The 144,179-nt window shown below is 39.5% G+C and overlaps 3 protein-coding genes and 1 long non-coding RNA gene across 5 annotated transcripts; 3 read left to right on the plus strand and 1 right to left on the minus strand.

Moving 5' to 3' along the window:
• Nucleotides 1-7,656: 7,656 nt before the first annotated feature.
• On the minus strand, nucleotides 7,657-8,386 carry CUNH11orf71 (chromosome unknown C11orf71 homolog). Its single transcript, XM_047071121.1, has one exon. It carries the CDS (start codon nucleotides 8,195-8,197, stop codon nucleotides 7,802-7,804), a length of 396 nt encoding a protein of 131 aa, XP_046927077.1. The 5' UTR covers nucleotides 8,198-8,386; the 3' UTR covers nucleotides 7,657-7,801.
• A 94-nt stretch (nucleotides 8,387-8,480) lies between these two features.
• On the plus strand, nucleotides 8,481-18,180 carry RBM7 (RNA binding motif protein 7). Its single transcript, XM_047071436.1, has 5 exons — nucleotides 8,481-8,627; nucleotides 9,377-9,539; nucleotides 10,164-10,251; nucleotides 13,094-13,184; nucleotides 15,026-18,180. The coding sequence occupies exons 1-5, from the start codon at nucleotides 8,532-8,534 to the stop codon at nucleotides 15,386-15,388; spliced, it is 801 nt and encodes a 266-aa protein (XP_046927392.1). The 5' UTR covers nucleotides 8,481-8,531; the 3' UTR covers nucleotides 15,389-18,180.
• A 19,132-nt stretch (nucleotides 18,181-37,312) lies between these two features.
• On the plus strand, nucleotides 37,313-47,778 carry REXO2 (RNA exonuclease 2). Its single transcript, XM_047071312.1, has 7 exons — nucleotides 37,313-37,493; nucleotides 38,533-38,616; nucleotides 41,572-41,649; nucleotides 42,260-42,371; nucleotides 43,819-43,927; nucleotides 45,287-45,340; nucleotides 47,320-47,778. Exons 1-7 carry the CDS (start codon nucleotides 37,347-37,349, stop codon nucleotides 47,447-47,449), a joined length of 714 nt encoding a protein of 237 aa, XP_046927268.1. The 5' UTR covers nucleotides 37,313-37,346; the 3' UTR covers nucleotides 47,450-47,778.
• A 305-nt stretch (nucleotides 47,779-48,083) lies between these two features.
• On the plus strand, nucleotides 48,084-72,110 carry LOC124506160 (uncharacterized). 2 transcript variants are annotated; one of them, XR_006960727.1, is made up of 5 exons: nucleotides 48,084-51,320; nucleotides 51,456-51,603; nucleotides 51,690-52,687; nucleotides 52,783-52,912; nucleotides 71,885-72,110. It is a non-coding gene; the product is annotated as an uncharacterized LOC124506160 (long non-coding RNA). The 2 variants fall into 2 exon arrangements; XR_006960726.1 differs by having other exon boundaries at nucleotides 48,084-51,603.
• Nucleotides 72,111-144,179: the final 72,069 nt, after the last annotated feature.

A 144,179-nucleotide genomic window follows, 5' to 3' on the forward strand; every position in this document is an offset into this window, starting at 1 on the left:
AATGGAGGATGAGGGAGGGGCTCCAAGGAATGGCAAAACCAAAGTGCTGTTAGATGGGGGATAAGCAGTTGCCAGGTAGACAGGACATCAGCTATTCACCACACTTTCCCAGCTCTGTGCGTCAGTAGAGTCCATGTTTTGCTTAACCTGGTTAAAATGGGTGTGTCCTTTGCAACGTAAAGAAACTTGACCAATCTAGATGGATACACGCTTACCTGGCAGAAAATGAGAAGTACAAACATTTTAGTTAAGGGGACAGGAATAGGCACAGACACAGAGGCAGAAAAGAGCAGCAGCCACCAGTACATATTATGAATAAGAACGAAGGCTGGCCGTGTAGCGTGTTCAGATTATGGAAGGTCTTAAAGGTCTGTGTAGGGAGTGTGCAATGTTTTTTAAGAGTTGCATTCCTTCAGTTACTCTCAGGTCTTTGCGAAGCTTATTAAGGCAGTATTTTTCTCCTCCAATTTAGAAGAAGTGTACTTTTTTTTTAATTTTTAATGTTTTATTTATTTTTGAGACAGAGAGAGAGAGAGACAGAGCATGAGCAGGGGAGGGGAAGAGAGAGAGGGAGACACGGAATCCGAAGCAGGCTCCAGGCTCCGCGCTGTCAGCACAGAGCCCGACACGGGGCTCGAACTCACAGACTGTGAGATCATGACCTGAGCTGAAGTCGGACGCTCAACCGTCTGAGCCACCCAGGCGCCCCTAGAAGAAGTGTATTTTTAAGAAAGGCTGCCTTCACATACTCCAGTGAAGTAATAGCCAAGTAAGTCATTACATTTTTTTCTTTTGTAAATAATCGCATTAAAAAATATATTACATTATTAGCATACTTAAGAGATAATTGCATCTACCTGTATTCCCCAGGGGATGTTCCTAATGCTTTTCCTTAGTAACAACGCCCGTCTTGATCCTCGTAGCTAGGGACTGTGCAGCCTCATGCCTGCCTCCCTCCTCCCACCCCACTCACCAAAGACCATGGCAGGTATCAGTCAGTCATCATATGGAATAAAGATGGGGTTGAACCTTATCCAACCATGAGTGGGGAAACCAACCAGTTTGCCTAATAACATTCTGGAAACTTACTAAATTCTGCTACATTACATAAAAATCCATATCTAATACCCAGAGTGGGGAGCCAATGAAAGTTCTTAAGTGAGGCAGCATATAGAATGATGTTTCTGTAGAATTGAGGCTCCTCATTGCAGTGCCTGGGTGGCTCAGTCTGTTGAGCATCAGACTTCGGCTCAGGTCATGATCTCGTGCAGTTCATGAGTTTGAGCCCCGAGTCGGGCTCTGTACTGACAGCTCAGAGCCTGGAGCCTGCTTCGGATTCTGTCTCCCTCTCTCTCTGCCCCTTCCCCACTCATGCTTTGTCTCTCTCTGTCTCTCAAAAATAAATAAAAACATTTTTAAAAATTAAAAAAGAACTGAGGCTCCTCGGGAAGATAGGTAGTATGCAAAAATTTAAAACTTTATGGACAAATAAATTTGAAACACTGGTTAAAATGAAGTTAAACAGCCTTTTTTTTTTTTGTAAAGGAATTATCAGAATAGTTAACCTGTGATTATACATCATGACTCCCTGACAAAGTGATAAAACATACACCACTCATCAAATTTATTGATTTTTTTTAACGTTTATTTTTGAGACAGAGAGAGACAGAGCATGAATGGGGGAGGGTCAGAGAGAGGGAGACACAGAATTGAAAGCAGGCTCCAGGCTCCGAGCTGTCAGCACAGAGCCTGATGCGGGGCTTGAACTCACGAATCGTGAGATCATGACCTGAGCCGAAGTCGGACGCTTAACCGACTGAGCCACCCAGGCGCACCTATTGATTTTTTTTTAAATTTACATCTAAGTTAGCATATAATGCAATAATGATTTCAGGAGTAGATTCCAGTGACTCATCCCCTATGTATAACACCCAGTACTCATCCCAACAAATGTCTTCCTTAATGCCCCTTACCCATGTAGCCCATCCCACAACCCATAATCCCTCCAGCAACCCTCAGGTTGTTCTCTGTATTTAAGAGTCTCTTCTGTTTTGTCCCCCTCCCTGTTGTTATATTATTTTTGCTTCCATTCCCTTATGTTCATCTGTTCTGTGTCTTAAAGTCCTCATATGAGTGAAGTCACGTGATGTCTTTGACTGATGAATTCCGCTTAGCGTAATACCCTCTCGTTCCATCCACATAGCTACAAACGGCAAGATTTCATTCTTTCTGCTTGCTGAGTAATACTCCATTGTATATATACACCACATCTTTTTTATCCATTCATCCATCGATGGACATTTGGGCTCTTTCCATACTTTGGCTATTGTTGATGGTGCTGCTATAAACATGGGGGTGCACGTGCCCCTTTGAAAGAGCACACCTGTATCCCTTGGATAAATGCCTAGTAGTGCAATCGCTGGGTAATAGGGGATCTCTTGTCTTTTTACAATGAAGTATCTTATTATTTCTAGTGGAGGTTTTGTGGAAGACACTTTGGGAAACACTGAAGTAAAAACTGTGTGATCAGAGATATGCTTTAGGCTCATCAGCCTTGAGGCTATATACATTTAGGATGAAGTAGAAAGCCAGAGGCAAAGAAAACAGGTTAAATATCCAGGTAAATAAAATCCATGTGATGAAAGTGATTACAGAAACATACATTGTGAAGATAAAATGGGCAGGACTTTGCTTTTGAACGATCATAGGTAATAAGGACAAGAAATAGGTGGTATGAAGTCATGGGTATTCAGACATACATTTGGTTGATAGGAAAAGGAGAGCACTTTTCATGGAAATTGGTAGACAAAGGTGCACCTTAGCAGCCCCTGGATAGATTCACTGAAGGAAAGAAAGACAATTTTGCTTGCCAGACAGTTGAGCCTCTCTGACCATCACGAGTTCACTTACTCATCTTTCCTGTAGGACTTTGTTCCCTCCTTGCTTTTCTTTCCAAGTTACCCCTCTTACAGAGGCTTATCATGAAAGCTGGATACCGAGGGAAAACAGTCTCCTTGGCCTCCATTTTCTATATCCCTAATCGGCATTCTTTTTAAGAGTTTTAGTGCTGATAGAGGAAGTAAGTATACGAATAAGACTCCACTTCAACATATGCTAGTCAGTTACCGAGTATGATATAATAAATATGGGACAATAGAAAACAGCAATTTACACTGGCTTTAAATTTTTTTAAATGTTTATTTATTTATTTTTAAATTTTCTTTAATGTTTATTCATTTTTTTTTTCAACGTTTATTTATTTTTGGGACAGAGAGAGACAGAGGATGAACGGGGGAGGGGCAGAGAGAGAGGGAGACACAGAATCGGAAACAGGCTCCAGGCTCTGAGCCATCAGCCCAGAGCCCGACGCGGGGCTCGAACTCACGGACCGCGAGATCGTGACCTGGCTGAAGTCGGACGCTTAACCGACTGCGCCACCCAGGCGCCCCTAATGTTTATTCATTTTTGAAAGACAGGGACAGAGCACAAGCAGGGGTGGGGCGGAGAGAAAGGGGACACAGAATCAGAAGCAGGCTCCAGGCTCTGAGCTGTCAGCACAGAGCCGGACGCGGGGCTTGAATTCACGAACCGCGAGATCATGACCTGAACCGAAGTCGGACGCTCAACCGACTGAGCCACCCAGGCGCCCCGTAATGTTTATTTTTGCAAGAGAGAGAGAGAGAGTGAGAGTGAGAGCGAGCATTATCAGGGGAGGGGCAGAGAGAAAGGGAGAGCCTGCTTCGGATTCTGTGTCTCCCTCGCTCTCTGCCCCTCCCCAACTCGCACTCCGTCTCTCTCAAAAATAAACATTAAAAAACTTTTAACTGGAAATGAGAATAGGATGAGAAGAGAAAAATGAGGTATAATACATAGAATGACCATATTTACTGTGCAAAGCAGAATACCTGAGAATAGAAGAGGGTGCTCTCACTTATGCTGAGGTAACAGGCATAAATACTGTTCCAGGCAGACGGGTTGGACCATCTAATCACAGGAGGGGGTACAGCGCTAAATATGCCTTTAAAGCATATTTCTTAGCTTCAGGAAAAAGCTGGGATTTGTAAATGAAGAAACAAAAGCCTGGCATGAAAGTGCACATGAGAAAAGGAACACCCAGAAGGAGTGACTTCATTTGTTGGTTTAGGTGTGGGGTCATCAGGAGTAGGGCTCTGCTTGAATAATGGTGCATATGTGCCAGAGGGGGTGGGGGGTGGGGCGGAAGAAAATAGTGTGGTTTACTGTGTTTGGTCTGACAAGAGGAGAACCTTGTTCACATAAATGTTCCATCATTTTAAATCTGAGCCAATGAAAATCTAAATTCTCCTTCTTAACATCTGCACTACTGTCCAAGTCACACTGTGTTCCTAGAGTCATAAAGACTGTATTATGGAAACGAGAACCAACATAAACCTCTGTTGATGAGATTATCTAGAAGCAGGGACGAAGTTTTCCCATGAGCAGTCCACGTCATTAAAACTGTTAGTGTACAAAATGAATTTTTAGTCAATAACAGTGGTTAAGTATAGCATGTTGTCATTCTAAAATAGATGCATCTTCCTTTATTTCTTTTCATGTTTATTTATTGATTTTAAGAGAGAGCATGTGCATGAGCAGGGAAGGGGGCAAAGAGGGAGAGAGAGAATCCCAAGCAGGCTCCACGCTGTCAGCACACAGCCCTATGCAGGGCTCAAATTCACAAACCATAATTGTGAGGTCATGACCTGAGCCAATATCAAAAGTCAGACGCTTAACCGACTGAGCCACCTGGGCACCCCAGTAGATGCATTTTCTAAGAGTAAAAACGGGTGGTTAAGTCAGTTCAGCGGTGGGTGGTTCAGTTGGTTAAGCGTCTGACTTGGCTCGTCATGATCTTGCGGTTTGCGAGTTCGAGCTTCGTGTCAGGCTCTCTGCTGTCGGTTTGGAGCCTGCTTCGGAGCCTCTGTCCTCCTCTCTCTCACAAATAAACATTAAAAAAAAAAAGAGTAATACAAAAAATAGTCCACAAAATCAATACTTATGTAAGTTTTTAAAAAGTCATTATAGAGGCACCTGGTGGCTCAGTCAGTTAAGCGTCCAACTTCAGCTGAGGTCAAGATCTCGCGGGTTGTGGGTTCAAGCACCCTGTCAGGCTCTGTGGCTGACAAGGGGCTCCAATCCACGAACTGGGAGATCATGATGTGACCCAGACAAAGTTGGACGCTCACCTGACTGAGCCACTCAGGTGCCTTTCTCATTTCCAATTTTAATGTTTATTTTTTAAACATTTTTATGTTTTTTTAAGTTTTTTTGTTTTTTTTTTTTTTTGAGAGAGGAAGAGAGAGAACATGGGGGAGGGACAGAGAGGGAGGGAGAGAATCCCAAGCAGGTTCTGCACTGTCAATAGAGCCCAACACAGGGCTTGAATCCACGAACTGTGAGATCACCACCTGAGCTGACATCTAGAGTTGGCCGCTTAAACAACTGAGCCACTCAGGTGCCCTGACATGTTTATTTTTTAAAGTACAGTATTATAGGGGCACCTGGGTGGCTCAGTCGGTTAAGCGTCCAACTTCAGCTCAGGTCACCATCTCACGGACTGTGAGTTCGAGCCCCACATCGGGCTCTGTGCTGACAGCGCGGAGCCTGGAGCCTGTTTCAGATTCTATGTCTCCCTCTTTCTCTCTCCTCCCCCACTCATGCTCTGTCTCGCTCTTCTCAAAAATAAATAAACGTTAAAAAATAAAAATAAAAATAAATTAAAAATAAAAAAAAGTACAGTATTATAGGTTAAATGGGGATGATCCTAGGAAGACATTTAATCCTGTTTCATACTTGATAGAATTTAGTCTCTATCTGAACTTTATGGCTGAATTTATCTTACTTTGTGAGGTATTATTTTTCACTATTAGGCATCTGTAAGTTTTATGAAAACCTTCTTACCTTCAGTCTTAATTGTATTATTCTTCCCCAGTCTAAAACTCGTAAAATATAGACTTGGGATTCTTTTCTCAACCATAGATTTTTGTAATGCCCAGTCTAAGGAAGGCACCCGTCATATATTATGAGTTAACTTTTTAGGTATGTAGAAAAGTGTTAGATATACACTATCCTTGGGAGAATTGAGAAATAATTCTTTTGTATTGAATGGTTCAAATGAGGAACCTGGGTTGAACAGCTGCAAGCCTCTATCATTCACTAGCTGTATGATCTTGGACACTTAACTTCATCTCTTCGTGCCTTGGTTTCTCAGCAATAAGATGAAGTATAATGTCTTTCTGGGTCATTGTGAGAAATAAAGGACATATATAAAGCTCTATCAAAATGGAGACATTATTGATCTTGTTCACCACTTTAGTCTGACTGCCTTGTACAGGTAGCATCGGGCAGAGAGTAAGTTCTCAATAAATATCTGAATAAAATGACTAAAAGCCCCTAGCACAATGCCTTACACATAGCACTCAATAAAAGGCAGCCATTTTCCCTATGACCTGGTTTCCAGACCTCTCACTGTATTAATCACGCTCTGATTTACCAACATTCTTATTCAGACATGGTTCTAACAACTCAATACTGTATGGTGTGTGGCAATTTGGCTTTATCTGATCATAATTACAGAGGAGTCCACTGGGAAAAAGCTAGTCTACCTGCTTACATAGAGGTGGCACTTAAAAAGCCCACTGTCTCCCAATATTATCCTTTAAACCTTAGGAAATGGATGATGCAGAGAATAAAAATATCAGAAAATAAGGTGCAATCAACCAAGTAAGAGAAGAACCAGGATAGTACAGTGTAATGGAAAGTCATTGCTACTAGTATTTATTAAGGCTGCACCTAAGGAAGAGTCCGGTGTGGTGATTACTATTGGTTAGTCTCCCTATCTGGAGCACACTCCTTGATCCCTTTGATGGCCTGACTGTAAAGTTTGTCAACAGTGCTCACCACTAGGAAGATCTTCAAATATTGCTGAACGGTTGAATGAGTGAAGACAAACAAGAACGTTTGAAGAAGATGCTAGAGTGAATAGATGAACAGCTTCTAATAAGGAAACTGTGAGACTAATGGTTTCCATCATTGGATTTGGGGACAACAGACTCAGGTCAAGGAAAGAATGCTAATAAAATCACAAATATAAATGTGAAAACATTTTGGAGCCTTTGGCAAAAACAGAAATGTAAATTGGCTTAATAATTTGAATGAGCAGCAAGGTTTAGGTTCGCTTTTGTTCTTAGTATGATTGAGATTGGAGTTTGTAGACATCCCTGAAGAAAAAGTGGAGGGAGATGGAAAAGGATTAAGGACTAGATAATAGGCTAAGCGTTGGGCCCTACGGAAGGATGAGCCAGGGTGGTAAATAAAAACTAAGCATTTCCTTTCCACCAACAAAAGTAAACGTAATGGGAATAGTCTGGGGTATAGAGGTAGGCGGTTAGGGAAGCTCCAATCGAAAATCTCAAAGTAGGACAATTGGCGAGGAAGAGGAGAGAAGACTGGCAGAGCAATTTGGATCCTTTGTTGGGATGGAGTGCACAAGGAAACAAATGGTTGCTGACCTCTGGGAATGGTGGCTCAGCTTTGCGACTAAGAAAAAAAAAATCTCCTCTACCTTCTTCCTGATCTAATCATCCCGGCCGCTTTAAAACCATCGGAATAAAGCAGTAAGTAAAACTTTCCTCCGTATTACGCCGTTATTAACAGGACTCCTACGTGTTTTTATATTAAAATTTAAATACATCTCTAAAAATAAGACTGCCATGGCACCACGAGAGGATTTGAGAGAGGCCTTGTTTACAAGCGGATCGAGGGCTGACGGGAGGTTTACATATTAAGCCGAAAGACGGGCTGCGACAACACTCCCAACTGCAATCAGACGCTGCTGCAGCACACTCCTTAAGAGATCCAGTTTGACCGCGGGGGTCGGGTAAGGTGCGAATCTGGCCTGACGGGAGCGGTTCCGCCCATCAGCTTCCCTTCCCAATCTAAAGCGTGGCGGGCTGCGGCCGACCCCAGTCGCCCGACGGCTGTCGGCCCGAACGCTCTGCCGGACGGCCTGACGAGGAGCGGGTCCTGGAAGAACCGCCTCACGCCTGGCAACGAGGAAGCTGTCTCCAGAGACCATCGCCAGGGCTAAGGCAGACGGGTTGAGATCGCCGTGGGAAGCGCGGTAGGCCATCCTGCTCCTTTGATCGCCGGCGGACAGGGGCACGTAGTTCAGGGCCATCTTCAAACACTGCCCGCAGTGTTTGTTACGTCCCTCGGTCAAGGTAGGCTCTTGGCGGCTACGCAGATCAGTCCAGCCGGTCTCGAACGCGACCCCCGCCTACAGGGGAAGCCATTAACTCCAGCCGCTGCCGATCGAGGAGCCGCCTTCAACCCGCGCTCTGCTCTCGAGCATGCGCAGCCCGCCCGCGCACGTCGACGCCAGCCGAGAGCGAGCGTGAATGACGTCTACGTCCGTGACGCCCGGGTCGACGAGGGCGTGGGGTTTCCGAGAGTGCGCAGTGAGTGCGGCGGCGGCGACCCTTCGGCCTTTTTAGGGAGGGGGCGACATTGCGATGGGGGCGGCGGCAGCGGAAGCAGATCGCACGCTCTTTGTGGGCAACCTTGAAACGAAAGTGACCGAGGAGCTCCTTTTCGAGCTTTTCCACCAGGTAAGCGGCCGAGAGCCGGCTCTTCCTTTCGTTTATCCGGCTCTCTTATGGCTCGGCCCAACGGCCAGGCCCGCCTTCTTTTCGAAAGCTGGGTTGTGGGTCCCGGCGCCCGAAGGCTGGGCCGCTTGGGGCCGGAGGTCACTCTGGGAAAGTGACGCGCTCGCGGGGGGTCGCTTTATGGAAAGAGCCCTGGTGAGTTCACGCTGAAGTGACTCATTGGTAGAGTATATTTTAATTGTGTGGTCATTATCTGTTTTCCACGCAAGTTTTTTTTTTTAATTGCAGCATTAGAATATTTAAAACAGACTCCTAAATACGCTGTAGAAAAGCAGACTTGTAGTGTTTCTGTGTTAAAGTTTGCATTAAAATGTGTTAAAAATTCAGAGTATCCTTTTCTTTCCAGTTCTGTTCTCTAACAGCTGGTAACGATTGGTTAATCGGTAAAAAAGCGAATTTTTAGTCCGAGAAAACCGGACTAGTCTTGATAAACCGTTACCTGGAGTGAGAAAATGATGGATGTTGGTCGCCCTGTTAAAAAGTCATAAGGTACTCTGAAATGTAAATTGAGTGACTGCTTCCAGTTCCTTATGGTCTTCCTTCCCCCACATAAATTAATCAAGTGTTTGGTCGTAGCTATAGGATCTTTAACCGAGGTGGAAATTCTTGTGTGTCCATTTTTTAGACTTTCTGATTACATTTTTGTTGTTTTTCATCTTTGCAAAATTCGAGATTTTTCTTTTCGTCTATAGGCTGGGCCAGTGATAAAAGTGAAAATTCCGAAAGATAAGGATGGTAAACCAAAGCAGTTTGCATTTGTGAATTTCAAACATGAAGTGTCCGTTCCTTATGCGATGAATCTGCTTAATGGAATCAAACTGTTTGGGAGGCCCATCAAAATTCAGTTTAGATCAGGTAACTATTCAGTGTTATTGTTTGGGGAGAGGGTCTTTTTGTTTGTTTGTTTCTCAGTTCTTTGTTTTTAATTTTGTTCAATTTTAAAGAACCTCTTTTTAGATGAAAATACTTCAAACTTTGTGGATAGTAAACTATATATCCCTGAAAATAGGTAACATTGACAACATGGCTTTTGAAAGTTGTCATTTTAAAATTGAGTTTGGGTTAGTGAAGAGAATGTAAGCTTTGTTGTTTGACTTGGGTTTGGGACCTTGCTCTGGAAGGAGCAAGGATTATTTTCTGAAAACGCTTTTCCTAGCTGCTTTGTAATTCACATTTACGAATTTTGATTCTGGATCCTGATGAGGGTGAAATTTTCTGTGTATCCAGTCTCAAAATTTAGTGTGGGGATCAGAATATTATGGCCGGATTGGATATTTATACATTGGATAATACCTTGTTTGGAACCCTTTGTTTTGGAAGTATCTGGTATTGAACACATACGTTTTACTCTGATGAAATTGTAAAGCAGTCTTACTGTAATTTGAGGTTTTCTTTTGTAGCCTACATGATTTGGGGTAGGGGAGACATAATTTCAGCTTAAGTTTTCTATCAATAATTTCTCAATTTTTTTTGTTTTAGGAAGTAGCCATGCCTCACAGGATGTCAGTGTGTCATATCCCCAGCATCATATTGGAAACTCAAGCCCTACCTCTACATCTCCTAGCAGGTAATATCTTACACCTATTGTTAAAATCATTTGTCAGAAATTTTCCTAGGTCGTGATCCCAAAACGCACAATGAATGATTTGTTTCCTTCTTTAAGCTCCTTCTTCTTCATTCTTCTGCTATATTATTTGTATGTTGACTTATAATTAGGTATAATTAGGTTTCAAGGGGATTATAGACAGACATGTATGTATAGTACCCCTAAAACGGATGCATATGTTAACTATATGTTCATTTGGAAAGACATACACCCACATATTTTTGTACATAACTGAAAGAAAACTTCTCAGAACATTACTTAGCCCTTATTATTTTCAGTATACTCTATTTTCTAATCTGTTTCCTTTAAAAAATTTAAATTAGTTTTGACCACCAGTTGGTTGTTAATTGCAGGTTAAAAATAACTGTCTGGAAACAGACTAGTGGACTAAGAGTTTGTAGAATTGGATTCTAGGTGTGCCTCCACCGATTGCATAATCTTGAGATAGTGTCATTTCTCTGATCCTGCCCTTCCATTTGTCAGGAAAAGCTGAGTTGACTGATGTCTAGAACCTCTTCTAGTTACTAAGGGTTAGAAAAGATCCCATATTTACATAAATAATTTTATTTGCGTTAGGAAAGACGATATTTCACCAGGGACAGTTTTTTCCTGGATTATCCACAGAGTTACTCTATCAATCATAATGGGCTTCATTTAAGGAAGAGTTAGCAAATATGTGTCAGGTTCTTCAGCTCCTTTGCATTTATGCTCTCGTTTCTCATGGCAGTCTTATGAGGTAGGGATTATTGTTAGTTCTACCTTATATGTGAAGAAAATGAGGTTTGGAGGTTAACTTGCTCAAGTTTGAACTGTTCGTAATAGTGGACTGGGATTGAAACCCAGGCATTGTGACGAAGCCTCTAGGATAGGCTGCCTAATGGAGCTTACAAGTCTTCATGAAGACAGGTGTATGTTTTGTGACTACCTGTTTGATAAGTCCTCTAGAGAAAGAGTAGAACATGCTTGGAGAAAAGATCCAGCAAGGAGAGATGATATAAACGAATGAGGAACTAAAAGGAGCCAACGTACCTAGATCACAATGAATGAGAAATGGAGAGTAGCAGATGGTGTTGGTGCAGTAGAAGAGGTGAGACGATATAGGGTCTTTCTTCTAGGCCATAGTTAGAAATTGGGAACGTTATCCTAAAAACCGTCAAAAGATACCAAAATGTTTTCAGTAGGACAATAACAGGAAGAGGTTTGTATTTTAACAATTTGTTTGGTTGCTGTGGGAGAACAGATTAGCGGGGACAAGGCTGAAAATAGACCAATGAGGAAACTGTTGGTAGCAAAGTATTGGCATTAGTTGTAAGATAGCAAGGAAGTTCCTGGGATGATGTTGATGGTTTGGATTAGGGCGGTGCCAAGAGCTGGGGCAAAGTGGCTTCCATATGACAAGATGACTAGATAGCAAAGTTGCGAGAAAGAATAGTGTACAAAGGGTGCCATCTTCACATCCTTTCTTGCGAACTGAAATTGTGTTTAAATACTTCTCAGCACATCTGGAACTTGAAGCATCTCAAACCACTTTTGTAGAAGCTTCAAAGGTATCTCAGGTGGAGGAAAAATGAGGTTTTAGCTCCCTCAGAATTCTCTTTGGGAAAAAATATGCAAGTAAATGACTTGTTTTTAATTTAAGGCTAGAACATACATCGTTTTTATACTCTTCTTATAAGGAAAATTATACTTTTTATCCCTTTAGCATATGGATATATAACTAATTTAAGAAAACCCAAAATGGGGAGTGGCTGGGTGGCTCAGTCAGTCAGTTGAGCGTCTGACTCTTTTGCCTCAGGTTCTAATCCCAGGGTCATGGGATCGAGCCCTGTGTCAGGCTTCACACTGAGCATAGAACCTGCTTGAGATGATCTCTCTCCCTCCGTCCCTCCCTGCTCACACACGTGCCCATGCTTGATGTTTCTGACTCTCTCTCCCTCAAAAAAAAAAAAAACCAAAAAAAAAACCACAATGAAAATATCTAAACTATGAGGCAAATCAATTAGTGATATGATTTTAAATATTTTAAAATAAATTTAAAATACTTGGTAAGTAAGTTTTTCTGTAGAGTAAGCTTCCTTTTTAGGAGGTGGGGAATAAGATATAAGTCCTTGAAATTAATATCCTATTTATGTTACAGAACTCTTAATTCCTTGTTCTCCCAGATCTGTTCCTCTTCCCTGTCTCAGTAAATGTGTGTATAATTGCTCAAGCCAGAAATCTGCGTTTTTATCCTTAATTTTTCTTTTTCCTTCATCTGTCATATCTAATTAACCAAATCCTTTTCGTTTCAGTTTTCAGCCTAAGCCTTTGTGCTAGTCCTGGGATTGACGTTTTTTTTTTTTTTTTCTATAAAGGCCACATACATGTTTCAGGCGTTGCAGGCCATCGTAACACTACATAGAAAATACAGACACAAGAGTGTTACAAAAACTGGATTGGTCCATAGGCTATATAGCTTGCTCACCCCTGTGCTCGTTCTTCCTGCAGCTGGAATGTTTTGCCTCCAGGTGATCTTGTTACTCAGTTTTCACTTCAAATGTCTCCTTTTTAGAAAGGCCATCCCTGACCAGCGAGCTAAAATAGAACTCCTGTCTCTCACCTTACTTGCTTTTTAGTCGACTATTCATAATGACACTTGGAACAAGGTAAATTGTCTTACTCTCTGAATCCTTCCCCTTATCTATGAGAGCAGATACCTTGTTTTTCTTGTTCATTCCTACCTTTGGGACCTGTGTCTTGCTCATGATTAGTATGTAGTAAATATTTGTTAAATGAATGATTATATGTTGTTTTTCTTTCACAGGCATGAAAGGACTGTGGATAACATGATTCCATCAGCACAGATAATTCAGAGGTCTTTCTCTTCTCCAGAAAATTTTCAGAGACAAGCAGTGGTAGGTTGATTTATCAACTTGACTTGGTAAAAAAAAAAAAAAACCAAAAAACAACAAAAAAGCACAGCAAAACACTTACATTGAAATGTTCAAATGATTCTTAAGTAATGTCCTAAGTTTTCGTTAGACTACCGTGATCTTTGTAGATTGATTACTCATTTTAGTTTTCACTGGGCTGAAGTACATATTTAAAAGATTGAAGATAAATAGAAGAGCTGTGTTTCACATTTGTATTTTTCTTCATCCATTGTTGTGGGGGTGGTGTGTTTAAAAGACAGGAAATTTATTCTCTGATGTTCTTGTAACCTAGGCTGAAGGACTTATTAGCATATGCTCTCTTTGATGCTTGTAACAGTAATTGAATATATTGGAGTCTTCAGACCATCTTCCTCTTGCTTTCCATTTTTTCTGTAACAGGAGGCTGTGAGACTAGGCTTAAAATCCTTGATATGTTTTACTGTTCCATCTTTGTGTCCAGTCCTTCATTTTTTCATTTTGTCGTCACGTCCTGTATTTGTTTCTTTTTCTTGAATTCATTTCTTCTTTTTTTCACTGCCCAATCACAAGCATGGCTTATGACCCCTTGACCTTTTGCAGGCCTGCTAAATAAAAATAGAAGAATGAAATAAGGTAAAATTGAGCTCAGTATAAAGAGATGTCCACTTTTATGTACATATCACGTATTTTTCTCATTTTGCTGTAGGCTATTTAAAAAAAATGATCACTGGCTTATAAGCTCTCTGCAGGCAGAATTTGGGGGACCACTGGTCTAGTCAGTTCGTACTTGTCTCCATTTTCTCCTTACTGGTCCATCTTACACACTTGTTTGAAAATCATTGTAACTCTGTTTTGCTTATCTTCCTGGTAATTTGACTTCCATCTTGTAAGATAAAGTCAGAATTCTCTAGCTTAGTTATTAGGTACTCCGATCATCTGATGCCAATAAAGCTTTTTAGCCTAATTGTCCATTAATCAGTGCTTATGAGGTCTGTAACCTCTCTCAGAGTTACTTGCTATTCTGCAAACACATTCTGTTTCCTTGTTATCTTTGTGCAATTTCCTTTCCTTGATATACTTCCCCCTTAAAATATTCTATCCGTATTTTTATTTATTTATTTTTTTTTAATTTTTTTTTTTTTTCAACGTTTATTCATTTTTGGGACAGAGAGAGACAGAGCATGAACGGGGGAGGGGCAGAGAGAGAGGGAGTCACAGAGTCGGAAACAGGCTCCAGGCTCTGAGCCATCAGCCCAGAGCCCGACGCGGGGCTCGAACTCCCGGACCGCGAGATCGTGACCTGGCTGAAGTCGGACGCTTAACCGACTGCGCCACCCAGGCGCCCCTCTATCCGTATTTTTAATACTCAGGTCCTATGCCACCTTCGTGAAGCCTTTCCTAATGATACTGAGCTCTTGACTCTTTATGTGTTCATCAGACAGTGATTTACATTATCATCATTTGTATGACCTCTTCCCTTCTACGTTTTGTTCTTGAGGGCAGGGAGTAGTAGGAGTAGTAGTCGTAGAGGTGGCGGGGGAGCGGGTGCCTGGGTGGCTTCGTTGGTTAAGCTTGCGACTTCAGCTCAGGTCATGATCTCTCATTTCGTGAGTTTAAGCCCCTCATTGAACTCTCTGCTGTCAGCACAGAGTCTGCTTTGGATCCTCTGTCTCCCTCTCCCTCTTTCAGAAATAAACATTTAAAAAAAAATAGTAGTTATGTACAAATATTTTGTAGTTGTCCGTTGGCATGAACAAACTTTGACTTGTTTAACCTAAGATCTACCCGGGCAGGTGGATCTACTAAAAATATTTGTAGTTAACATTTCCTTCTTTTTCTCTTAGATGAACAGTATTTTGAGACAGATGTCGTATGGTGGGAAATTTGGTTCTCCACATCTGGATCAGTCGGGATTTTCCCCATCAGTTCAGTCACATAATCCTACTTTTAACCAGTCTTCAAGCTCCCAGTGGCGCCAGGAGACGCCATCCTCACAACGTAAAGTCAGACAGAATACTCATCCCTACATCCTGGACAGACATTATAGCCGTGAACAACGCTACACTGATCATGGGTCTGACCATCATTACAGAGGAGGCAGGGACGACTACTTCCATGAAGATCGGAATCCTGATGGCTGGAGCCTCGATTATGAAAACAGAAGAGACAGTAGTAGAGATGGAAAATGGCGTTCGTCTCGACACTAACAAGTATTAAAGGACGATGTTTTTATAGGGTCATTCTAGGTCCCTTTGGCTGAGCTGATCTGGAGGTGTTTTGTTAACTTTACAGAGCAGCTTTACAAGTTGCCACATTTCTTTATAAAATTTTTAAAACCTATAGCTGCAGTCTAATAACAGAAATAAGAATTGTGGTTCCAGTTTTATTACATTAATAACCTTTCACCTCAGGGTTTTATGAAGAGGAAAGGGTTTTATGCAAAAGAAAGTGCCACAGTTTCTAATCATTTTAGACAATTAATGAAGGGATGTATTATATGGATTGGTTGTATTATAAAGCAGATATTTTAATTATCTGTTATCTTTTTGTATTGCAAGAAGTTTGTTGTCAGTGAATCAGATTTTGGTGTATATAATAGAAAACATTCAAGTTTTGATAGTCTGAAATGACTGTCAGTATTTTGTTGATAAAAGAAAGTAATTTCAGTGACTCATTTTACTTAAAACTTATTGGGGTTTTAAGGGGATAAATCATATTTGACTTCTTAGAGAATTTTTAGTGTAAGTTCTGTGACATGCTCATTTGAGTTTTACTCTAATTGAACATAAAATTGTAAATCTGTACATGCTGTCTTATTCTAAAAATTTTTAAATTTACTCATTAAATCATGTTTGATGTATAACTGAAGTTACTCAGGAAGTTAAATATCTCTAAATGTATTTTTTTACGTTAAACAAATACAGTGTTAATATAAATCCCCTTTTCAGGAATAACAAAAATGTAAAAGCAGAGGTAAAATGGTAAAATGTTTTACTGAAAGTATTCTTTTTGCAAAAAGAAGGTTCATGAACCGTTTAAGTGCTGCCTCTGTTACTCAAAACTTTAAAAACTTTAACATTTTCAAAGTGCCCAGGACATGTGTACATGGGTATGTTTTATTGTGGAGGTTGTACAGATTGCTTTTTTGTTTGAACGTTTGAAACAATTTAAACTTTTTCTGATTTAAAAATTTTTAAATCTTGTTTAACAAAATTGTGTATCAAGATGCTGTTTCCCATTTATTGTAGAACTTGTTTATAAAAAATCATTCCTTGAAAAATTTTGATCCTTTTTAATATTAGTAACCACAGCATTTATACTGTGTTCTTTTTTAATATATTGAAAACCTAAAAAAGAGTGTGTCTTATTTTTTTGACATTACTAACTTTGGAGACCATGTATACAAAGTTAGCAACATACTTTTATTTGATGGCCTGGTGTTGTGATGATGGCCTGGTGTTAAGAATGTTGGTTCTTAGAGCATCCTGAAATATTCCTTTTGTACATATTGAAATTAATATTTTAGAATCAGATTTTCAGTGATCTGGATTATAGTTCTTACCAGTTATGAACTGGTCACCCTCCTTAGTCTCTGGGAGTTCACGTACTCTCAGGTCTTCCCTGTGTGTAAATGCATGCCGTTTTTCGGTAAGTGGAACTATTGACTCCACATGATTAAAGGTTTGTTTGCTTACACAGTTTAATAGTAGAAGGATTTGTTTGCAGTGAGCTTGTTCTCCAGTATCTTACCTATGTGAATATTTGGTAGCTTATAGAGATTAACAAAGATTAGTACTGCTTTATCGCAAGGTATCTCTGGGTCCGATCCTTTCATATTGATTCATAGGTAATCCTGGTTCAGGGTAATCTTTTTTAATGATTTTAATGACGGGGCACACCCCTTAGGAGGTTCCAGTGGATCTCTTTCACTTCAATCCCACCCAGTTGAAAGTAACCAAACTAATAAATGTACTGGATAAAGGGACAGAACGAGATGGTCCCAACAAATTGGACATGGTTGGGGAGCTCGTTCACCCAGGCTTGAGAGCTACAGTAGAAAGGAAGAGGTGTTTTTGTGGGAGCACGGTTTCTCCCCAAGGGTGTGGCACGAAATACCACTCTGTTCTGTAATGAAGTGTTGGGTAAATGTTCTGTACTGACATGGTGTAACCTTCTCTTAGAGAGTGGCAACACCATAAAGCTTCTGACAAGTACTGCAGTAAAGAAATCTTTATACTTAGTATTCCAAACTTTTTTGACCCTTATTTTACCCTTTTGTACATAACACATATTAATATACTAAGACCTCTAAAGAATCTGACCCCACACTTCTCTATCAAATCAGTCAATATTTTTGGTACCACTTTCCAGTTCTGTTGTGTAGGCCCATATTCTTCACACCTACTGCCTATCATGCTAGAAGGGGCAATCCTCCTCTTCCAGGATTATTCTATCAGCACCCTACTGTAGCAGTTTGTGTGTTCCAATAGTACCCTGTATTTCGCTTGTCGTAGCCTTATACTGTGTTATAATTTTCTTTTTATTTGTATCTCTCTAGAAAGTTCCATGAAGGCAGAAACCATATCTTACCAGTGAATTCTCAGTATCCAGTACCTGGCATTAAATTACTTGGTAAATTTTGGATGAATGAATGAAAGAATGTTTGTCAGATAATTGAATTAAAAAAGGAGGCTTAATCATAGTAGTAGTTTTTTTTTTAATAGGTTTCCTAACCATGAACCATCATTGCATCCTGTTATAAAAACTCTGTATTACAATATATTGTGCCTTTAATACACTCTAGAATTATGTTTGCTTTCCAAAAGTGTTAAGGTTTTGATCTGTTTTCATGAGGTTTTCTTTTAAAAATTGTTTTATTATGTTGGTTTGGTTTTGGAATTATGGTTCTGCTAGCTTTATAGAATGAGTTGGCAAGCTTATCTTGTTCTATGCCCTGGAAAGAAAATTGAAAAATATACGAATTAACCTGTTTCTTTAAGACTTGTTAAACTCCTTTGTAAAACTCATTTCTTAGAAGTAACTGGTTTTTTCTCCCATTTTTTGTTTTGGTTATCAGTCTATCCATATTTCCTACTTTCTCAGGAATCAATCTGAATAATTTATACCTTTCTAAAAAAAAAACCCCATTTTCTCTGTCTTTCCAAATTAATTGACAGTTGTACATGGTATTTCTTACAATTTTTGTTAAATTCTATCTGCAGTTACAGTTGTTTTAGTTCCTGACATATTTTACTTTCCCTCCCCCATCTTCATTAGACTCGCTGTGCTGTTATACATTGTGCATTTATTTATGTAAAAGCAGCATGCCACATTGTTTCTGTTTTTGAAACCTTCCCTTTTAAAGAGATGGAAGTAAAAGTTATATATGATTCCGACAGTTAACCATTTCTGGAGCTCTTTGGTCCTCCGTGTAGATCCATCTGGTATCTACTTGGAAGTTTTTGGGATATGTCTTGTAGTGCAGCCTTGCTGGTGATGAATTCTTGTAGCTTTTGTGTCTGAAAAAGTATATTTCATCTTTGTGTTTGAAATATCTTTTTGCTGGGTATAGAATTCTAACTTGACAGTTTTTCCCCCCCTTTTGATATTTTAAAAATGTGGCTCCACTGTCCCCCTGCTTGCATTTTTTCCTATAAGAATACTGCTGGCTAGTACATAATGTGTCATTTTTGTCTGGCTGGTTTTGAGCAATTGGATTATAATGTGCCTTAATACAGTTTTCTTCATGTTCCTTTTGCTTGGAGTTTTTTGAGATTCATGGGTCTGCGGGTTTATAATTTCAATCAAAATTGGAAAGCTTTGGCCATTGTTTGAAAAAAAAATTTTTGTCCTCACTCTCCTCTTTGGAAATTTCAACTACGCTTAATACGAGACTACTTAATGTTATCCCGTAGCTCACTGATGTGTTGTATTTTTTAAATTTTGTTTTCTCTGTGTGTTCATTTAGATAGTTGTATTACTAGGTCCTCAAGACTACTTTTTCCTTTTTTTTTCCCCCCTGCAGTGGCTAGTTAGCAATTAATTCCAATATAATCTTCATCTTAGATGTTGTAGTTTTTCTCTCTAGAAGTTTGATTGCCGTCGCTTTTCTTCTGATTGGTACTCTGTTTTTTTTTTTTGTTTTTTTTTTTGTCTTCAGCTTCAGGAGGTACAATTGACAACATTGTAGTCTATTTAAAGTATAGAGCACGATTTGACACACATTGTGAAAGAGTCCCCCCAGTGAGTAAATTAACACATGACTTTTGGATCTTTTTTTTTTTGTATCTTCACTATCTTTACTTAATTTTTTCAACAATTGGAATAAAGTTACAGTAATTTTTAATGTCCTTGCCTGCTAATGCTAATATTTTTGTCAGTTCTCCATTGGTTTCTGTTCACTCCCGTTATTGGATGTGTTTTCCTGCTGCTTTTGCACACCCTGCAATTTTGACTGGTTGCTGGGCAATAGGGATTTTACCTCATTGGATACTTGATAGTTTGTATTTCTGTAAATATTCTTGAGCTTTCTTCCAGAACACACGTAAGTTATTTGTAAACCATTGTAGCCAGGACATGATTTAAGATTTGTTAGGATTTCACAACTATTTAGGATTAACTCCCCCATTACCAAAGCCAAACTCTGGAACACTGTAACAGATGCAAACACTGTAACACATGCTCGTGAATTACGAAATGTTTCAGTCTATCTAGTGGGAACAGATACTATTCCTGGTCCTCTGTGAGTGCTGAGTAGTAGTCCCTCTAATTCTCTGGGGCAATTCTTTTCCCAGCCTTAGATAGTTTCTTCAAACCTGTATGCTGATCTCTACTCTCATGAATACTGGAGGAAACCGGCAGATGTCAAAGTTTTCTCCTGGGCACCTTAACCACGTGCAGTCCTGTGTACTAGACGTTGTAGCTGCCTCGGTTCCCTGAGACTCTCCTGGAGTTTGCCAGGCTTTGCCTACCCCGCCCCCAACCACACCGCTGCCTGGAAATTGCCTCAAGGCAGCAAGCTGAGGCAATCTTAAGGCTCACCTCATCTGTCTTCTGCTCCTGAGGATCACTGTCCTTTCCACCTGACATCCACTGTTTTGTGTTTTTTTCTGTGTATTGGTTGTTCAGGCAGGAGGGTAAATCCAATCCTTGGTACCCCATCTTGACTGGAGGTGGAAATTAAGTCCTGGGTTTTGACACGTAGTGTACTCACCATTCTTCATGTTAAATGGTCTGTATTTTCATGTTTGATTTTTCTTTCTAACTTGAGTTATTTAGTTCCTTTTTAAATTTCTAATTGATTTTTTTCCCTTCTATTGTGACTTTTTATAGCCTGTGGAGAGAGAACATGGCCAATGTGATAAAATAAAAAACAAATAGAACAAACTTGTAGAGATAAAACCCGATCACTAGCTGGATGATCACAGGCTTTTTTTTTAGGTTTCCTGGCAGTGAGCTAACAGGCTGACCCACGGCCCAGGCACACCTGTCCCAAGGCTGCGGAGGAGAACTTGGAAGGCACACCCATCCTCCTTGGCTGGCCCTTCTGCCTGTGAGTTCCATCCCGCCCTGTGGGACACCCGCCAGGTGTTCGCCTAAAGGTTTCTTTTCCAATTTTTTTTTTTTAATTTTTTTTTTTCAACGTTTATTCATTTTTGGGACAGAGAGAGACAGAGCATGAACGGGGGAGGGGCAGAGAGAGAGGGAGACACAGAATCAGAAACAGGCTCCAGGCTCCGAGCCATCAGCCCAGAGCCAGACGCGGGGCTCGAACTCACGGACCGCGAGATCGTGACCTGGCTGAAGTCGGACGCTTAACCGACTGCGCCACCCAGGCGCCCCTCTTTTCCAATTTTTCTAATGGTTCCATGCATGTGTGAAAAACAATGATTTTCTCTGTTTCAAAACTCTGCCTTGACAAAATTATCTCTTACCTGACAAAACGTGTAAATCAAAAATGTCAGAATGAGGAGTTATTAAAAAAAAATTAAAATGCGTGCATATTAATTTAATACACATAAGTATACATTCACTTGCCAATCTTTTGATGTGGAGCCAAAGCCCTTTCCTTATATCTAGGTGTGCTAATTGGAGGTTAGTGGCTGTTCTTGCATAAATCACTACCAGATTGCATCGCCTATAATTTCCATTTTGCGTTTCCTCATAGTGGAAGGCAGTTGCAGAGAAACGTGTGAAGGATTCAAGTTTTCTGTTTCTCCTCAACAGTTGTCGTGCTCACACTTAATCTCAGCAAGTTCTTATAATGATTTATCCTTCCTGAATCTTTACAAAGTAATTCAACTAGTTTTCTAGAAACTTTTATGTTCCACGTTCGTATTCGTATTTCATATTCATCCATATTCTTATTCATCCGTTTATATCATGTTTAGGTTGAGAATTTGCATTAATGAGCACTAAACTGAAGCAGGTTTGGAACAACTTAACTGGTAAGAGGAAGCACGGGTGAACTTCTAGGAGTGGCTGACCAGTCCCTAGGCTGCAGCATGTCAAGGACGCAGACATTTATTACAGAAAGAATAGGGAACACCAGTGAATCCAACAACTCAGTTAAGTGGAATCAAAGCAGAGAAATGTGCTAATTTGGTAGATAAGTGCTGTTAATTATATGTTTCAAATCCTACATGGTTTTCTCTTCTTGACCTCTTAGTTCTGAAAGAGATGATTCTAATTTATGATGTTCTCTGAGTAATGTATCCTGAAGTGGGTATGTATCCTGAAGCTATTCTAGATACAAAATGAAGCATGACGTTCCTTCACCGTGTACTGTAACTGTTACCAGTGTAAATATCCTCAACCCGTTCTCCTGCTATTAACTTTGGGTTCTCTTCTGGTTCATATTGCTATTTCACACCTCCATTTTTGTTAGTATTAGCCAGCTATGTCTTTGACTATTACTTTTGAATACCTCTATGTCACTTGATTTTAGGCATGCCTCTTATAGTAAGGGATGTTTTGATTTCTTCCTTCTATACTTCCTTGCATAGGTATGTTTCCAGGATTGATCCCCTTTTCTTTCCCCCCACCCCCTTTCTTCTAGGGTAGCATTTAATAACTCTGGATACACGCTGGCATCACCTAGGAGCCTTTCAAAAAAACAACTTAATGCCTAAACTTTACCCCAGAGCCTCAGGGAGGAAGCATGGTGTCAATATTTTTTAAAAGGGTCTGGTATAAAGTCAGGATTGAAAACTGTACTGTCACACTATTTCTATTCCTGTAGTGTATCCCTGTACATTCTCATCAATCATATTAAAGTTTATAGTTTTTTTTTTTTTTTTATCAGACAGGCTGAAACAGTTGTAGCAGTCAAGGTAAAATCAGAATGATAAAGTATAAGGGACTTGTTGTAGAGATTTAACCTTAAGCAACTGTGATCGCTGGTGGAAAAATCTGTTGCCCTGCATCTGGTGTTGGGCCTGAAGTCACGGTAAGTCAGCCAGATCAGCAGCTGGGAAGAAAAGCTGAACAAGAACAGGAGCAGGGACAAACCGGAGAGTGGTAGCAAACAAACACGGAGCTTGCATCTGTCTCTCGTTACCCTGCCTTAGTTGACTTGGACGATGCCTGCAGGTGTGGCTGGCACTCTCGGCCACAGAACTGCACGTATCTTTGGCCCAGGACTCAGAGAAGTTGGAGGACATGTGGCAGAACCTGGAGGAGCCACAGCCTGGGCGCTGCCCCACGCCAACAAGGTGAGCCAGGAGACCAGCAACAACGTGCATGAGGTACCACGGTGCCTGGCACCCTCCTCTAATCTTCTGGAATGTAGAAAATATGGTTGCTGTTTTCCTTACAAGGTCCAAGTCTCAAGCAAATTTCCCTTGCGGTCAAAACCGCATTGCAATTCGAACACTCTCTACCTGGACTTAGGCTAAGAGCTTGTTTCTCTAGAGACTGTCCTCACTTCAGACACTAGCTACAAGCTCAGGGATTCCTGGGCCATAACTCCTGACCAATCTGCTACAAATTCAGGGGTTCCCACTACTCCCTCATGTCTGATAATTCACGAGAATGACTCACAGGACTCAGCTAAGAGCTATGTTTATGGTTGCGGTTTTATTATAGCAAAAGGATACAAATCAGAATGAGACAAAAGAGGAGACACCTAGGGTGAGGTCTGGAAGGGTCTCCAATAAGGCTTCCGTGTCCTCTCCCCATGGAGTCAGAACGCATCACCCTCCTGGCACATCATTGTGTGTTACCAGGCAGGAAGCTTATCCAAGCTTTGTGTCCGGAGTTTTTACTGGGGCTTCGTGACAGAGGTATGATTGATTGCATCCTTGGCCGTGCGATTGAACTCCGTCTCCAGCCCTCTTCTCCCCCAGGAGTTTGGACTGGTATCAATTTGGCTCAGAGCCTCAACTCCAGTCGCCAGGCTGACCTTTCCAGCATGGCCAGCCCCGATCCTGAGACTATCTAGGGGCCTACCATGAATATGAAGGGTGCTCTTCTCGCTTGGGGAATTCCAGGGATGTGGAGAGGCTCTCTCCCAGGGACCAGGAACAGAAGCCAGTTGAAATCTTTACTATAGAGCACCAACTCTAAATGGAACTAGACAGGGGAGGCTATTCTGGTTGACACAGTGCAAAACCATCACAACAGGAGGATACCTGACCCCCTTGCGCCCCACCAAGAAAACACCTGTGGAACACTTTCCCTTTCCTTGCCACGTCTCTCCTACCATGAGCATACAGACCACCTTCCAAGCTCAATCTCTCGGGTTTTAGTTTCAGACTGCCATTACTGTTTAAACATTTTATCTTCTCTCTAAGGTCATATTTCTCAACTTCTTTATTATGTATTATACTATATTATAGCTTTTTAGAACTACAAAGTTATCTATTATACTATATAATATATTAAATTAGCTTTTTTTACCTTATACTTCTAAAGAAGAAAGCAACATTACTTGGCAAATTTATTTTTTATTTTTATTTAAAAAATTGTTTTTAATGTTTTTATTTATTTCTGGGAGACAGAGAGACACAAGCATGAGTGGGGAAGGGGCAGAGAGAGAGGGAGACACAGAATCCAAAACAGGCTCCAGGCTCTGAGATGTCAGCACAGAGCCCGACGTGGGGCTCAGACTCACGAGCCACGAGATCATGACCTGAGCTGAAGTTGGACACTTAACTGACTGAGCCACCCACGTGCCCCTTGCCAAATTTAAAATGATGTGTATCGTATTTGGTTTGGGTCTTGGTATGGGAATAACTTTTTTCAAACAGCTAGCATTTAGTGAGTATTTACTATGTGTTAAGGGTTGTCAAAAGCTACTTAAGACTGTTTTGCAGAAGAAGGAGTTGAGGCTTACAGAAGTTAATAACATCCCCAAGATTACACAGTGGTGGTGACCTGGTTCATATCCAGTCAGTCTGATTCCAGATGTCAACCTCTTAACTCTTAACTATTCTTCTTCTTCTTCTTCTTTTTTTTTTTAATGTTTATTTATTTTTGAAGGAGAGACAGAGCGTGAGCGGGGGAAGGGCAGAGAGCAAGGGGGACACCGAATCCGAAGCAGGCTCTGGGCTCTGAGCTGTCAGCACAGAGCCCGACTAACCCACGAACCATGAGATCACGACCTGAGCTGAAGTTGGATGCCCAACTGACTGAGCCACCCAGGTGCCCTCCCCACCCCCTTTTTTTTTTTTTTTGAGAGAGAGAGAGAGAGGGCACAAGTGAGCAAAGGTCAGACACAGAGCGAGAGAGAGAGAATCCCAAGAGGGGCAGAGAGAGAGAGAAGTGGAGCTCACCAGAAGCAGGGCTCAAGCTCACCCCAAGCGGGGCACGAGGTTACCCAATGTAGGACTCAGACTCATGGACCTGTGAGATCATGACCTGAGCTGAAGTCAGATGCTTAATGACTAAGCCACCCAGGTGCCCCTATGCTTCTTTAGTTATGTGTGACAGCACCAAAGGTAGACCGTATTGCTTTTATGGCTTGATGTTCGGAATGCTTGTATTTTGTGCTTAAAATAAGAAATTACTTATTTTTGTAAGTTTGGTATTTTTTTCTTTATGTAAATGATAATAGAGCAGATACCAGGAGTGTAACTGCTTCACAAGAGTTATAGTAGTAGATAGTTTTTATTCTCATTTAATGAAAAACTAAACTGGATAGGCTCTTTATTACATTTATCTTGATATTGGTACTTGAAATACAAAGATATACTAGTGTACTACTTAAAATGTTTTTATTAATGTTGCTAATATAACCTGGAGATCTTTTTTAAAATTTTTATTTATTTATTTTTGAGATGGAGAGAGGCAGAGAACAAGCGGGAAAGGAGCAGAGAGAAAGGGGGACAGAGGATCCTAAGCAGGCTCCCCACGGACCGCAGAGAGCCTGAAGTGGGACTTAAACCCATGAACCACGAGATCATGACCAGAGCGGAAGGCAGCCGCTTAACCGAATGAGCCACCCAGGCGCCCCTAACGTGGAGATCTTGAATTGTGATTATTTGAATGAAATTTTCATGGATGTGATAAAGAACCTCCTTTGGGAAATTTACAGAATTAGTATCATTTTTATGCGCCTTATTAACGTGCTTTATTTCAACATCAATGTGAATTATACTTTCTTTTTAAAAACAAATAATTACAATGTTCCTCAAATGCATTGGTTAGTATTTCTTTGCCTAAAAGAGTCACAAAAACGTGACTCAATTCCTGTTGGTGAAGGTAAAAACGCATGTATCCCGTTTGTTCTAGTTTTCTACTGCTGTTTAATAAACTACCCTAAAACTCATTGTTAAACCCCAAACATTTGTCCGGGACTCAACAGGGATGCCTCTTCTCTGCTTAGCAACATTGGGGTGACTCAGTTTGGGGCTGAATGATCCCCTTTGAGATTGGATTACTCATACAACTGTCAAGTTGGTGGTGACTATCGGCTGAGACCTCAGCCGGGGTGGTGAGCTGGGTGGTTTTGTTCCTCTGCACACAGCTCTGCTTGGGCAACCTTTCAGCACAGTGACTGCATTCTAGCAGTGAGCATCCCAAGAGAGCAAATACACAGCACTTCATAATCTAGCCCGAGAAGTCACTTCTGCTGCATTCTGTTGGTCAAAAAAGTCACAGTGGTCCACCCTGGTTCATGGAGAGGGGACAACGAGAGCCCAATGATCAATGAGAGGAGTTTTAAGATCATACTGTAAGAGCAGAATGTGGGATAGGAACCATGGTTGTGACCATTTTTTAAAAGCTATATCTACCATAGTATTCTTCCAGGACCTAGATTTGGTAAACAGCACAACTAAACACAACTACTGTTGTTTTCTTCTAGCTATTTTATTTAAAAATTTTCCCACTTAAATGTTTACTCCATTTAGATTTTATTTCGGTGTAAGTTTTGAAGTCAGGAGCCGATTTAAGTTTTTCTTCAGGTATAGCTGCCTAGTCACTAACACAATTTGTTATCAATCCATCTTTCATCACTTATAAGAAATGGTATCGTTACCAGATTCTACCTTTCCCCTTTGTTTTGTCTGTTTCTGGCCTAACAACCTATAAATGTCTGGCTCTTCCTACCCTAGAACCGAATTATTGCAGGACTAGTTTCTTCCATGCCCACCCCACCAATTGTTTTTCTCCACCCCCCCCCCCAAATTTTGCTGGCTCATTCTTGGATGCTTATTTTTCTTTGTGAACTTTTCTGTATCAACTTAGCTTGTCTAGTTCTAAACCAGTCTGTTGGTATTTCCATCAAAATAGTGATTACTAATTTTAAATCACTCTTACCATGAATGAAACTGGGTATTTTTGGCTTCTTTGTATCAGCCAATAATATTTCTTCATGAAACGTTCATATTCTTTGACCGTTTTTCTACTAGGGTTTTGATTCTTCTTATTGAACTGTGAACACTCTTCGTATTTGGGAATATCAGAGCTTTGTTTGAAATGTTTCTTGTAAATGTTTTCCCCAATCACAGTAGTCCAATTCTATCTGTGGTTTTTCTTTCTGTGGTTTCAGTTTTCTACAGTCATCGGTGTTCAGAAACCAGACTGTCCTCTCTGACAATGTGTGAGTAGGGCCTAGTGCTACGTCACAGCACCTACAGCATTCCCCTCACTTCCTGTCTTCATGTAGGCATGTTTTCATCTCACATCATTGCAAGAAGAAAGGTGAGTACAGAAAAATAAGATATTTTGAGGAAGAGAGAGACCACATGCACATAACTTTTATTATAGTATATCATGATTGTTCTATCTTATTAGTTATTATTGTTAATCTCTTACTGTGCCTAAGTTATAAATTAAACTTATCACAGATGTTTTGTGAAAGAAAAAACATAACACATATACGGTTAGGCACTATCTGACATCCACTGGGGTTCTTGGGACATATCTCTTGTAGATAAGTGAGGACTGCTGTGGTTTTGCTTCTGAGGTTTTTTTTAAGTACTGAAATAAACAGTAAATTGTGTGTGTGTATGTGTGTGTGTGTGTGTGCACATACGTGGGCAGAGGAAGTGAAAGCTATCTTTTCTTGAGTGGTTTCTTCTGCTAGTTTGAGATTTATGCATTCTTTGCCTACCCCCAAAACAGCCATAGTTTTTCAGGATTTTTTTGTGACCTTGTTTTTATGTTTAAGTGTTTAATCCATTTAAAATTTTTTTCAGTGTATTGTGTGAAATTCTGACCAAACCAGTTTTTTGCTAGTCTACCTTTCCAACACTATTAAACAAATGCTTTTATTTAACTGTTTTTCAGAGTTCAAAATATAATCAAGAACACATAATTTTTCAAGTTGGAAGAAAAATCCAATTGTGATTTTGACTTTGTGTGAAGTCTTACACTAATAACAGCAAGAACTGCTACTCAGGCCTAAATGTGAAATGACTCGTTGCTGGAGTGTAAGCACATTCAAGTCACAGATTTGACGTCCTTTAGTTTCTATTTTAAGAAGATGGCCCTCCCTCCAAATTTGGTGATCTGTAAACTTTATTTAAAAAAATTTTTTTTAACTTTTATTTATTTTTGAGAGACTGAGAGCATGAGCAGGGGAGGGACAGAGAGAAGAGGGAGACACAGAATCTGAAGCAGGCTCCAGGCTCCAAGCTGTCAGCACGGAGACTGATGCGGGGCTCGAACCCATGGACCGTGAGATCATGACCTGAGCCGAAGTTGGACGCTTAACTGACTGAGCCACCCAGGTGCCCCGAGATCTGTAAACTTTAAATTAAAAATTTTAATTCCTGTTCATAAAGGAATAATTCTATTAAAATTTTTTTGTGGTGAGATACATTAAATTTGGCACTTTAGCCCTTTTAAAGTGTACAGTTCAGTAACACTTAGTATATTCACACTCGGCAACCATCAGCGTATTTCCAAAACTTCCTTGTCATCCCAAACCCACTGTGTATTCAGTAAGTAGTAACATCCAGTTCTGCTGTCCTTCCCAACACTGCCCGGTCCCGCCACTCTCCCCCCTCACCACCCCCCCACACCCCCCCCCCGCCGACAATTCAGCCCACAGACATTTGGTCTTTATGAATTTGCCTTTTCTAAATATTTTATATGAGTGAAATAATGCATCATATGTCCCTTTCTGTCTGGCTGATTTCATTTAGCCTAATTAAGGGAATAGTTGTAGGAAGCAGTTGTTGCTATTATTTAATTTTTTAAAATGTTTATTTAGTTTTGAGAGACAGAGAGACAGAGCACAAGTGGGGAGGGGCAGAGAGAGAAGGAGACAGAATCTGAAGCAGGCTCTAGGTTCTGAGCTGTCAGCACAGGGCCCCACGCGGGGCTTGAACTCACGAACCGTTAGATCATGACCTGAGCCGAAGTTGGACACTTAACGAACCGAGCCACCCAGGCGCCCCACAGGTATGTCAGAATTTGAATGTAGGTCTCAGACACCCTAGTACCACAGTTATCCCCCTCTGCCACCCTCCCAAGATGAAGCGTTATGGTTTGGAAATAACTGTACAAATGGGGCAAAAAAAAAGAGGGGCGCATAATTGATTGGTTTTTTTGTGTCCATAACTTTTACATCCATAACCTTTTCTTCTCAAGATGGAATTCAAGTCTACTTTGAGGTCAGCACAGAAACAGATGATAGGAAATGGAAGAGGTCTATCTGAATAGTTAGGATTAGTCATCAAAGTATTCTCTAAAGTGAAGTGCATATTTCTTACTGCATTTCCTAGGAAGCAAAATAGATACAAAAAATTCCAAGAATGAACGAGTCCTAAGGGGTTTGTAGAGTTTGCTTTTAAAGCAATGCTTACTTTAGCTATATCAATAATAAGTTTTATAAAATAAAAGGAGAGATGTACAATTGGATGAAACAGAAATAGGTCATTAAAGCTTGGGCTGTGGCACGAGGTGACTAACGTCCAAAGGTGAATGATGAGCTCTGAAGAGAGTCTAATTTTATGAACACACTTCTGGTGTATTAGTTTACTCTTAGTTTATTTGCTGTTAATGACAATTTAAAAAGTATAGAAAACCCATTTGACTTAAGCTAGTTATGCAGTTTTCCCAACAATCACCTTCCTTCCGCATGAAGTTTTCTTGTCTGTGTTGCAAGATTTCTCCCCTTTCAAAATTACATTCTGAGTGCTGTTATGCTCATTTAAAATTTAATGCAAGTGTTTGAGGATGGCACTTAATTTGCTACATAGAAAGGGAATTATTGCTGTCAGCACTTACGTTTGAAATATTTTGTCAGGACAATACAATTATTTAAAAAAACTGTTCATTCGAAGAAGGTTTCATTTGTTAAAGTGATCATCCTAAGACTTGTCCCAGCCACTCTGTTTCTGATTGTTCTTCTGGAACCTCGTGCAGATACCCTTTTCTCAGTTTCATTCTTCCCCACCTCTTTCCCTTTATTTCCCAAGCTTCCTGCTGTCGGTGGCAATGTGGTTCTTCTTCTCAACAAACTTGTTTGCTCCTAGACTGCTTCTCTTCCATTCTCTCTGAGACACCAAGGAAAAACCTTTATTACTCTCTTTGTTAACTTGCAATTCTCTGATTTGTTTCTCAAGCTGCAGCAGAATTTTGTGTTCTAATGGCCAAATACAATGACATCTTTCCGACCTCATCCTGAGTTTGATACCAATGACTTCACACCTTCCTTCAAATTTTTTCTTCCTTTATTTTCTGTAATGCTGCATTTTATTTTTCTTCTTCTTTCCTTCCTTTCTTTTTTCTGAGAGAGAGAGAGAGCAGGGGAGAGGCAGAGAGAGAGGGTGATAGAGGATCTGAAGCGGGATCTGTGGTCACTCTGGGCTCAACATGGGGCTCAAACCCTTGAACCGTGAGATCTTGACCTGAGCCAAAGTCTGGCGCTTAACCACCTGACCCACCCAGGCGCCCCTGTAATGCTGCATTTTCTTGACGCTTTTCCCATTCCTACCGTTTTGACCAATGGTTATCTGTCTCTGATTTCCTTTCTTCACTCACATTTGAATATAGGCAATCTCCAAAGCATGTTCTATAGGGGTTAGGGATTGTTTTAGGTTATCAAGAACAGAGGCTCAAAAATAGTGTCGTAACAAAGTAAGGATTTTTCTTTCACCTAACCCAGGTTTCCGGCTAATATGGAAACTCCCCTAAGTCACCATGCATAGAGACACCAACATTGCTCCTATCTTTCTGCTTTACCATTTTCATCACTATTCCTGCTCAAGATCACATCATGGTCCAGGACAGATGCTAAGGCTTTGACCACTGCGCCAAAATTCCAGGTATCAGAAAGGGAAAAGAACACTTCCCAGTTAATTCCTATCAAGAAACCTTGTGGAAATCCAATGGTATCATTGGCTAGAACTTAGCCGCATGACCATAGCTAGCCACAAGGATGGTAAAGTGCCTGCTGAAACTCAGAGATGTGTTATGCATGAAGAAGTGTATTTTTTTCAATGTTTATTTATTTATTTTGAGAGAGAGAATGTGAGCAAGCACACATGCATGCAGGGGAGGGGCAGAGAGAGAGGGAGAGAGAGAATCCCAAGCAGGCTCCACAATCCATGCAGGGCCTGACACCAGGCTTGATCCCACGACCATGAGATCATGATCTGAGCTGAAATCAAGAGTCAAATGCTTACTTGACTTAGCCATCCAAGTGCCCCAAGAGAGAAATGTATTTGATAGTTAATGATTAGTGTCGGCCACAGTCTGTTTTCTCAGATGCTGGCTACGTGACCAGACACGATCAGTATTTATAAATAGTGAGTGGGGTGGGCCTTTTAAATAATAATAACAATAACTTATTTATCCTATTAAGCACTTGCCACATGCCAGGTATTGTGCCGCCTTTGTGCCCAGTATCTCAAACTCTTACAATAATTCTTCAAAGGAAGTAGTGCTCTCAGTGTTTCGAAGATGAGAAAAGGGAGTCTCAGAGAGATTAGAGTCAACTTGTTTAAGGAAATATAGGCAGAAATGAGCTGAGGTAGGGTTTGAATTCAGCTCGTTTGTCTCCAAAGCCTATTGTCTTTTTCATTATACATGGCCCACGCTGAATATTGATGCCCATATTCTTTTGTCCAATAATTCATTAGACTGCTCTAACTGGATGTCATAATTTCCAGTAGCATGTACCTTGGACTATTCAGAACTAGAGTTGTCTAAATTTGGTTGCCATGACGATTACTAATCAATTCAAGTTTGTCATCAAGATAGCTGCAGACCACCACGTACATTGGTAGCACAGGGAGGTAGTTAACTCTGAACAAGCTGTGGGTGCCAATGAGGAACCCACAGGAAGGACTCACACTTCACCCTGGGGCCCTCTACCCGAGTAACTCAGGACCTCAGGTCTGCAAAGCCTCAGGCCCCAAGTACCTGTAGGTGTGCTAAACAAACCCACCCCCTGGGACACTGCCTTTGCATGGGGTGGCCCTGTTCCAAATCTTGAAATTTTACTTCATGTTTTCGTGAGAAATAAGACAGGCCAGGTGCAAGAGGCCAGGACTGTTAGGCCTGTGGTACATCCTCCACATGGAAGGGAAGTCAGGAGTGAGAAGAAATACTCCTCTTCATTCCCCATCCCTGCTCCTACCTTGCTTCAGTTTGTTGTTGTTGTTGTTGTTTGTTTTTTTGTTGTGCTAGTGGAGAACTCAAGCAGTGTTGTGCCATACCATTATCATAGGTACTTTTCGTTGAAACAGCTCTTTTAGAATACGTGCAGCCACTCTGTTCTCCGTGGACCTTACACACACATCCAGTAGAGACTAAGCCAGGAGACAAATCTAGTACATGAGAACTGCTGTGCTGTCAGAATTACCCTTTCCCTCCTTCTAACTTGGTCAGCTTCTTCTCTGCACTATGCTCTTTGTTTCTGGCAACTTCTTCCTTTAGTTGATTTCTCTCCTGGGATACTCCTTACTTTTCCAAGAAATGGTCTTCTGGTAGGCTTGCCTCACCAGTTTGTTCAATGTATGCCAACACGTTCAAATCCAGCTGAGAACTTTTTTTTTCTTTAATTTAAAGCTTATTTTGAGAGAGAGCGAGCAAGATTGGGGGGGGGGCAGAGAGAGATGGAGAGAGAGAATCTGAAGTAGGTTCCACACTGTCAGCTCAGAGCCCAATGCGGGGCTTGATCCCACGAACTGTGAGATCATGACCTGAGCCAAAATCAAGAGTCAGACGCTTAACCGACTGAGCCACGCAGGTGCCCTGAGAATCTTCTTTATATGCTAACTGGGTTTACAAATTAAGTTTGCATAAACTGAAGACCTTAGGGCTGGCCTGAGCCTATAGGTGCAGTGTTTGGACAACCTGCCACTTTCTTCCCTCCCGTTGCTTCATCTACCCTCTCTGTGTGGACGACTTCCAAGTTCATGTCTCCATCCCTGCACTCTTCCTATCTGCCTGCTGGGTCCCTCCATGTATTGTCCCTCTCAAAGTGAGATTTCAGCCTTTCTAAAACAGAACTCTTACCTGTTCTTCTTGCGCTTGGACGCTCCTTTGGGTTTCTCTCTTAGAGACCCATGACTCTAGTTGCTTAGGTCCAAGATACTCTATCTGGAATAGGCTTACCCATAATATTTGTTGTCAAAGTTACCTTCTTTAAAGATCTAATTCAGTTTCCATCCTCCTGTATCTCTTCAGAAAAGATGAATCCCTTTCCCCTATATTCCCATAGTACTTTATAATTCTTTAAGGCATTGGCACAACGCTCTTGTATTAGGTTTTGCATTCTCTGATTTGCTTACAGAAATCAATGAGTACTTATTATATATTAGATATTGTATATGCTTTGGTTTAATCATCATACCACCCATTGTACAGATGGAAAAATTAAAGCTGTTTCCTTATCTGCAAAATAAAGAACTCTAAACTCAAAATGAATCATCTTATTCTTGGAGCTAAGACTATCTTAATATCTTACATACTTACAGTTTCTGGTATAGTAAATATTATCTTAATAAGCGTGTTTTTACTTTGGTATTCTAGCACAGTATCTGATACACACCAAGTATTTGTGTTTTTTGAGCTGAACTGAGATAAAGTGTGATTCAAATTTCATGAAAGCCTTTATAAAGTGTCCATTTTGTGCAAGGTGCATTTTGAAGATTATGTTTGGCTTTTATTTTTACCTTGTTTTTACCTTTTTTCCCCTTTATTCTGCAATGATAAAGGGTAAAGGCAAAAGATTTATCATCCTTTCGTTCTCCCCAGACCACTGGCAGGAAGTAAACAGCACTTATCTGCAGTTATCAGCAGTGAACCTGATGTCAATACTTCTCAAGACAAGGTTGCATAAGGCAGTGGAAAGGAAGAGATATTATCATCGACGGTTAAGTATTCATGAGGGACCTTCTGGCTGTTTAAAAATATTTTATAAGCTGTTGGACAGTTTACAGGTGTGAACTAGTTTCATTACTTTGGGGACCACTGATTGGTACGGCCACCATTACTCTGTGGCTCCATGCTAGTCCTATGAAAGTACAAAAATAAATGGATTTTGGAAATGAAAGTCTACTTTAACAGGATGGTGATAAAGCATAGCAGATAAAGTTTACTAGAACACAATTTTAACAATGTTACTTTTATGAACCCGCTGCTACAGTTAACAGGAGGAACCAGGGGTCTCTCCTAAGAGGGAGTAATAGGAAAGGACATTTTAAAAGACAGGATTTGGGATGATTCTAAAGAGGAACCAGGGGGAGTGGGGATCACCTCTGGATTGATTATCATAGTAATCTTTCCTTATAAAGTGAGAGACCAAAGCAGGCCTGGGGAAGTCCTGGTAAGAAAGCTCAATTTAAAAAATAATATTAACAATAATGTCAGTGTTCACAGTAATCAATGGATGGAAACAACCTAAGGGTCCATCAAGGATAAACAAGATGGTGTGTGTGTGTGTGTGTGTGTGTGTGTGTGTGTGTAATGCAATATTATTCAGCCTTAGAAAGGAAGAAAATTCTGATGCATGCTGTATGACACGGATGAAATTTGAGGACATTATGCTAAGTGAAATAAGCCAAACACAAAAGGACACATACTGTAGGATTCTACTTATATGAGGTACTTAGTGTAGTCAGATTCAGAGAGGCAGAAAATAGAATGGTGGCTGCTGAGGGCTGGGGGAGGGGGCCGGGGAGGTTGGGAATGGGGAGTTAGTGTTTAAGGGATATGTAGTTTCAGTTTGGGAAGATGAATAAGTTCTGGAGATGGATGGCAGTAATGGCTGCATAATGATGTGGTTGTTTCTAATGCACTGAACTGCATACTTAAAAATGGTTAACATGGGAAATTTTATGTTTGGCATATTTTATCCCAAGAAGAAAATAAAAGTAAAAAAACATGTAAAAAAGAAGTAGTGATCTCTCAGTGAGGGGAGTGTTTGTGTGGCCCTGGCCGTGTTCTGTTAGAAACATTGTCATTGATTCTGTTAGAAACATCATAGTCTGACTACCAGCAGTGTTGAGAAGCTGACTCAGAGCCCTATTCATTTAGAAACTAAAAAGTCAAGATGAATGTGGAATGCTGTGTCTGACAACCTTTTATCTGAATCTCTGCCCCTGGGTTGGAAATTGAGGCAGCTTTTCTGTGTCACTGACTCACATGGCTCAGATTCTTTAAAGTGAGAAGACATGGTCCATTGTCACTAAAATGACTTCACACAGCAAAGCTTATCATAGTCTATGATATCAGAGAACAAGATTTCTTAGCACTATAACCTTGTTGTTAGTTCACAAAAGCAGTTTTTATAGGATCCAAATAGAACTGAGAAAGCAAAGTTTCTGAGCAAAATGGTGTGGAAAAGAGAAATAAATTATTGAGTCCACTATGGGATGAGGCTGCCTTCAAATATTAGGGTCCCATGTTCTTATGTCTGTCCTCCTTTTTTACATGGTGTGGATTTGTGATTTTGGAGCGTCTGCTTTTGGGATGCTAATCTTTAAGACCACCAATGTAATGATATTGTACACAAAACCTAATAAGCTACTAAGTCTCCTTACATTATAGCGCCAATCACCTAAAATGGGTCTTTCTTGTTATAAAGTAAATTGCTACGAAAACTTAAGTTTCAAAAATGTCCACACATAATTTTAACTACACATCGTTTTAAAATTAAGGTCATAAATTTTCAGAATATAAGTTCTTAAATCTAAATAGCATTTTCTAATTTGGAATTTCTAAGAAAACTGAACAGTGTTCCGGGGAACTTTGAAAACACAAGTGTTCTGTGAAAGTTTAAAGAAATAATAATACTTTAGAATGATGATAAAAAGCCCAATTGGTAAAAGTTTCTGTACTTCAACTGATTCTACTTTCTATGAATCAAGGTAAAAACTGAGGGGGCGGGGGGAGGAAGAAATGTAGACTCTCTCTTATAAGGTAGGCTACAAATGAATAAAAAGCTACAGCGAAACAATGTGACTCATCAGGCAATGCAGTTATAATATATACACATTGTGCACAATAAAAATCTTTGTAAGTATACAATCTGTGCACACGATTTTGTTTCCATATGCCCGAGCAGGTGGGGGGTTGGCTGAACGTGGCATCCAGCACGCTACAGTATCCTTACAGCTCTGATGAGGCAACAAAGTTTCTCTCTCACAAAACCAGCTCACCGGGTACGAATTACTATGCGATGGACCACAAGCTCCGTAATTAGTGTCAATATGGCTTTCAGAAAAAAAAAAAAATGTGGAGGGTATAATTCGAGGCTGAGATCAATGTTTGCGACAACATTGCACTCTGCACAACGAATTTGCTACTGTATAGCAAAGCTTTAAGGGATTCCTGCAATTTGACACTACAAGGTGGAAAGGTCCTGTTGGTGACCATCTTTGCTCCTGGAAATGATGGAAACTGTAGCTATGCCCAGAGGAGATAAAAGATACTTTGATCAAAACCAAAGCAGATTTCAGACCAGGCAGAGCCGTTTTTAGTTCATTTTAATTTGCTGCAGATTCGTTATAAAAGGACAAGATTTAAACTTGGAGGGACTTGTAAGAGTGGAGCAGGACGTCTTCATTAGCATTGATACACCACAGCTGAACTGAAACACGGACTACCTCCCTTCACAAGGAATAAGGAGCGACCCTTTGCCAAGGAAGTCTTATTGAACACCTAATATATGCTAAGTGATCACTGATACAAGATCTCAAGGATTTCTAAAGGATTTGACAGTGGAATTGGCCTTCTGGCCTAAAAATAGCACACCGCCCTGCTGCATTACGTCAACGAGAAAAATACCCTGCGTGGAGGGGCAGGTAAGTAACAAGGTTGGGGGTGGGAGGGGGAGAGGCAAAAAGAGGAAAGATCTGTTTGAAAAAGTATATGTATACATGTATAAATAGATAACCTTATCTCCCTTGACCAAACAAAGTAAGAGACTTCTTTCTCAACCAGGCGGTTCGCAACTAATCCAAACTCAGGAAATAACTCTGTGAAACGAATAAACTTAGTTCTGAAAAACATGCGCGTCCAGTAACATCCGAAAACACGTGGCGGGGGTGGGGAAAGCGGTCGGAACACCAGGCGAGACTCCAAATACCATCATCCCATTCGGCAGCTAAGCCGGGCTGCTCACGGCGAGCCGGCGCACTGGATGCTGGGACTTGTGGTTTTCGCTCCTGCGCCTCCCCGCGGGTTTGCGACGTTTAGCGACCATCGCGCCTGCGCCAGCGCCGGCTGAGAGGTTGGGGCCGTGGCGGCTCGTGCCGGGTGATGCTAGGCGGCTCCCTGGGCTCCAGGCTGTTGCGAGGTGTGGGTGGGAGTCGCGGGCAGTTCGGGGCGCGGGGTGTCCGCGAAGGTGGCGCAGCCATGGCGGCAGGGGAGAGCATGGCTCAGCGGATGGTTTGGGTGGACCTGGAGGTGAGTGCGGTCGGCGGGGCGGGGGAGGGGGGGGTGAGGGGAGGCGAGTGGGGTTCGGCGCGGAGACCGAGTAGCTGAGCCTGTCCGCGGACGGCGGCGGGTCTCTGGGTCTCAGGTGTGGCAGGTGAGCGCCGCCGGGCTGCGGGCTGCGCGGGGCAGGTCGGCAGGCTGGACTCCTGCGGGTGTTGGGGACCGTGGTGGACTTGTGGGGTGTCTTTTCAAAAGGGAAGAGTCATCCATATGGCTGACCCATATCGCGCCTCCTCCCCCCGCCCCAACCCCCGAACTCCGCTCGGGTGTGACCTCCCTGACGCTTTGGTCCTTCTGGGCTTAGGGTCACCGGGGTGGGGGGTTGGGGCAGCGGCTGTGCCAGCCTCCACACTCCCCTTCCGCAGCCTTATGGGACCCTAGGTTGTTCGAGCTGGACGGGACTCCGGAGATGACTCAGCCTTACCTCTCATTCCATAAAGGAGAAAACTGAGGCCGAGAGAGAGAGTTCGTCCCATTCAAGGTCATGCTGTTAGGGTCTCACTTGGGACTAGAACCTACTTTTGATCCCTTTAGGTTTTCCAAACCCATGCCGAGGACTCCCCCCTCCGCTGAATCTGAGTTTTCTTATATATGAAATGGGGGGGGGGGCGGGAGGAGTGGTGGTTAATAACCGTGCTTTCTCCATTAGACTGTGGTCAAGATCAAGTGGTGTAATTAATGTGAAAACTTTGTAAGCTGCAGAGATGTAGCGATGTTAGTTGCCTAACTCTTGACCAAATTGAATGGTGTCAGCCCTCAATTTTGCTGACTTTTCATCTGTCCTACAGTAGAACTGGGGTGCCTCACATAAAGTAGGCCCTTGGTAAATATTTATTGAATAAATGACTCATGTTTAGTGCCTGGAGGGCTTGCCCGGGAAGCATCATTGTCTCTTTTATCCTGGCTATGGGAGATGAATGGACTATGTTTGGGGGGATTCCAGTTAAATAAAATTGGGTGAAATAGAGAGTTGGTTCTGTGTGTGTTACATATTTACTTTTGATTGCAGATGACAGGATTGGACATTGAGAAGGACCAGATTATTGAGATGGCGTGTCTGATAACTGACTCTGATCTCAACATTTTGGCTGAAGTAGGTGATGCCGTGTAATACAGTCATACTATTTGCAGTGTATTGGAAATCTAAATCGTTGTTTCCCCATCTCTTTATGTGGAAAATAGGAAACCTGAGGCCCATATATAGGTTAAGTTCCAAAGTAATATGCTAGGTCATGGTAGGGTTGGTTGTAGAACCGAAGTAGTCTCTCACAACCTATTTAGTTTTCAATATTCCATGCACCAAATGGCAAAGGGAATTGCTCTCGTTTACTGAGACCCTACTGTGCACCACACACATTTCTAACTGCTTTACGTGTACGTACTCTCAGTCCTCACAGCGACTGCGAGGTAGGAGATTACCCTCATTTTCTAGAGGAGGATGTTTTGGCAGGGATCTTGGGTAATTTGCCCAAGGCCACCTGGCTTGTTATTGGGGGGAGCCAGGAGTTTCACCCAGGCATTTGAAGTAAAGAACTTGTAACCAACCAGACAACCAGCTGTTGTCTCATCAGGATTAGTGCCTCATGCCAAACTGTCATCTTTGTATCACCACCTTAATTTTAACTTGAGTCTGTATGTCCACTCTCGGCCTTCTCCACTAGGATGTGTGGTTACCTAGATCTATATTCAGATTTTAGAATTTGGTGATGCAGAATCGGCATATTCTCCTATTGATATATTGGGCATGATTCACATGCTGCTTTTAACCGAAACATTAAGCAAAACAACACACCTGTTGCCCTTTGGCCCCTTGTGAAGCATTTGAGAAGTGTGGGAGAGAGCTTCTGATTGGTAGACGGTGAAATCCTGCTCTTGAATTGGTCCCTGGTCTCATACTGTCAGCAGTTTCAGAGGTAGTAAGAAACTCCAGGAACACAGTAGGGATGCTTGTGGAAAAGGCGGTTCTGTTAAAGTCAGTTCCCGGAGGGTGGTAGTGATGTGCTACTGACATTGGATACATTTCATAAATCTCCAGTAAGAACTCTACTTATCTTGGTAGGTAGAGACGGGAGAAGGCATTTATAGATGAATTACTACTTTAGTGGAGTACCAGGCACACATCCTGGAGTACCTCTTGATACATCAGCTGGAGGAGAATCATGAGACTTTGTATTTCTCATCATAACAACTAGCTCTTTTTTTTTTTTTTTTAACTTTATCTAAATACAGTTCTGTGTTTTGGGTTTGTTTTTTTTTTTTGTTTTTTTTTTTTTGTCACTTGGAATTTACTGCAAATGAATAGTGAAGCGAAGTGTCTTTATTTTGTCAGCCCTCCTTACCCTTGGCTGAAGAAGAGTTTTTCCCTTAGTCTGTTGATATAATGTGAAATACTGACAGTTTAATGGACCAGTTAGTTAATATGTACCCTGGAGGAAATTTGGGTCTGTATTCACACAGCTGCAGATGACCGTGGCATTTGTAAATAGACTCAGTCAGATGAGGATAAGAATGTTAAAAAAAAAAAAAAAAAATGCTTATGGACTGTTGGCATTTAAGTGTCATTTCTGTGGAAAATACATTTTATTTTTGTATATGAGTCTGAGGAAAAAGTTTTATGCTGGTAGAGGAAAAAACATCCTACCCTGAAAATTTTTCTGTAGATAGTTCAGGGTTCTGAGCCGGGACCTAGAATAAGTTATAGAGCCTTAGATTAATAGTTTGCTTTTCCCATCAGAGTTTGTTAGAATTGCTTTTTTGTTTGTTTAATGCTTGTTTTTTTTTTTTTTAAACAATAGGAGGATTTTGTGTGTGTGTGTGTGTGTGTGTGTGTGTGTTGTGTGTATGTGTTTTAATATATGTAATCAGTGAATTTTTTGCTTCTTGGAGATTGCCTTTACCAGTTTTCTTGTTTGGCTGAAAGTCCTTGTTAGTTGTAAGATGTCTAATAGTCAAATTCTAGCCTTTTCTCTCAGTGATTACAAACTATTTTTACCACTGTAATTGTAATAATACCTTGGATTCATAGAGTACTTTTCTTCCAAAAAGCTTCAGAAACTTTGATATCTATAATTTCTTTTATCCTGTTAAGCAGCCCTTTGAGGGAAGGGGGGCGGTTTGTTATCTCCATTGTACAGAGAAACGACGCCCAAAATGACCTGTTTTAATGCCACAAGTGAGGCTTCTGTTTCTGCTGGGACTGTGTCTGAGACACTCAGAAGTTGAATGTTCTGTTAAATGGAGAGGCGAATTAGAGGGCCACGTGTTTTTTTTTTCCCCCAGATGTTACCAGTTACCCTTTTACTTTTTGATATAAAAATATCATTAAAATTCAACAGTGTAACTTTATCTAAAGTGTATGTCTAGTCAGCTGTTAGTTTTTTGCCCCGTTCTGCTGCTGCCTCCTACTTCCCAAACTCTGTGTATTTTCTTGATACTTTGTATGCATATACAAATGTGTGTATTTTTATTTATTTGTTTTTATCCAGCGTAAATGAAATCACATGCACATACTTGCTGTTGCACAATTTGCTTCTTTCACTTGGCAATATAGACACTTTCCAAGTTGAACTCCTGATTAAAGGTTGGCAAGCTTTGCTAAAAAAGACTGAATAGTAAATATTTTAGGCTCAGAGTGCCACATACCTGTCACATGTTTGTTTGTTGTACAACTCTTCGCGATGTAAAAATCATTCTTAGCTCACTGGTTAAAAAAAAAAAAAAGAAAAGAAAAGAGCCAAAGGTCAGGGCTGGGTTTGCTGACCTTTGATAGGCAACTACTGTCTTCTTATTAGGCATTTCACTCATCTGAGGCATGCATGTGTGTGTATGTGCGTTTGTGTGTGCGTGCGCACGCGTGTGTGCATTCCTTTTCGCCATCGTACACAGTGCTGGCATGAATGAGGACCACTTAACAGAGATAACAAAGGGCCCTCATCTCTTTCTCTGCTAGCTGTGTGTTTAATCCTCACAAAGTGAGGTTAGACTTTACCTCAGACACCAAGGTTGTCCCTGTTGATTCTGGATGACTAATGGCTTTTCCCATCCACAGGGTCCTAACCTGATTATAAAACAGCCAGATGAGTTACTGGACAGCATGTCAGATTGGTGTAAGGAGCATCATGGGAAGGTAACATTACCAAATAACAGGAGTGCTGCTTTGGGGATCAGTAACGAGCGTGTTGCTCCCACATCTGAATCCTATACCATTGTTGGATGGGATTGTAAAAAGGGTTAGAGGAAGATTGCTTGGCAAGCCTGGGAGACCACTTGCTTGTTTACCTGTCATCTTTGGGACCTGTCGAGATCATCTTCTCCTGAATGTTCTCTCTTTTCCTCTCCTGCATTCAGTCTGTCGCGAACGCATTGCGGATTGTCAAGTATTGCTCAAGTCAGTCTTTTGGATAAGGTTAGACGTCAACTCTCAGAAAAGGGGGAATGCTGCTCTCCTGTTCATAGTTGTTTCTTCCCAGAGCTTATATCCTCGGACTCTGAGCACCGTCTTTTCTGACTGTGTGGAAATGCTATTAACAATCAGGAACATAGCCTTTTGGGCCTGGATTCTTTAAGAAAAAAAAAAAAATCAGTGCAAGGATGGCAGTTTCACTTTGAACTTGAGCTTTACGAATAGTCCATCTGTGGTTATATTTGCCCATTTTAGAAGTGAAGTTTCATTTCTGGATGCCTTTGAAAACTGACTTGATGTGTTTCTGGTGGGGGCTGGGGATTCTCTCTTGCAGTCTGGTCTAACCAAGGCAGTGAAGGAGAGTACAATGACATTGCAACAGGCAGAGTATGAATTTCTGTCCTTTGTACGACAGCAGACTCCTCCGGGGCTCTGTCCGCTTGCAGGTAAAATCCGATCCTATGTATATCTCGTAGATAGTCTTCCATTGTGGTAGTTCAAGAGACCGCAGTTCCAGAAAGATCCACTAAGACCATCATGCCTTCTACTTACCCTGATTTAGAGTATACATCTTAATTTTGTGTTCTGTTTTCCTTGTGTACGTTATAACATGAGTATTGGAAAAATACCCTGAAACCCAGTGTGAGATCGAGGGTACATGGACTTAATAAAATTTTCCCTCCTATTTTTACTATGGGAAATTTCATATGTGCAGAAAAGTGGGATTTATAATGGTTAACCTTGTGCCATGTATGTTTTGGACATTTGAAAGTAAATTGCAGGCATTCTGAAACCTCATTTCTCAATACTTCATTAAGCATTTCCTTTTTTTTTTTTTTTTTAACATGAAATTGATTGTCACATTGGTTTCCGTACAACACCCAGTGCTCATCCCAACAGGTGCCCTCCTCAATGCCCATCACCCACTTTCCCCTCCCTCCCATCCCCCATCAACTCTCAGTTTATTCTCAGTTAAGTATTTCCTAAGAATAGGGATGTTTTCTTCGGTAGCCACAATGTCATTATCACATTTAAGGTAATTAAAAATAATTCAGTAACATCATTTGATATCTAGTCCACGTGGAAACGTCTAATTGTTTTTGAACCAGTACTCAATCAAGACTCATGCACAAGTTTACCTGTTTCTCCCCGCCCACCCTTCCCCCCTCATCCCCCACCCCGTGTGACATTGACTTTTTAAAGAGACCAGGCCAGTTCTAGGTTTTGAAAGCACTGCCATTGTCAGAGGACAGTTAATGGTCTGTGGAGATGCTTTTGTATTTGTATATGTGAATTGATGTGATAGCTTATGCTTTACTTGAATTTCATTAAAAAGTTCTGACATTAAGTACTAGAGCATAGGTTGTATATGTAATCTCCCTCTAGCTAGTGTCGTTGGTGTCTATTTTAAAGTACGTATTTAAAATTTAGTGTTTTTAATATAAATTACTGTATGGAAACATGAATATGGATATGATTTGTTAAAATTGGAATGTGAATAAAGGTTTATTTACTTAATGTGATTCAGTTAAGTTTTTAGTGTTAGTAGTGTGGATTTCATGACACGGGAGAAAATTTGCACATCTGGTATGATCCGAAAAAGTAACGAATAGATGTGTGTGTTAAGTATGTGGAGTGGTAGATTTATCCTTTTTTTCTGGAGAGAGCCATTAATAAATTTACCTTGAGCCTGACTAAGTACTCAGAAATCTGCCCTTGTAACCTAATCACATGCCCTCAAACCTGATTTAGAGATTTTGAGATGCTTTTAGGAATTGTTTAAATTAAAAAAAAAAAAAAATCCTTTCCATTTCAAAAATAGTTAATGAGTTTTTATATCCTGTTGTATATTGCTAGAAATACACAGATGCGGTATGCTTGGTGTCTTTCTAGGAAATTCAGTTCATGCAGATAAGAAGTTTCTTGACAAATACATGCCCCAGTTCATGAAACATCTTCATTATAGAATAATTGATGTGAGCACTGTTAAAGAACTGTGCAGGTAAGGGCTATATTTAGGATCCATTGAATTGCCCCATTTAGCATGTTTTAATTGAGAATTTGTGGAAAGTAATTGAAGAGAACTCTAGAACTTGAGGGTGCCAGGTGGGTGTGCAACATTGTCCCTCGCTCGCTGGGACAGTTCCTTCATTGATTCTGGACTGGTAAGAATTGCGAGGAATGATGCCAGAAATCTTCTGTATAAATTTCGTTAGTTGAGAAAACGTGTTGAGCACCCATCCTGTGCCACGTGTTGGCCTGTGTGCTGGGAACATACAGATGAAAAGCCTTTAAATAGCTTAGAATCTAGTGGGGTGACAGATGTGTAAAGCACACACCCTCCAAATAAACTCTTTGATGACTCCTGTCGTGGAAATGTGCATAGAGAATATTGAGGGCCCAAGGGGGAAGGAGCCCTGAAATGTACCGGACTGAGGAATGGGAAGTCGGGGAAAGCTTTGCATAGGAAATAAGTTTTAAGTTGATATTTAAAGAAGAGTGGACGTTTTCTAGGCATCTAGGTGAGGTGGGAAGATTCTTTAGAATGGGCACAAGTATGAAGAAATAGAGGCACAGGAAGATACGGGCAAAATATAGTTGAGGCTTTACAAACAGTTCACTAATGCTGGAGGGCAAAGCATGATGTTTGGCAAAGGTGGGAGGTGAGGCCATTTGCAAAGGGCTTGTATGCCTTGCTGAGATGGTTAACATTGTAAGGGATGGGTTCCTTTAAAAAAGTTCAAGTAGAGAAATGAGTGATAACAATTAGATCATTCTGATTAGAAGGTGGCAAGAAAAGAGGGAGATCAGAAAGGAGGCTTTTCCCTCATCTTGGAGAGAGGAGAATGAGCAAGGGAAATGGCATTTGGGTGGCAGAGAAGGGTACGGAGATAAAATACCTGAGAACATCCCTTGGCGAACAAAGGAGTGGGGGAAAGAAGAGCGGTAAAGCAATTCTAGTGTTTCTGGTTTGGGCAGTTAGGCAGTTGATGGAACTGTTCAAAGATAAAGGGGAAGATAGGGAAAGCCGATTTGGTGGATGGGAGAAGGGAGGCCTTGAGGATAAGCGTGGTTTTATATATGTTGATTAGAAGTGTGATGTCCAGCAGGTGGTTGGCTATCCATGACCAACTGGGGGAGGGCTGAGATGGTGTGAATCTAGAAATCTTACACATTGACGAGCTTGCCTAAAGAGAATATCTAGGGTGAAGCGTGGGTGGAAGAGAGCGTCCCAGGCAAGGAGGCAACTTGATAGTTGACCCAAATGCCTTTTTCCATGTTGATAAATTGCTTGAAGGAGGTAATTATCCAGTATATTTGAGACAGTTTCCTTTGAGAGTTCCGTTTTTGCTGTGTATAGACGCTGGTATCCAGAAGAATATGAATTTGCACCAAAGAAGGCTGCTTCTCACAGGTAAGTTTGGGTCCTTCCAAGAGCTTGGCTGTCTGACAAGCACATAAGTCTCGAACTCCTGACTGCCTACAATAATGTCTGTTCTCTGCTCTTGTTTTCTTGGGGGAAAAATAAAGGTCCACCAGCATAAAGACAACTTTCTTTTGCTAAGATGATCTGGAGGTCTGTTCAGGATTCTGTTATTCCATTCTGAGATATGTAGCATCGTATGTCTTTATTGCAGTTTTAAAACTTTTAGATAGCTTAGTGTGTAGGTATGATGAAACAGTCTATAATCTTTCTAGTAATGAGCAATATTAATATTCCTCCCAGCAAGAGCATGAACTTGTAGCCATTTGAAATTCATTACAACACTTTGTGGACAGTTGTATTAACATAGCCTAACTTTGATACTTTTTAGTTTTTCAGATCCTTTCTTTTATGTCTATAGAGTTAGGCCCCGGAACCAAAGAAATTTGAAGATCTTGTTTGTCTAGTGTCCTGTACTTACTGGCTCTTTAAAAAAGTTTTTTTTTTTGTTGTTGTTGTTTGTTTTTTTTAATTTTGTCATCATTCAGGAGGAACATAAAATTTTGACGGGGGATTTAGCAGGCAGCTTCTAAGGGCAGCACTTGGTTCATTCCTTTATGGAGTCCCCACCATGTGCCACGCCCAGTTTTAGGCAAACAGACAAATCCCTGCTCTAGAGAGTGTGGCGTTCTAGTGTTTTTTGGGGGGTAGGGATTAAATGGGCTACAGCACAATAATACATAATACAGGTTTAGAATACCTTATCTGAAACAGGGTTTGATGTCTTTCAGATTTCAGATTTTTCAAGCTTTACAAAGGTAATAGTGTATCTGTAGGGGTTACGATTATATAACATGCTTAACAAGGTCAGAGGAAGCATCCCCTGATCAAACACATTGATGTTTCTGCAGTGAAACATAGGGATATTCACACCAAATAGCCTAACTACTGAGTATGAATAGTTTTGTATCAAGATTAATCAGGTTTTGCCACATAGTGAGTCATAAAAGTACTTTGGGTTTTAAGATCTTTTATGGACTTAAGTGTTGTGGATAAGATGTTGTATACCTTGATTTAGTCAGAGGCTTTATTTTTGATGGTTTCAGCTGTCCACTGGATATCCAAGACCTGGGAAGAAAGCAGAACTGTTAGGTTAGCCACAATAACCGCCGTGAAACTCCTGCTCTAACGTTTGTGCAGTTTATTCTCTAGAAGAGGCCCTTGGCTTATCATTCAGGGCTTACTGATTGACCCGCACACTGTTCTAATAATCTCGGTTACCCGATTTCTCAGGCTACGACAGACGAGAAACAGCATGTTGGAGGAGAAGAGAGGCTGTTAGATGGAGTCAGGCTGCCACTGGTTATAGCACAAATCTCCACCAGAGAGAGAAGTAGATCTTTTATGGTTAGGTGCTGTCTGGTGATCGATGTGCATTATGACTGAGTCACGAGTTATGTTTGAGCATGCCAGTATATATTTGGTGTAGGGATGTCATTAAGTATTGCACAGTGTTTCCCAGACTTTGTTCCATGAGCTGTTAATGAGTGTTCCACAAATGTGACCGATTCAGTTTTAGAAACACTGTGTATGTAGTACAGCCTCCCTTTGGAAATTCGCGGCACACATGGGTACATGAAATGCTTTGCAAAGAAGTTCAGACAAGGAATACTTGACCTAGATTTTCAACTAAACTTACTTGACCCCAGAGTTCTTTTTTCCCCATGGAACCCCCCACCATTTTCTAGGACAGTTTGGGAGACTTTATCATCGGATATATTTTAGAAAAATATTTTTAAGCAAACTTATTTTTTATTAGATGAAGCCCTTAAATTTGCTTTATTGAAATGTTCCTCTTCTTAATGATATCAGATAGTGGCATTTACAGTAATACCTGTTCTTAAGTTCTTTAGTCCATTGCTCATAACCTCCGTGGACATTTCAGTTCAGCGTGATGTGTTTGCTTGTAGGGCACTGGATGACATTAGCGAAAGCATCAAAGAGCTTCAGTTTTACCGCAATAACATCTTCAAGAAGAAAACAGATGAGAAGAAGAGGAAAATTATAGAAAATGGGGAAAATGAGAAGACCGTGAGTTGATGCCAGTTCTCACACTGCCAGCACGTAGTTCTCTGGAAAAGCAGCTGCTGGCGGTTTTGTTTCATTTTGTTTTCTGTTCCTGCTGATTGCTTGGTACAGCGCCTTCTTTCAGTTACCTTGCGTCTCCAGATTATCCAAACAGACAGCACCTGAAATCTTACTTTTCCCCTAACACTCTGTTTTCATTTATGACACAGCAGCTCCTTTGTAAGTACCGGGTCATGTCCATCCCTTGGTACATATCTGCATTTGCTTTTAGACCATTTCTTTTGTTTAAAATAATAATAATAAGAAGAAGAATAATAAAGCTAGTTCTATTGAAATGCAAACCTTTTTGTACCATCTATTCTTTCATAGTTTGATTACTGGAAAATGGTGGCGTTTTCTAAGTGGTATGGCTAATGTTTCAATTCTCGTAATGACATTAGGGATGGATTAACTCTCTTATGTTAAACAGGAAGTGAACTTGTTCTGTCTTGCTTCATACATCAAGACTAGAGTAACTGGAGATAGATCCAGAGAAGCAAATTTCATTGTTACAGTTACCAAACTAACAGAGTTCTGCAATAGCTACTTGTAACTGCGTCCGAGAAATTCAAGTCAGTCGTCCCACAGGGATTCTGTAAGTAATAACTAAGGTTTATTGAACAGATACTGTGTGTAAGGCAATCACTGCTAGTTTTGTGGAACGTCGGCTCCCCTAGGTTTCATGGTCAGTAAGTATTTGAGAAAGGATTTCAGTCTGAATATGCTAACTCTGGATTTGCCTGTTTTACAGCACGATGCTAAGGTGAATCCTTAGCCAGAGGCTATATCAGAATCATCTGTCTGTAGAACACAACTCATTCTGACAAACTCCTCTTAAGGCAAGAAATCAGAATTGGGAAAGGCCTACAGATGATTTCTGCCTGACCTAGAGAACCACTGTGCTTGAACGACTTTCCATGGCAGACTCAAATTGCATTTCTAAGTCCATTATGGTCATTATGTGAACATAGGTAGGAGCGTGATCCTAATGTGTGAAAGTTGCAGATAAAGAAATCACTAGAATGTAGAACAGAATTATCATAACTTTATTTACCAAGTTGTTTGAGCTTTGCAACAACCTTATGAGTGGCGAAAGCCTTTAGTGTACCTTTTTCCAAATGGTTAATTCTCAAATTCATAAGTGCAGTTAAGTGTAAGCTGATGAAAACATAAGTCTGCTGACTTTTCTGACCAGTGTTCTTTCTGCGGTCTGGAGTAGCATGGGTTTCAGCCTATGTGCCGACTTCAGTGGTTTGGACAACAGGATTGTTTGATAGTTGAAGACAGGGTTCTTGAATCAAACTCTGGCTTCAAACCCGAGCTCTGAGACTTACTGAGTGGCTCTGCCACGTTCATTTCTCTAAGCCTTAATTTTTTTTATTTATAAAATGAGAATGATGGTACCTAACTCAAAGAATAATGTTAGAATGAAATACTTCTCTTATTGTTCTGGGCTCAGTGCTTGGCGTGCAGGGAGCACGCGTGATAGCTAATGCCGAGTGAAGGTGCTGTGATTGATGAGCTATGGTGGTTGGGGGCATTACTGTAAATCGGTATTCACTCAAATGACCTATGACTGACTATATGCTGCTGAAGATCGTTTCACTACCAGTGTGACCTTGCCTCGTCTTCGGGCTTCCAGCTGAAATTTGGCAAGAGAGTCTTTGTCCTTACTCAGCTCTCAGGAACATTACAGATTCTAGTGCAAGGATGGGTATGTAAACACTGAGCTTGAGCAACGTTCATAGGAAGCAGGTTAATGGTTTGAGCCCTACTGTTTGGCTTTCTTAAGAATTTTAACTCCTGGTGTTCATTTTAAACCTTCCATCACGTAAGTGACCCTGCTCACCGATTTAATCCTCTGTTCTTTATCTCCATAATGTCGCAGTGTCTCCTCCTAATGGAGCGAGCACACGTTAAGTTTTAGCAAAATAATTGGCAGCCTGGGAGAGGAGCAAATCTGGTCTGCTGCAGGTCTGTATGAAGGCATGATGGTTCAGTGATTTGTTCATTATTTATTAGTCGGCTTTAAAAAAAAGAAGAAGAAGAAGAAATTTAAATTTGTAGTGCTGGTAACTGATTTCACAGGGGATTCCTGAAGCTATGAAGTAATTTCTGTGAAATGAACTGCCATGCAAATTGGTTTAAATATATCTACAGCCTTAAGAATGATCAGTATGTTTGTTGAGCAGAGTTTGCTGCTCCAGTGCTCCTGAGGGCTTTTCATTTGGTGGTTCTTCGGGCTGTGCTATAATTACCCTGCAAGCTATATTCTTAGGATTATTCAGGTATATATCCCCTGCATTAAACTCCTGAGGTGAATGAATTAGTACAGTGGTGATAGTCTCCAGTCAGCATTCCTTGAGTGCTCATGGTAATCTTGCCCTTAGAGTGAGTGTATGGGCAGGAAAGACACCTTTTTTTCCAGTGGCTTAGCCATAGGAGATAAGAATGCAGCCTGAGACACCTGTGCTTCCTCATTTACAAAACAGTAGATCTCTTTATCAATAAACCAGTTAACAAATTCGTAGGGGAAATTGATAGTTTCCTTTGGGAGAAGTGGTGTTCTCAGATACGTAAGCCTAAAAGAAAAAAAAGTAAAGAATAGCTAGTTGTAATGTTCATGTGCAATTTTGTCGTTCAATAAATTTTGATATATTGATTGCCTTGTGATAGTGCATGAGAGTCTTAGGTACACTCGGGTGTTTACATCTTGAAAAATTAATAAGCAGCAGGGACAGTGGAGAATTGATTTTTAGGATAAGCCATTTGTAGCAGATTGATGGAAGCAAGAGCTGTTAATGTATGTCTTTTGATGAGGCAAAAACTAATGCTGTATACTTTGATCTGTGCTGTATATCTGTTGTGAGTATTGAGTTTTGGTTATGTGAACAAAGCCTTTTAATGTTATGTGGCCCCTGATTTATTCCACAGCTGTGGTGGTAATGTAAATGAAGAGTTTCTCCCTAGTTGAGTATTTTGTACTGAGTAGAGGAATACTTGAAATTTTCTAGGAGGACAGATCTTCAGTCTACTCGACACACACAGAAGGGTTACTGTGTATGGATATTTAGCTTGACAGTGGTTTTTTCACAATGTATACATACATACAAAAATACAAAGATGTACCCCTTCAATATATCATTTCTGTGTGTCAGAGATCTTAATAAAGTTGCTGATAGGTATATGTTTAAAAGGCTGCCAAAAAGAAGGGATTTATAAATCTCCATTCCGCCAGAATGCAGACAGACAGAAGAGTTGCTTTCATAACTGACTTGTCACGTTGAGTGCATCTGACCTGAGACTTGACTTGGCCTCCAGGATAATTTAATCCGTTTAGTTTTGCTCATGAGTTGTAATACCACTGGTATTCTATGATACAGAAAACAAGAGTCTGTCATTTAGAAATAAGCCCTTGGCAATGGGAAGGTTGGGGAGTGTGGACCAAAAACACGTTCCTGTGCAAATGAAATCCTGCCACCGGCAGCCTGTGGAATCTTTGGGGACCCACGATAAGTTGCACAATTTGGGCTGCATAACAATATGAATGTGCAGTTGACCCTCGAACAACACGGCGCTTGGGGGCGCCAACCCCTGCCCAGCCAAAATCTGCATATAACTCTTTACTGCCCCACAACTTTACTAATAGAATCTCTAGAGGTCACTTTTTGTTGCAGAACTCATGCAGGGATGTTGAGTGCCATACAACATTCTACGTGGATACTCGCAATGCTGGAGCTCACCATGATAGCCAAGATGGCTGCGGAATTACCACAGTAGTACAGTTTTATGCAATTATGATTTAATACCTTCATACAACTATGGGTGGTGCTGTGTACAACCTGTAAGTGTGTAGGTGTTGACAATTTTAACTTTTTATAATAGATTTGTATACATTTTGTGGTAGTAAAGGATGAAAACTATGTATATTTTACGCATTTGGGACATAACTTTTTCTTAATTTTTTTCATGTTTGTAGGCTATGCAGTTCACTTGTGAGTTATTTCAAATTGTCGCAAATCTCCAAAAATTGTCCAACATATTCATTTCAGTATAAGCGGACATGTGTTGTTCAAGAGTTAACTGTACTTAATGTCACTGAACTCTCTACACTTACGGCAAAAATGGTAAATTTTAGGTATATTTTACCACACACACACACACACACACACACACACACAAAGATGAGTAACTTGACACAATCCATTTTCAGAATGATCCGGTCTGAGGACGAATGTGTGGATGATGAAAGCCGGCCTGGAGGAGCTGAGCTTGGGGACGAAGTTTCCCCTTGGGAAGAAGAACTTCTTTCCTGGTTTGGAATGGCAGGAAGTGGACAGTTTAGGGAGCTGCGTTCTCTTAGGTGTGCATCCAGGTGCCATAAGGGATGGCTGTTATGATTTACGGACAAAGGAAATTTGACAAATACTCTTTAGGAGTGTCCAGCCCTCTTCCCGCCACGTGAGGTGGCAGAGAGATGCTTCTGCTTCCTAAGTCAGCTGGACGTCCTGTGCATTCACGGAGGCTGCCCTGGCGTCCAGGCCTGTTTTGCTTCTGAGGGAAGCCTTTTCCACTTTTCATTCTGCCTCACCAGCTCTCTGCCCTGGGCAATAGGATTCACTGTTAAATTAGAGACTGTATCCAGTAAATACTTTGATTCTCCCTTGGTTGTACTTTGTCTGCCCAGGTCATTCATTTATTTTTCTTACACACTTGTGTACTATTCTAGGGGTTCTAAACCACTTTATTCTACCTTCTACCTTATTCTGTCCTTAGCGTGCTTCGCGAGATAGGTCGATAGGGTAGCCCCATCGTTTTATGTTCGCATTTAACAACTAGCAGAAAGCAATTTCAGAAGAAAAGTAGGACAAATGTTGGAGACATGGTGAAGGGAATTCCTAGCCATCCCTAGAAGGGAATAGGGGCAAAGGGAGCGCCTGTTAGAACTATGTGTTAAATAGAAGCTTCCAGAAATGTCTGGTTGGCATTCCATGTTCCAGGGCCTGCTCATACTAGAAAACCTTGTTTTTTTCCCTCAGACTGTCAGTGTTTGTTTTACACGGTTTTGGTTTTATAAACAGTAAAAATGTTAAGTTATTCTTAACTCTCTCTAGAGATCGCCAACTTTTATTTTGCCAGATGAGGATGTTAAAAATACCACCTTCTATCCATCATTTCATAAAAGAAAAGTCATTTTAAAACCTAACAAAGGTACGTATTTTCAGGATAAGGGACAGGTACTTTAAGTGGAATACATTTAGCTTTGTGAAAAATCCAATTGTGTCCTTGTTTTCATTGCACTTTAGATTGATTAAAAAACATACCATTTTCATCCTTGGCCTGTATCAGTTCCCAGATTGGAGTTTGGGAATCACTGGTGTATTTATGCATGGGACATCTGTCCAAAGCACTCCTGGAAGAGAGGAGAGAAAGAAGGTACATTCTATACTACCCAAATAATTCTTTTTTTTTTTTTTTTTGACAGCTATTAAGTGAAAGGAATTGAAAGATGGGCAAAAAGACTTGCTGTGGTCTATATTGAGGTGAAGTTGTGGGATGGGTTAATGATCAGAACATCAAAGCAAGGGCTTTGTCCATGTGTTTTATTCTATTCTTGATCTTGTACAGTCTTTCCAGGTGATTCTCAGAATGCTGTGAATTCTTTTGTTATTTGAAACTTTGTTTTTCCAGTTTTGACATTCTGAAATTGTTTTTGTGTGACCTTTAGCTACAAAGTCTTTGATGTTCAGACACTGACTTTCTGCAGACGGGTGGGGACAGGTACGAGTTTTAAAGTTATTTGAGTTTCAGACAAAGCCTCAAAAGTTAAAAAAATAATTTCACTCGAAGTAAATCCCAAATCTAGTTTAAGTTTGAAGAATATAGGTAAGTGTTTCCTGTGTTTAACACTGGTTTTTGAGAAAAGTGTGACAACTACTTTTAAATACTGAGCTTCTGAAAGACCCTTGGATATGCAGTGTTACAGATCATTGATAAAAATAGTTCTAAAATTAGGTGGGAGAATGGTCCATGCTTTGGGAGGGGTTTTCTTCTCTGGAAATACACAGCTTCCACTACCTAAATGTGATAGCATACCTCCATAGTTCTAGAGAATTAAATTAGCTCTTATTTAGTTGATAGTGAGAAAATGACAATTTTATGAATAAAAATTTTTTACGTGTTTCAATACATGTGTTGAAGATTCCGATTGTGCTGTTTGTTTCCTTATGAGGTATACTTGCACACAAAGTGTTAAGCTACAGAGTCAGGTGTACAACACAGTGACTTCACAACACATTACTTGGTGCTCACTCTAAGTACAGCCACCCTCCGTCCCCACATAATGTCATTACAGTACTATCCACTATATTCCCTATGCTGTAGTTTTCATCCTCCTGCCTTATTTACTATATAACCGGAAGTTTGTACCTCCTAATCCCCTTTATCTATTTTGCCCATTCTCCTACCCAACTCCCCTCTGACAGCCGTCTGTTTGTTCTCTGTATTTGTCTTAGATTTCACATATAAGTGAAATCATATGGTGTTTGTTTTTCTCTAACCTGTTTCACTCAGCCTAACACACTCTAGGTCCATCCATGTTGTTGCAAATGGCAAGATCTCTTTTTTTATGGCTAAGTAATAATTCCGTTGTGGATATATATACCACATCTTCTTTATCCACACATCTATCAGTGGACACATGGGCTGCTTCCATATCTTGGCTATTGCAAACAGTGCTGCAGTAAACATAAGGGTGCATATATCTTTTAAAATTAGTGTTTTCTTTTTTTTTGAGGGGGGGATGTTTTCTTTGGGATCCGGTAGAATTACTGGATCATGTATTATTTTTCCTTTTAATTTTTTGAGGAACCTCTGTACTGTTTTCCACGGTGGTTGTACCAATTTGTATTCTCACCAACCCTGCGCAACTGTTCCCTTTTCTCTACATTCTCACCAACACTTGTTATTTCTTGTCTTTTGTTTGCTAGCCATTCTGACAGGTGTAAGGTGATGTCTCTATGATTTTGGTTCGCATTTCCCTGATGATTAGTGATGTTGATCATCTTTTCATGTGTCTCGTGGCCATCTGTATGTCTTCTTTGGAAACATGTATGTTGAGGTGCTCTGTTCATGTTTTAATTGGATTGTTTCTTTTTTTGGTGTTGAGTTGTATAAATTCTTGATGTATTTTGGATATTAACCCATTAGTGGATATATCATTTGCAAATGTCTTCTCCCATTCAGTAGTTTGCCTTTTTATTTTATTGTTGGTTTCCTTTGCTGTGCAAAAGCTTTTTATTTTGGTGTAGTCCTAATATTTTTGCTTTTATTTCACTTGGCTGAGGAGACAGATCCATAAATATGGTGCTAAGGCTAATGTCCAAGAGATTATTGCCCTTGTTTTCTTTTAGTTTTTATGGTTTCAGGTCTCCCATTTAGGTCTTTAACTCCTTTTAAGTTTTACTTTTGTGAATTATGGAAGAAAGTGCTCAACTTTCATTCTTTTGCATGTAAACTGCCCCAGTTTTCCCAATACCAGTTTTTGAAAGGACTGTCTTTTCCCTCTTGTATCTTTTTGCTGCTTATGACCATAGGATTGTGGGTTTATTTCTATGTTCTGTCCTGTTCATCTGTTGTTGTTGGTGTTTTTTGTTTTTGTTTTTTTTTTGTGTGCAGTACTGAACTATTTTGATTATTGTAATTTTCCACTATATTTTTAAATCTGGGATTGCACTTCCTCCAGCTTTCTTCTCTTTCAAGATGGCTCTGGCTGTTCAAGATCTTTTGTGGTTTCATACAAATTTTGGGATTATTCTAGTTCTGTGAAAAATGGTATTGGTATTTTGATAGGGATTTCACTGAATCTGTAGATTGCTTTGGGTAGTGTGGACATTTTAATGATATTTGTTTCAATCCATGAGCATGGTATATCTTCCCATTTATTTGTTGTCTTCAATTCCTTACATCCATGTCTTGGAGTTTTCAGAGTACAAGTCTTTGACCTTCTTGGTTAAATTTACTCCTAGGGTGTGTGTGTGTGTGTGTGTGTGTGTGTGTGTGTGTGTGTGTGTGTGTGTGTTTGTGCAATTGTAAATGGGATTGTTTTCTTAATTTCTCTTTCTGTTAGTTCGTTACTAGTATATAGAAATGCAAGAGATTTCTGTATATTAATTTTGTATTTGGCAACTTTACTGAATTTGTTTTGATAGGGTTTTGTTGTTGTTGTTGTTGGGGTCTTTAGGGTTTTCTGTGTGTAATCATGCCATCTGCCCTCAGTGACAATTTTACTTCTTCATTACCAGTTTGGATGCCTTTTATTTTTTCTTGTCTAATTGCTGCAGCTAGGTCTTATAGTACAGTGTTGAATGAAAGTGGGGAGAGCGGACATCCTTGTCTTGTTCCTGATCTTAGAGGAAAAACTTTTAGTTTTTCACCATTGAGTATGATATTAGATGTGGATTTTTCATATGTGGTCTTTGTTGAGTTATATTTTCTCTAAGCCCACTTTGTTGAGAGTTGTTTTTTTTTTTTTTAATCATGAACAGATGTTATATTTTGTCACAAGCTTTTTCTGCATCTGTTGAAATGGTCATGTGGTTTCTATCCTTCTTGTTAATATGATGTATTACATGGATTTGCAAAATTGAAACCACTCTTACATCCTGGAATAAATCCAGGTTGGTTGTGGTGAATGACCCCTTTAATACATTGTTGAATGTGGTTTGCTGATAACTTGTTGAAGATTTTTGTATCCATGTTCATTAGGGATATTGGCCCACAGTTTTCTTTTTTTTTTTGTCTGGTTTTGGTTATTAGAGTAGTGCTGGCCTCACGAGGATGAATTGCGAAGTTTTTATTCCTCTTCTATTTTTTGGAATAGTTTGAGAAGAATAGGTATTAACTCTTCTTTAAATGTTTTTAGAACTCACCTGTGAAACCGTATAGACCTGTACTGTGGTTTGTTGGGAGTTATTGATCACCAATTCCATCTTGTTACTAGCAGTCAGTCTGTGCAGATTTTCTATATCCCTTCTTGATTCAGTTCTGGAGGAGTATATATTTCTAGAAATATATACTATAAATACTAAATATATTTAGTATTTACTATATATACTAAATATATTTAATTTTTTGTAGTACTCTCTTAGAATTCTTTGTGATTCTGTATTTGTATCCACATTTTTTTTTTCTTCCTTCCTTTCTGATTTTGAATCCTCTCCTTTTCTTGATGGGACTGGCTACAGGTTTATCCAATTTGTTTCTCTTTTCAAAAAACTAGCTCATGGCTTCACTGATTCTTTTCTAATTTTATTGTCTTTATTTCATTTGTTTCTGCTCTAATCCATATTATTTCTTTCCTTCTATTGGTTTTATTTCCCCTTTTTCTGGTCCCTAGGTGTGAGGTTAGCTTGTTATTTGAGCTTTTTCTTGTTGCTTGAGGTAGGCTTGTATCATGATATATATGCCTCTTAGAACTGCTCTCACTGTCCCAAAGATTTTGGACCATTGTGTTTCTATTTTATTTATCTTCATGTATTTTTTCATTTTTTTTTTAATTGCTTCATACCCATTGGTTGTTTAGTATCTTGTTGTTTAACCTCCACGTCTCTGTTTTTTTCTAGTTTTTTTCTTTGTAATTGATTTCTAATTTCATGTTATTTTGGTTGGGAAAGATGCTTGATGTGATTTCAATCTTAAATTTATTGAGACTTGTTTTGTGGTCTACCATATGATAAGCCTTGGAGAATATTTCATGTGGCCTTGAAAGGAGTGTGTATTCTGTTTTGATTGGAATGTTCTCTATGTAGCTGTTCTAAGTCCATCTAGTCTGATAAGTTATTCAAAGCCACTGTTGTCTTGTTGATTTTCTGCCTGGATGATCTATACACTGATATAATTGGGATGTTAAAATTCCATCTTATAGTTGTTTTACTGTCAGTTTCTCCCTTTATGTCTGTTAATTTTTGCTTTATATATTTAGGTGCTTCTGTGTTGGGTGCATAGATATTTATAGTTGTTAATTTCTCTTGTTTGATTGACCCTTTTATCACTATGTTCTGCCCTTCTTTCTTTGTATCTTGTTACAGTCTATTTTGTCTGATGTAAGTATTGCTACCTGGTCCCCGCCCCCCCCCCCCCTCCGGCCCCCTTCTATTTGCACGGGATATCTTTTCCCATCCATTCACTTTCAGAGTCTGTGTGTCTGTAGGACTTCAATGAGTCTTTTTTGTGCAGCATATAAATGGGTTATTTTAAAAAATCCATTCAGTTATTCTGTGTCTTTTGATTGTAGCATTAAGTCCATTTACATTTAAAGTAATTATTGGTAGTTATGAACTTCTTCTCATTTTGTTAATTGTTTTTTGGTTGTTTTTGTCGTTCTTCTCTGTTCCTTTCTTCTTTTACTCTCTCCCTTTGTCGTTTGATGCCTGTCTTTAGTGTTGTGCTTGGATTTGTTTGAATGTATTTTTGCATATCTATAGGTTTTTGTTTTGTGGTTACCACTGGATTCATATATGACGTCCCATATTAGTTTCATGGTTGCTTAAGTTCAAACACATTGTAAAAACACTGAATTTATACTCCCCCTCCAAGTTTTTTGTGTATGATGTTATATTTTATATATCTTTATTTTGTGTGTTTATTTTGATTGATTTTTGTACATATAATTGCTTTTCCTACTTTTGTTTTTTAACCTCCACACTGGCTTTGTTTTGTTAGTGGTTAAGATACTCTCTTTACTACATGTTTGCCATTACCTGTGAAATTTTTTTCTTCATAATTTCTTATACTTATGTCCTCCCATGCCCTCCCCCCCCCTTTTTTATTCTCATTTAAAAAACTCCCTTTGACTTTACTTGTAAAGCTGGTTTAGTGGTGATGAACTCCTTTAGGTTTTGTCTGGGAAACTCTTGATTTCTCTCTCATTTCTGCATGATAATCTTGCCATATTGAGTATTCTTGGTTGTAGGTTTTTTATTTCTCTCAGCACTTCAAATATTTCATGCCACTCCCACTTGGCCTGCAAAGTTTTTGCTGTAAGATTAGCTGATAAGCTTAGGGGAATTCCCTTGTATGTAGCTGTTTTGCTCCTTTTGCTGCTCTTAAGATTCTCTGTTTTTTAATTTTTACCATTTTATTTATTATGTATCTTAGTGCAGACCTCCTCAGCTTCATCTTGTTGGGGATCTCTGTGCTTCCTGGGTTTGGATGTCTGTTTCTTTCCGCAGAATAGGAAAGTTTTAAGCTATTATCTCTTCAAATAAGTTGTCTGCCCCCTTCTCTCTCCTCTTTCTGGGATCCCTATCATGTGAATATTAGTATGCTCGGTGGTTTCACAGAGGTCCTTTAACATGTTCTCAGTTTTTTAAATCATTCTTTTTAAAAATTTTTTTATTTATTTTATTTTTTGATTATTTAAAAAACTATTTAAATTCAAGTTGGCTAACCTACAGTGTAGTATTGGTTTCAGGAGTAGAGCCCCCAGTGATTCATCTCTTACATATGACACCCAGTGCTCCTCCCAACAAGTGCCCTCCTTAATGCCCATCACCCATTTAGCCCACCCACCTCCTCCACCCACCTCCCCTCCAGCAACCTTCAGTTTGTTCTCTGTATTTGACAGTCTTTTATGATTTGCCTCCCTCTCAGTTTGTAACTTTTTTCCCCTTCCCTTCTGCCATGGTCTTCTGTTAAATTTCTCAAATTCCACATATGAATGAGAACATGCGATATCTGTCTTTCTCTGACTAATTTCGCTTAGCATAATACTCTCCAGTTTCCTCCATATCCTTGCAAATGGCAAGATTTCATTCTTTTTGGTTGCCAAGTAATACTCCATTGTATATATAAACCACATCTTTATCCATTCATCTGTTGATGGACACGTGGGCTCTTTCTGTACTTTGGCTATTGTTGATAGTGCTGCTATAAAAATTTTTTTTTTAGTGTTTATTTTTGACAGAGACAGAGTATGAGTGTGGGAGGGGCAGAGAGAGGGAGGGAGACACAGAATCTGAAGCGGGCCTCAGGCTCCAAGCTGTCAGCACAGAGCCCTACACGGGGCTCGAACTCATGGACCATGAGATCATGACCTGAGCTGAAGTTGGATGCTCAACCGACTGAGTCACCCAGGTGCCCTGATAGTGATGCTTTAAATCCTTTTTTGTTGCTGTTGTTCAGCTTGGCTGCTGCTGCTTTACTTTGTCCTCCAGATTCTGATCTGTTTTTCTGCATCCTCTAATCAGCTTTTGATTCCCTCTAGTGCATTTTTCTTTTTAGCTACTGTATTCTTTGGGGTCTGACTGGTTATTTTTTTATATTTTCTCTTTGTTGAACTTCTTACTGAGCTCACTCCTTTCTCAAATCTCTTGTTTTTATGACCATTACTTTGAGCTGTTTATCTGGCATAGTGCTTATCTCTGTGATTTTGTCCTGTTTGTTTCATTTGGGACATACTCCTCTGTCTCCTCATTTTGTCTAACTCTGTTTCTGTGTATTAGGTGGGTCAGCTCTGTTCCCTGCTTTTGAAAGTGGGGGCCTTGTGCAGAGGTCCTGCGTTGCTCTGTAGCACAGTGCCCCCTGGTGGCCACCAGGACTGGGCGCTCCACAGTGTCCTCAGTGGGTTGCAAGTTCTGTTTTGGCTGAGACACTTTTGTGTGGGCATGTTTGTCAGTGGGCTGGCTTTTAGCCCAGTTGACTGCAATGACACACTTCACCAGCTGCGGGCCACACTGTGCGCGAGTTTGCTCTGCAGGCTGTGGGAAGGCCCAGCTGTAGCTGCTGTGGGCTTACTGGTTGCTGGGCCTAGCCGCCTGTAGTTAGCCTCTGCCACAGTTCAGGCCCACAAATGGCAGGCCTCACCCCCTGCACAGCCAACGGAAGGGCTCACCCACAGGAACTGTGGGCATGCTGGCAGGTTGACTTACCCCTCCCCACTACCACCCCAGGAGTCTCTTTGGAGTGGTGCTCATCCTGGCCAGGGCTGCCTGAAGTGTGGTGGGGCAGGAGCTGCTTTGGAGGGGCACCTGCTGGGGTGGGTGGGTTGGGTGGGGCAGGTCTGCAGGGGAGCAGGCTGGGTGAAGGCAAGAAAAATGGCACCCACTGGCACTTTTGTTCCCAGAGAGAGCCCCTGCAGATCTCTGTCCCTCTGGCACACGTTCTAAGCTAGGTTAATAAATCTTCACGTATACCCCAGACGCTTTTCAAAGTGCTTTATCTGCTGTGTCCAGGGCTAAGTTATTTAGTATGCTGGCCCTTTAAGGGTGGGGACTCAGTTTCCTCCCACCTGCTGGGTCTCCTGGAGGTAAGCCCTGCTGGTTTTCACAGCCGGATGTAAGGGAGACTTCACTTCTCAGTGTGGGTCCCCAGGGCTGGAGGTGTCCTGTGTATAGTCTGTCCCCTCTGAGTGCACCGGGGATTTGGTTCCTAACTGTGTCTTCAGCCCTTCTACCCTCTTCTATGTGGCCTTCTCTCTACGACCAGCTGTGGAAGGTCTGTTCTGCTAGTCCTCAAGTCACTTTCAGAGTTAATTGCTGTGGATGTAGTTGTGTCTGTGGGATAAGAGGAGTCTGGTCCCCTCACTCCACCATCTTACCCAGCCTCCTCAGTACTGAGCATCTTTTAAAAATTGGGGATCTAGCCAAAACTTACATTTCCTTCCCTTCATGGAGTTTATGTTCTAGTGAGCAAGACAGACATTAGACAGATAAATAATTGTGCTGTTAAATAAAAAGGTATTGTGGTGAGGACAAAGCATAGTGGGGATTAAGGGGGAGGAAGGGCTCTTTTATTTTACTTTATTATTTTTTTAATGTTTATTTTTATTTTTGAGAGAGACAGAGCATGGAGGGGAGGGGCAGAGAGAGAGAGAGTGGGAGACAAAATCTGAAGCAGGCTTCAGGCTCAGAAGTCTCAGCACAGAGCCTGACGCAGGGCTCGAACTCATGAGCTGTGAGATCGTGACCTGAGCGGAAGTCAGATGCTTAACCGACTCAGCCACCCAGGTGCCCCCGGGCTCCTTTAAATCAGGCGGCTAGTGCAAGATTGTCTTGATTGCACAGTATTTTAGTCTGGTCCAGAAAGTTGAGGGGGAGACTGTGGGAGGCACAGAGACTATCGCCTTGAGGGTAGTAAGGGGTGTAGTGTATTCTGAAACTGTCCGAAAGTCAGCTTGGATGGAACTCAGTGAGGTGAAAGAGAGGGGAATACTCCAGGTTCTTTTTGTAAGTATTTGCTTAATGAATGAATGAATGAGCATAAGATCTTCATAGCCTCAATTCTGGCAAATCATTACTGCATACCGAATCCCTTATTGCAGGGTGAAGGAAGGTGATCATGAGTGAGATGGGTGTCACTGGGGATGGTGGTCAACTGGTCAACTCAGAGACTGTTGAGTAGTGACTCAGTTGGTACACACATCTGGGCTCCTGAGGGTTATAGGCCCAGAAATCTGATTTCATCAGTGCACCACTAGTCCCTTAAGAAGGAAAGTGTTCTGGGGGCGCCTAGGTGGCGCAGTCGGTTAAGCGTCCGACTTCAGCCAGGTCACGATCTCGCGGTCCGTGAGTTCGAGCCCCGCGTCGGGCTCTGGGCTGATGGCTCGGAGCCTGGAGCCTGTTTCCGATTCTGTGTCTCCCTCTCTCTCTGCCCCTCCCCCGTTCATGCTCTGTCTCTCTCTGTCCCAAAAATAAATAAACGTTGAAAAAAAAAATTAAAAAAAAAAAGAAGGAAAGTGTTCTGGTCACACACCCAAGGGACTAATGTGTAATTCTGAACGCTGGTCAGTTTACATTGGGATCTTTTTTCTAATAAGCAAGATAACCCTGTTAATGTGTGCTGAGACATCCCTTTTTCCAGCATCAGGGCATTGGGAAAATGGGTTTGTAATTGGAAGTCCCCCTAAGTAAATTTAGAGAGAAGAAAACTCTAATGTTACAAGTGTTTTCTGCATTTATTATCTTTTTAGGTTTTAGGAAAGGAACTGGATTCGTGTGTACTTCCAGGTCACTGGTTTGATTTTACTGGGGTCCTTTTTTCGTTACCTTTTGACAGTCTTTTTTTGTTTGCTTGTTTTGTTTTAATTTTGTGTTTAAAATTTATTTATTTTTGAGAGAGAGACAGAGAGAGACAGAGTGCACGTGGGAGAGGAGCAGAGAGAGAGGGTGACACAGAATCTGAAGCAGGATCCAGGCTCTGAGCTGTCAGCACAGAGCCCGACACGGGGCTCGAACTCACAGACTGTGAGATCATGACCTGAGCCGAAGTCGGACACTTAATGGGCTGAGCCACCCAGATGCCCCTGTCTTTGTTTGTTTTGTATGTATTTTTGTGTTTTGTATGTTAGTTTCTTTCTATGATAGCTGTCTTTTTTCTTTGTGAATCCATGTATATAGCAGGCTGCTCAGGCCAGTTTAAAAATGTAGTTCTCCCACCATAAATATTTAAAGCAGATTGTGTCAGAGGTGACACCAAAGCATCTTTGAACAGACTTTTTGCTTTAGTGAGGCCGTCAAAATACCTCTTGGGTTATGATTATAACCAAATACTCTTGTATTTTTTTTTCAATGTGAATAAACAATCAGAATACAAAAAGTGAGATGGAGATACCAAGTAATCTGTTTAATAATAATAATTGATTCTCTTGGGGGAAAGTATGTCTCAGCAGAAATTTATTTTAAAAAATGTTTAATAGAGTGTTTAAGACATCTGCAGAAGTTGAGACTAGAATAATGAGCCCCCAAAGACCTTCAGCCAGCTTGAACAGTTAGGTCTACCCTAGTGTCATTTATACTCCCAAGTAATCTCCCCCATTATTTTGCAGCTAACCCCAAGCAGCGTATCATTATTTTTCCTGTAAATATTTCAGTATGTATCTCTGTAAGATAAAGACTCTAAGAAAATAGAAACAATAACCGTGATAGGATTTTTATTCCCCCCCAAAAAATTGACAATGTCTTCCTAATATCATATAGTAAATACCTCTTCTGTATTTCCCATGTATAATTTGCAGTTGTATCTGGTAGATTGAATGAAATTTCGGTTTGATTTTCACCACGTTTCCTTTTCCATACTTCAAAGGTCACTGGAGCCAGTAACTAAGTGATCCCGCATTAGAGGACAGGAGATGTTAAACCCTTCCTTCTGGCGAAGGGGAGAGAATCCAGAGAGTAATGTGATGTCAGGCAATTTTTTCTTTTTTTCCTGGTTGTCTCCTTCAGGCTGGTAAAGAGTGGAAGATAGAAGGAAGAAGAACTCAGAGCTGACTAGGTATTCCAGGCTGGTAAAGTGTAATGACTTCAATTTTGGGTCTTGTTTTCATGGGTTACAATTCATAAGTTCAGTGACGCTTGTCCTGGGTCTACTATCCAGCATCAGCAGGTAGCCAAGCAAACTTGAGGGAAGCAGAGCTTGTAAGTTGCAGTGATAAACTGAACCAGTGGCTCTCAGCAGCCGTAGAACAGCAGTCATCGGTGAAAAGTGACAACCCAGACATCCAGGCCCCTCGCAGGAATCCTCAGACATTCAGGAGGGACTTGAATTTCCTGTAGTAAAAGGAGAGGTTTGACTTCTTTTCATTAGATCTTACGGAAGAGGACAATTCCAGAAAGCAAGAGTTCTGGGGTTACTTGTGATGCACACAAGGTTTCATCAACCCGTGGGTACAACATGATGAATCAGTTAGGGATTATGGTGTGAAACAAACTTACCACATAGGCTTCCACTTGCTATAAAGTATCATTGTTTTTAATACAACATACACCCAAATAGGAAAATAGGAACACAACTTTTTTTTTTATGTTTTTTTAAGTGTTATTTTAATTTTAGTTAATATACAGTGTTATATTGATTTTAGGTATACAATATAGGGATTCACCAATTCCATACATCATCCAGTGCTCATCACAGGTATACTCCTTAATCCCCATCACCTATTTTAACCCATTCCCCTGCCCACCTCCTTTCTGGCAACCACCAATCTGTTCTCTATAATTAAGAGGCTGTTTCTTGTTTTGACTCCCTCTTTCTCGGTTGTTTTTGTTTTGTTTTGTTTTGTTTGGCTTGGCTGATTTGTTTCTTAAATTCCGTATGGTGCTTATCTTCCTCTGACTGACTTATTCACTTAGCATTATACTCTCTAGCACCATCCGTGTTGGTGCAGATGGCAAGCTTTCATTCTTTTTTGTGGCTAAATATTATTCCGCTGTTTATGTATACCACCTCTTTCTTATCCATTCATCATTTGATGGACACTTGGGCTGCTTCCATAATTTGGCCATTGTAAATACTACTATAAACATAGGGGCACATAGGCCTGGGTGGCTCAGTCTGTAAAGCATCCAACTTTGTCTCTGGTCATGATCTCCCGGTTCTTGATTTTAAGCCCCGTGTCGGGCTTTGTGCGGGCAGCTCAGAGCCTGGAGCCTGCTTCGATTTCTGTGTCTTGCTCTCTCTCGGCCCCTACCCCACTCATGCTCTCTCACAAAACAAACAAAAAAACCCAAAAGCAAGCAAACAAACCCCATAGAGCCACATGTATCTCTTTGAATTTGTGGTTTTTTACCCTTTGGGTGAATACTAAGCAGCGCGATTGCTGGATCTATTTTAAAGGTAGTTCTATTTAAAAATTTTGAGGAGCCTCCATACTGTTTTCCACAGTGCCTGCACCCAGTTTGCATTCCCCCAACAGCGGATGAGTATTCCTTTTTCTCCACATCCTTGGCAACACCTGTTGTCTCTTGTGTTGTTGATTTTAGCCTCCTGACAAATGTGAGGTGGTATCTCATTGTAGTTGCGATTTGCATTTCCCTGATGATGGGTGATACTGAGCATCTTACGTGTTGGCCATCTGTAGGTCCTTGGAGAAACATCTGCTCATGTCTTCTCATTTTTTAGTTGGATTATTTGTTTTTTGGGTGTTGAGTTTTGTAAGTTGTTTGTATATTTTGGATACTAATCCTTCATCAGATACGTCTTTTGCAAATATCTTCTCTCATTCCCTAGGTTGCCTTTTAGTTTAGTTGATTATTTCCTTCCCTGCGCGGAAACTTTTTATTTTGATGAAGTCCCAATGGTTTATTTTTGCTTTTGCTTTCTTTGCCTCGGGAGACATATCTAGTAAGAAACTGCTATAGCCAGTGTCAGAGAGGTTACTGCCTGTGTTCTCCTCTTGTATTTTGATGGTTTCATGTCTCACATTGAGGTCTTCAGTCCATTTTGAATTTATTTTTGTGTGTGGTGTAAGAAAGTGGTGTAGTTTCATTCTTTTGCATGTGGCTATCCAGTTTCTCCAATACATTTGTTGAAGCGACTGTCCTTTTCTCATTGAATATTCTTTCCTGCTCTGTCAAAGATTAATTGATCATATAGCTGTGGGTTTATTTTTGGGTTTTCTATTCTGTTCCGTTGATCTTTGTGTCTGTTTTCTATTCTGTTCCATTGATCTTTGTGTTTGATCTTTGTGTCACTACCGTCCTGTGTTAATCACTACAGCTTTGTAATATAACTTGAAGTCTAGAATTGTAATATCTCCAGCTTTGCTTTTCTTTTTCAAGGTGGCTTTGGTTACTTGGGGTCTTTTGTGGTTCCATACACATTTTAGGATTGTTTTTTCTAGCTCTGTGAAAAATGCTGTTGGTATTTTGATAGGGATTTCATTAAATATGTAGATCGCTTTAGGTAGTATAGACATTGTAACAATATTTGTTCTTCAAATTCACAAACATGGGAAAACACAGAACTCTTTATTTGAATGGCCTGACACTTAGGTTTTTTAAATTAAATTTTTTATTGTTATTTTGTTTACTTTTAGCAGCAGTGAACTGCTACCAAAATTGCTAGCTCAAGGCCAAGAATAATAGAATTTTATTAAATTCATAAGTGTCTGCATTCAAAGGCTTATGAGGTTTGATTTTTCTCAGGTTTTTATTAAAGTATTTTTCTCTTCACTTTCCACATTTACTGAATTGAATTAATTATACCCCTCAGTCCATTCATGGCACATTATTCTTGATTAATGCAAAATGCTTTTTTGTTTTGTGTTAATGCGTTCCCTATCTCTAAGCTACCATATTGAATTCCTTAATCCCTGTTATGTTGAATATATGTTCTTCCATTCTACATTTTTAATTCTTAATGTGTATGTGCTGCATGTGTGTGTTTTAACTTGGTATAAATGGTATTTGGACTTTGGTGACTTTCTTTAGAGTTTTCTCTAAAGTGTGTATTCAGGAGCAGGATTTCCAGGTCACTGGCTATTCCTATATTCAATTTTTTTAAGTACTGGTAGCATTTTCTTATAATGGCCGCAACAGTTTTAGTTATGACCAGAAATACAGTCTTACCATCTTCTGAGATCTTTGTCAGTCCTTGGGTTTATACGACTTTATAATTTTTGCCATTTCATGTGCATAATAGTATTTCCTTATTAAATTCGCATTTCTCCGAATATGTGCTTGAGCATGTCTTCGTGTGCGTTGCGGTATTTTCTCCTTTTGTAAGTCGTCTAGTCGTATCCGGTGTACATTTTTCTATGAAATTTACTGTCTTTTTCTCCATGATTTTCATTTCACTTATTTCTTGCCCATTTGCTATCCATGTGTTGACTTTCTTTAAGCAGAGACCTTTGATTTTGTTACCGTAATGTCTGTCACTTTTCTTCTTCAAGGTTTGTTCTTGGAGACTATTGTATAATAAATAGTTGTCTACTTCAACACCACGAAGATATACTCTCCTACGTTTCCTTTCATTAACTTTATACCTCAGTTTTGCTCTTGATGTTTTGGTTTCTAATAAATGTGGAGTCCGCCTCTGAAGATTAAGTGAGGTAAGGATTCGACCTTACTTTTCCATAGACCCCACTACTTCCCTGTCATTATTTGTTCAGTAATCCATTGTATCTCACTGACTTGTGATAACACTTCTGAACACCAAGTTTCCTATGCAGATGGATTTATTTCTGGGCCTTTTATTCTCTTACTCTGGTCTTTGATTCTGTGTTGCTGTTTTCGTTTGTTTTTACTGCAGTTTTATACTGTGTCTTGATTTCTTATAAGGTCTTTCGATGGGATGGTAATCATCCTGGGTTTTCTGTGTGGACTATACAGTCAGCTTCAAATAATAACATTACCTTCCCTTTTAATTGCTTTTGCCTTTATTTCTTAAAAAATTTTTTTTTTAATGTTTTATTTATTCTTGAGAGAAAAGAGAGACAGAACATGAGTGAGGGAGGGGCACAGCAAGAGAGGGACACAGAATCCGAAGGAGACTCCAGGCTCCGAGCTGTCAGCACAGAGCCCGACGTGGGGTTCGAACTCACGAGCCGTGAGATCATGACCTGAGCTGAAGTCGGACGCTCAACCGACTGAGCCACCCAGGCGCCCCCTTACCTTTATTTCTTTTTCTTATTACATTGTCAGAATATTCTGTACTATGTTGAACTGTACCTGTGGTAGTGGCATTTTTATCTTGTTATTGACCTTAAAAGAAATACATCAAAAGTTTTTCCATTAATAATGATGTTTGCTCTAGGGCATTAATATATAGCCTTCCAAGAGTTAAAGAAATTCTGTTCTGTCCCTATTTTTTTTTTTTTTTTTTTAGGGAAAAATGATAATTACGTGTTGAACTGTCTTTCCTATGCCTTCAGAGATAATCATGTGTTTTCTTCGTGATTCCTTTGCTCTGGCAAAGTCCATCTATAGGTTTTCTGATATTATATTGTCTTTATACTTATAGAATAAACTCTTAATAAAAAATACTTAATAAAAAAGTATTATTGGAGTTATTTTTCAAACTCCCAGTTGGATTCTGTTAGCTGATATTTTATTTAGTGAGTTTGCTTCTATCTTTGTTAGTAAAATTCGCCCGTACTCTTTTTTTTTTTTATTTAAAAAAAATTTTTTTTAATGTTTATTTATTATTGAGAGACAGACACAGAGTGTGAGCCGGGGAGGGGGGGGGGTAGCGAGAGGGGGGAGACACAGAATCCAAAGTAGGCTCCAGGCTCTGAGCTTTCAGCACAGAGCCGGACCTGGGGCTCGAACTCACCGAGTGCGAGATCATGACCTGAGCCGAAGTCGGTTGCCCAACTGATTGAGCCACCCAGGTGCCCCGGCCCATATTTTTCTATATTGTCTTTATCAGTTTCCTTTTTTAAGGTTGTACAACCCTGAAAAATGGGCATCTTTCACAGTTTTTCTGATTTTTGGATCAGTCAGAGACTTAACTTATTTTAGTGCAACAGAATTCTGTAAAACCATCTGGGAAAAGTTTCTTCAAGAGATACTTTATTTTAGATTACCGTTTCAATTTCTTTTACATTATTGGCATCTGCAGGTTTCTGTTTCATATAGTACTAACTTCGCCCTGAATATATTTTGGCTAATCTATATTGTAGGTTTTCAATTTGAGTATATTTGTGTATAGTTTTTCTTACAGTAGAACTTGACTTTTTAAATCTTTACGATAGCTATAGTTTGTCCCTGGAGTTAAGTATGTTCTGTTTAGTTGAATTTTATTATTAACTTGTTGAACAGACTTTCCTGAGGTTGTCTATAATTGTCTTCTTAAAGAAGGAGCTTCTGGTACTATTAATCTTTTTTTTTCTATGCAATTTTATTGTTTGTTGTTTTATAATAAAGGGCCCTACCCTTTATTATTTTTTTCTCTTTTGGTGTCTTTGCATGTATTTTCTTGCTTACATTTTCAGTTATGTTTATTTTTCAACTTCACTTATTTGTATTCAGAGCCATGAATTTTCTTCTAACTTCTCTTAGATCCTATGTAGCACATTGCCCCTAACAACTTCACGATAAACTTTCTTTGCAAGCACTTGATACTTCAAACAAGTATTAAAGGGTTGAAATGCTTCAAAGAGTGTTATTTGATAACAATGCAACTAAGCTATAAGTCCATAACTATAGGGTAACTAGAAAAATTTAATATAATTCCAAACAACTCAGATCACAGAAAATTTTAAGTAGGAATTAGGAAACATTTGGAACTGAAGGTTCATGGAAACACTACAGATGAAAACTTTTAGCTACATAGTACTTTGAGGAAAAAGTATAGCTGCAGATCCTTATTATTATTTTTTTAATGTTTATTTATTTTTGAAGGAGAGATAAACAGTGTGTGGGCGGAGGGGAGGGGCGGAGAGAGACACACACACAGAATCCAAAGCAGGCTCCAGGCTCTGAGCTGTTCAGCCCATGCAGGGCTTGAACTCCTAAGTGGTTAGATCATGACCTGAGCCCAAGTTGGACGCTTAACCGACTGAGTCACCCATGCGCCCCTGCAGGTCCTTATTTTATTTTATTTTATTTTATTTTATTTTATTTTATTTTATTTTATTTTATTATTTATTTATTTTTCAATATATGAAATTTATTGTCCAGTTGGTTTCCATACAACACCCAGTGCTCATCCCAAAAGGTGCCCTCCTCGATACCCATCATCCACTCTCCCCTCTCTCCCACCCCCCATCAACCCTCAGTTTGTTCTCAGTTTTTAAGAGTCTCTTATGCTGTGGCTCTCTTACACTCTAATCTCTCTCTTTTTTTTTTCTTCCCCTCCCCCATGGTTTTCTGTTAAGTTTCTCAGGGTCCACATAAGAGCGAAACCATATGGTATCTGTCTTTCTCTGTATGGCTTATTTCACTTAGCATCACACTCTCCAGTTCCATCCATGTTGCTACAAAGGGCCATATTTCATTCTTTCTCATTGCCACGTAGTACTCCATTGTGTACATAAACCACAATTTCTTTATCCATTCATCAGTTGATGGACATTTAGGCTCTTTCCATAATTTGGCTATTGTTGAGAGTGCTGCTATAAGGTCCTTATTTTAAAAAAGGTGCTAGGCAAATGGAATAATAAAATTATGAACAAAAGTTAATGGAATAGAAACGAATATTGAGTACTGAATGTCAAGTGAGCTCAAAGAAATGTAACACTGACAAATGTGTGTTAACTCTGTGCCAGAAGAAAAAAGGCACCTATAAACCAAAGTGGGGGGGGGGGAAGGATATAACTAAGGATGCGGGAAGGCTTGAAAATACAAGAAAATATTGTGAACTACATAGAAAGGCTACAGTCCGAGCATCATTTTATTCCCATTCAAATGGAAAAATCACAGGTCTTTTGGCATCGGAGAGGATCTCGATCAGCAGCATCACTTAACACTTTGTGGTGGGAATGTTAGTATAGCCATTTCTTGAAGCCGTTTGGCATTATCTCAATAGTTAAACATTTACATACTTTACCAGCACTCCCATGCCTGGGTGAAGAAACTTGCAAAATATGTACACATACAGTAGTTCCTATCAGCTTTATTTGTTAAAGCAAAAACATGGGAACAATCCAAATGCCCACAAACCAGGGGTATGGATAAGTCAAGTATATTCCCAATGACAGTATAGCTATCGAAAGGAGTAAACTAAATGAGTATGCAAAATTTCTACATAAAATTGAGTGAATAAATAAGTTCCCGAAAGATTAAAATGTACTATGATACTCAGTGTAAAGTAAACAAAAAACACAGTCTCTAAGAATGTACATACACGTACACATATTCCACTTCGGATGAGATGCCTCATCCACCTATGGCTCTGCCCTGTGCAGTAGGGATTATTCCTCACGAAATTTTGTTGGATATAAATATAACAAAAGATGCTCTGTCTTACAGCATCCGTGCACAACATGGGTTTGAACTGCACAGGTCCACTTTACATGGATTTTTTTCCAGTAAATATATTGGAAATTATTTTGGAGATTTGCAACAGTTTGAAAAAAACCTGCAGAGGAAACATGTAGCCTAGAAATACAGAAAAAATTTGAGAAAAAGGTTTGTCAAGAATGCATAAAACATAGGTCGCTACTAGCCTCTTGTAACATTTAGTACCATAAAATATACACAGAGTATAAAAAGTTACAATTTATTAAGATCAGTGCATACGCTTGGAGACCGTTCGTGGTGCCATTCATAGTTGACCAATGTTAAATGAAAAGATGAGCATTAAATTATAACATTACCCGTATAGTACATACCGTATTACTGTAGTAACTTTGTAGCCACCTCCTGTTGCTATTTCGGTAAGCTCAAGGATTGCCAGGATCTGCTTAAAAGGCCACGTGACGCTAACCACCTCTCTGTAAGCAGTCTGCAGTAAATTGCATATCACGGTAAAAACGGATCTTGGTTCTCGTTTATTTTTCTTCATGTTTCGCACAGTATCGTAAACCTTGACTAACACCATGGGACTCATGGGACTCTGTATGAGCGATTCTAGCGATGCCGGAAGTGCTCCCAAGAAGCAGAGAATAGTCACAACGTTAGAAGGAAAGGTTGAATTGCTTGATATGTACCATAGACTGAGGTTTGCAGCTGTGGTTTCGTGCCATTTCAGGACAAATGAATCTACCATAAGGACCACTGTAAAAAGAAAAAAAGAAAAGAAAGAGAAAGAAGAGGGAATTTGTGAAGCCATCGTGCAGCCCCACAGAAGGCACAACAACACTGCGCTTTTTGTGAAATACTTTTTTGTGTGTCGTACTGAAAAAGGAGCTTCTATGTGGAGGCGGGACTGCTGGAAGAAAAGCATACCTATGGGTCCTAATATGATTTGAGAAAAAGGCAAGTCGTATGCAACTTGAAAGGAACGTGAAGGATGTAAAGCTGAAGAATTTAATGGCAGCAAAGGATGATTTAGTAAGATTACAGGTTTGGCTTAAAAAACCCCAACGGGGGCTCCTGGGAATCTCAGTCGGTTAAGCGTCCAACTCTTGATTTGGCTCAGGTCACGATCTCATGGTTGTGAGATTGAGCCCGCATCGGTCTCTGTACAGACAGCATAGAGCCTACTTGGGACATTCTCTCTCCCTCTCTCTCTACTCATTCCCCATTAGTGCTCTCTCTCTCTTTCTCTCTCTCACTCGCTGTCTCTCTCGTTCACTCGCTCTCACGCTCTCTCTCTCTCTCTGGGGTGCCTGGGTGGCTCAGTTTGTTAACTCTCTGACTTTGGCTTAGGTCATGATCTCATGGTTCTTGAGTTCCAACCCCAGTGTGCTCTGCACTGACAGTGTGGAGCCTGCTTGGGATTCATTCATTCTCCCTCCCTCCCTCCCCCGCCCTGTCCTGCGAGCACTTTCTCTTTCTCTCTCTCAAAATAAATAAATAAACTTAAAAAAAAAAATGTCAGGCTAACTGGAGAAGAAGCTTCATCTGACCAAAAGGCAGCAGATGGGTTTCCAGACTTTGTTAAGAAAATCACTGAGGAGAAAAGATACCTGCCTGAACAGGTTTTTAAAAAAAAATTTTTTTTTAAACGTTTATTTATTTTTGAGACAGGGAGAGACAGAGCATGAACGGGGGAGGGTCAGAGAGAGAGGGAGACACAGAATCTGAAACAGGCTCCAGGCTCTGAGCAGTCAGCACAGAGCCCGACGCGGGGCTTGAACTCACGGACCGTGAGATCGTGACCTGAGCCACCCAGGCACCCCCTTAACAGGTTTTTAATGTAAATGAAAGTGCCCTGTTCTGGGTGGAAAATGCCACAAAGGACATTTATGAGTAGGGAAGAGCGTTGAGCCCCAGGATTTAAGGCAGGAAGGGATAGGTTAATTTTACTGTTTTGTGCAAATGAAGTTGGGTTTGTGATCAGGATTGCCCTTAACTATAAAGCTGCTAACCCTCCAGCCTTAATGGGAAAAAGATGAACACCAGCTTGTTCAAAAGGCCTGGGCAACAGCAACATTCAGCATTTATTCTGGATTGGTTCCTTCAGTGCACGGTCCCTGAAGTCAGGAAATAACCTTGCCAGTGAGAGACTGCCTTTAAAATCCTTTCAATATTGGACAACGCCTCTGGCCACCCAGAGCCCCATGAGTTTAACAGTGGAGGCGTTGAAGTGGTCTACTTGCCTGCAAACACAATGTCTAATTCAGCCTCTAGATCAGGAGTTTATAAGGACATTTAAGGCTCATTACACATGGTACTTTGTGGAAAGGATTGTTAAGAATGGAAGAGCATTATGAGAGTCTGGAAGTGTTACACCATTGAAGATGCCGTCATTCTTAGAAAACCGTGAAAGCCCTCAAGCCCAAAACGATACATTCTGGCTGGAGAAAACTATCTAGATGTTGTTGCATGACACAGGATTTAAGACAGAGCCACTCAAGGGAGTCATAAAAGAGATTGTGGATATGGCAAAAAGAAAAAAAAAATGTGTGAGTGTGAAAGGTTTCAAGATAATGCATCTTGGAGTCATTTAAGAGCTAATAGCGCACCAGAGGAATTGACAGAAGGCGATTGGGTGAAGATGAGTGTTTCTCATGCCAGACAGTGAGGAAGAAGATGGAGAAGAAACCGTGCCAGAGACAAGATTGACATGACACAGTCTGGCAGAAGGGTTCTGATCAAGACTGCTTTTGACTTCTTTTATGACACGGGCACTGAAGCTAAAGCCAATGGTGAAAGAGAGATTGGTGCTGATAGAAACATTTTTAAAATTTTTTTTTTTTTAACATTTATTTATTTTCGAGACAGAGAGACAGAGCATGAACGGGGGAGGGTCAGAGAGAGGGAGACACAGAATCTGAAACGGGCTCCAGGCCCTGAGCTGTCAGCACAGAGCCCGATGCGGGGCTTGAACTCACAGACCGCGAGATCATGACCCGAGCCAAAGTCGGCCGCTTAACCGACTGAGCCACCCAGGTGCCCCTGATAGAAACATTTTTAAAGAAATTAAAAAAAAAAAAACAACCCAGAAACTGTGATGTATTCATGTAAATTTCCATCAGTGTGCCTCCCTCCCCTCTTACCTTCTCCACCTGGTCCCCCTCTGCCACCCCAGAGACACCAAGACCATCAGCCACTCCTCTTCTTCCGCCTACTCAATGTGAAGATGGGGGCGGGGGAAGACTTTTATGATGATCCACTTCCATTTAATGAATAGTAAATCAGCTGTTCGTACATCTATCCTAATAAACCTATCTGTGTGTGTGTGTGTCTTTGTGTGAACATCTATCCAATAACCATACAGCAAGAACTGTAGGTGTTTTTGTGTCGCCCATCATCATCGTCTAAGTTTTCCTTGTGTAGAACATCGTGTGCAGGACACGGACGGCTTGTCTCTACCTAGGCATCAGGTGAGTGATATTTAATATAAAATTACTAATGTGTTAGTTTTCTTAGTGTTTTATAACTTTCCTGTCAAAGAGTTACATCCCCATACAGTATGCCTCTCTCATAATTGGAGAAACTGTTTTAGCCTGTCATCACCGGTAAGTGCTTTTTTTGTTGTTGTTGTTTTATTTATTTTTTTTAATGCAGCTGTTTCCAATTCTGTATCAGGACTATGGCTGGAATACTCTATTCTGTAAACGTTGTCTAGGGAGTCATTCATTAGTGGATAGACTAGGCTGCCATGGAGTACTGTTGGTCTACCCTAAAGCAGTCATCTTGCTGCTGCTTTGTTATCAGTGCATGAAATCATTATGCTTGTAAATAAGTATGCATTTCTTTTTCACGTTATCTTTTCAATTTTGATATCTGGTGTTAGTGATACGTGTAACATCTACAGTATAAGACAGTATTGATGTAGATACTGGCAAACGGTTCATCTTGTAAAAAGGTGATAGAAGTTGTTGTTTTTTTTTTTTTAAACATTTATTTATTTTTGAGAGAGCCAGAGCACAAGCAGGGGAGGGGCAGACACACACACACACACACACACACACACACACACACACACACACACAGAATCCCAAGCAGGCTCCAGGCTCTGAGCTGTCAGCACAGAGCCCGACGTGGGGCTCAAACCCACGAACCGTGAGATCATGACATGAGCCGAGGTCAGATGCTTAACCGACTGAGCCACCCAGGCACCCCGGTAATATAAGCTTTTGACACAGTGGTACTGTAAATGTTTTTTTTTCTTAATTTGCTTTTTTCTCTAGGTTACTTTATTGTAAGAATATAGCATATAACATGCATACAAAGCATATGTTAACAGTTTATGTTATTGATAAGTCTTCTGGTCCACAGTAGGCTATTAGTAGGTAAGTTTTGGGGGAGTCAAGTGTTGTATAAGGATTTTCAACTACTTGGGATGGGGCAGATGCTCATAACCCCACATTGTTGAGTCCACTGTATTTGTGTGTGTGAGTGTGTGTGTAAATATATGTGTGTATATATACATACGTGTGTGTGTATGTACATATGTGTGTGTGTATATATATCTGTAATGCATATATATGTTGTAAGTTTCAGGAAATACTCTGGGTTGGGGTTATGGAATGGAGGAAGATCACAAAGCTGTATAAAAATTTGTGCCTGTTTCCTAGTTTCTTTGTAGAATTCACAGGTATTTACTATATTATTAAGATAAAAGATGGCTTATAAACCACTGGCCTGAATGTTGCGAAGCAAGGGTTCTGAGCTCAGCAAACATTCAAATAGCCAATAATTTAGCATGTTGATGTACTGAGGGAGAAAAATCATATGATCATCTTGGTAGATGATCACAATCATTTGTTAGAGTCAAAATCTATTTGTGAATAAAACTGGGCATTCAAGAGAATTTGCTTGTTTTTAGTGTAAACACAGTAACTTTGTACGTTTTAATACGTCACATGGGATACACAAATTATTAGAATATTCTACATGGCACCTTGATGTCACCAGTGCCATTTGCTTCTTTCTTTTACATGAATAATTAATTCCATAAATATTGATGATTGATACACTTTTCCGTACGTAAAGATTAACACAACAGCAAAGTGGCCATCTTGGGATGCACTTGGAGGAAGTCTGGATTGAGCTGCAGGACATTTGGAACAAACAGCAAGCAGAAAGTATGAATTCATAGAGGTGGGGAGTAAGAAAAACCCATGCGGTCTTTTGGAGACAGGCCCCCCTGCATGAACAAAATATTTCTTGTTGGATAAATGTGCTTCGGCATAGATTATCCAAGAAAAACGTATCTCAGAATGCAGTGAAGGAATTGTGATGTAGGGAGTAGGGATATATGTAGTGTTTGGAAAAACCATAGAATTTACTTAATCTGGCATATGGTATGCATAGAAAATACTATCATAAACACCAGACATCATCTCCCTGCCCCCCAACCCTGACTACACTCCTTGTTATTATTACCTTGCATTAATGCAGTACACTTGTGATAATTGTTGAGGCAATATTGATAATATTACTATTGACCAAAGTCTATAGTTTACATTAGGGTTCACTCTTCATGTTGTACATTCTTTGTTACTGGCAAATGTATAATGACATATATCCACCGTTACAGTATCCTACCAAATAGTTACACTGTCTTAAAAATCTGCATTCCACCTGTTCATGCTTTCCTCCCACACTTTCCTGAGCCTGTGGCAGCCACTGATCTTTGTACTGTCTCCATAATGTTGCCTTTTTTGGAATGTCAGGTAGTTGGAATGATACAGCACGCTTCTTCAGGTTTCCTTCTTTCAGTTAGTAATATGCATTTAAGTTTCCTTCATATCTTTTCATAGCTTAATAGCTCATTTGTTTTTAGCACAGAGTAACTTTTCATTGTCTGGACGTACTAATTTATTTAGCCATTCACACAGTAAAGGACATTTGGTTGCTTCCAAAACATCATTCTTAATATTAGCTGAAAGTTCAAAGATTTCCTGTTGAGAATGGCAGCTTGTCAGGCATGCTCACTGCCAGTTCTGTTGATCATCATACTGGAGCTACCCCACATAGTAAGAAATAAAATCATATTAGGGTGTTGGGAGGTAAGTAATGAAACTTACTATCTATAATGACTTGAGTAAGTTTATATGGAGGCCCAAAGGAATGTACAAAACATTTTCAGGATTAATAGAATTTAACAAGTTGACCAGATTCAGAAGAGAATATCCTAAAACAATTTGCATTTTTATATCAGCAAATATCAGTTAGAAAAGGAAAATTTAAAAACATGTCATTTATAACAGTATAGACAAATATGAAACAAATAGGTATAAATTTAATAAAAGGTTTATAAGAAACTAAGGGAGAAAATGATAAAACTGTATTGAAAGAAATTAAGGGATATTTAAACAAGTGGAGAGAGGCACAAAAAAGACTCATACTGTGAATGTCAGTTTCCCAAATGTTATTTATAGAATCCCAGTAATCCTAGTAAGAATTCCGACCTTATTATTTTGTGGACCTTTGATGAAATGATTCTCAAATTTATATGGAGTTTCAAAGCCCTACCTATTGGCTTACTCGAGAAGAAGAATGTAAGGTGGGCCCTCTTAAAAATAATGACTTATAAATCTAAAGAATTGAGGTGAGTGTGTTACTGTTGCTGGAGTAGACAAATAGAGCAATAGAACAGAATAGAGGATCGAGGAAGAGAACCTCCTATTTCAGGACTCTTGGTATATAACTAGATGGTCTTCAAATTGGTGGAGAATGGGTAGCTTTTTTCCCCCAAATAAATAATTATAACATTAAAATACATATTATTCACAAATGGGACAATTGGGTGCCCATGTTTTAAAAACTGAAATGGGACCCCTACTTCACACCATATACAAATAAATTCCAGGGAACTATGTCTATATTTTCCAGGTAGGGAAGAATTTTCTAAAGGAGACTACACTCACACATGCAGGCCAAAAGCAAAATAAAGTGCATGCGTGCCCAAAGACACACATATGCATAGCATAATGGAAAAGATTGTTACGTTCAGTTACCTGCAACTGAATTTCCTTTCTTTTTTTTTTTTTTTTTTAATTTTTTTTTTCAACGTTTATTTATTTTTGGGACAGAGAGAGACAGAGCATGAACGGGGGAGGGGCAGAGAGAGAGGGAGACACAGAATCGGAAACAGGCTCTGAGCCATCAGCCCAGAGCCTGACGCGGGGCTCGAACTCACGGACCGCGAGATCGTGACCTGGCTGAAGTCGGACGCTTAACCGACTGCGCCACCCAGGCGCCCCTGAATTTCCTTTCTTAAAAGCTACCATCAAGACAGTAAAGATGCAAGTCACAAACTGAGTGAAGATAATTGCAAATCATATAATTGACAAAAACCGATATCCAGTGTGTGTGTGTGTGTGTATCTCCAGAATAAAGAGACAGAATCTTACTGAAAAGTGGAAAACACAAAAGAGGAAACCTGAATGTCAGTAAACGTGAAAGTGGTCAACCTCATTATTAGGAAAATTAAATTTAAACCTATAATAAAAAACATTCCTACCAGACTGGCGATATTGTAAAGTTTGATAATTCCTGGGATTAAGAACTTGGCACCATAGGAACTCTCAAAGCACTACTGATGAGGTTGTAAATTGGTTCAACTACTTTGGAGTTGAATTGGTAAATTGGTAAATTGGTGTCAACTACTTAATAAAGTTAAATATGTGCCTATCCTAAGATCCAGTGGTTCTACTTCCAGATATTTAACCCAGAGAAAATCTGGCACATATGCACCAGAAGACAAGTATAAGTATATTCATAGCAGCCCTAAAATGAAAATGACCCATGTATTCATCATCAGTAGAATGTATAATTGTGGTATGTCTGGATGAAACAGCAACAATCTACATACAGCAGGGCGCAGCCAGTGAACTAAAAGACAATGTTAAAATAATCAGGCTACAAAAAGATAAGTGTAATATGATTCCACTTAAGTAAAGGAGTGGCCCAAATTAAGCAGTGTGTTTTTTTAAAAAATGTGTACATAGTTGGAACAATGATGAAGTCAGGGAATCAGGACAGTGGGTTGCTTGTGCAGGGAGGGAGAGGATATCATTGGGAAAGGAATGCCCAGGAAGTCTTTGAGATTTTGGCAATATTTTCTTTATAAAAAAAGGGTGGCGTTCACCTAGGTGTTTGCTTTTCAGAAGTGATTATTCTTTGAAAAATATATGTTTTATTTTCACAAAGATATATTAAAAAGAACCACAGGCCCCAAATGCTGTCAGGCCCAGTCACCAAGCCAGGGCTTAAATACCTAACTTAATTGTAGTTTCAACCTCCTCCTGAATGGAGTTTTGACTTGTCAGCCAGGAATGTTCTGGTCCACACGGGTCAGGTAATCTGTCCTCTCTCTGTCCCCCAAAGCAAGATAAGGTAATCTACCTATAAAGACTTCCTGCTCTTCCTTCTGAGGGAAAGTGACCTTTCCCTAAAACAATCCTTTCCACTGCTAAAACTTTCTTGTCCCACCTCCCTTCCTATGAAAACCCTCTATTTTATACAGCTTCCCTGCACTCCCCTCTACTTGCTGGCTTGGGTGCTCTCAGATTCATGCATCCCTTAAAGGCAGTTAGGTCTTCAAATTTACTCAGTTGGATTTTTGTTAATATTTTACAATAAAATGCAATTAAGGGGTGTCTGGGTGGCTCTGTCAGTTAAGCGTCCAACTTCAGCTCAGGTCATGATCTCACGGTTTGTGGGTTTGAGCCCCACATCAGGCCCTGTGCTTACAGCTCAGAGCCTGGAGCCTGCTTCAGATTCTGTGTCTTCCTCTCTCTCTGCCTCTTCCTTGTTCATGCTATCTCTCTCTCTCTCTCAAAAGGTGAATAAAAATGTTAAAAAATACAATTAAAAAGTTTAAATGTGATAATATGTGAAAAGTGTAGTATGCATGGTGTATGTAAAGTATTCTACATTTTATTATTTATTAATATCAAAATGTTTCCTTCTAAATATAGTTGTAGCTACATCTATCTCACAAATTTTTCATGTAGTGCTTTTATGTAGCTTTAAGTGTTTTTAAAATTCCCTTATAACTTTGTCCTTAAAAGTATTATTTAGTAGACTGTATTATAGTTTAGGGGACATAAGATTGTTCAGTCACCCTCCCTCTTTTTCATAATAGTGCTGCCTTGTATTCAGGAAACATGGTCTCTGTGGAGATAGGTTTTTTTTGTGTTTTTTTTGGCATTTATTTTTGTCCTCTTTTTTTAAATTTTATTTTTTAAATTTACATCCAAATTAGTTAGCATGTAGTGCAACAATGATTTCAGGAGTAGATTCCTTAATGGCCCTTACCCATTTAGCCCATCCCCCCTCCTACAACCCCTCCAGTAACCCTCTGTTTGTTCTCCATATTTAAGAGTCTCTTATGTTTTGTCCCCCTCCCTGTTTTTATGTTATTTTTGCTTCCCTTCCCTTAGATTCATCTGTTCTGTGTCTTAAAGTCCTCATATGAGTGAAGTCATATGATACTTATCTTTCTCTGACCCTTCCCTTAGGTTCATCTGTTCTGTGTCTTAAAGTCCTCATATGAGTGAAGTCATATGATATTTGTCTTTCTCTGACTAATTTCACTTAGCATAATACCCTCCAGTTCCATCCACGTAGTTGCAAATGGCAAGATTTCATTCTTTTTGATTGCCGAGTAATACTCTAGTGTGTGTGTGTGTGTGTGTGTGTGTGTGTGTGTGTGTGTACTTGTGTACTTTATCCATTCATCTGTTGATGGACATTTTTGGCTCTTTCCATACTTTGGCTATTGTCGATAGTACTGCTATAAACATTGGGGTGCATGTGTCCCTTCAAAACAGCACACCTGTATCCCTTGGATAAATGCCTAGTAGTGCAATTGCTGGGTCATAGGGTAGATCTATTTTTAATTTTTTGAGGAACCTCCATACTGTTTTCCGGAGTGGCTGCACCAGCTTGAGGTTTGTTTATTTATTTATTTTTTTTTGGCACTTACTGAATAAGTGTATTTGTAGCTTGAAATAACAAAATGTACTCAGATGAATAAAAATAACTTTATTGAGAGATGCCTGGGTGGCTCAGTCGGTTAAGTGTCCATCTTTGGCTCAGGTCATGATCTCAAGGTTCATGAGTTCGAGCCCCTCGTCGGGTTCTGTGCTGACAGCTTGGAGTCTGAAGCCTGCTTCAGATTCTGTGTTTCCCTCTCTCTGCCCCTCCCTGCTCAGGCTCTGTCTCTGTCTCCCTCTCTCTATCCCTCCCCACCTCATGCTCTTTCTCTCTCTCTCAAAAATAAACAAACATTAAAAAAAATACCTTTATTGAAATTCCTGCAATGAAAATAATCTTGGTATTGCAGTTCTGAAATTCTCTACACCATTCCCCCTTTGCCCATTATGGCCTTCACTTTAATATTTTTGTTTTTGATAATCAGAGGCTTCTTAGTACTGTAACCGTAATGATATTACAGAGTAGACCATCATTTTCTCTTTTTTTTTTTAAATTTTTATTTTTTAATTTACATCTGATTTTCTCTGTTTATACATATTGTTTAGTGTTAGAATACCCTCAGCCACACCCATTCCTTGTTTGTGTGTGTGTGTGTGTGTGTGTGTGTGTGTAGTTACATGAGTAAAGTTTAATTTTTTATCCTGTATTCAATTATCATTCTATGTGAGTTGTTTATGCTCTCTACTAAGTTTGTATTGTGGAAACAATGTGTCTTTTAAAATTAACTTAATTAAAAAAATTTTTTTTGGGGGTGCCTGGGTGGCTCAGTCGGTTAAGCATCCGACTCCAGCTCAGGTCGTGATCTCACGGTCCATGAGTTCGAGCCCCGTGTCGGGCTCTGTGCTGACAGCTTAGAGCCTGGAGCCCGTTTCAGATTCTGTGTCTCCCTCTCTCTCTGCCCCTCCCCTGTTCGTGCTCTGTCTCTGTCTCAAAAATAAACGTTAAAAAAAATAAAAAAATTTTTTAACGTTTACTTATTATTGAGAGACAGAGAGACACAGAGCATGAGCAGGGGAGGGGCAGAGAGAGAGGGAGACACAGAATCTGAAGCAGGCTCCAGGCTCGGAGCTGTCAGCACAGAGCTGAACGTGGGGCTCGAACTCCTGGAATGTGAGATCATGACCTGAGCTGAAGTTGGGCGCTTAACTGACTGAGCCACCCAAGAGCTCCTAAAATTAACTTTTACAACCTATTTTTTATATTAAGGATGATATCATCCCTTGTTGAAAATTTCCGTCTAAATTTCACATTTTAATTTGAACGTACTCTTTCTTCCTTTTCTTCATCTTCTTTAGAAGCAAATGTCCTCACCTTTTCCTTCTTATTTCACCTACAGTAGTTTAGTCTTTTATTGTGGGGAGAAGATGGTCGTTTGGCAGATAATGTAGCCCGGGTTGCAGAATCAAGTTGGAAGTTGAAGTATGTGAGCTCTGATTTTTGACAGTTCGTAAGTCAATGACTATCACATCTATTCAGACAGCTTCTACATAATAGATAAGTTTACAATAGAGTGACCCCACTGTTATGCATGTCAAGAAAATATAACCTTCTGACTCCTTGACAAAATTTTATCTTAAGTGACTTCATAAATACACTGTGCACACTTTATCAAGCAATCCATGGTATCTCTTCTGTCTATAGTGAAAGCATAACATTGACATTTGTCAAAGGTCAGGGCTTCGGAAATTTAATCTGTGAACTGCTAGTATTTTTATATTGTGGTAGTAAAAATCGCAAGATTTTTTTTTTTAAACACGTTGTAGTTCCTACCAAGAGTTTCTAAGCACATTGTTTTTGTACTAAAATCCAATCTGTTCCACATTTTTGACTGAAAAAAGCTAAATGTTTTCTTTTTAGAAAAAACACATCTATTTTTAAGGATATCTATATAGAAGAAAGGTTTAGGAAATATGTAAGCTTTAGTACAGGCTTTCCCACATTCCCTGAACTGATTTAAAATGACTCCATGATAGCACAAATCTTAAATGGGCCCTGGAAATAGGGAAGAAAGCCATCCACATGCCACAATCCTAGAGATCATTTACTAACTGTAATATAGGAGATCCGTTGAAAGAAGCCTGCAATATTGCTCTTTAAAAAAACTCATCAGAATCACAAAGAATGAGCAAAGAAAATTATAGGGAAGATCTGCGAATAGCCCTTAGTTTTGAGGAGTGAGCTAGAGGTGAGGGCAGGCTGTGGGACAGAAAGTGAGCCCTTGTAAGAATCAGCTACTGAACTACTGGTATTTAACAAACTTTGGAGTTGTATGTGGTCCACTCTCAAAGAAGGGATTCTTTATTTTTTTTTTTTAGATTGAAGCATAGTTGACATATAATGCCACATTAGTTTCAGGTGTACAACATAGTAATAGGACAAATTTATCTATTATATTATGCTCACAAGTGTAGCCGCCATCTGTCGCCATATAATGTATATGATACCATTGACTATATTCCCTGTGCTGTACCTTTTATCCCCCATGACTTATTCCATTATCTGGAATCCTGTACCTCTCACTCCCCTTCACCCATTTTGCCTGTCCCCCAACCCCTTCTCCTCTGGTAACAACCAGTTCTCTGTATTTATCTGTCAGTTTCTGCTTCTTTTCTTTTTTTTTTTTTAAACTTCACATATAAGTAAAATTATCTGGTATTTGTATGACTTATTTCATTTAGCATAATATCCTCTAGGTTCATCCATGTTGTTGCAAATGGCAAGATCTCATTCTTTTTTAAGGCTCAGCTATATTCCTGTTTGTGTGTGTGTGTGTGTTATATATAAAAATAAGTGTAAATATAAATATATATATACACACACCATATCTTCTTTATCCATTTATCTATCCATGGACACTTGGTTACATCCATATCTTCACTCTCATAAATAATGTCTCAATAAACATCGGGGTACATATATCTTTTCAAATTAGTATTTTCATTTTTTGGGGGGTGGGTAAATACCCACTAGTGGCATTACTGGATTGCATGGTATTTCTGTTTTTAATTTTTGAGGAACTTCTATACTGCTTTCCAGAGTGGCTGCACCAATTTGCATTCCCCCCAACATTGCACAAAGATTCTCTTTTTTCTGTATCCTAGCCAACCCTTGCTTCTTTTTCACACCACCCATTCGAACAGGTATAGGGTGATAGATCATTGCGGTACTGATTTTGATTTCCCTGATGATTAATGATACTGAGCACGTTTTATGTGTCTGTTGGCCATCTGTATGTCTTCTTTGGAAAAATGTTTATTCAGATTCTCTGCCCATTTAAAAAATTGGATTACTTGGACTTTTTTTGGTGTAGCATTGTCGGAGTTCCTTATATATTTTAGATATTAACTCCTTGTTGGATATGACATTTGGAAATATCTTCTTCCGTTTGGGAGGTTGCCTTTTTGTGTTGTTGATGTTTTTCTTCAAAAGCTGTTAATTTTGATCTAGTCCCAGTAGTTTATTTATGCTTTTGTTTCCCTTGCCTGGCAAGACATATCCATAAATATGTAGCTAAGGCCAATACTGATTGCTGTGGTTAGGACTTCCAGTACTCTGCTGAATAAAAGTGATAAAGGTAAGCATCCTTGTCGCATTCCTGATTTTAGAGGAAAAGATTTCAGTTTTTCACCATTGAGTGTGATATTAGCTGTGGGTTTGTCATGTATGGCCTTGTTAATGTTGAGATATGTTCTCTCTAATCCCACTTTTTTGAGAGTTTTTATTATGATTGGATGTTAAATTCTGTCAAATGCTTTTTCTGCATCTATTGAGATGACCATATGATTTTTATCATGCATTGTGTTAGTGTGGTGTATTGCATTGATTGATTTGCAGCTTCTGAGCCATCCTACATCTCTGGAATAAATCCGTCTTTATTGTGGTGAATGATCCTTTTCATGTATTGTTGAATATGGTTTGCTGATATTTTATTGAGGGATTTTCATCTATGTTCATCAGGGATATTGACTTGTAGTTTTCTTTCTTTTTGTAGTGTCTTTGGTTTTGGTATTAGATGATGCTGGCCTTGTAGAATGTATTTGGAAGCTCCTCTTCCTGTTAAAATTTATTTTTGGAATAATTTGTGGAGAATAGGTATTAACACTTCTTTAAGTGTTTGGTAGTATTTACCTGTGAATTAATCTTGTCCTGGGCTTTTGTTTGTTGGAAGTTTGTGATTACCCATTCAATTTCATACTAATTAATTGGCCTGTCCAGATTTTCTATTTCTTTCTGGTTCAATTTTGGATGACTTTATGTTTCTAGAAATTAGTCCACTTCCTCTATGTTGTCTAATTTGTTGGCATATAATTTTTTGTAGTAGTCTTTTATAATCCTTGTATTTGCATTTCTGTGGTATTGGTTGTCATTTCTCCTCTTTCCTCTCTGATTTTATTTATTTAGATCTTCTCTTATTTTTTTCTTGATATATCTGGCTAAAGGTTTTCAATTTTGTTTCTCTTTTAAAAGAACCAATTCTTGATTTTATTTATTTATTTTTTTTTAATTTTTTTTTTTTCAACGTTTATTTATTTTTGGGACAGAGAGAGACAGAGCATGAACGGGGGAGGGGCAGAGAGAGAGGGAGACACAGAATCGGAAACAGGCTCCAGGCTCCGAGCCATCAGCCCAGAGCCTGACGCGGGGCTCGAACTCGCAGACCGCGAGATCGTGACCTGGCTGAAGTCGGACGCTTAACCGACTGCGCCACCCAGGCGCCCCTTGATTTTATTTTAAAAAAAAAAATTTTTTTTTCAACGTTTATTTATTTTTGGGACAGAGAGAGACAGAGCATGAACGGGGGAGGGGCAGAGAGAGAGGGAGACACAGAGTCGGAAACAGGCTCCAGGCTCTGAGCCATCAGCCCAGAGCCCGACGCGGGGCTCGAACTCACAGACCGCGAGATCGTGACCTGGCTGAAGTTGGACGCCTAACCAACTGCGCCACCCAGGCGCCCCTAATTCTTGATTTTATTGGTCTTTCTGTTACTTTTCTTTAGTCTTTCTTTTTTTTTTTTTTTTTTTTCCACTCTGATCTTTGTTATTTCCTTCCTTTTACTAACTTTGGGGACTGTTCTTTTTCTTGTTTATTTAGGTGTAAAGTTAGATTATTTGGGACTTCTTTCTTTTTTTTCTTCCTCTCTCCCTCTTCCTTCCTTCCTTCCTTCCTTCCTTCCTTCCTTCCTTCCTTCCTTCCTTCCTTCCTTCCTCTTCCCCTCTCTGCCTTTCTTTCTTTTCCTTGCTCTTTCTTTCTCTCTCTCTCTTTCTGAGAGAGAGTGTGAGCAGGTGAAGGGCAGAGGGAGTGATAGAATCTCATGAAGGCTCCACGCTCAGTGTGGAGCTCATCACAGACCACAGCCCTGGGATCATGACCTGAGCTGACCTCAAGAGTTGGATGCTTAACTGACTGAGCTACACAAGTGTCCCTCTTTTTTTTTTTTTTTTTTTTTTTAATTTTGAGAGAGAGAGCGAAGGAGGGGCAGAGTAAGAGAATCCCAAGCAGACTGTGCACTGTCAGCGCAGGGCCCAACATGGGGCTAGATCTCATGAACTGTGAGATCATGACCTGAGCCAAAAGCAAGAATCAGACACTTAACTGACTGAGCCACCTGAGTGCCCCAAGACTTTTCTTGTTTCTTGAGGTAGGCAGGTATTGCTGTAACACCTCTTAGAACTGCTTTTGCTGCATCCCAAAGATTTTGGACCATTGTATCTTCATTTTCATTTGTCTCCAGGTATTTTTTGATTTTCTCTTTGATTTCTTCATTAGCCCTTTGGTTGTTTAGTACCATGTTGTTTAGCTTCCATGCTGTTTGTTTTTCTGTGTGTGTGTGTGTGTGTGTGTGTGTGTGTGTGTGTGTGTGTTTATAATTGATTCTAGTTTCATATCAGGTTGGTTGTGAAAATGCTTGATATGATTTCAGTCTTCAATTTATTGAAACTTTTTTTGTGGCCTAACATGATCTATCGTGGGGAATGTTCCACGTGCACCTGAAACGAATATGGATTCTGCTGTTTTGGATGGAATGTTCTGTATATCTCTGGTTAGGTCCACCTCGTCTAATTTGTCCTTCAAAGATGCTGTTTTTTTTTTTTTCTAAATTTTATTTATTTTGAGAGAGAGAGTGCGTGAGTGAGTGCGTAAGTTAGGGAGGGGCAGAGAGACAATCTCAAGCAGGTTCCATGCTGTCAGCTTAGATCCTGATGGTGGGGCTCAATCTCATGAACTGGGAGATCATGACCTGAGCCAAAACCGAGTCAGACACTTAACTAAGTGAGTCACTTAGGCGCCCTGACACTGTTTTTTTATTGATTGTCTGCCTGGATGATATGATGTAAGTGAGGTGTTAAACTTATCTCCTAGTGGGGCACCTGGGTGGATCGTTTGGTTGAGCATCAGGTCATGATCTTATGGTTCATGAGTTGGAGCCCCCTACTGGGCTCACTCCTGTCAGTGCAGAGCCTGATCTGTATTCTCTGTCCACCCCTCTCTCTGCCCCTCCCCTGCTCATGCTATCTCTCTCAAAAATGAATAAACATTACAAAAAGTAAAGTTATCTACTGGTTTTGTATTACTGTCAATTTCTTCCTTTATGTCTGTTAATATTTGCTTTATGTATTTAAGTGCTCCAATTTTGGGTGCATAGATATTTACAATTGTTATATTCTCTTGTTGATTTCATCATTATGTAATGCCCTTCTTTGTCTCTTTTTATAATCTGTGTTTTAAAGTCTATTTTTTCCAATATAAGTATTACTATCCTGGCTTTTTTCCCCCCTTCCATTTGCATGGAATATCTTTTTTTATACCTTCATTTTTGGAACTCTTTAGAACTTCTTAATTGTTCTGGGCCTTCTAAATAGTGGTGACACTTGTTACGGAGGAATTGGCTAGCAGCAAATTTCTAGGGTCAGTCCACTCTTTCAAGTAAAGCACGTAAGAACTTTTTGTAGTCTCATGACAGACATAATGGGTCCAATGTCATCTTATAATTGATTTTCCTTTCTTGGGAAATGAGAAACTGAAAAAACAAACAAAAGTTTTTCTTTTCTTTTTTAATATTTATTTTTGAGAGAGAGAGAGAGAGAGAGAGAGAGAGAGAGAGAGATTGGGCAAGCAGGGGAGGGACAGAGAGATAGGGAGACACATAATCCAAAGCAGGCTTCAGGCTCTGAGCTGTTAGCACAGAGCTCCATGCAGGGCTCAAACTCTTGAGCCGTGAGACCAACACCTGAGCTGAGGTCGGTCACTTAACCAACTGAGCCACACAGGAGCCCCAAACAAAAGCTTTTCTAACAAAAACTTGAGTACACTCTTCAAAGAAATTATTGAGCAAGTGATTTTGAGGTGCTATTTTTCTCATGTTTAAGTGTAGAATATCATTTGGGAAAGAGGCACACAAGCATTGCTACAACTGAAGAACAATGGACACTAATCTGCTAATTTTATCTTTTTCTTTTAGAAAAGAAATAAGAATATGGTTTCTCAAAATACTAGTTTCCTCAAGTCAGTCTGGGGATGGTGGTTGAATTAGATTAGGTCAAGTATGTTCAGTTTTCTTGCCTCCCGCCTGAGCAATTTTATAGTTTTCCATTTTTTCTGTCTTTTTTTCAGAATAGGACCTTTGTCTTTTTGCAAAACCAAAGAGTGTGTTTGCCCAATCATTGCGTGATGGTTAGCAGAATGTGACGTCCTAAAACATTTGTTGTGGCATAAGGAGTATTTTGAGATTTTGACAAGCTGCACACACTGGAGAAGCTCTGGAAACTGAGAAGTTACCCTTTTGTAAGGGAAATTTACATGAGAAAGGGGGCCTGTGGCAGGAAGTGGGCAACTGCCAGAGATCACTCTTTCATCTGAGAGATTACCTGCCAGGTAGGGCTGGTTTTGTTTACCCTGCATTTCCCCCTTTGAAGTCCCAGAGGCTTATCCCTTTCTTTCGTTCAGGATGGTATATTAGCCACATTTGCCTGGTTGCCTTTTGAGCCTCTTATCTTTGTGGAGCTCCCATACATACATACATACATACATACATACATACATAATTAAAATAGTTTTTTTCTCCTGTTACTCTACCTTTTTATTGTGTGGCCAATGGGGGAATCTCTGCCAAGAATCTAGAAAGGTAGAGGAAAATTTTCTTTCTTTCCCTATAGTGAATTAACCCTCTGTTTCTGGAGAAATAGAATAACTGCTTGATGTTTTAAAATTACAAATTTCCTTCCATTCCTCAAGGTTTCCAAAAAATTGACGTTTATTATAGTAAGGGTACTCTATTATGATGGCTAAAGTGTTATGATACATGTTTAAAAAAATCCAATTTAAAAATTATGTACAGAAACATAGATTATAAAGTTGAGTGGGAAATTTTCTTATGGGCTGTTAAAGCTATGTTTTGGTTTACAAAGTTATGTTTTCTATTAGGTGTAAGTTCACTTAATGATCTAATTGGAAGAAACTTAGAAATTCTTTATTTGTTGTCTTTATCAAAAGTATTCTTGAAATTATACGTAATTTTTTTTGTTAGCCTGGACAAGAATTGAGAAGATTTGCCATTTCAAAACTCTAAAGTTAGCCTACCTAGGCAGGCATGGATCCCAATTCTGTCACAAATCATTTGTGTGACCTGGACAAGTACATAGCTTTTTCTGTGGCTCAGTTTTCTCATCTCTAAAATGGGGATAATTCTAATGACCTGAAGGTACTAGGTTGAGAGAATAATGCCAATGGCTTTGATGTGGGGGTATGTGTGTGTGAGAACAGTGAGGTGGGAGAGGAGAGAGAGGATGTCTCTGACATTTGGATGTCAGAGAGAGAAGAGTAACTGGTAAAGGAAATAGAAAGGGATCCATTTATAGGGCAAGTGGAAACCAGGAAAATGTTTGTGGTGTTTGGAAGCCAAGATCTTTTCTAATGAATTGAATTAAATGCTGCTGTCAAGAATATTAAGATGTACAGCTACCATTGGATTTAGCCACTTAGAAGTGATGGGTGACTTTGAGAAGAGCAGTTGCGGTGAGTGGTGTGGACAGAATCCTGATGGGAATTGTTTTAAGAGAGAATGGAAGGAGAGAAATAGGAGCAGCAAGCATAGACATTAAAAAGCAAAACAACAACAACAACAAAAAAAAACCCTAAAAACCCCCCAAAAACAAAACAAAAAAAACAACAAAAAAAGATGACACAACAAAACAAACCTACAAAAAATCTTTTGCATTAAAGCTGAAAAACAGTAATGTCTTTGAAATAATAGGTGACATTTATTGAGCATTTATTATGTGACAGACACTGTTTTAGGCACTTCTGTTCACTTGTTTAATGAGGAACATAGTCCTTGCTTTGCGTGGTTAGTGGAAGACCATGCAAGCTTAAAACCATATGCAAAGCGGGGCACCTGGGTGGCGCAGTCGGTTAAGCGTCCGACTTCAGCCAGGTCACTATCTCACGGTCCGTGGGTTCGAGCCCCGCGTCAGGCTCTGGGCTGATGGCTCGGAGCCTGGAGCCTGTTTCTGATTCTGTGTCTCCCTCTCTCTCTGCACCTCCCCCGTTCATGCTCTGCCTCTCTCTGTCCCCCCCCCCCCAAAAAAAAAAACCATATGCAAAGCAATCTTGAGCATCAGTAGGAAAGATTACAAGTGTTCTGTGAACTTTAAAATGGCTTGTGGCAACATCCAACATTTTAACCAGCTCTTACTGTTGGTTATTAATGTGCTGGGAAGTGAAAAAAAAAAAGTAAAAATAATATTTGCTTGGAGTACACTGTAACTGAAAACGTTAGAAACATTGGAAATTAAAGTGTGTTATTTCATTGTGAGGTTTGTTCTGCTAGTCTTCAAAATAATACGAAGTGTTTTATTTCATCGTAAAAAACTTACAAACACTAGTTTGAACAGTGCTGGCCTTCTCATCATAAACTTAGGGTATAGAGAAAGCATCTTTTCTCTTTGTTGTACTCCTTTCTGTGTTTAGATCAGTTTCCAACATTTTATCCTTTCCTCTTTCAGCGTGCAGCATAGCACCAGAGAGTTCTTCTAATGTGAAGTTTTTGCCAGGGTCACTCCCTCTGGGACATCTCATTCTTTTTTTATCCTAACCACTTCCTCGTTTCTGTTTATAAAACTGCCTTCACTAAGTTGTTTGGGCTGCATACATGCCCCTCTGTGGCATGAGTATGAGTCTGGGTATGTGTCTTTCCTTACTCAGCTTTCCATTGCTAATGTGCCAGAGGTTTGTTTTGTCTGTGTGTGTGTGTGTGTGTGTGTGTGTGTGTGTGTGTGTGTGTGTTTAAATGCAGGAGTCAGGGGAGACAGGAGTGTGATGGGCAGAAGTAACCTACAAGGGGAGGGACGCCTGGGTGGCCCAGATGGTTGAATGTCCAACTTCAGCTCAAGTCATGATCTCAGAGTTCATGGGTTCGAGCCCTGCGTCGGGTTCTGTGCTGACAGCTCAGAGCCTGGAGCCTGCTTTGGATTCTGTGTCTCCCTCTCTCTCTGCCCCCTGCCCCCCCCCCCCCACTCGTGCTCCATCTCTCTCTGTCTCTCAAAAATAAATAAACATTAAAAAAAAAAGGGGAAGAGACTGTTTTTCAGGGCAGGTAGTCCCTCCACTTGTAAGGGCCCTGGTGAAATGCAGCTGCTTCAGCTTGCTGTCACCGTTGCTAAGTGTTTTCCAGATACGAATTCACCACCTTTCACTTGGTCAGTGTGGCTCGTGATTGGTCCTGTTGGGGAAATAAAATTGAAAACAGAATCTCCTGCCAACCCAGAAGACCTCGCCACAAAGGTAGAGGACAGTTTTATTATTGCGTAAGCATTCATCAAAATGCGACCTGTGTCGCAGCCAATCAGCTAAAGAGAAGATAAAGACAGGAATCTCCCCCTTTCATTTAGCCAAGCAGGTACAACCTATCACACCCATGTTCTCAAGATAAATGACAGCTGGTCCTCAGGTAAGAGGACATGGCACACCATTTGTCATACGTAGTTCATCCTAGATTCGCTTGGTAATTGGGCTGGCCATTGGTGTTTGCTAATTATCTTTATCCAGAAGAAGAATAGAACTTCTCAAATCTCTGTGACAGGTAGGTAGTTATAATTTGAGGCCAGATGTCCAAGTTAAAGCCTCCTGGAGCCTGAGATAGAGGGGCTATCTTCCCTTATGTTTACATTTTAAAGAGATGACTTCTAGGTCCTTGAGAAAGACATTCTTGGGTTGTAAAACCATCAAAAGGCTTATTTAGCTTTTAAAAAGATCTACATATACTTTAAAAGGGCAGAGAAAGAATGTGTGATTACAACTTTTCCAAAGGAAAGCGCTCTAAGAAAAGTGAAGCGAGGGGAGAGGTCTCTTTCTTTTCTTTTTAAGATTTTATTTTTAAGTAATCTCTACATCCTGAGATCAAGAGTTGTGTGCTCTACCAATTGGCCCAGTGGGCCAGCTGGGTAACCCCCTCTTTCCTTATACCAGAGAAAATTCAACTTTTTTTTTTTTTGAGATTTGTATTTACCCATATGGTACCTACGATCAGAAACTCTTTGAATGTAATCCAGAGCTTATTTCTATTCATTTGATCTCACTGGAGACTGGAGGAGAGCTTATTATCAACCTCCAAATAATTGCTTTGATTTCGAAGATTAAACCTTCCTCCTTCAGGCCACTAATTAATTACTCCAATCATTGTTATCTGAGCCCTTTCTTTTCTTGGTCTGTACACTCCATCAACAAATGAAGACATCTTCAGTCATGTTTAACCAACCATGCTGTGAAGAAAATCTGTATTAAATTCTCTTGGATTCTGAATGGTGAGGAATATTATACAGATACTGCGCCCCACTGTCCTGGCCCTAGGGATATACGGTAAACATGGCAGGCATGGTGTCTTCTGGTCCTGGAGCTTACCGTCTGGCAGGAAGTCAGACATTTAATAGACAGTAACCTGTGCCATGAGCGCTTCTACTGGAGAAGTTTGGGGTGCTTTGGAACAGAATCATGAATAAGACACGCTAACCTAGCCTGGAACCGCAAGAGGTCAGATTGTGAAGGTCCTGTAAACCGTAGTAATGATTTGGGATGAAACATCAGTATCTTGGACCTAACCCTAGAGATTTTGATTCTTTGGGTTTGATGTAACTTAAGAGGCAACGTTTTAATAAGCTCCACTATAGGACTCTGGTGCAGTTAGTCCCAGTGCATCCGTTTGAGATGGTCTGGGCTTTATAGCATTTGAGAAAAATTTTTTTAATGTTTATTTTTGAGAGAGAGAGAGAGAGAGAGAGATTATGGGTGGAGGAGGGGAGGAAAGAGAGGGAGATAATCTCAAGCAGGCTCCACACTGTCAGCGCATAGTCCGACGTGGGGCTCGAACTCCCAAACTGTGAGATCATGACTTGAGCTGAAATCAAGACTCAGATGCTTAATGGACTGAGCCACCCAGGTGCCCATGAATGATTACATTTAGATTTAAATGGATTGATGGAGGGAGGGAACAAGAATCGTTGTAGGGTAGTTAGGTGGCTACTGTAGTATTTAAGGACAGAATGATGGTAGTTTGGACTAGTAGACATATGGAGAAGTGGATGGTTTTGAGATAGGAGGTAAAATAGGATTTGGATTTTTTCAGTGTGAAAGATGCTGAAGGAGAAGGACGTATCACGGATGCCTCCTAGGTTTTAAATGTGAGTAGTGGGCTGGATGGTGGGATCATTTCCTGAGATAATAAACACTGGAGGAAGAGCATACTGGGGTTGAGGGGTAGGAATGTGGAGTTAATTTATGGACACAGAGACAGTCACGGAAATGTTTAGTAGGCAATGAGATGCAGTACTTTGAAGCTCAGTAGCTCTGCAACGGTGTATGGCGGAGATATGGATTTGAGAGATAGTAGTTGAATGGGAATGGACCCCACAAAGAAAGGCTCTCTATAGGTGAGAAGGGACGAAGGTCTAGAACAAAGCTTGAGCAGTGTCAGGATATATTTTGGTGGGAAGAGGGAGAGGAGTCGGCAGTAGATGTTGAAAGGGGATGGCTAAAGAGATGGACAGAAAAGTGGGACAGTGTGCCATCCATGTGGATAACTATGCAGAGTGGCCCCTGGTGGTTTTCTGTATTTGTAATTGGGCCAAGTCAGGTTAACAACATTTCTATTCACAGGATCTGAAGGGTGGGTATTTTTAGTGCCGTGTGCAATGGTTTTATCCCAGGCATCAATCACACTTACACTGAGATCTTAAAACATCCCCTTGAGGATAAGTGAGTTAATAGAGCTACAAAAATCACTCAACCCCTCTCCTTCCATATGCACGTTGTTAATGTTTTCCATCTCGCTTTGGTGTCCAGACTTCTCAGGGGCAGACATTGGATGGCTCTTTGATCCTTTGAATGAAAACATTGGTAGGAAAGGGTCTGAAGTGCTGGCCTAGGGTGATGGCGGTGACTGTGATGTTTGCTGCTCCTGGGTCAGTTTCTTGGGTGATATAGTTACCTTTCACTGAGAAATGCTTCAGAGTGTTAAATGGAATCCACATCTTTTCCACTGAAAGTGAATGTTTTTTCTGCATCTAGAAGTGCATCTCTTTCCCCCCCCTTTTCTTTCTTTTTAAAAGAAGTCTGCCTAACTCTTGGCTATTGACCAGGGGTCGGCAAATGTGGCCTGCCATCTGCTTTTGTACAGCCCACCAGCCGTGAATGGTTTTACATTTGTAAATGGTTGCATTTTAAGGTATTATGTATTTATATAACCTTGATTTTGCCTCTTGGACACAAAGCCTAAGATGTTTACTATTTAGTATTTTATGGAAACACTGGGCAGTCCCTGCTCCTTGAGTATTATTCCTTAACTACGTGAGGCTGGAAAGAAATCTGTTCACTTGAATGGGAACAGATAGGCTAGTGGTTCTCAAACTTTAGTACGGGTTAGAATCCCCTGTAGAGGGCATCTGGGTGGCTCAGTAAGTTGAGTGTCCAACTCTTGATTTCTGCTCAGGTTATGTTCTTATTGTTCCTGAGTTCAAGCCCAGCATCGGGCTGTCTGCTGTCAGCACAGAGCCTGCTTCAGATCTTCTGTCCCCCCCCTCTCTGTTCCTCCGCCACTCGTGCTCGCTCGCTCTCTCATGTTCTCTCTCAAAAATAAACATAAAAAAAAAAAAAAGAATCCCACGTGGGTTTTGTTAAGTATGGATTGCTGTACCCCAACCCTGATGTCTGGAGTGGGACCAGAGGAGTGGAATTTTCCTTCTCTTTCTTTCTTTCTTTCTTTCTTTCTTTCTTTCTTTCTTTCTTTCTCTCTCTCTCTCTCTCTCTCTCTCTTTCTCTCTCTCTCTTTCTCTTTCTTTTTTTCTTCCTTAATTCATTCTTAAAATTGAGGTTCTGTTTGACATTTGAGATTATATTTGTGTCAGTGGACTATATAATGATTTGACATTTGTGAATACTGTGAATTGTTCACAATAAGTTTAGTTAGCCCTCATCTGCATATACAGTTATAAATTTTTTTCTCTTGCTGAGAACTTTTAAGATCTCTCTTAGCACCTTTCAGATGTGCAACACAGTATTACTAACTGTAGTCACCATACTGTACTTGACATTCCCAGGACTTATTTATAACTGTGACTTTGTACCTTTTGACTCCCTTCCTCCATCTGCCGACTTTGCACCACCCACCTCTGGCAGCCACCACTTTGTTCTCTGTATTTATGAGCACGTTTTTGTTTTTGTTTTTGTTTTTTTAAGATTCCACATGTAAGTGAGCTCATACGGTATTTTTATAGAGGTTTTTTTATTTTTTTGGAAAAAAATAGTATTTGTCACTTTCAAATGTTTGACTGTAGCAGCCATATAGCCACCAAATCTATCCCTCTCAGGGAATCAGTCCCCCCTTATTCCACCTATCAATCTGTCAGGCTGTTCACCTGCCGTGTCCTGTGCCCTGCCTTTCTACTATATGGTTGTGGACACGTGACCCTATCCCCTAGGCCAAATGATTGGTTTAAGGATGGGCACATGGCCCATAGGTTCGTTCCTGGGATAGATACATGGATGTTAGGGGAGGAGAATCTCTTTTTCCTATTGCGGTTGCTCAGCTGGAAGTATGTGAATGTGGGTCTGTGGGCAGCCACTTTTCACGCTGCACGATGAGGGCTTCTTTGAGGTGGGAAGCCGGCTCATGACCAGAAGTTGCGAGATGGGGAGAGAAGCGCTCCAGTGACACCATGTGAGTGGTGGGTCCAGCTGTCATTTTGAATCCCTGTATTTACGATAATACCCCTTCTCCCTCAACCTGGTTGGAGATGGACTTTTGTCAATAACAACTGAAAAAGATCTAATGAATCCAGTTACCCAGTGGTCAAAGTATTCACCTTAATGTTCTAGGAGATATTTATTAAACATCCTTAATGGGCCTGACGCCCACTGCTCTCTCTCTCCCTCTCTGCTCGCCATAATGAACTAGAAAAAGGTTCATCGAATTGTGACGTTTTAATTTTAGATTCCTTAATAGTATGCTCTTTTTTAGGAAAATAAATGATATTTATTAGAATAAGGCTAGAGAATAGATAACATTTGCTAGGTTCCCTTGAGAAATCTCTCTCTAGAAATTATGCTTGCTTGCTGTTTTAATGTTTAGTTAGCACACAGAGACTCTGTCCATTGAACTTGCCTCAAATGATATTCTAGAGTTAGGATTAGATTCACCAGGGACTATTTATTTCTCTCCCGGAGGATGAGCAAAAGGAGTTAGAACCCTTGTTCTCTTGTGTCCACAGAACTTGGTTTTCTAACCCTTGGTACCAAGTTAGTTTCTGGCTTAGTGTGGGGGTGGGGTGAAGGTATCACACTGTGGCTGGAGGTTGGCAACTGTGATGTAATATTTAAATATTGTTTAGTGTCGCCTTTAAAATGAGTGGACAGAGATCTTTGATTGGTGTCCTGAACTTTCCAACTTATTGTTTAACAAATTTCAAGGTAAGCCCGGTGCTGAAAAGGAACTCTTCCCAGATTTTGGGAAGGGTTTAAAACACATGCTAAGATAGTCACATTTATTTTTTATTTTTTTTAATTTTTTAACGTTTATTTATTTTTGAGACAGAGACAGAGCATGAACGGGGGAGGGTCAGAGAGAGAGGGAGACACAGAATCTGAAACAGGCTCCAGGCTCCGAGCAGTCAGTACAGAGCCCGACACGGGGCTCAAACTCACAGACCGCGAGATCGTGACCTGAGCCGAAGTCGGACGCTTAACCAACTGAGCCACCCAGGCGCCCCGATAGTCACATTTAAACCACTGTTGTCTAAGAAGGGCAGGACCCTAGCTCACATGAATTAGAACTGCAATGACAGAACTCGTTATTAGAACATGTTATGAGGATAAATATTATTTTTAATTTTTTATTATTGAAATAAATTGGCATACAATGTTATATCAGTTTCACGTGTATATCATAGTGATTCAATAGTTCTATACAGTACTCACTGCTCACCATAATAGGTGTAGTTACTGTCTGTCGCTATGCGATGTTATTAAAATATCACTATATTCCCTATGCTGTACCACTCATCTACCTGACTTATTTATAATATAATTGGAAATTTGTACCTCTTAATCCTCTTTATCTATTTGGCTCATGCCTTCACCCACCTCCCCTCTGGCAACCACCAGTTTGTTCTCTGTAATTAAGAGCTTGTTTTCTTTTTTGTTGTTGATTTTTATTTTTATTTTTTTTTGCTTTTTAGAGTCCATGTATAAATGAAATCATGCTATTTGTCTTTCTCTGTGACTTACTTAGAATAATATCGTCTAGATCCATCTGTGTTGGCAAGATCTCATTGTTTTATATGAGTTAGTAATACTCTTGTGTGTGTGCGTGTGTGTGTACCGTATCTTTATCCATTAATTTGTCGATGGATGCTTAGGTTGCTTCTATATCTTGGCTATTGTAAATAATGCTGCAGTAAACATAGAGGTGCATATATCTTTTTGAACTAATGTGTTCATTTTCTTTGGGTAATACCCAGTAGTGGAATGACTGGATCATATGGTATTTCTATTTTTAATTAAAATTTTTTAAATGTTTGTTTATTTTTGAGAGAGAGAGAGAGGAAGGGAATGTGTGAGGGGCAGAGAGAGATGGAGACATAGAATCCAAAACAGGCTTCAGGTTCTGAGCCGTCACCATAGACCCTTATGCGGGGCTCAAACTCACAAACCGTGAGGTCATGACCTGAGCTGAAGTTGGACGCTAAACCAACTGAACCACTCAGGCACCCTATTTTTAATTTTTTGAGGAACTTCTGTGCTATTTTCTACACTGGTTGCATTAATTTACATTCCCACCAACATTAAGATTCCCTTTTTTCCACATTAAAAAAAATGTTTTATTTATTTTTGAGAGAGCTACATTGAGAGAATGACCATGTGTGTGGGGGGACAGGGGCAGGGAGAGTGGGACAGAGGATGTGAAGCTGGCTCTGCACTGACAGCAGAGAGCCCAGTGTGGGGCTTGAACTCATGAACCATGAGATCGTGACCTGAGCCGGAGTCGGATGCTTAACCAACTGAGCCACCGCCAGAGCCCCCTTTTCCCACATTTTTGACAATACTTATAATTTCTTGTCTTTCTGATACTAGGCATTTTGACAGGTGTAAGGTGATATCTCATTGTGGCTTTGATTTGCATTTTCCTAATGAGTAGTGTTGTTGAGCATCTTTTCATATGTCCATTGGCTATCTGTATGTCTTCTTTGGACAAATGTCCGTTCACATCCTCTGCCCATTTTTTTAATTGAATTGTTTAGGTTTTTTTTTTTTTTTTGGTATTGTATAAACTCTTTATATATTTTGGATGTTGGCCCGTTACTGGTTGTATCATTTGCAAACATCTTCTCCCATTTAGTAGTGTTGCCTTTTTGATGGTTCCTTTGCTGTGCAAAGGCTTTTTATTTTGGTGTAGTCCCAATAATTCACATTTTGCTTTTGTTTTCCTCTCCTGGGGGGACACGTCCAGAAAAATGTTGCTATGACTGATGTCAAAGAGATTATTGCCTGTGTTTTTATCCAGGAGTTTTATGGTTTCAGGTCTCACCTTTAGGTCTTTAATTCATTTTGAGTTTATTTTTGTGGATGGTGTAACAAGATTGTCCAGTTTATTTTGCATGTAGCTGAGAGGGTGAATATTTTTTTTCCTTGTGAAAGGAAAAATGAAATTTAAAAAATAATAACTCACAAGTCAAAAGGGTGGATAAACCCATATAAGATCAAGAGCATAGAAAGATGTAATCATTTAAAGAAATTAAAAAACTTAAGGTTGAATTTTTTTAAAAAAGATACTATTTTTAAGTAATCTCCACACCCACTGTTGATCTCAAACACACAACCCCAAGACCAAGAGTTGCATGCTTCACTGACTGAGCCAGCCAGGCATGTCCCCTAAGGTTGAATTTTAAAATGATGGTTTAGAGGCACCTGGGTGGCTCAGGTGGTTGAGCGTCTGACTTCAGCCCATGTCTCATGTCCTGGCTCGTGGGTTTGAGCCCTGCGTCGGGTTCTGTACTGACAGCTCAGAGCCTGGAGCCTGCTTCAGATTCTTTGTCTCCCTTTTTCTCTGCCCCTCCCCTGCTCGTGCTCTGTCTCAAAAATAAATAAACATTAAAAAATTAAAAAAAATTTGAGCATAAAATGATGGTTAAACTTTTCTTATTTTGACTTCACAATGGTGTGAAAGCAATATACATTTGGTAGAAACCATACTTTGAATTTGTAATTTTGATCTTTTCCCCAGCTATATGTATGTGGTACCATCCTCTCCTGTGATGCTGGGTGGTGCCAGTGAGCCACAGCTCCCTATCACCACGCAGTCACGAGGGTAAACAGTTGACACAAACATTCCACATCCATACAACCATTCTGTTTTTCACTTACATTACTTGAGATATTCAGCACTTTATTACAAAGTAGGCTTTGTGTTACATGGTTTTGCCCAAGTGTAGGTAAATTAAGTGTTACGTTCAAGGTGGGCTAGGCTAAGTTATGATGTTCTGTAGGTTAGGTGTGTTAAATGAATTTTTGACTTAAGATACTTTCAAGTTATGAGGGGGTTATTAGTATATAACCCCATAAGTCAAGGAAGACCTGTACTTTTAAAAACTTTGGGAAATAGTAAATCCACTGGTATAGAATCTTCCATGAGGTAAACAAATTTTCCTTTCAAAGGGTCATGGATGGTTTTAAATCCAATCTGTTTGCAAACTTCTGAAATTTATTTCTCTTCCAAAGGAGAACCGGTGGGGGCGGAGAACTTACCTCAATTTTTGTTCCATTTTTTAATTTTTCTGATAAATCCATCACCCCTCAAAAGCAATATTCAGCATCATTGTTTTTGTTATAGCCCTTCCTATATGCCCACAACTATCAGATGAATTAGCCATATTTTTCTCCAACCTTGGCATATGGAAGAATGTAGCACAGGTACTGAGTGAAGAATATTCATACATAGGTTTCAGCTGAAAAATACATGAAAAAAATCTCTCGATTTGTGCTCCTTATCAAGTGGTGGTTGCATGACTGCCTTTTCCTTACTCATTTATCAAGTGCCTCCACCGTAGCTATGCAAGGTTCAGGGGATACAGAGATGAAAGAAATATTTTCTGTTCTTAAGTAGCCCACAGCTTAGTGTAAATTCAGATATGAAAGACAGTAGTATAAAGGCTCTTCCCCATTGACTGAGGTTAGGAGTGCACGCTGTAGCTCTGAAACAAGGCATTGAACTGACCTGTGACACTCAAGACACTGGCCTTGTCAAAATTGTGTTTTAACAAACTGAGTTAAGCAACTAGAGCTGTCTGTGAAATCCAGGTGTTACCTAAGTACTCATAAAAGTATTCAGAAAATAACTCCCAAGAAGTCTCTTTACAAGCAAAGGAATCCACACGTCTTGATGGCTTGAGTTTTGGAGTGTTCTTTAGTTTTAGCTATATTTTGAATATTTATACATTTTCTTTCTCCCTTCTTATATAACAAAATATATTGCTTTAGTTACGAATCTTTGTTATTAAAGCAGGTGCAAGGTACCTTAGCTAATTTTTCTACAACTACTAAGGTCTGGCACAACTACCTTCGCCTCATAATGCATACCACATATTGTCACATTGTCCAATCTGTCATTCCCATGCTTTCCACCATTGTATCTTGAATATGAATACACTAAGACTTTGGTTGTCCCACACGACTCTTCATGTATGTCACTTATTAAGATTTTTTTTTACTTAGAAAAAAGCAAACACTGGGATATTTCATAAGTAATACACACTTTAGGGGCACCTGCCTGGCTCAGTTGGTAGAGCATGTGACTCTTGATCTTGGGATTGTGAGTTCAAGCCCCATGTTTGGTGTAGAGATTACTTAAAAATAAAACCTTTTAAAAATAATATTCACTTTAGAAATTATATTTTTAATTTAACAACAGCTTTTTCAGATATAACTCTCATACTATAAAATTTCCCTTTTAAGGTATACAGTTAAATGTTTTTAGTAAATTCATAGCTGTGCAACCATCACCAATGTTATTATTTTTTAATTTTTAAAAAATAGGCTCCATGCCCATGTGGGGCTTGAACTCACCACCCTGAGATTAAATGTTGTACGCTCTACTGACTGAGTCAGCCAAGTGCCCCACCAACATGTTATTTTTATATATATTTTTAAATTATTCACTTTATACTTAATGTCATAGGAATGTTGACACAGAAGAAAAAAGTAGTGCCACTCTAGTACAACTATGTTGATTTCCTGAGTCTGATATAAGTGGGCTTACCAATAACCTGGGAGATTTTAAGTTGGTAAGTTTTTTGTATTTGATGTCTTTTTTTTTTTATTGACTTTGGCCTTTTACATATAGTCAGGATGTTTATAAATTTTGTATCCTGCATTGGCCACTTTATCATAAGCGTTTTCCATTTGTCTAAATGATGTTCATACTCATGATTTATAATGGCTGCATAACGGTATAGCACATGGATGTATCATAACTTACGTAACTATTTCCTTATTTTAAAGTATTTAGGTTATTTCTAATCATCTAATTTTATGAGTAAGACGGAATAAAATCTTTATGCATATTAAAAAGTTGTTTTTTCTTTCAGTAAGAGGTATGGTTTTCTTATGAGGTCTGAGCATGTAAAATCCACAAAGGTTTTCTCAGCATTATTTCTTGGGCTCCATACCAACTCATTCGATCATACCCATTCATTCAGTGGAATTAGTTGTAATCCCACTTTGTTAGGTTACAATGATTAGGTTCCTCTCACTGTTCCCAGTGTTCAGCTACCAACTTGTCTTTCTTTCATTTATAAAACTTTACTGAAGTTACTTTATATTCTCTTATCTTTTTATTTTTTCATTTGTCACTATCCTAATCTGGTGTTTTCCATAGTTATGAAAGCAACAGTAAGGTTTAAAATTTCAGTAAGTAGATTTGTTAAGACACTTAAAAGTTGTTCAAGAGGTAGAAACTGGCGTATGTTGAGCAGAATGCCTCGGTTCAAACCCCAGCTCTGCCACTTGCTGTTGGGTTAGTCTTTTGACTTTTACATATAGTCAAGAGGTATATAAATTTTGTATCCTGTATTGGCCACCTTATCATAAGCCTTTTCCATTTGTCTCAATGATGTTCGTACTCATGATTTATAATGGCCGCGTAATGCCTCTTTCTTTTAACATCTGCAGAGGAGGCATAATATTAGCACAGAGGGAGTATTACATAGTGGGTAGGATGAGTGGCTCTGGCATTGGGTTCAGATCTTTGCTTTGTCACTTATTTGCTGTCTAAACTTGGTTAGATTTATTTGACCTTTCTAAATTGCTCTTTGCTCTTTGGTCCAAGGATTATGCTATCACCTGCCTCTTTTTATTGTTGTATGGAATATGATATGAATGTAAAACATTTAGCACAGTGCTTGGCAGACCATGAGTGGTAAACACGTGATAGATATTAGGGAAAACACATACCTGGGTCAAAATCAATAAACAAAAAATCAGATACGCAAAACAAGATCACCGGTCCCATCACCGGTCAGTGTCTCTTGCAGTTTAAAATGGTATCATTCAGATTATTTCCCCATTTCTTACTTTGTGAAATGGACAGTGTTGGAGGAGTCGTCTTCTTGCCCTATCCCTCTTGATCACCCTCCTTTTCTTCTTCTCTTTCTCTGGTTTCTATCCTGGCACAGAGAGATGGTTATATGACCTCCTGGTAGCAGGAGAATTTCTATCCTAAGAAAAAGCTTTCTCTGCTGGTCCTGACTGTTCTAATTCATGAGATTCACTGCACCTCATCTCTGAGCATCTGTTGCTGTCCTTGCCTGTTTTCCAGTCAAGGGAAATGCAAGATGGTGGCTCTTGGGGAAGTTCTCGATCATGTCCCATTGGTGACTCTGCTCCCATTTGAATCTTACTAATGCTGATGACCTTATGTAACCCAGTATCATTGTTCACCTCTCCCCTCCCCTGTCCCTTGGTGTTGTTTCTTTATGTCATTGTTTTCACTCTATTGTACATTGGTGAAATACCTGCTAGCCATGCTTTCATCAAAGTTCCAAATGGAACGTGAAATCCAAGTCCCCCCATTGGTATGACCTCAAACTATCTCAAGCTATTTTGATTGTACTTTCCTCAAGGTTTGACTATGGTAGTTGTAGGGGCAGAATCGAGGACTTCCTTGATGGCTTCTTTCCTTCCCGTCTCCCAGCTGCTTTTCCTAGTGGCTAAAAGGCTCTGTTCTTTTCCTGTCTATGTGTTGGAAGTCCTCTATCGTCATGGATTTTGTAAAACTCTGATTAAGTTGACCAGACTTAACTCTCTTGATACATGAAGGGCATTAAATATCCTTTTGAGGGTATTGTCCTCTCAGAAACCAAAAAAAAAAAAAAAAAAAAAAAACAAACAAACCAACCAAACAAATCTAGCTTTCAAGTTTCCTGTTTCTGTGGGCTAGAATTCTGGTTTGAAGATCAAAACTGAGCAATACTTCCTTTTTCTCCCCAAAATGATGAACACTGTTGATTAGGTAACACAACATAGGGGAAATGAAATTTGCATCCATTTACTGTTTCAAATATTATCCTTATTATTTCTATTTGTTAGAAAGGGATCATCACAAAGCAGAAAAATAATTATCTGTAATCCCATCTCCAAGAAATAATCACTGTTAATAACGTTTTCCAGCTGGATGCTAACTGGATGATATAGAGCAAGTTACTCTACTTGTGATCCTCTCTTTCCTCTTCTGTTAAATGGGGTTAACTCCTCCTCCTACACAGGGTTCTTTTGATTCCAGATGGCATTTTTATCTAGAGAAAACGGTTATATGTAATTGGTTCTTTTTCTGTCTATTCCCGTTGCAATGCTCTTACTCTAATTCCTGTATCTTCATAGTACATTTTAATATTTGACAAATATTCTGCATCTTTTATTATTAACTTATTACTCATGTTTCAAAGTAATTTCGGCCATTTAGAACTTGTTTATTCTTTCAGATGAACATTGGAATTGTGTTAACTTCTTAAACATTCTGTTGGTATTTTCATTAACATGTTTATGATATTAAACCTTCTCATAAAGAGGTTTTCTTCTCTGGTCCTTAGTAAAGCTTGATAGCTATCATATAAGCTGTTTCACATTTCTTATTAAGATGTTTCCTAGGCATTTTATGTCTCTGGTTGTTGTTTAAAATGGGGTGCTCTTTTTCCTTTTAAATTTCTCAGCGGATTACTTGTATATAGAAAAAAATGGTAGGTTTGGTTTATTTCTAAAGTAGTTACCTCTGCTAGTAGTTTTCATTTAATTGACTTGGGTTTTCTATTTAGAGAAGCATCCTCTGAAACTTGTCTCCATTCTTCTAAAAGTTACCAGTTAAACAAATTCTTCTGTTCTTTATTGAACTGGCTAGAATTTCCAGAAAAGTGCTCGACATCGAGCACACTGCTCTTGTTGAATTTAATGTGAATGGGCTCTAGTCTTTCATTAACAACTATATATTGGCTATATATATGTAATTATTCTCTAATAGATTGAGGAGGTTTTCTTCTAATAGAAAGCTTTTGAATTTACTTTAATATTGCATTTATTTTAATTATTTTTAATCTTTGCATTTACTTTTCAATATTCTGAGGTATTGAAGTGGTTAATTAATTGACTGGTATATTTAACATGCTACTGGATTAGTATGTTATTTACATCAATAGGGAGATTAATCTGTGCTTTCTGTTTTTGTGCTCTATTTGTTGGGCTTGAAATGCGAATATTGCTGGCTTGGGAAAATGATTGGGAAACATGCCATCTTTTTCTGTGCTCTGGAACAGTTTAAATTACATGTGAAATATCTTTCCTTGAAGCTCTGCTAGAATTCGCTAGTTAAATTGTTTAGATATGGTACAGCATTTGGAGTTATTCCCTAGGCAAATTTTTTATTTCTTCCCTGGTTATTGGTACCCAGATGGACTACTTTCTCAAGTCATTTCTGGAAGTTTATGTGTTCTTAGAAAATTGTGTGTTTCATCTGTATTTTCAGAATTTGTAGCTTAGAGTGGTGCATGAAAATTTCTTATACCACTATAAAGTACTTCTATATCTGTGAATACAGTCTATTTCTCATTTTAATGATTTGAATGTGTTTTCTATGCAAAACTGCTATATGCTTTTCCATTTCATTGGTATTTTAGAAGAAATTAGCTCTAGGATTTATTTTTATCTATTTTTTTATTTTCAAATAATGTCTGCTTTTATATTATTATTTATAATTTATTTCTCCTTAATTTATTTCTCCTCAACCTATATGCTTCTTTTCTTTTTGAAATTTTTTTCAAATTATTTTTATTTTTATGTTTAAAAACAAATATATTTGCTGAGACTTCTGAATATAGTTGCCCTCATAATATCACTTTTGACTTGCAGATTGTGTTGTTTTTATAGGTTTAATGTAATTGCATTGCTTTCAGATTTTGTAAAAATGGAGTATAATTTACAAACAATAAAATGCACATACCTTAATTGTACAATTCGATGGGTTTTTGACAAATCTTTGTAACGAAGAAACCAAGCCAAACACGGAACTTCTGCATCCTTTGAGAGTTCCTTATGCTCTCTTCCACTGTCTCTGCTCCCATCCCACCCCCAGCAACCACAGTTATGTTTGTTTTTTAATGTTTATTTTTGAGAGAGACAGAGCATGAGTGGGGGAGGGGCAGAGAGAGAGGGAGACACAGAATCTGAAGCAGCTCCAGGCTCTGAGCTGCTGACACACAGCCCTTCAATAATGTTTTCTATCAGCAGAGTCATTTTGTTGATTCTTGAACTTCATGTAAATGAAATCACACAGTATGTGTTCTTTTTTGTCTAACTTCTTGCCCTCAGTGTAATGTTTTTTATATATTTTTTAAAATGTTTATTTTTAAATATTAAAAAAAAATTTTATTATTTATTTTTGAGAGAGAGGGAGAGAGACAGAACGTGAGCAGGGGAGGCGCAGAAAGCTGACCGCACAGAGAGCATTGTTCCATTCAGTTTTGGTTTTGTTGATTGTTTCCTTTACTGTGCAGAAGTGTTTTATTATGGTGTAGTAGTTTATTTTTGCTTTTGTTTCCCTTGCCTCGGGGACCTAGTATCTAGGAAAATGTTGCTAGGGCCAGTATCAGAGAAATTATTGCCTATACTCTTTTCTAGGGTTTTTATAATTTGGTCTTTAATCCATTCTGAGTTTATTTTTGTGTATGATGAAAAAAAGCAGAGCGATTTCAGTCTTGCATGTTGCTGTCCAGTTTTCCCAACACCGTTTGTTGAAGGCACTGTCTTTTCTCCTTTGTCAAAGATTTTTTTTTTCAACGTTTTTATTTATTTTTGGGACAGGGAGAGACAGAGCATGAATGGGGGAGGGGCAGAGAGAGAGGGAGACACAGAATCGGAAACAGGCTCCAGGCTCTGAGCCATCTGCCCAGAGCCTGACGCGGGGCTCGAACTCACGGACCGCGAGATCGTGACCTGGCTGAAGTCGGACGCTTAACCGACTGCGCCACCCAGGCGCCCCTCCTTTGTCAAAGATTAATTGGCCATATAATTGTGGGCTTATTTGTGGGTTTTCTGTTCTGTTCCATCGACCTATGTGTGTTTTTGTGTGTGTGTGTGTGTCAGTACCATACTGTTTTGATTATACAGCTTTGTAGTATATCTTGATATCTGGGATTGTGATATCTCCACTTTTATTTTTCTTTCTCAGTATTGCTTTGGCTCTTTGGGGTCTTTTGTAGTTCCATACAAATTTTAGGATTGTTTGTTCTAGTTCTGTGAAAAATGCTTTTGTTATTTTGGTAAGTATTGCCTTAAACGTGTGGATTGCTTTGGGGACATTTTAACAATACTTGTTTTTCCAATCCATGAGCATGGAACGTCTTTCCGTTTCTTTGTGTCATCTTAAATTCCTTTCATCAGTGTTTTATAGTTTTCAGAGTAGAGATTTTTACCTCTTTGGTTAATTTTATTTCTAGGTATTTTATTATGTTTGGTGCAATTGTAAATCGCTTCCTTAATTTCCCTTTCTGCTGCTTCATTATTGGTGTACAGAAATGCAGCATATGTCTGTAGATTGATCTACAAACCTGTGATTTTACTGAACGCATTGATCAGTTCTAATAGTTTATCAATTTTATTGATCTTTCAAAGAACAAACTCCTGGTTTCATTGATCTATTGTTTTTAAAATTTCTATATCATTTATTTCTGCTTTAATCTTTATTGTCTCCTTCCTTCTGCTGGTTTTGGGTTTCGTTCTTTTTCTGGCTCCTTTAGGTGTATAGTTAGGTTTATTTGAGATTTTTCTTGCTTCTTGTGTTAGGCCATTATCGCTACAAAATTCCCGCTTTAAAACATGTTTGCTGCATCCCAAACCTTGTACCATTGTGTTTTCATTTTTATTTGTTTCTATGTAATGTTGTATTCCTTCTTTGATTTCCTGGTTGGCCCATTCATTGTTTAGTAGCCTCTTAATTAATCTCCATGTATTTGTGGTCTTTCCAGATTTTTTTCTTGTGGTTAATTTCTAGTTTCATAGCGTTGTGGTCAGAAAGATGCATGGTATAACTCTGGTCTTTTTGAATTTGTTGAAACTTGTTTTGTGGCCTAATATGTGACCTATTTTGGAGAATGTTCCCTGTGCACTTGAAAAGAATGTGTATTCTGCTGTTTTAGGATGGAATGTTCTGAATATATCTGTCAAATCCATCTGTTCCAGTGTGTCATTCAAAGCCACTGTTTCATTATTGATTTTCTGTTTCGATTCTCTGTCTATTGATGTAAGTGGGTGTTAAAGTCCCTTACTATTATTGTATTACTTTGGGTTATTTCCTTTGTTTGTCATGAACTGTTTTATATATTTGGGTGCTGTCATGTTGGATGCATAAATATTTATGATTGTTACATCTTGTTGGCTTATTCCCTTTATTATTATATAGTGTCCTTCTTTGTCTCTTGTTACAGTCTTTGTTTCAAAGTCTATTTTGTCTGCTATAAGTATGGCTACCCCAGTTTTTTTTTTTTGACCTCTGTGTGTATAATAAATGTTTCTCCATCCCCTCACTCACAATCTGCAAGTGTCTTTAGGTCTCACATGAGTTTCTTGTAGGCAGCATATGGGTAGGCAGCTCATGGATTTTTAGTTTTGTTTTCTTTTTTAAGTTTTTTTATTTTGAGAAGGGGAGAGAGAATCCCAAACACACTCCACGCTGTCAGTATGGAGCCCGATGCAGGGCTTGAACTTACTGTGAGATCATGACCTGAGCCAAAATCAAGAGTTGGATGCTTAACTGACTGAGTCACCCAGGCGCCCCATAGATAGGTCTTTTTTTTTCATCCACTCTGTCACTTTATTTCTTTTGGTTGGAGCATTTGGTTAATTTACATTCAGAGTAATTATTGACAAATATGTGTTTATTGCCATTTTGTTACTTGTTTTGTGATTACTTTTGTAGTTTTTCTGTGATCTTGCTTTCTTTCAATGTTTGCTGATTTTCTTTAGTGATAAACTTGGATTCCTTTCTCTTTATTCCTTGCATATCTATTACTGGTTTTTGATTTGTGGTCAGTATTAGGTTTGTATATAATATCTAATGCATATAGCTGTCTAAGTGAAGTTGGTGGTCACTTAAATTTGAACCCATTCTTTACTCCTTCCTACCCACCCTGCCATGTTTTAGGTATATGGTGCCATATTTTACATCATTTTATTTTGTGAATCTCTTGACTGAGTTTTACAGATACACTTATTTTTAATGCTTTGTGTTTTTTACTTTTCATATTCTCATTTATGGCTTTTCCTTTCCATTCAAAGTGTCCCCTTTAATATTTCTTATAGGGCTGGTCTAGTGGTCATGAACTTGCTTAGTTTTACTTATCTGAGAAACTTTATTTCTCCTGCTATTCTGAATGATAGCTTTGCTGGATAGAGTATTCTTGGTTGCAGATTTTGGCCTTTCATCACTTTGAATACATATATAAAATATCGTATCATATCATATGTATTTTTAATAAAGTTTATTTAAGAGAGAGAGAGAGAGAGAGAGAGAGAGAGAAAGAGAAAGAGAAAGAGAAAGAGAAAGAATGAATCCTAAGCAGGCTCTGCCCTGTCAGCTAAGAGATCCATGTGGGGTTCAAACACATGAACTGTGAGATTGTGACCTGAGCTGAAATCAAGAGTCAGCTGCTTAAGGGACTGAGCCACTTTGAATATATTATGCCACTCCCTTTTTTGCCTGCAAAATTTCTGTTGAAAAATTCACTGATGGTTCTATGGAGATTGCTTTATACATAATTTTTTTTTTCTCTCTTGCTGCTTGAAAAAATTTTCTTTATTACTACTTTTTTTCATTGAGTTATTATGTGTCTTGTTGTGGACCTCCTTGGGTTGAGTTTTGGGGGATTCCCTATGCCTTCTGGATGTGGATATCTGTTTCTCTCTCCATATCTAGGAAGTTTTCAGCTATTGTTCTTCAAATAAAATTTCTGCCCCCATTTCTCTCTTTCTTGTGGGATTCCTGTAATACAAATGTTATTATGCTTGATGGAGTCAGTGAGTTCCCTAAGCCTATTCTCGTTTTGAATACATTTTCTTGCTTCTTGAGCTTGATTACTTTCCATTACTCTGTCTTCAAGGTCATTAATTTATTCCTCTGTTTCTTCTAGCCTGCTGTGTATTTCATGAACTGTATTTTTAATTTCAATTATTATGTTTTTCATCTGATTAGTTCTTTTTAATCTTTGTGTTAAGGGTCTCACTGGTGTCCTCCACTCTTTTCTCAAGTCCGGTGAGTATCCTGAGCATCGTTGCATTTAATTCTCTACCGGGCATGTTACTTACATCTGTTTCACTTAGATCTCTGGCTGTGGCCTTGTCCTCTTTGCTCGTTTAGGATTTCTCTGTCTCCTCATTTGAAAATTTCTTTGCTCCTCTGTGTCTGTTTCTGTGTTAAGAAAGCCATCTGTGTCTTCTGCTCTTGAAAGTAGTGGCTTTATGAAGAGGAGGTCCTGGGGTGCCCTGCCGTGCAGTGTCCCCTGTTCACCAGAACCTGGCACTTGAGGAGATTATTCTACGCGTGTTGCTTATACCCCGTTGTTGTGTGTGAGTCGCTGTTCCTTTTGGTGAGAGCTCGTCCGCACTGACTCTCCCCTCGTTGTGGGCTGTGCTTGCTCTCTGTGGTGTTAGGGATGCCAGGAGGCCAGCTCTGAGGGAGCGTGCCTGCGGGGGGACTTGGGAGCGCGGAGGTAGTATTAGCAAAATTTGCACCGGGCCACCAGTCCTATGCCGAAATCTCTGCAGCGCTGCACCAGCTGGGGACTGTGCCCCGGGGCAGCTGGGGTGACAGGCTGAGCGTGGCACCCGGCGGGGGCACACGTCTAGGTACGGTGCGGCGGTTGGGCCTGGTGTGGTGGCTGAGCGCGGTGTGCGATGACGCCAGTGCACCTGTTCCCCGGGCGCAGCATACCGTGTTGACCGGGGGCGCACGGCTGCCCGCAGCACGCAACGCTGCCTGAGGGGATGTGGCTGAGCCCGGTGCAGCACATGGGCGTGGTTCGAGGTGGCCACCGCGCACCCGACACTTGGGCGGGGCACATGCGAGGTTTAACAAAATTTGCCCTGAGCCCGGGGCGGAGGCTGGCAGGCTTGGAGTGGGTGAGCCCTCAGGAGGACTTGTGGGCGTGGCGCAGTGCTAGCTGCTTGGGCGGCAAGCCTCTGTGCGGCCTTGACTCGCACAGGTGTCTCTGTGTTTATGATGCGGGATGTGGGAGGAAGATGCCAGCCCCCTCGTTTTGGAGAGGGCCCCCAACACACTCCAGAATCCATACGAGCAGAGCTGTCTCCCATTTGCCCTGGTGTGCTCAGCGCTAGGTCAGCTCTTTTAAAGTTGCAGGCTCCAAATCCCACTGGTTTTCCAAACTCACGGAATTCATCCCCTCTGTTTTCTAAAGCCAAACATGGTGAGGATTCGTCTTTGCTGTGTGAGCTCCCGGGTGTGAAGGCTGTTTCTCTGCCCTCTTCTTGTGCACAGCACCCTCACTCCTATGGACAGCCTCCCTCCGTCTTTCTGACCTTCCTAACCTTTCAGATGCAGTATTTAGTTGTAGAGTTGGTTCTGCCAGTCTTTGGGTTGCTCACCAGTTTATTGACTTGGAGGTGGATGATACCTAGTTCATAATGTGGGGCAGGGTGAGCCCAGGGCCCTTCTACTCTGCCGTCTTCCCAAGCCCCACCCCCCCTTCCCTTAGTAATTTTAAATAATTCATAACCTGTCACCTTTGCCCCTTATTTATTACCTTCCAGTCTTACTAGCGTTCTTTGGTGTTTCAAATAATGAAAACTCTCATCTGAGGTTATTGGAGATCTAAATTGCATGATATCTTCCTATTCTTGCTTATGTAAGATAGTTTTCTTGTGTACTTTTGGACTGTGATTTTATGAGAATCCTATGTGGATTGTTTTGAGTGCATGAATTCAGGAAAAGTTTGCATTTGTTTCTGTTAAGTTACCCTAAGGAGTCCTCCCCAGCTTGCTTATTTACTTTCTTGGTTATTGGATTGGGGTTTCCTGAATTGAACAGGTAGTCTAGATAAGAATTTCTTTATCAAGCCAGGACTGTGCTTACTGACTCTCAGGTGGAGATTGTGCCTTCCTTCTAAGAGTTTAGGACAAAACTGAGAAGCTTCTTTGTCATCTTTCATTATCAATAGGTATATTTTTTCCAGTAGACCCTTTCTCTGAGAGTAGCCCTTTGGAAATTTAGGCTTATGCAGGGATTTCAGGCCCCATACCTTGTATATGTTTGTATATAAGTTTGTATCCTGTTTGAGTTAAAGCCAAGAAAGCTAGTAAGACTGGAAGGAATAAATAAGGGGCAGGGTGGTAGGATACGAAGCCAGAGAGGAAATGAGAGGCAAGAACATGTAGGACCTTGTGAGTTAGGACAAGATCTTTTGCTCATATTCTGAGTGAGATGGAAAATCATTGGAGGGTTTTGAGCAAGGGTGTGGCATGTGCCCAATTTATATTTTAAACTTTTTTTTTCATGTTTATTCATTTTTGAGGGACAGATACAGAGCGGGACTTGGGGAGGGGCAGAGAGAGGAGACACAGAATTCAAAACAGCCTCCATGCAGGCTCCAAACTGTCAGTGCAGAGCCCGATGTGGGGCTCAAACTCAGGAGGCGTGAGATTGTGACCTGAGCCGAAGTTGGACGCCCAATTGACTGAGCCACTGAAGCGCCCTGACCCAATTTATATTTTACGTGGATTTTTCTGGATGCACTTGAAAATAGACTATAGGGCCCAAGATTGGAAACAAGGAGACAAAATTGAATGCCATGGCAATAGTGTGGGTGAGAGATGATGGTGGTCTACACATGGTTACAATGACGGTGGAGAAAAGTCATCAAATTCTGGATATAGTTTGAAGGGGAAGAAAATAGGATTTGATGATGGAATTAATGCAGAGCATATGTGAGAGACTTCAAGGTTTTCAGACCCGGGCAACTGGCAAGAAATGCATTGCTACTTATTGAGATGAGGAAGACAGGATAGAACAGGTTTTTGGAAGAAAATAAAGAGTTTGGTTTTAGACACTTAGATCTTAAGCTTGAGATGTATCAAGTTGAGATGTTGATTGGCAGTTGAATATATATGTCTGGAAGCATTCAGAGGAAATTGCCTGCGTTATACCCGTAAATTTGGGAATTGTCAGGTTATATATGGTATGAAATTCCATGGGACTTTGTAAGATTATGCTTTTAAAAAAGGTGTTTGTTATAAATCATCTAGAATTTCTAAGTATTTTGCAACAGATGTGGTTTGGGATTATATTTGTCTACCATAGTAGGAGAAATAGAGGTATGTTTTTGTTTTTAATTGTGGTAAAATACACATAACGTAAAATTTACCGTTTTAACTATTTTTAAGTGTACATTTCAGTTTTGTTAAGAATATTCACATTGTTGTGCAACCAATTTTCAGATATTTTTCATCTTTCTAAACGGAAACTCTGTGTACTTTAAATGATAACTCTGCCTTCCCCTTTTCCTCTGGCAATCACCATTTCACTTTCCATTTAGAGGAGTTTGACTTCTCTAGATACCTCCCATAAATGAAATCTTGAGGCATTTGTCTTTTTAGGATGAGCTTATTTTAGTTAGCATAATGTCCTGAAGTTTCATCCATGTTACAGCACGTGTCAGAATTTCCTTCCTTTTTAAGACTAATACCCTACTGCATGTATACAGACATTTTGTTTATTCGCTCATCTGTCTATGGACATTGGAATTGCTTTCATCTCTTGGCTTTTGTGAATAATGCTATGACTGTGGGTTTGCAACTATTTCTTTGAGACCTTTCTGTCAATTCTTTTGGATTTATACCTGGAAGAGGTATTGTTATGTCATATGGTAATTCTATTTTTATTTTTAGGAACTGCCATACTGTTTTCCATCATGGCTACATTGTTTTACATTTTCACCAATAGTATACAAGGGTTCTAATTTCTGCGCATCCTTGTGAACACTTGTTATTTTATGGGTTTTTTAAAATAACATCCATCATAATGGGTATGAGATAGTATCTTTGTGGTTTTGATTTACATTTCTCTAATGATGAATGATATTGAGCATCGTTTTTATGCTTGTTGATATCTGTATATCTTCTTTTTAAAAATTTTTTTTTTACATTTATTTGAGAGACAGAGAGAGACAGAGCACAAGTGGGGGAGGGGCAGGGAGAGAGGGAGACACAGAATCTGAAGCAGGCTCCAGGCTCTGAGCTGTCAGCACAGAGCCTGACACGGGGCTCAAACTCACAAACCATATGAGATCGTGACCTGAGCCGAAGTCAGACACTTAACCGACTGAGCCACCCAGGCGCCCCAGTATCTGTGTATCTTCTCTGGAGTAACGCCTTTTCGAGTCCTTTGCCTATTTTAAAATCAGGTTATTTGGATATTTGTTGTTGGTGAGTTGTAGGAGTTATTTATGTATTCTGGATATCAGCTCCTTATTGGATACATAATCTGTAATTATTTTCTCTGATTCCATAGGTTACCTTTTTGCCCTGTCGATTGTGTCTTCGATGCACACAAGCTTTAAAATTAAAAAAAAAAAAAAAGTTTATTTGAGTGAGAGTGTGAGTATGGGAGGGGCAGAGAAAGAGAGGGGGAGAGAGAATCTTAAGCAGACTATGTGCTCAGCCCGATGTGGGACTTGATCTCATGACTGTGAGATCATGACCTGAGCCAAAATCAAGAGTCAGATGCCAACCAACTGAGCTGCCCAGGCACCCTAGTTTTAAAATTTGGTGTAGTAAGATTTATCTGTTTTGCTTTTTGTTGCTTTTGGTGTCATATCCAAGAAATTGTCATCAAACTCAGTATTACAAGGCTTTCCTTGTTTATCATCCTATCAGTGCACAGTGAGTTTGTCCTGTTGACTAGTTGCATCCATGCATGTAGAGCATCCAAGTGGCTTTTTAGTGCATAATGAACAGATATAAGTAGACATCTAAAGGATGTCAGACATTTGATGAACACATCCTTCATGAAAGACCAATAATCATACAGATGAAAGGAATAAAAAAAAATTAAACAACAACATAATAATCTGAATATCTTCATAGTATAATAAAATATTGCATCCAGGAAATAATGGGGTGCTGTTAGAGTATATTCAAAGCAAAAGTAGGAGCTTTAAAATGAGGGGCGCCTGGGTGGCGCAGTCAGTTAAGCGTCCGACTTCAGCCAGGTCACGATCTCGCGGTCCGTGGGTTCGAGCCCCGCGTCAGGCTCTGGGCTGATGGCTCAGAGCCTGGAGCCTGTTTCCGATTCTGTGTCTCCCTCTCTCTCTGCCCCTCCCCCGTTCATGCTCTGTCTCTCTCTGTCCCCAAAAAAATAAATAAACGTTGAAAAAAAAATTTAAAAAAAGATGAAAAGAAACATTGGTGACTGAAAAACAGAAATGCCAAAGATAAGATCAAGAAAATCTTGCAGAAAATATAGCGAAAATGTACAGTTGTTAAAAAAATATAAAAATGAAGAAATTTGGAAGGTATATCTAGGAGATCTAATGTTGGACTATTCCAGAAGGGGACAAGAGATTAAGTGACAGGCAATTATCAAAGAAATAATAAATATTTCTGAAATTAAGAACACTACCCTCTAGTTCGAAAGGATCTATTGGGTGTCCAGGCAACAAATGAAAAAGTCTTTATTCCTATTCACCTCAAACCATATAATCATAACATCAGGATACAGAGATGATTTGAAGAGATGAGGAGAGAAACAGATAACATAGATGTGTTTATGAATCAGAACAGCCCCGAACTTCTCTGTAGTTAAAGACAACTGAAGGAAGATCATTATCAACTCAGAATTCTAAACTCAGCCAAACTATTCAACGAGTACCAAGGTAGAATGAAGATATTTTTAGATAGGTAAGAAGTAAAAATTAAAAATTTTCCCTTATAAAGTTTTGGGAAGATATACTTCATCAGAATGAGCAGTAAACTCAGGAGACGGGAGATGCTACACAGGAAAGTGGTTAGGGAGAGTTCCAGGTCTTCTACACTGTGCAGCAGGTAGAAAGTGGTCATTGCTGACTAGAATAGATGGATAAAATGTTCTGGGGAAGGATTCTGATGGCTAATGATAGACATGAAACACTGTCTAATGTTAGTGATGTTTTAGAAAATAAAGTTGGAAGAATTTTCAAGGATATGATGGAGGATGTGGACAAATGAAAGACCAATACGTAGTCAACTAAACAAATGAAATTTCAGTAAAACCAAAAATTAGTGATTGGGGTGAAGAGGTGGAAGGAACATGTGCTACATGGTTCAACGGATAGCACATTTTTTTGTTGTTGTTGTTTCCTAAACCTAATTTTATTTATTTATTTACTTAGACTCAGTAAATATTTTTATTATACGTATATTAAAAATATTTTTAATGTTTATTTATTTTTGAAAGAAAGAGACAGACAAAACATAAGTGGAGGAGGGGCAGAGAGAGAGAGGGAGACACAGAATCTGAAGCAGGCTCCAGGCTCTGAGCTGTCTGCCCACAGCCCGATGTGGGGCTCAAACTCACAGACTGTGAGATCATGACCTGAGCCAAAGTCAGACGCTCAACCAACTGAGCCACCCAGGCACCCTTTTTTTTTTATATTAAATATAGTTTATTGTCACATTTGTTTCCATACGCACCCAGTGCTCATCCCAGCAGGTGCCCTCCTCAATGACCATCACCCACTTTCCCCTCTCCCCCACCCCCATTAACCCTCAGTTCTCAGTATTTAAGAGTCTCTTATGGTTTGCCTCCTTCCCTCTCTATAACTTTTTTCCCCCCTTCACTTCCCCCATGGACTTCTGTTAAGTTTCTAAGGATCCACACATGAGTGAAAACATATGATGTCTGTCTTTCTCTGCCTGACTGATTTCGCTTAGCGCAACACTCTTCCATCCACGTTGCTACAAATGGCCAGATTTCATTCTTTCTCATTGGCAAGTAGTATTCCATTGTATATATAAACCACAACAGATAGCACATTTAATTAGCAATGTATGCAGTACTAATTTAAAAAGCCCTTGTATATACAGTTGATCCTTGAACAACACAGGGGTTGGCGTACCAACCATATGCACAGTTAAAAATGTGCACAAAACTTTGGACTCCCCCAAACTCAACTACCAATAATCTATGGACCAGAAGCCTTACTGATTAGCATAAAAGGTCACTTAACACATTCTTTGTATGTTATATGTATTATATATTGTATTCTTATGATGAAGGTAGAGAAAAATATTTTTAAGGAAATTATAAGGAGAAAGTATGTTTAGAGTCTTGTACTGTAGAGCTACTATAAGTTAATGTTGTTTGCTTACAAGATGAACTGTTTGTCAGTACCAACATCAGTATTGTCTTCTATGATACACAACACTGTAGCTGTGAAATTTGTTGCTAATACTAGACATCAGAAATGAAAAAATAACGTGAAAATGATGAATTTTGTGTAATTATTGTAATGATTTCATGTTAATGATTCATGCACTGATAATGAAGAACCAGCAGTATGATTGCTTTGTGGTAGCCTAGTGTCATTTGATACAATTGCTTCACCGTAGCCTCGCCTACACACTAATGAATAAATTGTTATAAAAATTTTATGGCATAGTCACCGTGATAATACTGGAAACATTGTTACATTATAAAAACTCACTTGCCTGTGATGATAGGCTGAAATGCAATTTCTCCCATTATGAGAGGGAGGCATACTGTACTGTGATATAATTCTTTGGAAGCAAAGTTATGAAGCAGCAAGAAAACTAACATATTAGAAATTTTATGTTAAATACCATCCACTTGATGCCTATTAAGGATAAGCTATCCACTTCCATGCAAGTCTGGCATGTGATGTTCTAACGAATACTTTGGTGATGACGATAATGACAACACAAAACATCTACAGTTCTTGCTGTATGGTTATTAGATTTTCACACAAAGGCACTCATATATACAACAGATAAGTTTATGAACTTATTTACTTTATTAACATGATTATTGGTAAGAGGAAGGAGATCATCATAAAGGTCGTCATCATCGTTTTCAAATGTAATAGGCTGAGGAGGAAGAGGCAGGATTGATCTTGCTGTTTTGGAGAGCAGAGGCAGAGCAGGTGGCGGAGGTGGAATAAAATCTGGAAATACTTTATAGAAATACATCATAATTTCTGTCTGACCTTTTGCTTTTTAGTCTCTCTAAAAATGTGTCTCTCCGTACCCATCCTTCTTCCACCATTTGCTTTAGTTTCAATGCCCATATCATGGAAGGACTGGCGTCACAAAAGAAGTCAAAAGCAATCTTGAATGATCAGAACCCTTCTGCCACAATGTCCAATATCCATTTGTTTTCTGGCACTGCCTCTGCGTCTTCTTCCTCACCGTCTGGCACTGGGTCAGAAAGACTCATCTTCATCAAATCTTTTTCTCTTCATTCCTCTGGTGTGGTGTCTATCAACTCTTGAGTTTCTCCAAGGTCGATTATTTTGAAACCCTTCACACACACACACACACACACACACACACACACACACACACACTTCCCCCCCCCCCCCCCCCCATATCCACAGTCTCTTTTATGATTTCCTTGAGTGGCCCTGTCTTAAATCCTGTAAAGACACGCACAAAATCTGGACATAGTTTTCTCCAGTAGGAATGTATTATTTTGGGTTTGATGGCTTCCAAGGTTGTTTTTTTTTTTTTTCCTATAAACAACAATGGCATTTTCAAGGGTATAACCCTTCCAGACTTTCTCGATGTTCTCTCTGTCAGGGTTTTTTCTATAGTGTTGACAGTCTTTCGTGGAGTAGCTTTTTGAGTTTTAAAGGTCCTTATCATTCCCTGATCTAGAGGCTGAATTAGAGATACTGTATTTGGGAGCAGGTAGACCACTTTGATAATTTTGGTGTTGAACTCACATAGAGTTTTGCATGCCCACGAACGTTGCCCAATATCAAAAGAATTTTAGAAGGCAGTCTCTCATTGACAAGGTGCTTCCTGACTCCAGGGACAAAGCATCAGTAGAAACAACCCAGAAGAGTTCTCATTGTCTGGGTCTTCTGTTGTGCAACCAAAAGACTGACAACTCATGTTTAGCTTTTCCCTTCAAGGTTTAGAGGTTAGCACCTTTATAGATCAAGGCAATCCTGATCACAAACCTAACTGCGTTTGCATAAAATAGTAGAGTTAATGTATCGCTTCTTGTCTTAAATCCCCGTGCTCACTTACTGAGACATGTCCTGTATGGTATTTCACCCCCGCTACCCCCATCTATATTAAAAACCTGTTCAGGCAAATAGTGTCTGGAAACCCATCTGCTGTCTTTTGGTCAGGCAAAGCAGCTTCCCTTGTTAGCTTGATGTTTTTTTAAAGCCAAACTTCTCTCTTAAATTATCAAACTGTCCTTTGCTGGCATTAAATTCTCCAGCTTCAGATGCTTCACCTTCCTTTCACTTTATAATGACTTCATTTTTTCTTGAATCCTTAGAGTTGTTAGGTATGCCTTTCTTATAGCAATCCTGCACCCACATAAAAGCTGTATTTTCAGTATGGGATAAAAAGGTATTTCACAAAATGTGCAAAGTTTTTGTTCCTGCTGGCAGAGCTACAAATGACAGCATGACAAATTTCCTTTTATTTTATTTTTTGCAGTGGTCTTTATGCTGGATTCATTTATCCCGAAATGGCGGGCCACCGAGCTGCAGACCTCAGTCTGTGGTAACATATCAAACAATTCAACTTTTCCTTCTAACGTCACGACTATTTTCTGCTTCTTGGGAGCAGTTCCAGCCTCGCTCGTGGCACTGTGTATGAGTCCCATGGTGTTGTTCAAGGTTTATGGTGTTGCACTAAACACAATAAAAAAACATGTGAGAACCTTAACACTTTTTGGAGAACCTTAAGAGATCACTTTTTGGAGAGACAAACTGCTCACACAGAGATGATTACCATCATAGGGCATTTTAAATGGATACAACACTGGAGCCTACTACCACAATAGCAACAGGAGGTGGCTACAAAATTATTCCCACAGGGCAGTATCGACTACGGTAAATTGTATACAGTTAGGATTTAATGCTGCGTGTTGGTTTACAGTTCTTTTTGACTATGAATGATGCCATGGATGATCTGTAAGTGTTTATGTGTGTAAGTTTTGATACATTTCAACTTTTTTTTTAAGTTTATTTTTGAGAGAGAGAGAGAGAGAGAGAGAGAGAGAGAGACAGAGACAGAGCATGAGTGGGGGAGGGGCACAGAGAGGGAGACACAGAATCTGAAGCAGGCTCCAGGCTCTGAGCTGTCAGCACAGAGCCCGATGCAGGGCTCGAACTGACAGACCGCGAGATTATGACCCGAGCTGAAGTCGGACGCTCAACCGACTGAGCCATCCAGGCGCCCCACATCTTAACTTTTAATGACAGATTTGTATATATTTTATGGTGGCAAATGATAAAATACACTAGTAGCTACATATATTACATATATTTTATGAATTCACAACCTCCTACCTTTTTCTTAATTTTTTTTTGTATATCCCTAGGCTATGTGGCTTATCTGTGAGTTTTCTTTTTTTTTCAAATTGTTGCACACCTCCAAATAGTTTTCCATATATTTATGGGGAAAAAAATCCACATATATGTGGACCTGCGCTGTTGAAACCTTTGTTGTTCAAGGATCAACTGTTGTTAAGTTGGAAGAATGTCGTGAAGGCAAATGGGGTACAATTGTGATGTAAGAGAACTGGAGCTTTTACACGAACCCTGGAAATTGATAGTCAATGGAAAAAGGAAAAACCAAGGGATAGCAGTGTGGTAATACCACTAGTGACCGACTCAGGGTCCTTCCTCCTCTCTCCTTATTTACAGAACACAGAGTGGCTTAGCAAAAGCTTCTATTTCCCTGCCTTTCTTGTCAGTAAGGGTGGTTATTTTACATGATTCTGGCCAGTGATGGATGATCAAAAGTCCCTGGGTAGCAGATGCAGCTGGAATGTGCCTTTGCGTTTATCCTTCTTCTTTTCCCCTGGGACACAGTTGAGATGGTAGATGTGGCAAGTCCATCTTGAGATACTGAGGTGACAAGCTTGAGAGAGCCACATGCTGAGGAGGCAGAACAGAAGGGTCTCAGATGGGTCCTGGAGGGCGTATCGGGTCCTGTGTCAGCCCTGCATTTCTTCTAGGCTTCCTTACCTGAGAAAAATCCCTCATTTGTTCAGAAAATTGAGCTTTGTGTAGCTGACCAAGCTACATAAGCACAATATTTAAAAAGTAGGGTGGTAAATAGTGTTTAAAACATTTAAAATAATTCAAAGCGGGGGCGCCTGGGTGGCTCAGTGGATTAAGCGTACGACTTCGGCTCAAGTCGTGATCTCACAGTTTGCGAGTTCTAGCCCTGTGTCAGGCTCTGTGCTGACAATGTGGAGTCTGCTTCAGATCCTCTGTCTCCCTCTCTCTACCCCTTCCCAGCTTGTACTCGTCCCCTCTCTCTCTCTCTCAAAAATAAACATTAAAAAAATAAAAAAAAATAATTCAAAGCAGTTGCATCTGGGGGAAGGGAGACTATAGTGGAAATTGATGAGGTTTGGTATGGCTGATACTATACTTAGCTCACTTTGAGTTTTGCACATTTTCTCTGCCTGGAACGTTTTGATAGATCTAGAACTGTGGACTTTAATAAAACAAAGCTGATAACCAATAGGTATTTGATAGTGCAGGGCTCACTGTTAATTAAAGTGATTGGGGTAATTGATATAGAAAAATAAAGTACCTTCGAATTGCACATTATGTCTGATGGCCTGCTAACCTTAAATAAAAGGTTCTTCTTGGCTACGTCACTAGTGGTCACATGGGTCAGGCCTTCAAAGGGCAGGTGATGAGGCCTCTTGCTTCTTGGGTTCCAGCATCCAGGTACTGACACCGTTCAACAGTTGCGGTTAGGGTCAGGCTACACTCAGAGAAGACCCTGGAGGTGCCTTGGACCAACTGGCCTGTGAAGATCACTCTGTCATAGCCATGGTTCCTTGCCCTCCAGAGAGCTGACACTCCTTTGTTGGGGTGGATGAGCAGGAGAGACAGAGGCCCAGCCCTCCCAAGAATGAAGTGAAGCTGACCTGGTAGGTTCGGTTGTCTCACCTTTTCTTTAAAAAAAAATTTTTTTTAACGTTTATTTATTTTTTTGAGACAGAGAGAGACAGAGCATGAACAGGGGAAGGGCAGAGAGAGAGGGAGACACAGAATCTGAAACAGGCTCCAGGCTCCGAGCTGTCAGCACAGAGCCCGACGCGGGGCTCGAACTCACGGACCGCGAGATGGTGACCTGAGCCGAAGTCGGACGCTTAACCGACCAAGCCACCCAGGCGCCCCTGACTCACCTTTTCTGAAGCACCTGTCTTCAGGGCTGAGGAGGACATCCTGGCCCTCAGGGAGATCCTGCCATATTCCTCCCTGCGTCCCAAATAGTCTCTCACCTCTAGCAGGATGGTTCACTGATTCCACCTGCAGTAGATGTCTCGGGGTGGAGGACGGTAGGTCTGCTGTGCGTGGCACTGGTGATGGTACCACATGGGTGCAGGGTCCAGGTGGGATCAGCCGGTGTCGTTTCTCCACGATTCCCTTTATTCTCAGCTCAGTCTCTGATGATGAAACTGGCCGGGTCCAATGGCAGTTCACGGTGTAAGAGCACTGCGAAGGTAATCCTGTGATGCAGAAAGGTAAGCATCTTTTATTCACACCAAAACTGACAAGGAATGTAACGGAATGTATGTACATGGCTGAGCCTGTCTCTACTGACCTGAATGATGGACTTGTACCATTATTCATATGTTAACCACCAAATGTCCAATCCAGCAATTGCCATAATTGAAGTGCTAAAACTTTAGTGGTGCCTGGGTGGCTCAGGCGGTTAACTGTCCGACCCTCGATTTCGGCGCAGGTCATGATCTCACTGTTGTGGGATTAAGCCCCATTTCGGGCTCCACACTGAACATGGAGCCTGCTTAGGATCCTCTTTCTCTCTCTGTCTGCCCTTCCCCTGCTCATGCTCTCTCTGTCTCTCTCTCAAAAATAAATTAATAAACATTTTTGGAAAAGTACTAAAACTTTAGATAAAACATATGAATTGATTGTTCCATTTTTATTTAAATCACTATTCTCTAGGATGCTAAAACTCATTTAAAAATATTGAAATTAAAAATGTGTGCCTAAAAGGGGTGCCTGGTTGGCTCAGTAGGTTAAGTGTCCGACTTTGGCTTAGGTCATGATCTCACGGTTCATGGGTTTGAACCCTGCATCAGGCTCTGTGCTGACAGCTCAGAGCCTGGAGCCTGCTTCAGGTTCTGTCTCTCTCTCTCTCTCTCAAAACTAAAATAAACATTGAAAAAAATTATAAAAAATATATGCCTAAGAAATTTTAAGAAATGGTTATAACTAAATTGAAAGAAGTAAATATTTAAGAAGTGTTTTCCTATATGTAAATCCTAATAGAATAAAAGGAAAAATCATAGTAAAAATTAAACATTTTAAACAATGAACTATGAAGTTACCTTTTTGTAAAAATTTACCAAGTTTGGAATAGTTACCATATAAACATAACTCAAAATTCAAAAGTTACAAAAGGGAATGCAGTGTGAATGCAACCTCTTTTTTTTTTCTTTTTCCTTTTTCAAGTTTTTATTTAAGTTCCAGTTAACATACACTGTAGTGTTAGTTTCGCATGTAGGATTTAATGATTTATCACTTTCATACAACACCCAGGGCTCATCAAGAGTCCCCTCCTTAATGCCCATTACCCGTTTAACCCATTCCTACCCCCCACCTCCCCTCCAGTAACCCTCAGTTTGTTCTCTATAGTTAAGAGTCTGTTTTCTGGTTTTCCTCCCCTCCCCCCCCACCCCCATGTGTTTTTTTTGTTTCTTAAATTTCACATGTGAATGACATCATGTGGTATTTGTTTTCCTCTGACTGACTTGTTTCATTTAGCATAATACTCTCCCACTCCATCTATGACATTACAATGGCAAGGTTTCATTTTTTTAAGGCTGAGTGATATTCCATTTTGTGTGTGTGTGTGTGTGTGTGTGCGTGTGTGTGTGTGTGTGTGTTTGAAGTATACATCTTCTTTATCCATTCATCAGTTGATGGACATTGGGCTCTTTCCATAATTTGGCTATTGCTGATAATGCTAATAAACATTGAGGTGCATATATCCCTTCGAATCAGTATTTTTGTGTCTTTTGGGTAAATACCTAGTAGTGCAATTGATGGATTATACTAAGTCCTATTTTTAACTTTTTGAGGAAACTCCATACGGTTTTTCAAAGTGGCCATACCAGTTTGCATTCCCACTAACAGTGCACGAGGGTTCCCCCTTCTCCACATCCTCAGTGACACCTATTTTTCTTGTGTTGTTGATTTTAGCCATTCTGGCAGGTGTGAGGTGATACCTCATTGTCATTTTGATTTGTATTTCTCTGATGATGAGTGATGATGGGCATCTTTTCATGTCCTGCTAGTCTTTTTTGGAAAAAGGTCTATTCATGTCTTCTGTCCATTTCTTAACTGGATTGTTTTTTGGGTGATGAGTTTTATAAGTTCTTTACACATTTTGCATCCTAACCCTTTATTCAACATGTACTTTGCACACATCTTCTCCATTCCCTAGGTTGCCTTTTAGTTTTGTTGATTATTTCCTTTACTGTGCAAAAGCCTTTTATTTTGATGTATACCAATAGTTTATTTTTGCTTTTGTTTCCTTTTCCTCAGGATACATTTCTAGTAAGAAGTTGTTATGGCTGATGTCAAAGAGGTTACTGCCTGTGTTCTTTTCTAGGCTTTTAATGGTTTCCTGTCTCGCATTTAGGTCTTTAATCCATTTTGAATTTATCTTTGTGTATAGTGTATTAAAGTGGTCCAGTTTAATTCTTTTGCGTGTGGCTGTCTAGTTTTCCCAACACTATTTGTTGAAGAGATGGTCTTATTCTCATTGGAGCTTCTTTGCTGCTTTGTCAAAGATTAGTTGGGTCCATTTCTGGGTTTTCTATTCTGTTCCACTGATCTATGTATTTGTTTTTGTGCCAGTACCATAGTGTCTTGATGACTATAACTTTGTAATATAACTTGAAGTCCAGAACTGTGATGCTTTGAGCTTTGCTTTTCTTTTTCAAGATTGCTTTGGCTATGTGGGGTCTTTTGTGGTTCCATGCAAATTTTAGGATTATTTGTTCTAGCTCTGTGAAAATGCTGTTGGTACTTTGACAGGGATTGCATTACATGTGTGGATTGCTTTGGGTATTGTTGACATTTTTACAATATTTGTTCTTCCTATCCACGAGCATGGAATATCTTTCCATTTCTTTGTGTCTTCTTCAATTTTGTTCATCATTGTTTTATAGTTTTTAGAGTACAAGTCTTTCACTTCTTTGATTATTAAAAATGTGTGTGTGTGTGTGCGCATGTGCATTTTTGGGTTTGTTTTATCCTCTTTGTAAAAGTTTTTAATTCCAGTATAGTTAAAATACACTGTTATATTAGTTTCATATGTACAATATAGTGATTCATTAATTCTATACGTTACTCAGTGCTCATCATGATAATTGTCCTTTTAATGTCCTTCATCTATTTCATGCTTCCCACCACCCCCCCGACCTCCCCTTTGATAACTATCAGTTTGTCCTAGATAGTTAGGAGTCTGTTTTTTGGTTTGTCTCTTTTTTTTCCCTTTGTTCATTTGTTTTTCTTTTTTTTTTTTAATGTTTATTTATTTATTTTGAGAGAGAGAGAGAGAGAGAGCGTGCGCACAAGTGGGGAGAGGGACAGAGAGAGAGGAGAGAGAGAATCCCAAGAAGGCTCTGTGCTGTTGGCACAGAGCCTGATATGTTACTCAATTTTACAACATGAGATCATGACCTGAGCTGAAATCAAGGGTTGGATGCATAACTGACTGAGCCACCCAGGCGCCTCTCTTTTGTTTTGTTTCTTAAATTCCACATAAGAGGAGATCACATGGTACTTGTTTTTTTCTCATGGACTCATTTCCTTAGCATTATATCACCTAGATCCATCCATGTTGTTATAAATGGCAAGAGTTCATTCTTTTTTATGACTAATTTACCATTGCACACGTGGGTATATATATGTGTATGTATGTATATACACACATATCACACACACACACACACACACACACACACACACACACACACCACATCTTTATCCATTCACCTGTCAGCAGACACTTGGGTTGCTTTCATATCTTGGCTACTGTAAATAATGCTGCAATAAACATAGGGGTGCATATACATTTTTGAATGAAATTTTTTTAATTCTTTGGGTAAATACCCAGTAGTATAATTACTGGATCATATGGTAATTCTATTTTTTAAATTTTTGAGGTACTTCCATACTATTTTCCAATGTGGTTGCACCAGTTTGCATTCCACCAATAGTGCAGGAGCGTTCTTTTTTTCTCTATGTCTTTATCACATGCCATTCTGACATATGTAAAGTGATATCTCATAGTGGTTTTGCCTTGCATTTTCCTGATTCTTAGAAAATTTGAGCATCTATTTATATTTCTATTGGCCATCTGTTTGTCTTCTTTGGAGAAATGGCTCTTTATGTATTCTCATTTTTTTTTAAGCTTGTTTATTTATTTTGAGAGAGTGTGTGAGTGTGACTGGGAGAGGGGCAGAGACTGGGAGGGAAAGAATCCCAAGCAGGCTCTGTGCTGACAGCGGGACTTGATCTCACGAACCATCAGATCTTGACCTGGGCCAAGATCAAGAGTCAGATGCTTAATTGACTGAGCCACCTACATGCCCCAGATGTCTGCTCATTTTTTAAATTGGATTATTTGGGTGTTTTTTTTTGGGGGGGGGTTTGAGTTGTATAAGCCCTTTTATATTTTGGATATTAATCTCTTTTCAGGTTTGTCATTTGTAAATGTGTTCTCCCATTCAGTAGGTTGCATTTTTGTTTTGTTGATAGTCTTCTTTGCTATGCAAAGCATTTTATTTTGGTGTAGTCTCAATAGTTTATTTTTGCCTTTGTGTCCCTAGCCTCAGGAGACATGTCTAGAAAAATGTTGCTAAGGCTGATATTAAAGAGGTTATTGCCTATGTTATCTTCTAGGATTTTATGGCTTCATGTTTCGCATTAAGGTCTGTAGTCCATTTTGCGTTTGTTTCATGTATGGTATAAGAAAGTGGTCCAGTTTCCCACACTAGTTACTGAAGAGACTATCTTTTCCCATTGTATATTCTTGCCTCCTTTGTGGTAGATTGAGTATATAAGTGTAAGTTTTTCTTTCTTTCTTTCTTTCTTTCTTTCTTTCTTTCTTTCTTTCTTTCTATTCATGTTTATTTTTGAAGAGAGAGAGTGCGAGTAGAGGAGGGGCAGAGAGAGGGAATGATAAGAATCCCAAATAGGCTCTGCACAGCCAGTGCAGAGCCTGATGTGGGGCTCGAACTCACAAACTGTGAGATAATGACCTGAGCCAAAACCAAGAGGCAGACACTTAACTGACAGATTCATTCAGGCGCTCCCCAAATGATTTGTTTATACTCTTTTACCCTATTTTCTTCCTCTCCACTACTATATATTTGTTTATTAAATTATTTGCCTTTGTGTTTACTCTTATTTAGAAATGTATGTTTTTCAAAAAATAAGTTTTATATGTATATATATACTATAATATATATATAACACTACATAGTATATATTATATACTACATATATGTATATGTGTGTGTTATATATATATAGTATGTAGTGTATATATAGACTATAGTATATAGTCTAATATATTGTATATATACTATATGGGATGAAGTATAGTATAGTATATACTAGATATCATAGTATATAGTATGTACTATATTTATTATATATAACATATATACTATATCTAATATGGCTTATACAGTAGTATATATTTATATATAACCTTTTTATTAAAAATATTTTTAAAATATGTATAAGTATATATAAAATATTTAATATAAGTGCATATGAGTATAAGTATTTTAATACATATGTATATAATGTCATTTACAATATTTCTTTGATGTCTCAGTCTAAAATATTTATATTCTGTTTTCCACCTGTAATCTCCATAGTTTTATTTTGTGTTTGGCTAGTTGTATAGTCATGTGGATTTGGTAATTGTCATCATTTTGTCTGTAAGAGTTCTTATCATTTATCTTTTGTTTAGCTGAAGTTGATCTTGTACAGTTTTAAAAGAAGAGCTCATAGAGACTATATCCCATGAGTTTGTTGTAATAATTAGATGTTTTAAAAAGGTGGAACCTATAAATAACTTGAGATTTATTTGATATGTGGTATAAGGTGAGAATACAAATTAACTTGTAACCTCCAGGAATGTGTGATATCTACTGACATAATTTTGATTTTACTCCTTTAACCTTTGGGAAGATGAAATTGAGACTTAAGAATTAACAAATTAAGAATTAATATATGCTTTCCTTTGAGGAAACAGACTTCAAACAGAAAAAAACAAACATGTTTCATGAATATGAGGGTGTAGGGGAGAAAATAGTTCAAGTAATTAACCACAGAACCTATGTTGGGAAGAAAAGGAAATTGGGGCTAGCAGGGGTCTTATAATTTGAAAGGGGTTGAAAGAATCCAGGAAAACTGTGCTGGGGACATAAAAGGCATTCAGTACATTTTTGTTTAGTGAATTAGTGAATTCAAGGTTTCTGGGAGGCATAATAAGAATGAGAAGCTAAATACGAAAGAGTAAGAGTCTGTGGTTTGAACATGTAAGAAGTGTGAGGTGTCATTTGGAGATGACAAGGTTCAAGGTGTGGCCATCAAAGTGGGTTGTCAAAATATATGAGGTGTAAAGGTCACTGTTACTGGGGGACACAGTCACCAGAAAGCTCAAGGTTTGAGTTGGTTTAGATGTGAGATCTCAGTTCTTTCAGGGCACTGGAAGGATTGTGGGGAGAAGATGAAGACAGCCAGCTGCCTACTTAATTACTCAGTGAGTATGGGGGAGCAGTCAAGTCTGTGAGGTAGGTCCTATCTTATACTTATTTTATACATTAGGAAATGAAGCAGGGAGATGGTAAGTAATTTGCCTAGGTCCATAAAATTAACAACTTCCAGCGTGATGATTCAAAGATGGGCAGTCTGGCTTGCAAGCCTGTGATCTAACCGTTGTGCAGTCCCTCGTGTGTGTGTGTGTGTGGGGGGGGGGGGGGGTGGTGGTGGTGGTGCAGGTGTTGCTACTTTATATGAATAAAACCCTAGGGGTTGGTGCGGAAACCGAGCAGCATGAAATGCCTGGATTCTGTCACATCCACCAGAGCTGTCCTGTGGGGCAGCTCAGGGAGCTCTTGAACTCTATTCTGTCTATATAGTTTTGAAAGAGACTTTTCCATTCCACAGTTACCCTCACACAGCTGGGTCACAAGGGGAGGAAACTGACATTTACAAAAACTCTTAGGCATCTCAAAAACCATGATATTTCTTTAAAATATATTGAATAATATATCCATTTGTTTAACAAACATTTTAGAATCTGTCTTGTGCTAGGTATATAGTACATGGCATTCAAGGCAAGTTCTCTACTCAAGAGTAATTTAAAATTTAGTTGGGGACTTGAGTTAAGGCAAAGTAGGTTTAACTCTATCCAGCTCATTTATTTTGGTCTCCCAGGCTACCAAGTTATGGATGAACTGAGGGAATATTGTTTTTCTTAATTAAAAAAGACCACAATACATCACCAGTCAATTTAATGCTGTGTTCTTTGTCTGGCCCAGGGTAGATTGAATACTGAGAGAGGTTATATTGAATAAGTAGAGTAACAAAACCTTTTTTTTTTCTTCCAGTCTTTGCGAATCCTGTCCATTGTAAAAATGATTCACACATTTTTACATACATACGTATGTGTGTATGTACGTGCTTACATAAGTACCAGTGATGTTTTAAGAATCATCTTATTTGAAACAAGACAGCAAACAAGAGAGGGACTGCCTACTAAAACACATGAAAGATGAGTCCTTTTGTCTATGCTGTTCCTTCTGGAATGCTTTTCTTTTAGGTTGCTCTCCTTGTACCTCCTCTTTTGCATCCCTGAATCCTACTCATTCTTCTCGTCTTCTTTTAGATTTCTCTTCCTTTATATCTATTGCAGTAGCTTGACATTTACTGGTGTTCATTCTTGACAGTCCGTTTTATGAGGACAGGGACCACAGCAGTTTAATGTTATGTCCCCATCTTAAGGTCATTATTGAGTAAAAAAAAGTATGCATTTAATGAATGATACTCAGAACAGAGCCTTGTTCTTCCTACAGTTGCTTCAGTATCTTCTCTGTTGGAATCTTTTAGGTTCTCGATATGTATCATTAGCATAATCGAAAAGGAGGGAAATAAAAAAAACAAGGTGATTAGTGGCTGTAGGTGAATTTTGTTGAAAACCTGGGCTTCCTCATGCTTAGACTGTTTCTCCATTTCCTACATTGTAATGTCTCCTCCATATCACTCCTCCCTAACCCAGGAAGGAGTAGCTGTAAAGAAGTGTCAACAGTGATTCTAATTGTAAACAGAGTTTTGACCCCATCACCGTTCTTCTTCTTCTTGGATGATTGTGGTGCTTACTCTTTTTTACCTTGTTTCTCTTCCTCTCAGCTTACAGAAGATTATATTAATTTGATTTTTAAAATGGGCCATGTCCCTTTTCTGTGTTCTGTTTTACAACATGTTCTGGAAGTATAGAGATGCAGCATCATTTATTTGACAAATACTGATTGATGCTATTATGTGTGTGCTCCTATTTAAAGAACGAGGATGGTGCTGGGGTCATGACTGTGCATCTCTGTGGAGGGGTGTCTTCTGTGCTCTGGAGAGATGGAGGAGGACAGAGAGAGTTGGGGTTGGGGAGCAGTACGTAGAGGAAAAGGAGTCTTGAGCAGGAAAGGGTATCCAAATGGTGTGTGGGGCCACTTGGGAGACTTTGAATACCATGTTTTTTTGTTTGTTTGTTTGTTTGTTTGTTTGTTTGTTTTTTGAGAGAGACAGAGTGTGAGCAGGGGAGTGGCAGAGAGAGAGAGAGAGACATAGTATCTGAAGTGGGCTCCAGGCTCTGAGCTGTCAGCACAGAGCCCGACTTGGAACTCGAACCCACGAACCATGGGATCATGACCTGAGTTGAATCTGGACGCTTAACTCACTGAGCGACCCAGACACCCCTGAATCCTATGTTCTGACAAAAGTCTCAGCTGTAGCCCTGGTGGTTCTACTCCTATAACTTTGTCTCTGCCAGTCCTCTTTGTCGTAGCCACACAAGTGCCAGGAGGATACACAGATTGTGGACTGAAGAGTGACCCTAAAGAATATTGGGGATGGAGTCCACAAAGTACATCGGTACCTGAAAGGTTCAGACCTTCTGAGAGGTCAGATGGGTTCTGCTCATGTGTAGTGGTGGAACTGATGCCTTCCTACATTGTGGCAATAAACCTTCAGGTTGAAAATGGCTCTCAGCTATTTGGTATTCACCTTTGCACTGGCACCCCTTCCTTACCAAGTGCCAGTCACCATGACTGAGACTTCGAGATCAGGAGCAGTGGCAAGAAAGCTGTGCTCCACAAAATCAGCCAAAGTCTGATGAGAGGTACAGAAAATCTTAGGACTGGCTCAGCAGGTTCAGCCATGTAGCCATGGGGCCCTTGCTTTCTAACTTTTATTGGTTTAGGCTGGAAACAAACTTAGATAGCCAAGGAGCCACATGAGATATTTCAGTGAAGAAAACTCCTATCTTTAAGGAAGATGTTGCCAGCTACCAGCCTTAGTTGAGGACTGAAAAAATAAACCTTGACGAAAAAAGCATGTTTTTAGTGCGGATAAAGGTAATTTGCTTTTGTGAATGGGATTTTTGCATGTTTTTAAAACATTTTTGGAAGATCTTGTGGATGTATCTTGAAATTAAGATCTTCACTGTTGGAAATAGAATGGGGGAATATTGAGGAATGGGGAAACCATCTTTTGGTCTGTGTTGATGCCTTAGTATGTCAAAATATCTTGACTATTCCAGGGGAGGACTTTGAGTTAAGGGAAAGTGTTTTGGGAAAAAGGAGAAAGGAAACTTATCACTCACTGTTTGCAAATTAACTAATGTGTCCTAATAACAGGGATGATATGTCTGGTCTTTACAAGTCCAGATCTGTCAGCAAGACCCCAAGAACAAAGCCAGAACATCTAAGCATAATGTGACCAAGGTTGCAGACAAGGAGACAGGACTAAGTTAACAATTTTGAAAGCACAGCCCATACACATTTTGTGAGCCTTATTTATTTTTTTTGAGAGAGAGCGAGAGAGAGATTGCAGGTGCATGTGCAGAGAGAGAGAGGAAGAGAGAATCCCAGACTCCACCCTGTCAGCACAAGCCCGATGCAGTTCTTGATCTCAGGAGCCCTATTGTTTTTTTAATGTAAAATTTTTGATATGTAAATCATGTATGTGGTTCCAAAATGGTATAAAAAGGCATAAAAGAAGTTTCATTTCTATTCATGTTCCTTCTACTCTGAAGTTTACATGCCTTTATATGAAACTTTTTATTAGTCTTCATATTACAGTGGGTTTTTAAATTTAAATTTAATTTTTTAAACTTTATATATTTATTTTGAGTGAGAGAGAGAGAGATTGAGAATGTGAACAGGGAGAGGCAGAGAGAGAGAGAGAGAGAGAGAGAGAGGGAGGGAGGGAGGGAGGGAGAGAATCCCAAGCATGCTCTGCACTGTCAGCACAGAGCCTGATGCGGGGCTCGAACTGATGAACCATAAGATCATGACCTGAGCTGGAATCAAGAGTCAGACACTTAACCGACTGAACCACCCAGGTGCTCCTCCAGTGTTTTTTTTTTTTTTTAATTGTTGCAAGTATGAGCAAATACATTTATATATGTCCTTCCCTTTTTATTACCTGAGTGGTGGCACACTTACTCTTCTCCTTTAACATATCCTGGAGATTACAGCAGGTGCCTTTTCTAGGACCTTTCAGACTTTTCTAGGCACCCTCCCCTTCCTTTTTATGGCTGTATTGTATTTTCAGTCTTTTGCTATTACAAATAGCAATGAATTTGTCTGAAATGAATGTGTCACTGAATAATCTTATGCGTAGTCATTTCATATTTTTTCTGGTGTCTTTGAGAATGCTGGGTCAGAAGGTAAATACATATGTAATTTTTCTCAATACTGTTAAATTTCTCTCCACAAGGGCTGTGCCATTTTGGATTCCTGTCAGCAATGCTTGAGGATGCCAATTTCTCCAGAGCCTTATCAATATTGTGTTTTTAATCTTTGGAATTTTTGCTATCTTGATATACAAGAAATGGTCTCTCAGTATTGTTTAAACATATATTTCTTTTTTTGTGTTTAAGGGCCAATTTCATTTTTCTATTAAATTGACTACTCACAACTTTCCCTAATTTTTCTCTTTGGGCCTGTTTCTTTTCAATTTCTAAGAGCTCTTTATATAATAGGCATATTAGCTTATTGCCTGGATATTTTCTCTGTTTATAATTTACATTTTGACTTTGCTTATGGTTTCTTGGGGGGATATGTGTTTTATTTTTCACATAGTCTGACTTAGAAATCTGGATTTTAAGTTACTAGTCTGGACACAGTGAAAAGAGAGAGTTCTTTATTCTGTGTATTACAGATTTTTTTTCCACAGTTTTAATTTTTTTCACTCCCTTAATGGTATCTTTTGATAAGCAGTTCCTGATTTTAATGTGCTAAAACTTACCAGTATTTTTCCTTATGATTAGTGCCTTTGGAACTCAGTCCAAGAAGACATATTCTACCTTGAATTCATGAAGATATTTTCTTATATTATCTTCAACAGCCCAAGAGCTATTTATTATTGTGCCAATCAAACTGTCATCTGAAAAATTGTGCTAGTTCTAAACTGTTTTTTAGTGGTCCATGATGAGATGAGTATAGAAATTGAGACTAAGTATGCAGAAACTCTTGTGGGAATGTGATATCACCACGGGATGCAAGTGTGTGACTGGCAGATTCACCTTGTTGACAGTCTAGTGTTTTCAAACTCATGTGATGAGCCAGGTTTCATAAGTGGGATACTAGTCATGTGCATTAGGACCAAACATGGGTCCTTGACAGTTTAGATATTTTTAAAAAGTGTCTCTTCACTACAGGTAGTGTGAGATGTACTCTCTGAGAAGCCATTTGCTTTGCTTTTCATAGTTAACTTTATGATTTTCCAGGACTGGTGTGTGTGTGTGTGTGTGTGTGTGTGTGTGTGTGTGTGTGTTGTAATATAGGGTTCCAGTTTTATTTTTCTCCCCATGGATATCCTGTTTTCCCAGAATTATTTATTGAAAAGGCTGCCCTTCCCTTGCTGCTCTGTAGTGGTCTATTTGTCATGAACCAAGAGTTCTGTTCTCTATATTCTATTTCATTGATCTTTTATTTCTCTGTGCACCCATGCTACAATGTCATATATCTATATATAGCTTTAAAAGAAGTCTTGGAGCACCTGGATGGCTCAGTCAGTTAAATGCCTGACTCTGATATCGGCTCAGGTCCTGATCTCAGGATTGTAAGATTGAGCCCCGTGTTAGGCTCTGCCCTGAGTGTGGAGCCTACTTAAGATTCTCTCTCATCCTCTCTCTCTCTCCCCCCCATCCCTCCCCCTCCCTCTCTCTCTCCCTCTGTCCCTCTCCCCCCTTGTACTCTCTAACAAAATTAAAATAAAAAGTCTTGCTATATGGAAATGTAAGTTTTGCAGCTTTCTGTTTTAGAGGTGTTCTGATTATTTTTGGCCCTTTGAATTTCCTTAGAAATTTTAGAATTATATTGTCACATGATACCCTGTCCTCCGCCACATATACAACTTACTCAGATGCTTTTGGAATCGTGTTGAATCTGTAGGTCTGTTTAGCATTTCAATTTGTGTTAGATTGTACTTGTGTGTGTTTTTGCCCATTGTTGTATTTATTCCCAACCATCTGGCTACTCACTGTTTTTGATAGTTCACTGAGTGCACATTTCTAAACATATGGCATATTTTACAATAGTAAATATTTTATTAAAAAATTTTTTTTAATGTTTTTATTTCTTTTTGAGAGAGAGAGAGAGGAAGAAGAAACGGAGTACTAGCGGGGGATGGGCAGAGAAAGAGGGAGACACAGAACCCGAAGCAGGCTCCAGGCTCTGAGCTGTCAGCACAGAGCCTGATGCGGGGCTTGAACTCATGAACCGAACCAAAGTCAGATGCTTAACTTACTGAGCCACCGAGGTGCCTCTACAATACTAAAGATTTTAAACGATATATTTACAATGGATCAAAAAGTACCAAATTTCTAGGATTAAATATAATAAAACATGTTCACATTCTCTATGCAGAGATACCATGCAATTTTGATTATATTGTCTAATTATTGCACCTCTGCCAAAAACTTTTAATTTTCCTATGTTGAGCTTGTGTTATGTCACCTTCTAAATTTTTATATTTAGCTTCTTGGTTTTCTTTTTCTTTTTCTTTTCTTTTTTTTCAATATATGAAGTTTATTGTCAAATTGGTTTCCATACAACACCCAGTGCTCATCCCAAAAGGTGCCCTCCTGGATACCCATCACCCACCCTCCCCTCCCTCCCACCCCCCATCAACCCTCAGTTTGTTCTCAGTTTTTAAGAGTCTCTTATGCTTTGGCTCTCTTCCACTCTAATCTCTCTTTTTTTTTTTTTCTTCTTGGTTTTTTTGTAAGGGAGTGAGCAAATAACCAGAAACAGTTATTTCTGTTGTTTCTTTTTATTGTTTTTTATTCATTATTATTATTATTATTATTTTTACTTCTGTTCCTTTCTGACATGGAACACCACAGCATTGTTGAGTAAAAGTCATTCATATTTTCTTCCTGACATTAACAGAAAGTGTTTGTTATATTTCTTTCACTAAGTGATATTTATTGCAGTTTTCTAGTAGATAAACTTTCTCAAGTTATAGGAATTTTCTCCTTTTTCTTTAGTTTTTCCCTCAAACTCCAAGGAATTTGTGTTCAAGTCTTCCAAGTTTTTTCCCTTCTTTTTTTATTGAAATAAAATTAACATAGTGCTATATTAGTTTCAGGTGTGTAATATAGTGATTCAACAGTTCTGTACATTATCCAATGCTCATCAAGATAGGTGTACTCTTAATCCCTTTTATCTGTTTCACCCATCCTCCCACCCCCAGCCACCAGTTTGTTCTTTGTATTGAAGAGTCTGTCTCTTTCATTTGTCTTTTTTCTTTGTTTATCTGTTTTATTTCTTAAATTCCACATGTGGGTGAAATCATATGGTATTTGTCTTTCTCTGACTGACTTATTTCACTTAGCACTATACCCTCTAAGTCTATCTATTTTGTTGCAAATGGAATAATCTCATTCTTTTTTATGGCTAGTGGCATCCTATCATATATATATATATATATATATATATATATATATATACATACACACACACATATATATATATATGTAACATATATACTTGTATATACATGTACCACATGTATATATATGTAACATATATACTTGTATATACATGTACCACATCCATTCACCTACGGATGGACACTTGGGCTGTTTCCATGTCTTGGCTATTGTAAATAATGCTGCAATAAATATAGGGGTGCATATATCTTTTTGGATTCATGTTTTCATTTTTTTTGGGTAAAGATTCAGTACTGGAATTCCTGGATCATAGGTAATTCTATTTTTAATTTTTTGAGGAACCTCCATACTGTTTCCACAGTGGCTGTACCAATTTGCATTCCTACTAACAATGTGTGAGGGTTCCTTCTTCTCCACATCCTTGCCAACATTTGTTGTTTTGTTTTTGATTTTAGCCATTTTGACTCGTGTGAGGTGATATCTCATTATAGTGTTGATTTACATTTTCCTGATGATGAGTGATGTTAAGCATCTTTTCACATGTCTGTTGGACATCTGTATGTCTTTGGAGAAAAATCTGTTCATATTTTTCATTGGATTTTTTTTTTTTTGGTGTTGAGTTGTATTAAATTCTTTATACATTTTGGATATCAACCCCTTATTGAATGTATCATTTGCAAATAACTTCTCCCATTTGGTAGGTTACCTTCTCATTTTGTTGATGGTTTCCTTTACTGTGCAAAAGCTTTTCATTTTAATGTAGTCCCAATAGTTTATTTTTGTTTTCATTTACCTTGTTTCAGGAGACATATCTGGAAAAATGTTGCTGTGACCAATGTCAGAGAAATTACTTGCCTGTGCTCTCCTCTAGGCTACTTATGGTTTCAAGTCTCACAGTTAGGTTTTTAATCCATTTTGAGGTAACTTTTGTGTATGTTTAAGAAAACGGTCCAGGGGCGCCTGGGTGGCGCAGTCGGTTAAGCGTCCGACTTCAGCCAGGTCACGATCTCGCGGTCCGTGAGTTCCAGCCCCGCGTCGGGCTCTGGGCTGATGGCTCAGAGCCTGGAGCCTGTTTCCGATTCTGTGTCTCCCTCTCTCTCTGCCCCTCCCCCGTTCATGCTCTGTCTCTCTCTGTCCCAAAAATAAATAATAAATAAAAAAAAAAAAAAAGAAAATGGTCCAGTTTCATTCCTTTTCTTGTACCTGTCTAGTTTTCCCAGCAGCATTTGTTGAAAAAACTGTCTTTTTCCCATTGCATATTCTTGCCTCCTTTGTCATAGAGTAATTGGCCATATAATCATGGGTTTATTTCTGAGCTCTCTATTCTGTTCCATTGACCTATGTGTCTGTTTTTGTGCCAGTACCATTCTGTTTTAATTACAACTTTGTCATGTATCTTGAAAACTGGGATTGTGATACCTCCAGTTTTGTCCTTTTTTTCAAGATAGCTTTGGCTTTTAGGGGTCTTTTATGGTTCTAATACAGATTTTAGGATTGTTTGTTCTAGCTCTGTGAAAATGCTGTTAGTATTTTGATAGTGATTGAATAAAATCTGTAGATTGCTTTGGGTAGTACCGACATTTTAGCAGTATTTGTTCTCCCAGTCCATGAGCATGGTATATCTTTCCATTTGTGTCATCTTCAGTATCCTTCATCAGTGTTTTATAGTTTTCAGAGTACAGGTGTTTCACTTCCTTGATTAAGCTTGTTTCTAGATATTTTATTTTTGTGTGCAATTTTTGTAAGTGGGATTGTTTTCTTAATTTCTCTTTCTGCTACTTTATTATTCATGTACAGAATGCAACATATTTCTGTATGTTGATTTCATATTCTGTGAACTTACTGAATTCATTTATCAGTTCTATAGTTTTTTTTTGGTGGAATATTTAGGGTTTTCTCTATGTAGTATCATGTCATGATAAAATTTTCCTTTTTCCTTACCAATCTGGATGCATTTTGTTTCTTGTTCTTGTCTGATTGCTGTGGCTAAGACTTCCAGTACTGTGTTGGAAAACAGTGGTATGAGTATAAATCTTTATCTCATTCCTGACCTTAGAGAAAAAGCTCTGTTTTTCACCATTAAGGATGATATTAGCTGTGGGTTTCTCATATATGGTTTTTATTATGTTGAGGTTTATTTCCTCTAAGCCTACTTTGTTGAAAGTTTTTATCTTGAAAGAATATTGAATTTCATCAGATGATTTATCTGCATCTATTAAGATAACCATATGGTTTTTATCCTTTTCTTGTTGATGTGAGGTGTCATGTTTGTTGGTCTGCACATAAATCCCACTTCATTGTAGTGAATGATTTTTTAATGTATTTTTGAATTCAGTTTGCTAATATTTTGTTGAGAATTTTTGTACCTATGTTCATTAGAGATATTGGCCTGTAATTCTTTTTTTGTAGTATCTTTATCTGGTTTTGGCATCAGGATAATGTTGACCTCATAGAATGAATTTGGATGTTTTCCTTCCTCTCTTTTTTTGAATAGTTTGAGAAGAATAGCTATTAACTCTTCTTTACCTTCTTGGTAGAATTCACCTGTGAAGCTGTCTGTTCTTGGACTTTTGTTTGTTGTGAGTTTTTTGATAATTGATTCAATTTCATTGCTAGTACTTGGTGTGTTCAAATTGTCTTTTTCTTTGTGATTCAGTTTTTGGAGGTTATATGTTTTTAGGAATGTATTCATTTCTTCTAAGTCATCCAGTTTGCTGGGTTATAATTTTTCATAATCTCTGATAATCCTTTGTATTTCTGTGATGTTCGTTGTTAATACTGCTCTTTGATTTGTGATTTTGAGTCCTCTCCTTTTTTTTTTAAGTCTGTTTATTTATTTTTGAGAGAGAACTTGAACAGAGGGGAAGGGCAGAGAGAGTGGGAGACAAGAGAACTTCCCAAGCAGGCTCTGTGCCATCAGCATGGAGCTTGATGAGAGGCTCAAACATATGAATTGTGAGATCATGACCTTGCCGTTTACTTAATTGACCGAGTCACCCAGATGCCCCTTTCTTTTTTTTTTTGATGAGTGTGGCTTAAGGCTTATTAGTTTTATCTTTTCAAAGAACAAGCTCCTGGCTTCGTTGATTTGTTCTTTTTTTTTTTAATTTCTATTTCATTTGTGTTTTAATCTTTGTTATTTCATTCTTTCTCCTGTTTTTGGGTTTTGCTTCTTCTCTTTCTAGCTTTAGGTATAAGGATTGGTTTTTTATTTGAGACTTTTCTTCTTGAGGTAGGCCTGTATTGTTATAACCTTCCTCTTAGAACAACTTGCTGCATCCTAAAGATTTCACACCATTGTCTTTTTATGTTCATTTATCTCCATGTATTTTTATTTTTTTAATTTTATTTATTTTTTTAAATGTTTTCTTTATTTTTGAGAGAGAGGTGGGGGAGGGGCAGAGAGAGACACACACAGAATCCGAAGCAGGCTCCCTACTCAGCGCTGTCAGCACAGAGCCTGATGCAGGGCTTGAACTCATGAACTGCAAGATCATGACCTGAGCCAAAGTCAGATGCTGAACCGACTGAGCCACCCAGGGGCCCCTCCATGTATTTTTAAAATTTCCTCTTTGATTTCTTCATTTATCAGTTGGTTTTTTAAAAATTTTATTTTAAAATCTATTTTTTCTTCCACATTTTAATGTAAATATCAGTTAACATACAGTATAATAGTTTTAGGCATAGAATTTAGTGATTCAACACTTGAATACAACACCTGGTGCTCATCACGAGTGCCCTCCTTAATTCCCATTACCTATTTAACCCATAACCCTGTCTACCTCTTCTCTGGTAACAGTTTGTTCTGTATAGTTACGAGTCTGTTTGTTGGTTTTCCTGTCTTTCCACCTCTGCCACCATGTTTTGTTTTTGTTTTTGTTTTTGTCTTGTTTCTTAAATTCCACATATGAGTGAAATCATATGGTATTTGTCTTTCTCTGACTTATTTCACTTAGCTTAATACATTCTAGCTCCATCCATGTCATTGCAAATGGCGAGATTTCATTCTTTTTGATGGCTGAGTAATAATATTCCATTGTACGTATATACCACATCTCTCCTTTATTCATCAAATATTGATGGACATTTGGACTCTTTCCATAATTTAGTGATTGTTGATAATGCTGCTGTACACATCAGGGTGCATGTATTCTTTCAAAATAGTATTTTTGTATCTTTGATCCATTGATTGTTTTGTATCTTTGACCCATTGATGTTGATAGCATGTTCTTTAACCTCCATGTGTTTGTGTTCTCTCCAGATTTTTCCATGCAGTTGATTTCTAGTTCATACCATTGTGGTTGGAAATTATGCATGAAAAGATTTCAATCTTTTTAAATTTGCTGAGACTGGTTTTTTTTTTGCCAGTATGTGATCTATTCTGGAGAATGTTCCATGTGTACTTGAATGTGTATTCTGCTGTTTTTGGGTGGATGGAATGTTCTGAATATATCTGTTAGCTCCATCTAGTACAATGTGTAATTCAAAACCATTGTTTCCTTGTTGATTTTCTGTTTGGATGATCTATCCACTGATATAGGTGAGGTGTTAAATTCCCCTACTATTATTGTATTACTACCTGTTTCTTTATGTTTGTTAACAGCTGCTTTATATGTTTAGGTGCTCTCATATTGAATGCACAAATATTTACAATTGTTATATCTTGTTTGCTTGTTCTCTTATGATTATGTAATGTCCTTCTTTGGCTCTTGACAGTGTTTGTTTTAAAGTCTCTTTTGTCTGATATGAGTTTTGCTACCCCACGTTTTGTTTTCACTTCCATTTGCATGATAAATGTTTTATCATCCCTTCACTTTCAATCTCCATGTATCTTTAGGTCTGAAATTAGGCTGTTGTAGACAGTACATGAATGGGTCTTGTTTTTTATTAAGTCACCCTATGTCTTTTGATTGGAGCATTTAACCCATTTATATTCAAAATAATTGTTAGGTATTACTTATTGCCATTTTGTCACTTGTTTTATCGTTGTTTTTGTACTTTTTCTCTGCCCCTTTTTTCTCTTGCTCTCTTGTGGTTTGATGGCTTTTTTAAGTGACATACTTGGGTTCCTTTTTATTTTTTGCAGGTTTTTTGATTTGTGGTCACCATTAGGTTTACATATAATATCTTGTGCATATAGCAGTCTATATTAGGATGATGGTCACTTATGATTGAACCCATTCTAAAAGTGCTCTAAAAGAGAGAATTTTTACTCTCCCCCTACCATGTTTTAGGTATATGGTGTCATACTTTATGTTCTTTTATTTTGTGAATCCCATGACTGATTTTTACAGATGTACTTGATTGTACTCTTTTTGTGCTTTAACTTCCATATGGGATTTATAAGTGATTAATCTACTACCTTTTATGTTCATGTGTACCTGTGAATTTTTTTCCTTACTTCTGCATATGGTACTTTCTTTCCACTCAAAGAATCCCCCCTTTAACATTTCTTATAAGGCTGGTTTAGTGGTGATGAATTCTTTTAAGTTTTGTTGGTCTGGGAACCTCTTTGTCTTGCCTTTTATTTTCAATGATAGCCTAGCTGGATAGAGTATTCTTGGTTGCAGGTTTTTTCCTTTTAGCACTTTGACAGTATCTTGCCACTCCCTTCTGGCCTGCAAAACTCTGCTGAAAGATCAGTGTATAGCCTTATGGGGTTTCCCTTGTATGTAACTGTTTTCTTTTGCTGCTTTTAAAATTCTTTATGATGACTTCTTGCCATTTTAATTACTATGTGTTGTGTGGTGTAGACCTCCTTGGGTTGATTTTTTTGGGTTTCTCTGTGCTTTCTGGATCTGGATGTCTGTTTCTTTTTCCAGTTTAGGGAAGTTTTGAGCTATTATTACTTCAAATAAATTTTCTGCTCCCTTTTCTCTTTCTTCTTCATCTGGGATCCCTGTAATGCAAATGTTATCATGCTTGATGGTGTTGCAGAGTTCCCTTAACCTATTCTCATTTATTATTGTTCTTTTTTCTTTTTCCTGTTTAGCTTGGTTGCTTTCCATTATTCTGTCTTCCAGCTTGCTGATATGATCTGCTTCCTTTACTCTACCATTTATTACCTGCAGTGTATTGTAAATTTCAGCTATTGAGTTCTTCAACTCTGGTTGGTTCTCTTTCATATTTTCTGTCTCTTTGTTGAAGGTCTTACTGAGATCCTCCACTCTTAAGTCCAGTGAGTACATTTATGACCATTACTTTAAATTCTCTATCAGGTGTATTGCTCATCTCTGTTTTATTTAGCTGTTTTGCTGTGATTTTGTTCTATTCTTTCATTTAAGACATATTTGTCTATCTCCTCGTTTCTTTTTTTTTTTAAATTTTTTTTAACGTTTATTTATTTTTGAGACAGACAGAGACAGAGCATGAACAGGGGAGGGGCAGAGAGAGGGGGAGACACAGAATCCGAAACAGGCTCCAGGCTCTGAGTTGTCAGCACAGAGCCCGACGCGGGGCTTGAACTCACGGACCGTGAGATCATGACCTGAGCCGAAGTCGGACGCTTAACCTACCAAGCCACCCAGGCGCCCCGCTCCTCCTTGTTTCTTCTAATTCACTGTTTCTTTTTCTATGTGTTAGGGAAGTCAGCTACATTCTGTTGCTCTTGAAAGTAGTGGCCTTAATAAAAAAGAGATCCTACAGTGTCAACAGTGCAGTGTTCCCCTGTTCACCAGAACCTGGCACTTAGTCATGTTTCCTGTGTGTGTTGTGTGTACCTTACTGTTGAGCTGATGTATGTTTGCCTTTAGTCCAGTTATCTGCAATTGTTCTCTTTGATCACTGTAAGCAGAGTTTACTCCTTGTGTTATTAGTGGGCCAGTCTGGGGCTGCCTTGGGCTTGAGTTGAGTCAGACCAGGCATTTGCCAGAGCTGAGGTAGAACCAAAATGCAGTGTGTTGTTCCTGTGTCATCCTCCTGTGAAGCTTTTGTTGGTGGGTGTGGCCTGTAGTGAGACCAGATGTCTACCCCCAGCCCACTACTGGGTCCACAGCTGGAGAGGTGTGTGTGGTTATCTTCCCCTCTTGCCGGGGTCGGAATCACTTTGGTGTTGTGCTAGCTCCTTCTTGGGGCTGCTTGCACACTGCCATGTTGGTAGCACTGCTTTGGATGGACTCCTGCCAAGGGCACATTGGAGGAGATGGATCCACAGGAGAACACAGGGGCAGATCACAAGGTACCAACAGGGCCTGCCTGTTCTGCCACAAGAGGCGATCTGCAGCCACCCGGGAAAACTCCCACTGATGCTGGATTGCAGGGGTGAGTCCACAGAAGAGTGTGGGCGCAGGGCATGCTGTTAGCAAGCTAGGCGTAGGGTTTTCATGCTGGGCTGTTTCTGGCAGATGTCTGTGTATCTAAGCTGGGAGGTGGGAGAGGGAATGGCATCTCCCAGCTCTTTTGTCTTAGAGAATTCTCCCAAAGATCTCTACCCCTTCAGCACATACTCTGAGTTTAGTAAA

Source organism: Lynx rufus, unplaced genomic scaffold (genome assembly GCF_022079265.1).
Source record: "Lynx rufus isolate CCGP_SWC_20201006 ecotype Redwood Valley unplaced genomic scaffold, mLynRuf1.p SCAF_9, whole genome shotgun sequence".
Lineage (NCBI taxonomy): Eukaryota > Metazoa > Chordata > Mammalia > Carnivora > Felidae > Lynx > Lynx rufus.

Excerpts from the sequence above, each read along its gene's own strand:
- CUNH11orf71 (XM_047071121.1), bottom strand. The coding sequence starts at position 8,197 with ATGGCCCTGAACTACGTGCCCCTGTCCGCCGGCGATCAAAGGAGCAGG.
- RBM7 (XM_047071436.1), top strand. The coding sequence starts at position 8,532 with ATGGGGGCGGCGGCAGCGGAAGCAGATCGCACGCTCTTTGTGGGCAAC. Across the intron at positions 8,628-9,376 it reads TTTTCGAGCTTTTCCACCAG|GCTGGGCCAGTGATAAAAGT; the intron begins GTAAGCGGCCGA and ends TTTCGTCTATAG. Across the intron at positions 13,185-15,025 it reads ATTTTCAGAGACAAGCAGTG|ATGAACAGTATTTTGAGACA; the intron begins GTAGGTTGATTT and ends TTTTTCTCTTAG.
- REXO2 (XM_047071312.1), top strand. The coding sequence starts at position 37,347 with ATGCTAGGCGGCTCCCTGGGCTCCAGGCTGTTGCGAGGTGTGGGTGGG. Across the intron at positions 41,650-42,259 it reads GTAAGGAGCATCATGGGAAG|TCTGGTCTAACCAAGGCAGT; the intron begins GTAACATTACCA and ends TCTCTCTTGCAG. Across the intron at positions 42,372-43,818 it reads GGGGCTCTGTCCGCTTGCAG|GAAATTCAGTTCATGCAGAT; the intron begins GTAAAATCCGAT and ends GTGTCTTTCTAG.